Genomic DNA, 144,179 nt, shown 5'->3' with positions numbered 1-144,179 from the left:
ACGTGACTCACCAAAAGTGAATTTTTTTGTGCTGTTTCGTAAAGCAAGGTTTATGGAACCAACATTTCTGAGGAAGAAATCGTAACAGGACAATCATATCATGCAATGCTACGGAACGGGTTATTCCCACGACCTGACTCAGAAAATTTCATCTGTCAGCAAGATGGAGCACCATCGCACTGGTACAACAATGTGCGCAGTTCCCTCAATGTCAACGTGCCTCAACGTTGGATAGGGCGTACAGGATCGCGAGACCAGGGTTTACATTTTTGGCCTCCGAGGTTCCCTGACTTGACACCATGTGATTTCTTCCTGTGGGGATATGTTAAACATTATGTTTACGTTCCTCCCTTACCTAGTGGTTCAAAATGGTTCAAATGGCTCTGAGCACTATGGGACTTAACATCTCAGGTCATCAGTCCCCTAGAACTTAGAACTACTTAAATCTAACTAACCTAAAGACATCACATACATCCATGCCCGAGGCAGGATTCGAACCTGCGACCGTAGCGGTCGCGCGGTTCCAGACTGAAGCGCCTAGAATCGCTATGCCACCAACAGCCGGCCCTTACCTCGTGACATTGATGAACTAAAATCCAGAGTATCAGCTGCTGTAGCTTCAGTGACAGAAGACACCTTACATCAGTTTGGGATGAATTCGGCTATCGGTTAGATGTCGTTCGTGCAGCCAATGGAGGACGTATTGAACATTTATGATGGATTTTTATAAACTTCTGTCTTTTCTGAGCAATTTAGTACGCAATTTGTTGGTGTTAAGCCCTCCTTCCTAAAAAATAATTCTATTTAAAATCGAGTCATTCTTCTTGGGACACCCTGTGCAATCGATTCGTAGATTCGAAGACAATATCGTTTTAGATCATATTTTCATTTCATGGCCTTTACAGCGCACCCTCACCGAGGGCTTCTAGGGGTGTCTTTCCCAAACGTATGTTTTTGCAGATAGTAAATCACTTATGGAGCAAGTTTTATTTTAAATGCTTAGAGGCATTTTAGAGTTAAGCTTCCTTGTCACGTTTTTCCCAACTCTCCCACATAAATAGGTGTGCTAGGTAACTTTTAACACTTTCGTAATTGTTTGCCATAACAAAGTCATATGTATGCCAAATATAGAACACACACAAATTTTCGTTTTAACTGTCTAAATCCTTCAAATAATTTAGTTCGGGCGTTGATGATTGGCGTAACCAAGCACCATCAATATCTTTTATTGTCAGAGAAAATTATCGTATTTAAGGCGATAATATGGTCAAATAAGCACAGGACAGAGGGTAACTGAGAAACAATTCATCGAAATCTAACGGAGTCTGCCAAACGTCAGCTTGCGGAAACAACGCATGTTCAAACTGCCTGGCAGCACAAGTGCTCTACGGACTTTTTTTTCCTAATCTCATTTTGTTCGTGATTGTTCGTTCTATTTGTTCGTGGGGAATGCCTCCTGACGCTTGTTCAAGTTCATCGTCGTTCCATTAACTCAATATTTTTAATTACAGAGGGCGGCTAACCCTCTGACCGAACACACTGAGTTACCGTGCCGGCACCGACTGGGCTATCCAAGAACGACTCGCGACCCGTCCTCACAGCTCCAGTTCTGCCATTACCTCGTCTCCTACCTTCCAAACTTCACAGAAGCTCTCCTGCGAAACTTGCATAACTAGCACTCTTGGAAGTCAGGATATCGCGGAGACATGGCTTAGCCACAGCCTGGGGGATGTTCCCAGAATAAGATTGTCACTGTGCGATAGACCGAGACACGAACTCTGGACCCGAGTTCGAGTCTCGGTCCGACGCACAGTCTTAATCTGCCAGGAAGTTCCATATCAGTGCACATTCCGCTGCAGAGTGAAAAATCTCATTCTGGAAACAACGCATGTTGTTCCCGTGAGAAAGCGGAAGGCTGACAGTTTATCTACAGGCTTCCTCTTCAGCCGTAAATAGAAGATGCGTAAGCAGTGGCTACGCCTCGCCAGGCTGTATATTTCATATCGTCAGTGTGTGGAGGGAGCACTGAACGAAGACGATGGCGTGTGGTCGCTTTCCGACGGCAGGGTTGCTCTTGTGGCTTCTGGTAGCACAACTGCTGGCGTCTGCGGGCAGCGATACGTCCGATTCCATCTACCTGCAGGCCAGAGGCTTCCCGCCCGTGCAGTGCAGCCTGTGGACTGCCGCCGCCTCCGGAGGCGACGGGCCCGGGGTCGACTTCTGGATGCGCGGCGTCGTCTCTCGACAGCTCTACGGCTGCCGCCTGGACGCAGACGACGAGCTCCGCCAACAGACTTTGGCGGCCAGTCGTAACGGCCGCCTGACATTTCTGACCGAGTGGAGCGTATTGCTCAACAGGTACGTATGTATTAGAGATGGGCAAACTCGTTCATCCTTGGGAACTAGTCACTGCTGATCGTTCTTTTTTGGGAACCGTTCATTTTTACTCGTTCGCCGTTCATTTGTGCTTGGTATGTGGTTCTTACGAAAAACTGAAAATTAGTAGTGTAGGTGACTGAAGGATGGAGGGCACCAAGAGGGGGCACTTGCCTCCCCCCTGTAGAGTTTTTATTCATTACAGAATTCTTACACACTTTTAGAAGTAATTTCTGTGATTCTGCAGAACCTCTCGTTTAGCCAACCGTAGCCTTGTGTGACTGATCGCAGGGAAATAATATAGGCTGGCGCACGGAAAACCCGCCCCGAGTACAGACTGCTCGCCAATTACGGACGATGTGTTGCCCGTTACGAGCAGATACAACAAACAGACAAACATGTAATAATTAGGCAGTGTAGAAATAACAAGCTAATGCAAGCAACAATTGCGAAACAATCGATGACGATGTGTAGAGAGCTGGAGAAGAGAACATGAAAATCTCACGCAACGCGCATGGGCTATAGCTCATGTAGTCTTGTAAACCTGTTGGTGGCTGTTTCCCAACTTAATAGACCAAAAGTGTCTTGTAAAAAATTCTTCGTTTCCACTTCCACTACATAGCTATGCTATGTTGTAAACAATAATCGTTTACGCCCTATATATACTTCACGTTGTCTCTGAGTTCGTAGGCGAAGTAGAGACTTTATGGGAGCATAAAATAAAATGTGGTTTTCTCATACTTGCGTAACACGCTTAGTAAAATTTAGGTTTTTATGTTGCATTATTAAAGTTAATGCAGCAATAGTAATAATAATTAAGTTCGCAGTAGTGAAGTTTTTGGTTTGAAAGCTCCTTCTGAACAAATGTTTTTGAGATAATAAGTAAATACGATTTTATGGCAATCTATGTGTTTTGAAATGGAGAGACACCGCTTTTCCTACTGAGCCAAAATGACCCATAACCCACTTTTTTTTTTTTTTCAAAGAAACCAAACCAGCAGGTGATGCAAACTGGAAACAACCAAACTTAAAAATAATTAGAGCCTTCCTAAATGTAATGTTTTTTGTATGAAAGATACACGAAAATCGTTTTATATGAATTTTCTTACACTAAAAATTAAGCAAATTATTGAAAGTTAGCTGCTACATCAAGTCGATGAAACCAAAAATTATATGAATAACAAAAAAACTTGCGTTGTTCTAAGTATGTCTTCTGCTGTTCATCGATATAATGAAGTGAGCTGATATGCTCTTTTGTTACCTGAAAAGACGTACCTATTACATACAACGTAATTTTTATGCAATTTACGTAAATATAAAATACTTTTTGATTACCGGTCGTGGACGCTGAATAGCCAGAACCAAGTGCAAGAACAGTTTGGAACACATGTAAAATAGGCGAGCGCAGTGAACTAAACGAGCAACTGGATACTGAACTAACTAGGAGCAGTCGGCAGTGGAACTGAGACAGGTGGTCATGCGAAGAACGGCGAGTGCGGCCGAGGGAGACAGAGACTGAGACGAGCATGCGACCGAGGCTGGAACGAGAACTGCCGAATTGACCGCCGCCACCGAAGTGAACTAGTGAACTATGAACCGATCGTTCCTCGTTCCCGGGAACTATAAGTAGACCGCCGCGACCGAAGTGAACTATGGACCGATCGTTCCTTGGAATTCGTTCCTCGGTCCTTTCGTTCATCTTGGTGAACCGTTCCTTTGCAGCCGTTCGTTCGCGAACCACACATCTCTAGTTTGTATTCCACATACCATATTTTAGTTTTTCTCCTTTTTTGTTTTCGTTTGCTTTCTGAAACGGAATCGAAGTTCATGAGGAATGGAAAGAGATTTTATGATTTGCCAGTTTCATTACAGTTCTGCCAGAGACGCCAAAGAATTAGGAATAGATAGTGCCTTGAAAAAAAAGTTCTGATATGAGTACCAAGGAAAGCAAAACAAACATAATCGAATGTTGTTCTTCAGTCCGATGACTGGTTTGATGCAACTCTCCATGGTTTCCTGTCTGAGAGGTCACAGTTCGTAGTAATTGACGGAAAGTCATCAAGTAAAACAGAAGTGATGTCGGGCGTTCCCCAAGGTAGTGTTATATACTCTTCGCTGTTCCTTATCTACTCGTATATTAACGATTTTGGAGACAATCTGAGCAGCCGTCTTCCGTTGTTTGTCGTCTTCCGTAGTTTATCGACTAATAAAGTCATCAGAAGACCAAACCAAACTACAAAACGATTTAGAAGAAATATCGGAATGGTGCGAAAAGTGGCAGTTGACCCTAAATAACAAAAAGTGTGAGGTCATCCACATGAGTGCTAAAAGGAACTCGTTCGGTTACACGATAAATCAGTCTAATCTAAAAGCCGTAAATTCAACTAAATACCTAGGTATTACAATTACGAACAACTTAAATTGGAAGGTTGGTTCAAATGGCTCTGAGCACTATGGGACTTAACGTCTGTGGTCATCAGTCACCTAGAACTTAGAACTACTTAAACCTAACTAACCTAAGGACATCACATACATCCATGCCCGAGGCAGGATTCGAACCTGCGACCGAAATTGGAAGGAACACTTAGAAAATGTTGTGGGGAAGGCTGACCAAAGACTGCATTTTATTGGCAGGACACTTAGAAAATGTAACAGACATACTAAGGAAACTGACTACACTACACTTGTCCGTCCTCTTTTAGAATACTGCTGCGCGACTGCATTTTATTGGCAGGACACTTAGAAAATGTAACAGACATACTAAGGAAACTGACTACACTACACTTGTCCGTCCTCTTTTAGAATACTGCTGCGCGGTGTGGGACCCTTACCAGATAGGACTGACGGAGTACATCGAAAAAGTTCAAAGAAAGGCAGCACGTTTTGTATTATCGCGAAATATGGGAGAGAGTGTCACAGAAATGATACAGGATTTGGGCTGGACATCATTAAAAGAAAGGCGTTTTTCGTTGCGGCGGAATCTTCTCACGAAATTCCAATCACCAACTTGTTCCTCCGAATGCGAAAATATTTTGTTGACACCGACCTACATAGGGAGCAACGACCACCAAGACAAAACAAGGGAAATCAGAGCCCGTACGGAAAGATATAGGTGTTCATTCTTTCCTCGCGCTATTCGAGATTGGAATAATAGAGAATTGTGAAGGTGATTCGAAGAACCCTCTGCCAGGCACTTAAATGTGATTTGCAGAGTATCCATGTAGATGTAGATGTAGGTACTTCAGACTGTGCAAGACTGTTCATTTCCAAATAACTACTGCAATCTACATCCATTTGACCGCGGGTCCAATATTCGTTCCTTGGCCTTCCTCTACAATTTTCACCAGCCACAGTTTTCTCCAGTACCAAATGGATGAATGTCTCCCATTAACCAATTTCTACTTGTAGTCAAGTTGTCCCACTAATTTCTTTTCGCTGCAATTCTGCTCACTACCTCCTCATTAGTTACGTGATCTACCCCTCTAATCTTCAGCATTCTTCTCTGGCATTCATTTAAAAAACATCTATTCCCTTCTTGTCTAAACTGCTTATCGCCCTTGTTTCTCTTCCATAAAAGGCTATACACCAGAAAACACTTCCCAACAAATAAATTGATATTCGATGTTAACAAATTTCATTTCTTTGGAAGATTTTCACTTTACATTTTTTATACACTTCCTGCTTCGGCTACTATCCGTTACTTTATCGCCTACATAAAAAATGTTCAAATGTGTGTGAATTCCTAAGGGAGCAACTTGCTGAGGTCATCGGTCCCTAGAGTTACTCCGGCGGGAGGGGCCGTGCAGTCCGCGACATGGCGCCTCAAACCGCACGACCACTCCACGCGGCATCGCCTACATAGCAAGACTCATCTCTGCTTTCAGTGTCTCACTTCCTAATCTAATTCCCTCGGCGTCGTCTCATTTAATTCAATAACAATTCATTACGATTTTTTCGATTTTGTTGATGTTCACCTTGAATCTTCCTTTCAATACATTATCTATTCCGTTGCCGCGTGGGATTAGCCGAGCTGTTTACAGCATCATGATGGTCGCATCCGTGTTTGGCAACATCGCGGTGAACGCACATTGGAAGCGTGTATTCGTCATCGCCATACTGGCGTATCACCCGGCGTGATGGTATGGGGTGTCATTGGTTACACGTCTCGATCACCTCTTGTTCGCATTGACGCCACTTTGAACAGTGGACGTTTCATTTCAGATGTGTTACGACCCGTGGCTCTACCCTTCATTCGATCCCTGCGAAACCCTACATTTCAGCAGGATAATGCGACCGCATGTTGTAGGTCCTGTACGTGCCTTTCTGGATACAGAAAATGTTCGACTGCTGCCCTGGCCAGCATATTCTCCAGATCTCTCACCAATTGAAAACGTCTGGTCAATGGTGGCCGAGCAACTGGCTCGTCACAATACGCCAGTCACTGTGGTATCGTGTTGAAGCTGTATGGGCAGCTGTACCTGTACACGCCATCCAAGCTTTGTTTGACTCAATGCCCAGGCGTATGAAGGACGCTATTACGGCCAGAGGTGGTTGTTCTGGGTACTGGTTTCTCAGGATCTGTGCACCCAAATTGCGTGAAAATGCAATCACATGGACACGAGGGATTAGCCGAGCGGTCTGAGGCACTGCAGTCATGGACTGTGTGGCTGATCCCGGCGGAGGTTCGAGTCCTCCCTCGGGCATGGGTGTGTGTGTTTGTCCTTAGGATACTTTAGGTTAAGTAGTGTGTAAGCTTAGGGACTAATGACCTTAGCAGTTAAGTCCCATAAGATTTCACACACACATTTTCTATTCCGTTCAGCTGCTCTTCCTTCTCCAAATTTTCCTTTGGTTTCCTTTACTGTTTGCTCAACATACAAACTGAATAGCGTCGGGGATAGTCTACAACTTTGTCTCACTCTCTTTTCAAACACTAATTCGCTTCACGCCTTCCACTATTACCATTGCTGTCCAGCTTTTATTTTATTTTTTTGGTCATCAGTCTACTGACTGGTTTGATGCGGCCCGCCACGAATTCCTTTCCTGTGCTAACCTCTTCATCTCAGAGTAGCACTTGCAACCTACGTCCTCAATTATTTGCTTGACGTATTCCAATCTCTATCTTGCTCTACAGTTTTTGCCCTCTACAGCTCCCTCTAGTACCATGGAAGTCATTCCCTCATGTCTTAGCAGATGTCCTATCATCCTGTCCCTTCTCCTTATCAGTGTTTTCCACATATTCCTTTTCTCTCCGATTCTGCGTAGAACCTCCTCATTCCTTACCTTATCAGTCCACCTAATTTTCAACATTCGTCTACAGCACCACATCTCAAATGCTTCGATTCTCTTCTCTTCTGGTTTTCCCACAGTCCATGTTTCACTACCATACAACGCCAGACGTACATCCTCAGAAATTTCTTCCTCAAATTAAGGCCGGTATTTGATATTAGTAGACTTCTCTTGGCCAGAAATGCCTTTTTTACCATAGCGAGTCTGCTTTTGATGTCCTCCTTGCTCCGTCCGTCATTGGTTATTTTACTGCCTAGGTAGCAGAATTCCTTAACTTCATTGACTTCGTGACCATCAATCCTGATGTTAAGTTTCTCGCTGTTCTCATTTCTACTACTTCTCATTACCTTCGTCTTTCTCCGATTTACTCTCAAACCATACTGTGTACTCATTAGACTGTTCATTCCGTTCAGCAGATCATTTAATTCTTCTTCACTTTCACTCAGGATAGCAATGTCATCAGCGAATCGTATCATTGATATCCTTTCACCTTGTATTTTAATTCCACTCCTGAACCTTTCTTTTATTTCCATCATCGCTTCCTCGATGTACAGATTGAAGAGTAGGCGCGAAAGGCTACAGCCTTGTCTTACACCCTTCTTAATACGAGCACTTCGTTCTTGATCGTCCACTCTTATTATTCCCTCTTGGTTGTTGTACATATTGTATATGACCCGTCACTCCCTATAGCTTACCCCTACTTTTTTCAGAATCTCGAACAGCTTGCACCATTTTATATTGTCGAACGCTTTTTCCAGGTCGACAAATCGTATGAAAGTGTCTTGATTTTTCTTTAGCCTTGCTTCCATTATTAGCCGTAACGTCAGAATTGCCTCTCTCGTCCCTTTACTTTGTATTTCTGATTTTCCCGGAACATGTTTGTACTTCCTCCTTTCATCAATCAACTGAAGTATTTCTTCTGTTACCCATGGTTTCTTCGCAGCTACCTTCTTTGTACCTATGTTCTCCTTCCCAACTTCTGTGATGGCCCTTTTTAGAGATGTCCATTCCTCTTCAACTGTACTGCCTACTGCGCTATTCCTTATTGCTGTATCTATAGCGTTAGAGAACTTCAAACGTATCTCGTCATTCCTTAGTACTTCCGTATCCCACTTCTTTGCGTATTGATTCTTCCTGACTAATGTCTTGAACTTCAGCCTACTCTTCATCACTACTATATTGTGATCTGAGTTTATATCTGCTCCTGGGTACGCCTTACAATCCAGAATCTGATTTCGGAATCTCTGTCTGACCATGATGTAATCTAATTGAAATCTTCCCGTATCTGCCGGCCTTTTCCAAGTATACCTCCTCCTCTTGTGATTCTTGAACAGGATATTCGCTATTACTAGCTGAAACTTGTTACAGAACTCAATTAGTCTTTCTCCTCTTTCATTCCTTGTCCCAAGCCCATATTCTCCTGTAACCTTTTCTTCTACTCCTTCCCCTACAACTGCATTCCAGTCGCCCATGACTATTAGATTTTCGTCCCCCTTTACATACTGCATTACCCTTTCAATATCCTCATACACTTTCTCTATCTGTTCACCTTCAGCTTGCGATTTCGGCATGTATACCTGAACTATCGTTGTCGGTGTTGGTCTGCTGTCGATTCTGATTAGAACAACCCGGTCACTGAACTGTTCACAGTTACACACCCTCCGCCCTACCTTCCTATTCACAACGAATCCTACACCTGTTATACCATTTTCTGCTGCTGTTGATATTACCCGATACTCATCTGACCAAAAATCCTTGTCTTCCGTCCACTTCACTTCACTGACCCCTACTATATCTAGATTGAGCCTTTGCATTTCCCTTTTCAGATTTTCTAGTTTCCCTACCACGTTCAAGCTTCTGACATTCCACGCCCCGACTCGTAGAACGTTATCCTTTCGTTGATTATTCAATCTTTTTCTCGTGGTAACCTCCCCCTTGGCAGTCCCCTCCCGGAGATCCGAATGTGGGACTATTCTGGAATCTTTTGCCAATGGAGAGATCATCATGACACTTCTTCAATTACAGGCCACATGCCCTGTGGCTACACGTTACGTGTCTTTAATGCAGTGGTTTCCATTGCCCTCTGCATCCTCATGTCGTTGATCATTGCTGATTCTTCCGCCTTTAGGGGCAATTTCCCACCCCTAGGACAAGAGTGTGCCCTGAACCTCTATCCGCTCCTCCGCCCTCTTTGACAAGGCCGTTGGCAGAATGAGGCTGACTTCTTATGCCGGAAGTCTTCGGCCACCAATGCTGATTATTTATCAAAATTTAAGCAGTGGCGGGGATCGAACCCGGGACCAAAGACGTTTTGATTATGAATCAAAGACGCTACCCTTTTTTTGTTTTTGTTTTAGTTTTAGTTTTTTTTCTTTTGAAAAAAGGGAAAAAGAATTTTGGAAGGTTTGTTTTTCTGCTTTTTTTATTTTTATTTTATTTTATTTTTATACAAATGGCTAAAAGGAAGGCCGTTCCTCTTCGGCTACATAAACAGAATAATAGGAAGTCGTCCCGTTACGACAAAGGATGCTCCATACTATAGCCCGTTGCGAATTTTTCGATGACTGTCTTCTCGTTGCTGTGTTGTTTCCGTTGTTTGTTCAATCTCATAAAAAAAGGAAATGGGAAGAGGTGCTATGGTTATCTTCTCATGTCATCGATAATCCAGCTGCGAGGCGGATTATGGAATGCGCTCCAAAGAAAATTAGAAAAATATTGCCTATATTTAGGGTTCTTGACGATCGCACAATGTCGTTCGTTGAGGTAATACCAAAAATCGGATACTGTCTTTTCGCCATTACCGATGAGGTAGTGAACAGCGTGGCCGCTGATCCACGTCACAGAGTTCGTTTTTGCTCTTGGGAAATAAATCTGATCGGGGAAAAGAAGTGATCGGGTAGTTATCCTGTCGGGAGTCGTGCGTGTGAGAAAAGCCAATATCTGACGCACCAAATACCAAACGTCCTTTGCCGACCCGCATTCGAAACGATGTTCATCCGTGTCAATCACTTGGCATGTGGCACATAAGGGTGAATCAGCGAGGTGGATGTGATGTAGGCGGGACTGGCACAACTGTTTCCCATTAACAGTTACGTACCATGCAGATTGCACGTTAGTATCAAGGGTGGTGGCATTCACTGCCTGCCACACAGCGCGCCACTTTGTATTGGGGTGTTTGCTTTCAATCACATTCGGCGTCCTGTTCATTTGCATGGCAGCATATATCGCCCTCGTCATCATCAAGCGTGTGGGTAGTAGTGCGGCGCGGATGTAGCTTAATTCAAGGAAGAATTGGCTAATGTAGAAGCAAGGTGCTGGGATGTCCGATATCATCACAGGGGGTGCGAGTGAGATTGGTCGTAAGGCTTCCAGTAAGAGACTTGTGAGGCACGACGGACTTCGTCGCCACAGTTGAAGGTGACAGCTGACGAACAGGGCCTTCGCTCTGTTCTGAACATGACAATGGCCTAAACCCCCTCTGCTCCTCGGGAGGGTTAGGGACTCGTAACAAATCTTAAATAACATGCCCGTGTTAACAAAGGATCCCAAAACCGCCAACATGCGGTGAGCCAGGGTAGGTGGTATGGGGAGTATCTGCGCAAAATGGGGGATACGTGACGCCAAATAGACGTTAGCATATCGTGTCCGTTGCAGGAGGTCTAGATGTCGCAGACCGTGGTCACTTATTCCTGCTCTCATCTGATTCAATAAACGCCTGTCGTTAAGGGCTGTTGAACGCTTCATGTCAGATGTGAAATCAATGCCAAGACAGCGGATTGTGTCACTGATTATTAGCGGTGCGACGCTCTCGTCGGGTAGGTCTCTGCCTATAGACAGGGCGTGTGATTTGTGGAGATTGAGATGGCTCCCCGATGCCGCGCCGTAGGTCGCCACCCACGCCAGTGCTACACGAACATCGTCATTATTGCGAAGAAGGAGTACCAGATCATCCGCATAGGCAGTGCAGCAAGAAGTGTGTCCACAAAGGGACATTCCAGTCAAGCGTTGTCGGAGGCCGCAGAGGAGTGGTTCCAAGACGAGGGCGTACAATATCGCCGAAAGAGGGCAGCCTTGTCGCACCGATCGCTGGATCTGTATCGGCGGCGTAAGACGGCCATTATATAACACCTTGGACGTCACGCCGCGTAGGAGACGCATCAGTACATTAACTATGACGTCCGGATACCCCATGTGTCGCAGTACCTCCATCAAAAATGTGTGGTCGACTCTGTCAAAGGCCTGGCTAAAGTCGAGTGAGGCAAAAACTCCTGGCAGCTGGCGAGCTTTGGCTAGCGCGATCATATCTCTGTATCGGCACAATGCAGTGCGAATATTACGGTCACCACCTAACGATGCCTGGTCCTGCGACACAACACATCGTACTGATCGCTTTAGGCGTGCCGCCAGAAGCCGGGTGAAAATCTTCATGTCACTGTTGAGTAAGGTCAAGGGCCGATAGTCACTGATCCTGGATCCGCCTCGTGGTTTATGTATAGGCACAATCAGTCCTTCTAGGAAGGCCCCAGGTATCTGCGTCGTGGGAGACATAAGATCGCGGCAAATATCAGTCCATGCTGGTGCCAGCAATTGTTGATACGTCCGGTAAAATTCCAGAGGAAGGCCATCAGGTCCCGGGGACTTATGAGCAGCCCCAGCCTGTATTGCTTCAATGATTTCCTCTTCCGTTACATCTGCAGTCAAATCGGCCACCGCTGTCGGAGAGATCGAGCCATAAGTGAGTTGAGAGACTTCGGCGATCACCTCTGGGGGATGTCGATGTTCCGAGTACAGCCTAGTGTAGTGAACATGAAGGGTGTTTCCTATGTCGCGCTGGGTATCAAGGCGTCGTCCGTCTTCCGTCGTGATGGCTTGGATCAGTGTCCTGCGTCGGCGCCGTCGTTCTGCAATGACGTGGTACATAGACGGTTCCTCCTGGGCCACTCTGTCTTGAGTGCGCGCTCTGACGATCGCACCCTCAAGGTGGCAGCGTGTTAATCTGATGATCTGTGCCTTGGCACGGTTCACCGTCACCTGCCGTGCAGGTGAGTACGGCAGTGTTGTACATTCCCTTAAGATGCTTTAGTAAACGTCCATGGTATGTCTCTTCCATGCTGCAACATCTCGGCCGTAGCCTATCAAGGTCTTCCGGAGGGCTGGTTTGGCGCAGAGTAACCACCACGACAGTGTAGACCGGTAGGTACCACGCCGGCGGCTACAAGAGTCCCACGTGTTCTCTATAAGGCGGCGGCATTCCTGAGAAGCGAGGTGGGCGACGTTCAACTTCCAAGGACAACGTCTGTGCCATACCTTCTGGCGGCCGAGGGTAATAGCGCAGATGTAGGCCTCGTGGTCAGAAAAAGCTGTGGGCCAAACTTCGGCAGCTCTTGTCCCCACAGCTATGGAGCGCGACATGTAAATCCGGTCGATGCGGCTGGAGGAATGGCTGGTGTAGTGAGTAAATCCGGGCCGATCGCCACAAACGTGTTCCCACGAGTCCACCAATTGAAGATTATTTATAATTGTCGTAAGTTCTGCGCAGGGAGAATGATGCGGTAACTGATCCTTAGGTGCTTTGCTACAGTTGCCCTCCCATTATCAAGGCGTCCTGACGGCCCATAAAGAGGGGCGTGATTGTATGAGCGAAAAAGGTGGATCGTTCGCGACGCCGACCAGATCCTGACGGTGCATAGATGTTAATAAGTTTGACTCCTTGGATAGTAAGAGCCATGCCTCTGGCGTCAGGGAGATACTCGACGTCTTCTGCGGTTATACCTTCGCGGAGGAGGATCGCCACACCACTGCCATTGGCAGACGCATGTGAGACCCAAGTCTTGTAGCCATAGGGTCCCTTGAAGTCTGTGACGTACACCTCTTGAAGGAGCACAATGTCGATGTCTGCTGCGTTGAGCAGGTCCTGTAGCATCGCTAGTTTATGTCGGGCACGTATGTTGTTGATGTTAATCGTCGCTAGACGCTACGTTTGGTGAGCCAGGTCGGCAACTGGGTTGTGTAGGAGGCCAGGTGTGGGAGGCAGGGGCGGCCCCACAGAGGCTGACGATACAGCCGTAGTCACTGTGGTTGGTCGGTGTTGGCTACAACCGAGGGAGCATCTCTGCCTTCGGCATCCTCCTGGTGCTGTGGCTCAACCCCGACATCATCCACCCAAGAATCAGATGCAGCAATTGGTAACTGTTGATGAGTGCTATCAGTAGAGCGCTCGCGCGCATGTTCAGTAGCAGAAGTGATGTTGTCAGACTGAGGCTCAGAAATTGTATCCGCCGTAGCATCGTGAAGGGAAGGGTGAGTTGTGGTGGTAGAGTCCTGATTGTCGTCCGACGCCGGATGTTCGTCCGGGTCACGCAACCGAAGCAGGTAATCATCGGATGGCGGCGTATGACGCCGTTTCTTGCGTTTTCGAGGGGACCGTTGTTTCCGGACATTGTTGTTCTGTGTCAGAGTGCGGGCGACAATCATCTGATGCGGTCTCCATTGGTAGGAAGGCAGAGGTCGGGACAATTTCAGTTTCTACTTCCATCTTCTCTTTAGGCTCGTCTTGGTGGCACAATTGATCACCGTCTTGAGGCAAGTCTGCCGATGACGTCGTAGAGGGGGATATGCTGTCCGCCACACTGTCATCGACCACTGACTGCAGTAAGGTGTTACGATCCTGGGCAGGAACAGCTGTTGCGGTTGCAGCCGCTGCATACGTGATGGGGAGTGAAGTAGGCGTCGCCGGGGATGGAACTTCACCAACCGGTGTCTGAGTCAGTCGGCGTTGAATGCAGGCCGATCGGACATGTCCTTCCTGGCCACAGCCGGCGCAAGTACGCGGTTGTCCGTCGTACATGACAATGGCTCTGCAGCCGCCAATTACTAAATAGGATGGCACATGCTTCGTCAGTTCAATCTTAATTTGTCGCACTCCATTTAAGACGGGGTACGTTTCAAACGTTTGCCATTTTTCAGCCAAGTGGCTTAGCACGTTGCCGTATGGTTTGAAAGCTGTCATCACAACATCTGGCGGGACTTCGAATGGCAGCTCGAAGACCCTCGGAGTGCGAAGGCCTAATCCAGCGTGGTCGATCGTGACAGTTCCTATGTGATCATCAGAATGCTTGAATTTAAGTCCATGAGCGTGTCGGCACACATCAGTGCACGCCTTTTCATTGATCATTTTTATGTGGACGACACTTTGTGTTATAGAAAAGTGGATCCCAATGATGTCTTGAGGTGCAATATGAAGTTCTTCCCGGATGAAACGTTCAATGTCAAGTGCTCGAGGTCTTGCATAGTCCGCTTGAAATGTGATCTTAGTGGTGGACTTGCGATACGAGTGCGCCATGGCACTACCGAGACACGGATGAAACGTTCAATGTCAAGTGCTCGAGGTCTTGCATAGTCCGCTTGAAATGTGATCTTAATGGTGGACTTGCGATACGAGTGCGCCATGGCACTACCGAGACACGGACGCGTGACACTCGCCGCAGCGGAAGGTAAACAGTAAACACTCGCGCGCGCGGTGCGCTAACAGGGGGACACAGGCACGACGACCTTGCCCCACCGCTGCTAACAGCGGACTGCCCCTAGACCACGGTTTTTATACAAGTTGTAAAGAACTTTTTACTTTCTCGAATTAAGTCAGGGGATGTCTCCGTTTGCGTCGTAGAAGTTTGTAATTTGGATCAAATGTGCCTACGACGTTCTTCCGCAGTTTTGTACAAGCGTGGCGCCCTGCAACATCACCCTCGGGATCGACATAGCTTGAAACAGCAAGGCATCGACACATGGCCAAAAGCGGCCAGCTCTCAGAAGTTAATGTGACGTGTAGGGTGGGTTCACAGATGTCACATGCGCACCGTATTTCACCACCATTCTGCCTACCGCCACCGAGAACCCGTCAAAAGATGGAGAGATCGTCACAGCCTCCCTTACCCACATTTTGTCGCGATGCCCAGCTTTGAAATCACGCTTTTTCCAACGAAAAGGCCTCATGAAGACGCAAGGGGGAGGGGGGACATAGGGCGTCAATGAAACCACCCCTTTTCTTCGGCCGTTGAATCCCACACATTTCACTGTAGAAAACGACAGTTCGCAATCAGATCAGCAACACGACGACGGTCTTGCCAACCTTTGACACCGCTGACACACTCGATGTTGGCCGCCTGGGAAATGTAGCCTCTGGTCATCAGTTAATGGCGTCACAATATGTCAGTTCATAGTGTTAAGCTCTTAGATTAATTTAATGCAGTCGTTTCTAACAGACGGCTGAAACTGCGATTGTGAGAAAAGGTTTATAAGACTAATGAGTCAAGAAACGACCGCACAAGGAGTTTTGGAAAGCGCTGTGTTGAATATGGCACAGACACTGACAAAGAATGTGAAAGAAAAACGTCAATGAATGGAAGTGCGTGTTGGAGAAGGTGGTGCAAAATCACAATACTGGAAAGAGTGTAAAATGAAAATCGCAAGCAAACTATACATATACAGGGTGACACAGAATAATGGGAACGTTTCAAATGAGTTGTGGCAGCCATGGGCAGGTGGTAGCACTGCGGGTTACAGCATGCATTAGCCCTAAAAATGTGTTATAAAAACATTGATAGCTTGGTAGCGGCGCAGAGGGAGTTTCGACGTTTTTATAATTTAGGGCGTCATGATGTCGTTCTGTCGAAACATGCGATAAAATGTTGGATTGAAAAACTGGATCTGCCCTCAAGAAGAAACCAACAGGACGTTCTCCAGCGAAACATTGATGTTGTACGCGAGTCTGTCTTACGGAGCCCATGTCGTTCAATTCGTAAGCAAGAAACAGTGATTGGAATGTCCCAGGATGATGTTCGCAGAATTCTTCATCTTGATTTAAAATTCCACCCGCACAGATGGTGTAACAATTGAAGGACGACGATTACCTGTTACGATTAGGATTCTGTCAACAAATGATAGCCGGCCGCGGTGGTCTAGCGGTTCTAGGCGCTCAGTCCGGAACCGCGCGACTGCTACGGTCGCAGGTTCGAATCCTGCCTCGGGCATGGATGTGTGTGATGTCCTTAGGTTAGTTAGGTTTAAGTAGTTCTAAGTTCTAGGGGACTGATGACCACAGATGTTAAGTCCCATAGTGCGAAATTTTTTCGCGAATCAAAACTGTTCACTACGAAGGCGTTACGAACAGAACGAGTGCGTTTCAGTAGTTTAGGGAGTTCAGCGGAGGCAGAACAAATGTAAGTGACGAACAGAGGAGCGGAAGATTTTCCATTCTGACTGATGAGATGGTTCAAAATAACGAGGAAACTGTTCGTGAAGACCATCGATTGACAGTGGCACAATTCCAGTTCCCATGTGCCAAAGCTTCAAAACCAAAATTCTGGCTTTAAAAAAAAATCTTAAGCTTAGCGGTTTGGGACTGAAAACGCATTAGTTTGATCGAATTTCTACCACAAGGGGATACCATGAATGCACAACAATAGTGTGAGAGCCTAAAAAAAATTCGAAAGCAGCATTCAAAACGTAAGAATGGCAATAACAACGAGAGGATTGTGCTTATTGCCCCACAACGCCCCTCTTCACATCGCCTTAACCATCAAGATGCTCTTAGACTCGTTTGGTTGGAGTTGTTTTGAACCATCCACGGTATTCCCCTTACTTGGCGCCTTCAGAATGTTATCTTTTCACCTCCCTGGATGAGCACATGAGTGAAATCAAATTTTCAAGCAACGAGCAGGTCCAGAAAGAGGTTATGGTGGAAGATGCCGGCGGTAGAGTTCTTTGACGTGACTTAATTCCTTTGGCCCCTATGAGGGCATAGGGCATCCAGGAGAACTCGCCATCCGTCTCTGTCTTTGGCCGTTTGCCTCAATTCTGCCCAGGTCTTGCCAACTCTTTTTGCTTCCCCTTCCACTGTCCTCTTCCATGTTCCCCGCAGTCTTCCTCTCTTCCTTGTTTCCTGGGGATTCCATTCCAATGCTTTTTCCTCGATGGCTCCCTGGTCTTCTATAGGTATCGCGTTTGTTATTCGCCAGAGCTCCTCATTCCATATTTTTTCTGGGCACCAGATATTCATGATGCATCGAAGAAATCTATTTATGAAGCTTTGTAACTGGGATGTTATCTTTTTATCTAATTTCCAACTTTCACTGGCGTACGGAAGGAAAGCCTTCACATTAGTATTATTGAAGAGGTCATAAAGAAGTTTGAGCCAGAGCTCACCAAATACACTGATGGCGATTACGTTGAAAAATAGATTAAAACTGTGTGCCGGACCGAGACTCGAACTCGGGACCTTTGCCTTTCGCGGGAAAGTGCTCTACCAACTGAGCTACCCAAGCACGACTCACACGCCGTCCTCACAGCTTTACTTCTGCCAGTACCTCGTCTCCTACTTTCCAAACTTTACAGAAAGAAAGGATATTGCGGAGACATGGCTTAGCCACAGCCTGGGGGATGTTTCCAGAATGAGATTTTCACTCTGCAGCGGAGTGTGCGCTGACATGAAACTTCCTAGCATATTAAAACTGTGTGCCGGACCGAGACTCGAACTCGGGATCTTTGCCTGGTAGAGCACTTGCCCGCGGATATCGTTCTGGAAACATACCCCAGGCTGTGGCTAAGCCATGTCTCCGCAATATCCTTCCTTTCAGGAGTGCTAGTTCTGCAAGGTTCGGAGGAGAGCTTCTGTAAACTTTGGAAGGTAGGAGACGAGGTACTGGCAGAAGTAAGGCTGTGAGGACGGCGGGTGAGTCGTGCTTGGGTAGCTCAGTTGGTAGAGCACGTGCCCGCGAAAGGCAAAGATCCCGAGATCGAGTCTCGGTCCGGCACACAGTTTTAATGTGCCAGGAAGTTTCATATCAGCGCACACTCCGCTGGAAACATCCCCCAGGCTGTGGCTAAGCCATGTCTCCGCAGTATCCCTTCTTTCAGGAGTGCTAGTTCCGCAAGGTTCGCAGGAGAGCTTCTGTAAAGTTTGGAAAGCAGGAGACGAGGTACTGGCAGAAGTAAAGCTGTGAGGACGGGGCGTGACTCGTGCTTGGGTAGCTCAGTTGGTAGAGCACTTGCCCGCTAAAGGCAAAGGTCCCAAGTTTGAGTCTCGGTCCGGCACACAGTTTTAATCTGCCAGGAAGTTTCATATCAGAGCACACTCCGCTGCAGAGTGAAAATCTCATTCTAGTTAAAAAGTGTTTCAACAAAATTCTTAAATTTTTTAAGTATGTTTTTTCTAAAAAATTAGTAAATCTACACTTACATTTTGAACATGCCTCGTATGAGGTCACACTTTAGATGTAGCACAAATCTTTACTGTCCAGTTTGATCTAATTCGAATCTGGATAATTTTTGCTGTATAACAAATTTTACACCTAAGTTCTTCGATCCTCAGGGGAGGTGGAAGGCAGTACCCGGAGTTGACCACCTCTCCGACGCCGTCGTTCGCCTGCGTCACCGACGGAGTGGGAGCCCCCAGCACGCTGCCGGCCGCTCTGTTCCCTCTTCGGGCCCGGCGACGGACGGTGGGAAGGCTCGGCCAGTGGCACAAGTGCGTCCGCGTGTCCGCGGGCTACCACGCCAGCCCCTTCACCGCCGGCGCCCCTCTGGTCAGGGTCGCTTTCCGGGGAGGCGCGCCCACCATCGTCTGCGGGATGGGCGACCCTAGCCGCAGCGCCGTACCCACCGTGCAGCTGCGGGGTCTCCTGGGCGCTCCGTACTCCTGCTTCTTCGCCTCCTACCTGGACTTCCCGGCGCTCAAGGGTCCCCCAGTCGGCCTAGTCTTCCAGAGGCAGATCCTCAACAAGTGGACGACCAAGGAGTCAGACACGGATGCTGCCGCGTTCCTCCCTTCCCAGTGCTGGCAGGCCGATGACAGCACCGACAGGTCTTTCGACTTCGACGTGGACTTCGACGGTAAACACGCCCAACGGTGCCGTTTTCAAGGAGACTGTCCACTGTGCGGTCAAGATGTGTCACCGACGCAGCCCTCTACAGTTTCCTTTACCGCTACAGAAGAGTCAGCCAGTCCTGACGAGACAACTGTCACAGTAGCCGCGGTCGCTAGAAGAGCACATTCCCGTCCAAAAAAAGTAAAGGCACCAGATTCCAAGCCACTTCTGTTTGAACGCCGTCTCTGCACTTACCATTCCCTCGACGAAAACAATAGCACTGTTGTGCACCAGATATCATGTTTTGGATAGCTATTCTACAAGCAAACTGTGATATGTAAGTCTCCCCCCCCCCCCCCTCCACTCCCTACCCAGCCCCACGCCAACTTTGACGTTTCTTTTACCATTCATAACAGTGGCGAGCTAGTAACAAGGCGTGTGCACGATGCTTTCAGCGCAGAGAGAGTCGAGAATTCCCTTGCACCGTCGCCAACACACTCCGTCTTTCCTTCACGCCACACACTCCAAGCGTTGCCTGTCATGGTAACTGTCAACACTGGGGTAAACGCTACATTGAGCCAGCGTTTCTGCTATTGACTCTACTTAGGAACATTTATATGGTCCGAAAATTATCTCTGTTGTTTGTTCACGTTGAAACGTGCCCTTACAAAAATTATAAATGACTGTGTTTAAACTGACACAATATTTTTTGCGCAACGCAATCTGACTTTCATAAATCCCTACAAAAGAATGGCCCTGACTAACAATAACCTATACCTTTCATGAATCACTCACCTCACAAAAATCTTCGTTACTCAAACTACTGCAATACAGCGAGCGCCAATACTGCCAGCTAAATAAAAGATTGTAACTACTGAAGGCACTAACTACTGACAGGCATAGTTAGCAAATGAAAGATTTTGATAGAGAACAAACAATGTATTTACCTTAATAGTGTTCAAAAGTCATAATATGTAGCCCGCATCTCGCTTCCCACGCCCGGGTTCCCGGGTTCGATTCCCGGCGGGGTCCGGGATTTTCTCTGCCTCGTGATGGCTGGGTGTTGTGTGCTGTCCTTAGGTTAGTTAGGTTTAAGTAGTTCTAAGTTCTAGGGGACTGATGACCGTAGCAGTTAAGTCCCATAGTGCTCAGAGCCATTTGAACCATCATAATATGTATGTCAGTTCATGGCATCCAGTCTTACAAATTTACTCTCTCTGATGGACACACTTCCAGATCATCCGCTGCCATCTTTCTCCCCACATCCACCACTGCTGGCGGCTCACCTCCAACTGCGCAACGCTACGCGCTGTTCACATCCGACTGCCCAACACTACAATAGCAAAAACATAAAAACCTAATAAGCGTACTTACAACATTTACCCATGTTCCATGTTACTACAGTAGTTAAGTAACTTCACCATTCAAAAATTAACAAAAAAAGTCGAAGCTAAATATCTCAGAACAGACAGTCGTGACAGAATGACCTTACTGACTGGCGTGTCCCATGGAAGATTGCTCCTCAGTACGGTGCATCGCCGTACCATATGCCTTCTTACGTGCAAATAACTCTAATTTTGGATTCTCTTTATCTGCACTTAATAAACTCAGAATTACAGATCTCTGGGAGTTGGTTATCACTAAATGTCTGTGTCTTTACCTCTTCCCTACAGTAAACGTGCAAATTGATGTGCTTCTCCATTTCATAAATTATGCTTGTAATTTGTACGTGCTCGTTCCTAAACATCAAATCGTTTTCTTTTATAACACCTTTGTGTTTCATGCCTGTGAAATTTCGAGTGTAATTCACACTGGATACACACAGTACATGATCATACGTTGATCCTATCGGCAGATCTCGTAGTATGTAAGGGGAAAACTGATAAAATCCCTATTTCGGTTGAGACACCGATTGATCAATAAATACAGTGATCAAATACATGCATTATACTAGACTAGCGGAACGTAGTTCTTCAAATCCTATTTTACATCTTGGCAGATGACTTCAGTTTCGCCTGAAATTGTGTAAGTGTAGACGCTGATTCCGAAAGAAAATACGCTTCTTGAATGTGGTGTCTGTTGTCAAATTTACAATTCCCATCTACGTGCAACAGGGAATTCTGGATCTACAAGAATCTGTCATTTTTAATAACAATTTTTCAAGTAAAGCATATTCCAACTAAGCTGTTCTTGTAGGAAAAAAATTAATCATAGTCACATACAACAGAACATTATCGACTGGCAGCAATGCCGTTGACTCCCACTAAATAGCTTTTCTACCAAAATGTTGGGTTCACTTTCCGTCTGCCAAAGGACGGTAACTGGTAACTGGCGCACATCCGTACAACACAAACGCACTTCCTCAATCGTACTACACAATAAGATATTCAAATAATATGGCTAAGTTTAAAGTAACAGATGAATAAAGATTAGTGATGAAAGCTATTGAGCAACTAAAATGTTTTTGTGGCTTGCTTGTGTAATGACCCATGATAGCAGGCGGAAGTGTGAAGTAATTCTGTATAACATTCAGTATCTCGCACTTCAAAAGTACTTGACAAACGTTAACTGTATTCTGCTTATCTATATGAAATAATAAATGATAAGGCAATGCAATTTAGTTTGAACGGATTGTCGAATACTGTATTCAAGTTATCAATCAAATACTGCATTCTCTGTACGTTCTTGTTTTCATTACGTAACCTCCTACATCAAACGATTCATATTTTTAATGTGTAATTACAAATGAGTTATTTGTCGAAACTGATAATCTTTTTACTTTTCAACTAGTTTTAATTCTGATTCTACTTTATTATCTGTAAAATGCATTCTCATAAATAAACATTGATATACTAAGTTCTCAGTAGTTGCGCCATCTTTTCTTGTAACCGTTGAGTTTCGTCGAAGCCTAGAGAGATATCCGAGGAGACATGCCTTGGAATGACGTAGCCTCGTTCCTGTTGCAATACAAGCTGCTAGCGCCGCTACTACAAGACAAAATGGACGATCTCAGTAATGTTGTATCTTGATGCTTAACATTGGTAAACGGTGGAGTAAAATGCAGTGTGGTGGAACTTTGCTCTGGAAATCCACCGTTCGACAGTTTGCAACATGCTGTAAGTCTCAACATTCACGACGAACGCTAAGATACGAATTTGATGTCCAAATAGTGCAAAACACTTTCAATATTGTCAACAATACACGCCCGTTCTAAGATTATTTGATCAAAGCCTCCACATTCATTTTGTACCACTGATAACCTGAATGGCCCATACAGTCAGCAAGCTTCTGTATGTTAAAATTTCAGTCTATTGCTTAATATTTCAGTCTCGACACACTTCTGCTTCTAATAACATAGTTCGCAGTTCTTATCAGAAATTGTAACTTATTAAACTTCCATCTCCCAGACAATTCATGTTTACGAGCATAATCTTTTAATAATCTGCTCCACCCGGGCCGGCCGCTGGTGGCCGAGCGGTTCTAGGCGCTTCAGTCTAGAACCGCGTGACCGCTACGGTCGCAGGTTCGAATCCTGCCTCGGGCATGGATGTGTGTGATGTCCTTAGGTTAGTTAGGTTTAAGTAGTTCTAAGCTCTAGGGGACTGATGACCTCAGATGATAAGTCCCATAGTGCTCAGAGCCATTTGAACCGTTTGCTCCACCCGGAAGGGATAGAGCGGGCTGCTTCAGAGTTTATAGTGGATGACAATTATGGAACTATATGAAAAAAAAAACGTAAATTGCTTACAAACTACGGCGTCCACATGTAAACGTCACTACAGATATTTGTATTTACGTTATGACATGTTCGATATGCCTGCCATCATTGGCGATGATGTGACGCAGACGAATAGCGAAATTCTGCACGACCCGCTGAAGTGTCGGAACATCGTTGCTGTCGATGACCTCCTGAATGGCTGTTTTCAGCTCAGCAGTGGTTTTGGGATTATTGCTGTACACCTTGTCTGTAATATAGCCCCACAAAAAGGAGTCGCATGTGTTCAGATCCGGAAAATATGGCGGCCAATCGAGGTCCATGCCAGTGCCCTCTGAGTACCCCAGAGCCAGAATGTGTTCCCCAAGTGCAGCTCCAGCAGACCAAACACCCTCTTGCTTCGATGGGGTCGAGCTCCGTCTTGCTTGGATCACATCTTGTGGGAACTAGGGTCTCTGGATAATTGGGATGAAATCATCTTCCAAAAGATTCATGTACCATTCGGTAGTCAAGGAATATCGTATCGGTTATTCCGTGTCTGAACATTGCACACCACACAGTCACGCGTTGAGAGTGAAGAGACTTTTCAAAAAATGGTTCAAATGGCTCTGAGCACTACGGGACTTAACATCTGTGGTCATCAGTCCCCTAGAACTTAGAACTACTTAAACCTAACTAACCTAAGGACATCACACACACCCATGCCCGAGGCAGGATTCGAACCTGCGACCGTAGCAGTCGCGTGGCTCCGGACTGAGCGCCTAGAACCGCGAGACCACCGCGGCCGGCCGAAGAGACTTTTCGATCGCGAAATGCAGATTCTCAGTACCCCAAATGTGGCAATTTTGCTTACTGACGAACCCATCCAAATGAAAGTGGGCTTCGTCACTAAACCAAACCATACTAATTCCCTTCATGCCCCGCGGCCAAACGTGCAGTTTGAACGTCCTAACGCAAACCGTTCAGAAGTTATGACGATTTTATTTCATATAGTTCAATAACTGTCACCCTGAAATTTTCTTTTTTCATCCAACTGCCAATTGGAGGACATGGTATAGATTTATATCTTTATTTAGTTACGTTGCTTGCATGGGTTCTAATTTGAGATTTTCTTTTCTTCTCGATCCTTGCAGGACGATTGGAGTTCCCAGTTGGGAATAAAGAGGCGTTTAGGGATAACTCCTACATTGTCTTACTGCCAAGGAAAATATTCCACACCCTCCACATGGTCGTAGCTTTGTGAAATACAACCATAAGGTTATCAGTGGAACCACTTCCGAAACTGCTGACAGTACAATGCAAATTCTTTTAACACAACGCCTCTCAAACAAATAGAAACGTACACATATCGCGTGTGGAACATTCTCACTCGCTTCCTCCTTCCGACACGGCAATTCGTATTTTTGTGCTACAACAATATAATATCTCCAGTCTTAACAACATTTTACACCGGATGTCCCAGGCGGAAAGATCCGTATTCAGGGGTATCACAGGGACGATCATTCGCAACAAAAAAGTCTTGTAAACATGGCTGTAAAATGCATACCTTAGGAGCTATGAGTACTTCAGCTTCACTGCTGTGAAACGGGTCTCTTTTACTGCAAACTCACTGCGTTTCCTAATGAGGGAGGAGGTAGTATGTGTCATAACAATGAAAAATGATGTACTAAACGTGGGCACTAAAATGTATATCTTAAGAGGTTTGAGCACTTGTTCAGTTGATGAGATGTGTTTTATAGTAACGAATATGAGCAAGTGCTCATAGTTCTTCTCAGGTAAGCAATTGAGAGCCCATGTTTATTTGATTTTTTTGTTTTTTGTTTTGGTCTATATTACTTTTTTTTGTTTTGGTCTATACTACCACCTCTCGAAATATGGAAAGCAAAGCGTTAGCAATAGGACAGATTTGTTTCACAGTATCTAAGATGAATAAGTGTTCAAAACTCTTAAGGTATGCATTTCAGAGCTCATGTTTACTAGACATTTTTGCTTCGAATGATTGTTTCTGTCATATCCCTGAATATTGGACATTCCTTCTGGGACAACCTGTATAGATAGAGAACATCCCTAAGTGGTCAGTTGAATTAAGTTCCATACACAGCAATATTTTCCGAGCATATTATAATTACCACCAAAATAATATTTACAAATGTGAAAACAGAATACAATTTTATAACAAGGTGTACAACAAAAGTGAATTTACACAATAAAATTGGAGATAGAACTAATGATTGTACATTCACTTCACGTTAATTTCGAAGACATTTTTTATCCTATTTTTGCGGATTTCAATAATAAGCAGACCATATGAAATAACGGTGAAGTAACTGACGTACAGTTCCGGTTAATTAGGATTTTAAATCACACGTGCACCAAATACCCCCTGGCAGAAAACCCGAAGAGACTTTCAAGACTTATTACGCCGGGAAAGCCTACGCAGTCACAACAAATACTCCTGTTGTTTGGAAAAGGCATCTATTGCGAAGAATAATGAAAATCTGCATAAGTGCAGATACCAAAGGGTTATCGTACGACTACTTTCGCACAACAATTGAAAGAAATTTTGACAAAAAAGGTAAAAATAAGAAATAGAAGTATTTGGAATAAATGAACTGAGTCTGTTACAATTTAATGTTCCAAATTACTTAAGAACCGTCGCCAACTCACTGTGTGACCAAAGTTACTCTATGATTATTCATTGTTTATAAACTGCAATTAAGAACTAATCATTGATTTGTAATCAGGTAAGAACGGAATCAAAGGCACGGACTCGAATTCAGATGTGAAAACACAGTTACTACCATGAATTAAAATTTCAGTCAGAAAACCAGCAGAATCATTTGTACTGAGCACATGCATGTTAAAGTTAATTGTTTGCAAAATAGCTTCTGTAATTAATAGCTTTGCGTTACTCACTGTAATCCTAACTGTTATTGATTTCAGAAATGCAAATGTTCATAAATCGTTGTTTTCTATTATAATAAGTTATTTCTGGAGGGTTCATAACGTTTCACTTTACACTACACTGTTATGTGATTTGCAGACGTGTGCAGAGTTTGCAGGGCACACAAAAGGCACAAAATGTATTACTCTGAAGTAATATTTTGTCACTATTAATTTAAGTTATGCTTTTACTCTTTTACTGTTGGGCATTATTCTGTAACTAGTTGTACTACCAAACAACAAAGTTTACTACTGTTAAGTGACAGTAGTACACAGCTTTGTAAATTGCTTTTCTTTATCTTAGTTACCAAAATTAAATAACCTCATCACTTTTAACGGTTTCCTGTTCTTTCATTGGTGGTATTCTCGGAATCAATAATTTTGGTAGGATAGGAGCCTGTTATGTAAATGATTAGGTAAATGATTGACGTGAAGTTCACTTACACTAACATTTGATGCGTAAAACATTTTGCTATTCACTTCAGAAAAGCTACTACGCTGGCTAGCCTTGTAAAATCTGAAAGATGAAACTGGTCGGGTATTACTTTGATGAATTGTTGTTGGTGCGATGCAAGGCATTATTCGTCGACAACGTATGGCAACAGACACTTCTTTTTCGCCGCTCCACTAACAAGTTTGGACCCAAAGTACTCGTCTTGAATATTAATTTCCCTTCATGGCACGGCAATACTTACTTCAAACGTATTCTTTGGCAAACTTCCCTGACTAGGCTAGCGTTTTTACTACATCATAATTAGAATATTCTTCTTTAATTAGTTCGTTTGAATTAATTGTTTGGCATTTAATTATATGAAAACATTAACAAAGTAATGAAACGTACATATACAAGAAATTATATCACAGTTACATTATGATTACAGGATTAATGTATTAAGCACTGTGTCGTAGTGTTACAATGTTACGAGACAGATACTCCTATGAAATTAAAAGTTTTTGTCAAGAAAAGTGCAGGGAGCTTTGTTGGACGTTGTGTTGCAGGCATTTCATTTATCTTTCTGTCTAACGTAAATTAACGGATAGATATCTAGCTTATCTTTTGCAGCAGAATTACAGCAGTTTTCCTAATTTTTAAAATTCTCTAAACCAATTATGTAAAAAAGGGAATATTATATTAAAACCTAGAGGGTCGATGACGCAATCAGTTTGTTTTGAGAGCCTTCGTAATATTTTGATGCGTGTTAACTACTTGGTGATGCATTCCATGTTACATCAAAGCACATGCGTTTCCTGGACAGAAGAGAGAAGTTCTTAACTACCCGTCGACGACGAGGTCATTAGAGCCTGAGGACAAGCTCATGTTGGGAAAATATTGGAAGAGAAATCGGGCAGGCCCTTTTAAAGTTAACATGCTGGCATTTGTCTCAGGCAGTTTAGGGAAACCACGGAAAATTTTAATCATGAGGCCAGTGTTGTACCATTGCGTTCTTCGATCAGTGTGTTTTTCGGAATGTTGTGTATGCACAGACATACAGTCTAAGTCGCGAGGATGTAACAAGTGTCTACTAATAGGTTATCCCATTATATATATATATATATATATATATATATATATATATATATGTTTGTGTATATATTGCTATCGATCGCTGACAGCATGAAAGTCCCTGGCAATCTGATGGATCGCGAGCAATTCGTGCGCAATATGGCTGCCTAACGGCTTAGCAACGGTCTGTGGCAATACGGCTGCGACTAGTTTCTCTAGTTATCAAGTGTGGTTGTGCACTTTGGTATCCTTTGGCTTCCCGCAAGTAGAATCGTAACTTCACGTTAGAATTTATAGTTATTCAAGGACAGAGAACTACTCAAAGAAGTGGTGGCCGGAGTTGCCGTTTATGCAGAGTATTTCAAGAAAACTATGTCTTCAAAACTCCATATTTGTTCACAAAAACATACTAGAAACGGGCGATGAACTGCAAAATACTCACAAAATCTTAAAGTTTCGATCTTAAAGTCCAAGAATGCAGGACTGTGTGTCGGTGTCCCGTGCGCCGTATCCGGCGTCGACTTATCTTCAAAAGATGCACAACTGGATTTTTCCACAACTTCAGGAGGACTGCACTGACTTTATTTTCCAACAGGATCCAGCTCCACCACACTGGGACAAAAACGTGCGTCAGTTTCTCCGCCTCAGTGATGGGTAGGGCGCATGGGTCCCCGAGACATTCCTGGCATTCTTGGCCTCCGAGATAACACCACGCGATTCTTTCTTGTGGGGATATGTGAAGGAAAGTGTGTTCATCTCCCCTTTACCTTGTGACATAGAAGAAGTGAAGAATAGATTAACAGCCGCCATAACTTCTGTAAAAGCAGATACATTGCGATAAAGTTTATGTCGAATGTAGCTATCGCCTAGATGTTGTTCGTTCTGCTAGTCGTGGATACATGGAGCATTTGGTATAGTACACATACAACTTTATGGTTTTGTGGGTGTTTTGCAATTCATCCTTTGTTTTTATTAATAATTTGAAATGAGTTCATTCTTTTTGAAACAACCTGTATTAAGAAGTAATACAAAATACACCCTCCGATTTTGCAGGAATTAGGATTTAGAGGCTCGTGCTGTAAACGTAGTAGAAGTGATGGGAACTTCATACGAATAGTCGTGATACACTGGGCTCCATCTGATAATTTCGAGTTACTTATGAAACAGTAACACAAAATGTTACAGTTTTTAACTTCTAAACAGAATTGCGGACTATGTCGTAAGTAGACATTTTAATTTAAATGTTCAGTGCAAGACTATTGTATAGGTATACTCTCTTAAAATTTCTTACCATCTAACTCTCCCTCATACAGTTTACAACAAGAGTTACAGTAATCATTAGTGCTGCTATTGAAAACAGTTCAGTGTACGATAATGAACGAAGCAGATGAAGTGAATTAAAATTTGTGCTAGCTTGCTAGGCACAAATGCTAACCATTACACCACCGCAGTGCGATGGCCAACATTGCTGCACGAACTTCTTAGCTGAGTACTCTCTCCAACACAAACTTCAATTCATTTTTCCCTTAAATATTGTCACTTCTGCCAAGGCTCTCCCATACTGGCAAGCACCCCAGCATTGGACGTAATGGGACGTCCTTGTACCATTGGTGATCTTATAGATCTTATAATTAAATGTTTCCTGAGACATTTAAGTCTCTTTTGATTATCTACGATAATGAACAAAGCAGCAGCAGTGTTGACCACCGTACTACGGATAGCCGCCACGGTAGTTCAGCGTGTTCGGGCAGAGAGTTTAGCTACCCTCTGTAATAAAAAAACTGAGTGAACAGATCAACGAACAACCTGAATGGGTGTCGTCGGACGTCAGCCATGAACAAATTCAACGAGAAAGATAGAACAAAATGAGATTTAAAAAAAAAACAAGTGGTGTAATGGTTAGCATTTCTGCCTTGCAAGAAGACCCGGGTTCGAGTCCCAGCGGCAGCACAAATTTTAATTCGTCTGCTTCGATCATTATCGTAAATAATAAAAAGAGATTTAAATGTCTCAGGGAACCATGTAATTGTAAGATCTACAGTTCTATGTATTAAGTCCAGACTCGTCGTCAAGTAGGGAGTGCCTAGGAATCCTTCGTACTCGGTTCACTAGATGATCAAATCAAACAAGTCGTATTAATGAATTTTATTACAAAAAGTAAACGACAATACTTTGACAATTACACAGATGTGTCGCAAGCAAAGGGCGACATACAAAATAAGCAAGCTTCTTCAGTATTAAACAATTCCAAGTCTGTGCTACATAGAGAGTACAAGCGAGGTGACTAGAGCTACGCTGCTATCGAAGTCGCTCATCCTGAAGCTGCTACTGAACTGGGCTGCCACCAGTCGGTCGCAGCACTTATGTCCTCTTCACACAGGGGCCACTGCTGTCGCGTTGTCGTCCTGGAGAGGGGTCGGTCAGCGTGCGATTGGCTGACGTCTTCTAACAGCCATCTATTCTCTATCGTTCCCGCCGGCGCTTGACTTTACACCGTAACACTATGGACACATCGAGATTACAAAATAAATTGTGTAAATACTGTAAGACTAATGAATGAAAAAGGAACAGAGGACTAATAAACGAAAAACTAATTGTATTGGCACAGCCTACTTGGCATCAGTGAAGACTGTAATACGTTTTGTAAAGTAACCTACATTTCTCAAGGAAAGCACGTCAAAACAAGTTAAATAAATCATAATTTCCATTTTTTTGTAAATTTACCTTTTGCACGTATCCCCGGGGATACGGAGGTCAACTGCGAGTGGTGACGCATATAGCAGTTCATTGTTAATAGCAGAGCTTCTTGACCCAGCGGCACTCGTAATACTGGTTGATATTGCTTGGCAAATCGCTCGTGTGCGGCGGGATGAGGCAAGCGGCCAATTGCAGCAATATCACATGCGGCAGATCTCTGTGCTCCGTCGTTCCCGAGTGGGGCCGCGTAGGCAGCAGTTTGATGACGTCACGATCCAACCGTTGCATGGATACGTGTAAATAGTGCGGCTTCTTGACCTTGTCTCAGTTTGAAGCAAACGCGCGAGCTCTGCTACTGCACTGTTTCGCCCGCCAGGAACGTTATGGAGAGCGACTCAGAAATGAAGCCAACACTGTTTGGAGAGTACGAGAAACAGCTCGCCGCCACACAGTGCAAAAACCACCAAAACACACGGTGTCTTGCAAAATTTGGCTGCAATTGGGAACTACAATATATCTGCATTTACTGTTAATGGTAGTGGTGAGTGATCGTATGTAGGAGTCCTGGCCAAAACTGATGGATCGGAGTACGTTAACGACATTAAAAGACACATGAAAAATCTGTTTATAAAACCCAGTTCCACCTGGATCTGCTTAAAAAGGATTGTTACATTGTATCTAAATGTTCTGGACTGGATTCTGTGCACCTACTAACAGAACAACTACTGGCAGAGCTTAAAAGCAACAAAATAATAACATTTAATGGTAGTTCTATACGGAAATTCCACAAGGACGAGCAGCAGAAGCGTTGGTTGTGTACACCCAGGAACATGTGGAGTGTTATAACAACGGCTTTACGCTGGATATAAAAGGTAAAATTAAACTCTCTGAATGCTCTCGGCTAGAAGATTGGCAGGAAGGAACGGAACTAACTGTTAGAGACATAAAATAGATATCACACAGGAAAAAAATGAAAAACATATTGGTATTCAAGAAAATACTTTATTTGTACCTGTCGAGTTACTTATGGAGAAAGAAGATTCCAATGTAGATTTAAATAATAAGTTACAATTAGGTTGGGTGTTATTAAAAATACACCAAATAAACATAAATAAAGGGTTATTTTCTGAATGTGAATGTGTATGTAGGAATTAATAAAGATTTTGTACAAGGAAGAATATTCACTTGTCACATTCGCTATCCTACCAAGGATTCATAAAAATTTTCCTATTTCAGATGATCTACGTGTATGTCTTTCAGATGGGGGTAGTGTATAGATCTGTAGTCTTGAAAAGTAGCCGAAACTATGTAACAGAAAATATTACAAACCTCATTTCAACCTACATGAATATAATATCGCACAATTGCCTAATTAAGACGCGTAGGATTCCCCTGATTTACTTTGTACACTACTGGCCATTAAAATTGCTACACCACGAAGATGACGTGCTACAGACGCGAAATTTAACCAACAGGAAGAAGATGCTGTGGTATGCAAATGATTAGCTGTTCAGAGCATTCACACAAGGTTGGCGCCGGTGGCGACACCTACAACGTGCTGACATTAGGAAAGTGTCCAACCGATTTCTCATACACAAACAGCAGTTGACCAGCGTCGCCTGGTGAAACGTTGTTGTGATGCCTCGTGTAAGTAGGAGAAATGCGTACCATCACGTATCCGACTTTGATAAAGGTCGGACTGTAGCCTATCGCGATTGCGGTTTATCGTATCGCGACATTGGTGCTCGCGTTGGTCGAGAACCAATGACTGTTAGCAGAATATGGAATCGGTGTGTTCAGGAGGGCAATACGGAACGCCGTGCTGGATCCCAACGGCCTCGTATCACTAGCAGTGGAGATGACAGGCATCGTATCCGCATGGTTGTAACGGATCGTGCAGCCACGTCTCGATCCCTGAGTCAACAGATGGGGACGTTTGCAAGACAACAACCACCTGCACGGAGAGTTCGACGACGTTTGCAGCAGCATGGACTATCAGCTCGGTGACCATGGCTCGGTGACCCTTGACGCCGCATCACAGACAGGAGCGCCTGTGATGGTGTACTCAACAACGAACCGGGTGCACGAATGGCAAAATGTCATTTTCTCGGATGAATCCAGGTTCTGTTTACAGCATCATGATGATCGCATCCGTGTTTGGCGACATCGCGGTGAACGCACATTGAAAGCGTGATGGTATGGGGTGCCATTGATTACACGACTCGGTCACCTCTTGTTCGCATTGACGGCACTTTGAACAGTGGACGTTACATTTCAGATGTGTTACGACCCGTGGCTCTACCCTTCATTCGATCCCTGCGAAACCCTACATTTCAGCAGGATAATGCACGACCGCATGTTGCAGGTCCTGTACGGGCCTTTCTGGATACAGGAAATGTTCGACTGCTGCCCTGGCCAGCACATTCTCCAGATCTCTCACCAATTCAAAACGTCTGGTGGCCGAGCAACTGGCTCGTCACAATACGCCAGTCACTACTCTTGATGAACTGTGGTATAGGGTTGAAGCTGCATGGGGAGCTGTACCTGTACACGCCATCCAAGCTCTGTTTGACTCAATGCCCAGGCGTATCAAGGCCGTTATTACGGCCAGAGGTGGTTGTTCTGGGTACTGATTTCTGAGGATGTATGCATCAAAAGTGCGTGAAAATGTAATCACATGCCAGTTGTAGTATAATATATTAGTCCAATGAATACTCGTTTATCATCTGCATTTCTTCTTGGTGTAGCAATTTTAATGGCCAGTAGTGTATGTAGCACATAGAAGTGCCGTGATTCCCTGGAGGAGGGGAAGGAGATTAATGGGGTTGACCATGAACATAAGTCGCCCAAGTGTGTAACCTGAGAGTGGAAGTGACACTGAGATATGGTCGTTGTCTTAGCTTGAACTCACCCTGCTACCCTACTGATAATATCTAGTCACTTGATAATGTTAATTTCTTCTGCAGTTAGCACTATAAATCGTTCCGTCGAGTAACAGTCGTATATATTCTCAACAACCTCAGAAACGTTGCATTGATATGTTGTCACATATTAGTAAATCTGTAATTACGTTGGTGTAGGTTCTAGCACTCAAACAACATTAATTTCACTCAGGTTTTAGATCTTAACACTAGCTTGTGATATACAGGAAGCCAAGAATACGTAAGAAAAAGCAGCACTTTTGCACTGTTGCTGCTCATTGCAGTTGTAAACGGGGAGAATGGGATGAAATAACATGATCTAATGCGTAATAATTTCTAACATTTTATTTCAGACTTTAACATGTGTTTAGGGAAAACAGTTGCTCGAGAGAGATTAAAAGGGAAACACATGTCATAACAAAATGTAAACAATTAATGCCACATTCCCAGACTGGAGGGAAGGTTTGGATTTATCCCTCCAGCTACAAGAGTAAACGAAAATCAGGAAAGAGTCTGTTTTGTTATTGCTGCCAGAACCCTGATGAAGGTTAGTCAGCGACGAAACATACCCTTTGTTTGCGAACATGCTTTGCATACTCAACACGATTAATGATAAGCAGAAGCTTTGAGCATGGATGACGCTACTATGAACAGTAATAGGAAGAGTGTGCGTTCATATTCTGATCCAGCACAAAGTATTAGTTTGCCAGGACGTTACATCATTTAAATAGCACGACGACTTGTCAGTATATTTATCGCAACAAAAATATTACCGCAGTTATTACACTTCTTCACCAAGTTTGTCCACAGATTCTGTTCAGTTCCTGAAAGCAAAAAGAAATAAATATTAATATTCGAGAGGGAATGACGATAGGAGTTTGGTTCTTTAGTGCTGTCCCTCTGCACAGACTGTGATGTCGCAGCCCATGTTTAGGACTTCAAAGTTAAGTGCGATTTAACAAAATATACACTCTCACTGTAATTATAGGACGTTCAGTTTTTATGGAATTAGTTAATGCCTAAAGTGTTCAATTAATTAATTGAGCTGGATGCAACACTATTTACTGCATGCTAATTAAAAAATGCTACAGTGTGGATACAGTTCTGAAAGAGAGATGACAGTAATGTAATACATAAATATCCGCTATCACGTTGGTAAGCGCATCTACTGCAAATAATCGTAAACATCGTGAAAAAAGTCTTTACATTCCAGTGGTTGACTGAGATTAAAAATATTCAATGGGCTGCTCAGCTGCTTTGCCAAAATTACGATAGAGACACGTGTTGTGTGTGATTGCAAGTTCTTGTCTACGATAGGACGAGGCTTAAGAAATGCACAGAACAACCGTCTCCTAAGGCAGGCAATGCCATCTGCCAGAACCAGCTAATGTATGCCCATACTTGCTCATGGAGGAGCAACAGTAGTGGTGAGTGCTCCCTTCGGAGCGACCACCAAGCAGTAGGGGATGTGTAGTTCGACACTTGAAGCCTATGTATGAAATCGAGAGCTATTCGTTTATTAAGGTCCGATCGGTCGTGAAGCGGAAACCACAGTGTAAATCCGGTGAAGTTTTGCAGATATGTGTTGGGCAACATCTAAGAAGCCCATCGATCATGTCACGTCAGTCTTTTCAGTTGTGAGCGCACAGTGAGCACTTAAAAATGCGTTGAAAATAGTTTCTCCTGCCAAGTATGATTGCACATTGAGAGAATTCGCCTAATTTGATGCAGCCCATATAACGTAACTGCCATGCATTTCCTTCTTCTGCAGGGGCAATAAAGACACTTCTGCAAAGTTTTTGAAGGGAAGTGTTTGATCACCCACCATGCAGCCCGGAATTAGCTACCTCTGAGTTTTATCTCTGCTCGCATAAACCGCTGGCTATGAAGACGACATTTTGGCACTGACATCGAGCTGCAGACCAGCGTAGATAATTGGCAGAAGGCACCAATGGCTGCCTTCTATGATGAGCGTATTGGGAAGTTGGTACGACGTTACGACAATTGTCTAAATCGAAGTGGTTATTTCCACTGTGGTTTCAATTTCGCGGAGATCCCACCTTCATAAAGGGACAGTCCTCGTACAGATCTCACATAGCTTGTAAGCTACGACTAGCAAGTCTGGAAATGATTTTACTAACGAGATGTGTCAGCATGATTACTAATTCGACAAATATGGACATAAAAATTCAGTAGTTTATCACTAGGATACCGAAAAAGAAATACTCGCAAAAACAAGTGATCAACATGAAAAAAACAAGTATAACCACACTGTGTGTGACAGTGCTGTAAATTGCAACACAAATCTAAATACGACATGAAATACATAATCATACTTTTCGATTTGATGCAAGAATTTGAAAACTGATGTCGGATTTTAGGTAAAATAATCAAAATATTTGTATTTATACGGTACATTTTACAAACAATATAGATACGTTGTCAGAATATTTTCAGATAGAATGCATAGAGTTGCAATGTGACATCCTTATAATTTACCTTTGTTGGACTTTTACAAATTATACCTGTCCAGAGACAAATGTTTCTTATATGTATCATATTTGTTCGGAAACACGTACGTTTATGAACAATTATTTTTAAGAGTAAACCACACAAAGAGTAAAAATGGAGCCAAAATCTTAGATGTACACCTTGAAAACACCCTGAGAATTTGCAACCACTTCCATCAAACATGATATTGAAACATTAGTTTCCCAAATTCGAAGTCTAATGTCAAATTAATTTTGTGATTTGTAAATAGTTTTATATAGAATTATTAATGAAATACCATATATAAAATGTCAAATTAATTCAATCTTATCTTTTTTAGAATAAAGAATTATAAGTTAATGAATTTCAAATTACTTCAATGGGTTAACTCTATACTTCCGACCGTCGTCCTTTGCCCTCCTCCCTCTCCTTTTTCCCCCAGCGGTTACTGTTGCCGTAAGTACCGGGTGATCAAAAAGTCAGTATAAATTTGAAAACTTAATAAACCACGGAATAATGTAGATAGAGAGGTAAAAATTGACACACATGCTTGGAATGACATGGGGTTTTATTAGAACCAAAATGCAGGATGGCGCTCGACACCATATTGCTAGACGCGTGAAAGATCTCTTGCGCGCGTCGTTTGATGATGATCGTGTGCTCAGCCGCCACTTTCGTCATGCTTGGCCTCCCAGGTCCCCAGACCCCAGTCCGTGCGGTTATTGGCTTTAGGGTTAGCTGAAGTCGCAAGTGTGTCGTGATCGACCGACATCTCTAGGGATGCTGAAAGACAACATCCGACGCCAATGCCTCACCATAACTCCGGACATGCTTTACAGTGCTGTTCACAACATTATTCCTCGACTGAATGATGGTGGACACATTGAGCATTTCCTGTAAAGAACATCATCTTGACATGTGGAATAATCGGGTCTGCTGCCGGATGTTTGTGTCGCTCTGGCACAATATTTCGGCCACGTAACTCGTTGCCTTCTTCAGATGCTACCTGAGACTGCCGTGTTGGAGGATCTTGTCCAGAGGGAGCACCGGGGGAGAAACAACACATTACAGGCAGCGCCAGGCGGGCGCGGACGCCAAAGAGAGCACCCAGCGCCCTCTGGGCATAAATACTGGACAAGATCCTCCAACACGGCAGTCTCAGGTAGCACCTGAAGAAGGCAACGAGTTACGTGGCCGAAATATTGTGCCAGAGCGACACAAACATCCGGCAGCAGACCCGATTATTCCACATGTCAAGATCTCGCCGGGAAAGCCTGAAGAGTTACAACATCATCTTTGCTTTGTCTTACTTTGTTATCCTAATTATTGCTATTCATATCAGATGAAGCGCCATGTGTCGGACATTTTTTGAACTTTTGTATTTTTTTGATTCTAATAAACCCCCATGTCATTCCAAGCATGTGTGTTAATTTGTACCTCTCTATCTACATTATTCCGTGATTTATTCAGTTTTCAAATTTATACTGACTTTCTGATCACCCGGTATATTATGTACTGCCCAAAAATATTCGTCTTCTCCCAGCGTGTCCCAGGTAAGCTAAAAGGACGAATACCCCTGCTCTATCCGGACTGAGATCTGTGTTCATTTTCTCCATCCATTTTCTTCTTTCCCCATAGCATATTCTCATTGATTCGTCAGTTGCGCATTTTGTAGCCATTGGAGAATGCCATTAAAAACCCAAGGCTTGCAATAGTGATCCTGCATCCGCTAAAAAAAATTCCACAGAAACATAAGGATCAGAATTTCATATCTGGTTGTCAAGTGCGTCTGATAGCGACAAAATTTTTTCCTACTATAACTCAGTTCACACTCAATCACGTGCAAGTGTTCCACCCTGTCACTGTCGTTTTCCAGGGACGGATATTTGCTACGTCTAGCTGGACAGCTTTCATAGCGCTGTAGCGCTACGATAAAGACGCAAGTTGCTCTTTAGATACAATTTCTTTACTATTTAGCAAAATTTGTTCAGAGTCCAAGCTGAACTACAGGTTCACCTTTTTACCATCTGGAAAACTGAGTTCAGAGGTCGGATGAAAGCAAGGACAAACCATCTGTTGTGTACATAGTTCCGCGTAGTCAGCGCGTACACAACTTTCCCACTAGAGCGCGCCCCGCTACGCACAACAGCGCAGCGCAGCGCTCGTCCGTCTCCACACTACGAGATGGCGCTGTCTTAGAGACGGACCAAATTCTGCTTCCGCCGATCCGCGTATTAATATGTAACGCAGCCAATGAGATTGCTGCTAACGTAGAACCTTTTCTCCTCGCGGATCACACTCGCGCAGTGATACCTGACCGCGCGAGGTATTATAACGAGTGTACAGACCTCCGATCAGTCAGTCTGCATTAGTCTGTACCAGTCTGCATTTGTCTGCACCAGTCTGTAACAGTCTGCATTAGTCTACATTAGTCTGTAGTCAAGTTTCAGTCTGCGCCTAATAAGATTATCATATTCCTGTACATAGCCATGAAGAGAAATGTATAGACACTTTGTCAAATATCAGAGATATGTGAGAATAAGATTAACGTACCAAGACCAAAGGAACTTCAGATTGTCAATTGTAAATAGCATCCAGAACCAAGTTAAGTAATTTTATGTTGATATTATTTTAATAAATGTGTGTGAAAATTCTGTTTAAAGTTGGTCACCGTCAATCTGCTACTCTAAGTGTGTAAGTGGCATTTCTATCGTCTGACCTAACGTCAGAAGATAAACACGCTACGATAAGACCACGAGACATATTGCTGACACTCGCCTATTTCGTTAGAGCGAGAAGTCAAATAATCTGATGGTGTGTGTACCGAAGGTCTTACAGTACGCACACCACACCATCTCCAACAACAACAAGCCTAGTACAGCACTGCGGTGTATTGCAAACAACCTTTTGTTGAAAGCAGCTCTACCGTACTACTTAGCAGTTCTTTCTTACTTCTAGACATAAGTAGTAAATACAATACACTAAGGATACAGACCTGAGGAACAGCACCGAATGTTTTAGTGGGAAAGTACACAACCGCGGCGTGACCTCTTGTAGCCGGCCCTACACGGCCTGTTGAAGGGCCGGCCGGCACGCTGTCTACGTCCCTTGCTCTGGTCGGCTGTCTCACTGAGGGAGACTTCGCTGGCAGCCTCGTCCTGCGCCACTATGGGCGCGTTCAGCACTGTATCTGTATCATCCACGAGGATCACTTCCTCAGCTGGGACTTCTGCAGCAACCTGTTCTCTAACAGACAAGCAGAACAGAAAAAAAGATGTTAATAGCAATACCGCACAGGGTGTTCATAAATGAATATCGGGGTTTTAACGCTTTATAATATTTATTACATTAAACTTACAGTCATAAATGATATGTCAAATGAAAGAGCAACTCAAACAGTTGTTTCTTAAAATACATCATAGTCGCCGTTGACTATAATACACTCATTGTTACTATTGCAATTTCGGCCTTATGCAAAAGTTACATTCTGTCAGAATATAAAACTATCTGACATGAGTACATGTCGTCATCAAAATGCAGCCTTTTGATGATGACATGTACTCATGTCAGATAGTTTTATATTCTGACAGAACGTAACTTTTGCAGTGTTACTTGAAAATGGCCATATAAGGCTGAAATTGCAATAGTAATAATAAATATTTTATACAGTCAACGGTGACTATGATGTCTTTTAAGAAATATTATATGTCTGTGAATCCCAACCATGAGAAGTTAATCAAACAGTTGTGTTTCGCACCAGTGCGCATGTGGAGCGCGCAATGTTTCCGCGCTTACTTCAATTACTTCGCTGTATCCAAGCACTGGATAGGCCGCAAGGGGCCTAATGACAGGGCTTGCTTTGCATGAGCTCTACGTTCACCCGACCTAACGCTGTGCGGTATTTTCCTTTGAGGTTTCATCAAGGATCGTGTGTACGTGCCTCCGCTACCAGCAGACCTCCCTGAATTAAGGAACCGGATTGAAGCAGCTGTTGCTACAATAACTGAAGACACACTTATCAACGTTTGGAAAGAACTAGGCTATAGACTTGATGTGTGCCGTGTGACAAATGGTGCTTACACAGAACATTTATAAGGTTCTTGGTAAAACTGTTTGAGTTGCTCTTTCGTTTGACATATCATTTATAACTGTAAGTTTAATATAATAAATATTATAAAGCGTTAAAACCCTGATATTCATTTAAAAAACACAGTGTATAGTGTGTACCAATAACTAAGAACAAATTCGTTTCTGATACCGTCTTCCAAAACTGAAAACATGAATGGATGTTTCGCAATACTCCTCTAGTGCAACTTTCAGTTAACGTAGATCTGTTACTGAATATAGGTTCCGACTTTTATGCAGAGCACTGTTTTTTCTTGTTACTCAAACATGTTTAGGCACCCCTGTGCCATCATCCGTGGATTTCGTTTATTGAAGAACTTGATTTTACATTATGCGGTTTTGCAGAAGCATCTGTATGGCGTCCTGCACTGATATCGTGTCGTGTTTTGTTGTGACTGATCCTTCTTTTTTCGCGTACTGAGGGCACTGTACACACGTATTAAATGTACTTCTTGTACTTTCGGTTTTGAAAACGCCTTTACACTTTGCAAAATGCGGTGTACGTGATGTTATACTGGTTAGTATTAATGTTCGAAAATATTAGCCAAAAATGTCCATTTATACGTCGACAAACACTATGGCAGCGGCTTACTCGTTTATATAACAGTAGCCGCTTCCATCTTTATTCAAAGCGTAAGCAATAATTGTTTGCAATTTACTACAGTGGTATGTGGTTCAAATGGCTCTGAGCACTATGCGACAGCTGAGTTCATCAGTCCCCTTCCCGCATCTCGTGGTCGTGCGGTAGCGTTCTCGCTTCCCACGCCCGGGTTCCCGGGTTCGATTCCCGGCGGGGTCAGGGATTTTCTCTGCCTCGTGATGGCTGGGTGTTGTGTGATGTCCTTAGGTTCGTTAGGTTTAAGTAGTTCTAAGTTCTAGGGGACTGATGACCATAGATGTTAAGTCCCATAGTGCTCAGAACCATTTGAACCATCAGTCCCCTAGAACTTAAACCTAACTAACCTAAGGACACTACGGCAGAGGCAGGACTCGAACCAGCGACCGTAGCGGTCGCGCGGTTCCAGACTAAAACGCCTAGAACCGCTCGGCCACAGTGGCCGGCTACAGTGGTATAGAGGAAGTGGAAACGAACCAGTTAATAAAGGACACTTGTGTTCCATTAATTCGGGGAACTGCCACAAAAGGGCTAACAAAGACGACCTAAGCAACGGTGCATAAGCGGCATACGTGATTTTCAGTATTCTCTCGCTGTCTGCGCGGAAACCATTGGCCCTAGAGAAAAAACGAAATGGACTTTTTTTGTAGGAAATTTAATGCAGTTTAATTTCGTACTGGGACACGTTTTGCTAGATGCCGCGGTTTTCGATCTACTCAAGAAAAACGTGATAACGTGGCCTTCAAAGCACCCATGTTCTCACACACCCTTTTAGCGCCTCCCCCCCCTTCCCCCGGACCCCCCCCCCCCTCCCCCCCGCAGCGCCACCTCACCCGAGCAGGATTCCTAGTATGTTGTTCGTGGTACTCCATTCTACCACTGTACTAAAACATGCTACTACACAAATTATTTTCCGTATTCAAAGTGTTGGTCTTCACTGACTGGGCTATCAGGCCACCGGCTATTTCGTGTAGTAAAATTTACACATACGTCAGTTTTACAGTTTATAAGTGGACGAACAGACAATATGCAGAAAATATACAGCAAGAAAGGTCGAATATGAGAAATAATTCGTGTGGACGCAAATGTTTATGCAATGGTAGGAGTGAGCGTCATGAACAACTTACTAAAAATCCTGACAGGTGGGGGTGAGTGTGAATCTGGCGGTGTGGCTGAAAGCCACTTTGGCACGTGTTTCTTGAATAACTCAAAAACCGCGATTTCTGACGCAAATGTATCCCAGCATTTCCTACAAAAGAGGTGCTATTTTTTTTTCCCTCTGCGACCAATAGCTTGGGCGCTGAGAACGAGATAATACTGAAAACCTTGCGCACCGTGCATGCGCTGTAACTCAGGTGTTTTTTATAGATCAATATATGTTGGTTTCCCCACTCGATAGATCACAGATGTCATATATCAAATTGTTATACGTTGTACATATCCTGTATAACAGTGGCCGCTAAAACTGCAAAATCGCGAAGAAGACTTTCAATGAACGTCAAGATAAGCACTTCAGTGCAAACGCATGCCATACGAATGAGTAACGCCATCTACATTGCGTATATAAGAAATGATTACGTGGTGAGTCTTTCACTCAGAAATCGTATTTGAATATTGGCCTCTTGTAAGAAAATCGCGTTATGCCTGGTATAGGAAGGAGAAACGTGTTACCACAGTGTGCCGAAAATCGAGAGGGCAGAATCGTGACCTATGGAGACTCCGGTTTATCATTCTGCGACATAGCTGCTCGCTATGGTCGGGACTCCATGACGACCAAGTGAATGTGGAGTCGATCGTTCAGCAGGTCCATACAGCATCTCAGCGGCTCCACTCGAAAAATGCCCTAAAGGGCGGACACACACTGATCCAATCAAAAGTATCCATACATCTGTTCTCGGACATTTATATGAAGGGTGTCGACCCTTTATGGCGATTCAGTCTGTTGGTGAGACCTCCAACGAGGTGTCTGGACGTCTGTGGAGGAAAGGTAGACCATTCTTTCTCAAGTACCGAAACCAGAGGATGTTGGACGCTGTGCCTGGAGCGAAGACGACTCTTATCTGTCTGCCATTGGGCTCAGGTCGGGACACCGAGTAGGGCACTTCATTTCAGAAATGTTACTGCCCAAAAACCACTGCCGCACCGATGCTGCGCTAAGACATGGTGCATTGCCACACTGATTCAAACACTTCTCGTCTCCGAAATGTTGCTCTACTGTACGAAGAACACAGTGCGGTGAAATGTGTTCATATTCTTACGCAATTGGCGCTTAGTTAGTTAGTTAAGTGTTCCATTGATCAATCTCATGGTAACCGTTATGATGTGTAACGTGTCAAGTGCATAAGAAATGGACACATGAATGAAGGTTTTTTTTGATTTTTATTACCTACCCTATTCTCTTAAATTGCACAGAATGCGTGTATTATAACTATAGATTTATTTATTCCTGTTCAAGGATTCATTTGTGGTATAGAAGGAGTTGTCAAGGAGATATGATTTCAATTTAGTTTTAAAATTGTTACTGCTGTGTGTTTTATTTTATCTGGGTTATCGGAAAGTTTTACAGAAGTATATTTTACCCCTTTCTGTGCCAAAGATAGGTTAAGTAGAGGATAGTGTAAGTCTTTTTTTTCTTCTGGTACTATAAACGTAAATGTCACTGTTGTTTTTAAACTGGTCCATGTTGTTGAGAACAAATTTCATTATTGAGTGAATGTACTGTGAGGCTGTTGTAAGAATTCCTAACGTTTTGAAGAGATGCCTACAAGATGTGCCAATGTGAGCCCCACACATTGTTCTAACCATTTTCTTTTGAGCAGTGAACACTTTTGCCTAAGTGTTGAGTTACCCCAAAATATTATTCCGTATGACATCGGAGAGTGAAAGTATGCAAAATATGTAGCTTTCTGATTTTTATATCCTCAAAATTAGCAGTTATTCTGATTGCAAAAGTTGTTGAACCTAGTCGCTTTAGGAGATCCAAAATATGAACTTTCCAATTAAGATTCTGATCTAAATGTACACCCAAAGACTTAGTATGCTCTACCCTGGCTACTGATTTCTGTTAATGTGTTATATTCATTGAAGGAACTGTACTCCTTGCAGTAGCAAATTGAATGTACTGTGTTTTTTCAAAGTTGAGAGCAAGCCCTTTCGCAGAAAACCAATCAATAACTTTTGCAAACACATTATTTGTGTCTTTTTCTATTGGATTTTCTTTAGCAGGATTAATAATGATGCTTGTATCATCAACAAACAGTGTCAGTTTAGCTTCTTGTTCTAGATAAGAAGGGAGGTCATTCACATATATCAAGAACACAAGAGGACCCATGATCGAACCCTGTGGAATACCCAATACTGTTTCACCCCAGTTAGATGAAGTGGGAACTCATATGCTGTTCCATTTATACCATAGAATTGTAATTTCTGTAACATAATATGGTTCACACAATTGGATAAGCCACAGAAAGTTCCTATTGGTGACATTTTACTATTTAAAGACTCTATTACGTGGGCAGTGAAACTGTATATTGCTGTCTCAGTGGAACAGCATTTTTAAAATCCAAACTGTGATTTACAAAGTAACCCATTACTGCTAAGGTGGCAACCACATTTCAGTACATTACTTTCTCGACAATTTTTGAAAACGCTATGAGCAAGGATGCTGGCCGGTAATTATTGAGATCTGTGGTGTTCCCTTTTTTGCAGAGAGACTTGACAATGGCATATTTTAACCTGTCTGGGAAAATACCTTCAGTTAGTGATGCATTACAGATGTGACTCAGAACACCAACTGTAACTGCTACACATTGTCCTAATATCTTGTTAGAGATGTCTTGTACTCCAACAGAATACTTATTTTTCAACGATTTAATGATTTTCCTTAATTCACAAGAGGTTCTTAGCTGAACATTAGTCTGAATAGGATTTCTCAAAACTGACCCTTCCATGTACTGCTTGGCTTTTTCTTTTGAACTCTTCTCATCAATTTTTTCACCTAAACTTAAGAAATGGTTGTTAAATACATTAGCTACTTGTGCACTGTTGGTTAAGATGGTCTCATTCCTTTAATAGGAATACTACCTACCCCAGTGGCTACTTTTCCTGTCTCTCTTCTAATAACATTACTTAAGCGCAGTAAGGGGACCACGCCCTAACCACAAGAAACACCGCCATACCATAATACCAACTCATCTTTTCTTCACTGTTGGCAAGTAACGTTCTCCAGGCATTCTCCAAACCCTAACCCTTCCATCGGATTAACATAAGGTCCAGCATGATTCATCACTCTCTAAATCACACGTGTCCAGTCATCCTCTGGCCACCTCAACCCTCACTTAGTGTTGGTCACAAAACTGTGTGACTCACGAAGAGCTGCTAGACATTGTACCCCCTTTTTTAACTCCCTACACACGGTCATTGAGCTAGCTGAACTGCTGGTAGCAATTTGGAATTCACGAGTGATTCCTTCAACTAATTTAATTCGATTTTTTTTTAATCGCATTCTGTGATGCTCGACGGTCCCTTTTCGTCAGTACATGAGGTCTGTCTAGCCTTGGTTTACCAGTGGTTGTTCCTTCACCTTTCCACTTCACAATCATATCACCAACAGCGACTACAGATGGGTTCAAATGTCCCTAATGGAATTGTTATTCAGACGACATCCAATGGTTAGTCCACGCTCGAACCCACCGACCTCTCCTGAATAACTCATTCTACAGTTAATCTTTCTCTACAGAGAGCACGATATTCTCCCAATACTGTTGTACTGAATGATCTGCCTCACATGACATCTAGTGGTTAAATGCGCAATACATAGGGGTGTCCGGATACTTTTGATCAGAGCATGTATTAGTCGTTAGGTCATTCAGAATCGAACTATCATTGCACGTACCCTCAGTAGGAAATGGGCTTGTTTGCAGTTACACGCGTGTCAGCAAGGACAGGCCGACGACGGCCGGAGCATCGTGGATTGTTAGCACTGCGAACATTGTTGTTCTTTCCCTTACAGAGAGAGACTCGCAGACCGAGGTACACTCGACAACAAGACTGAACACAGGAGCGGCGCCACATCCTTTTTTCCCACTACTTTGCTGTTTCCAGGAATTGTCCATAGAATATTCTTCAGTACGGCGAATTCTCTAGTATGATCTCCAATACCACCCTTACAAAGATTTATTAACATAGCAGCTGAAAGAAGCCGAACTTGAGAAAAGATGACGTTTTGTTGACTGGTTTCAGAGACGACGACACGAAGACGACGGTTTTGCGAGGATGATGTTTGGTTTGTAGGGCGCTCAACTGCGCGGTCATCAGCGCCCATACAAAGTCCCAATCTTCACACAGTCCAATCTAGTCACTTCCACGAATTATGATGAAATGATTACGACAACACAATCCTCGGGTAGATAAAATCCCCAACCCGGCCGGGAATCGAACCCGGGACCCCGTGATCCAGAGGCAGCTACTCTATCCACTAGACCACGAGCTGCGGACAGGTTTTGCGAGGAACATCATCTTAAGTAACGAGGTGCACATCCACTAAAGGGGATTTTTGAATAAACAGAACTGATTCAAGCGAAGGAAATGTATCCACAGCGACTGACGGTTTGGTGTGGCTTTTGGATGAGTTGTATCACTGACCTTTATTTTTTGAAGATGAAACAGGAAAAGCTATGACAGTTAACAGAGACTCACACCAGGCGATAATAAGAGAGTTTTCGTGGCCTCGTTTCAGTGGGAGGGACGTTCAAGAGTTATGGTTTCACCAAGATTGTGCGAAACAATTGAGTTGCTCCACGAGCGGATTCCGGATCGCCTCACTTCGCGCAATGGTGGCCAACAATGGGCACCAAGATCATGTGACTTTACCCTGTGTGATTTTTGTCTTTCGTGTTCTCTTAAATCATTGGCACGTGTCAATAAACACCGAAACATCAGCGAGTGAAATGAGGAAACTCGACGTGTTGTGGGGCGTAATACAAGAGGAGCCTTGTCATACAGCTATTGCGAATTTCACAAACAAATTTCTGGCATGGCAGCGCAGTAGAGGAGATCATGTGCCAGACCTCATTTTCCATACTTGAAATGGGAAGGTGCGATGAACATAAGAACGAAGTATTTCACGACGGCCTTGTTATAAACAACATTCTAAGAGTTCTTGCAGTGTCAGTTCAAGGTAGAACCTACGATGGTCTTGTTTACGTATGCATTTTGTTAATGAGATTTGATTAAACAAAGTTCATAATTTGATATATCGAAACTGCACACTTTTTAAAGGACCCTATAAGTTGAACACCGATACGTTGAGATATTCTGTTCTAACTGAATGACTGCGTTGTACCAGCTGACCAATGTCTTTACTTCGCTCGCACTCGATTGAGCTCCGCGCTGAGATGAAATATGATAACCGGTTAAGAAATCCTTAGCAGCTTAAATCTCAACAATGGAAGTACAATAAGCAGAGTTATTATGAAGTCACAAACGTGAAGCCGACACCTGCCATGTTAGTTGCCCAAGCATTAGCTTGTGGGCCGGCCGAAGTGGCCGAGCGGTTCTAGGCGCTACAGTCTGGAATTGCGTGACCGCTACGGTTGCAGTTTCGAATCCTGCCTCGGGCATGGATGTGTGTGATGTCCTTAGGTTAGTTAGGTGTAACTAGTTCTAAGTTCTAGGGGACTGATGACTTCAGAAGTTAAGTCCCTTAGTGCTCAGAGCCATTAGCTTGTGGCGCAAGTGTTTTGATCAAAAATTCCAGCTTCTGATATTTACAAGTTTACTAAGCTGTCCAGTAATAAAGTGTAAAAGCATCACCTTTCATTTGTAGACGCGCGGAGTGGCCGCGCGGTCTCGGGCGCCATTTTACGGATTGCGCGGCCCTACGCGCCGGGGGTTCAAGTCCTTCCTTGGGCAGGGGTGTGTGTGTCGTTCTTGGCATAAGTTAGTTTAAGTTTAAGTAGTGTGTAAGTCTAGGAGCCGATGACCTCAGCAATTTGGTCCGTTAGGAATTCACACACTTTTTTTTCATTCGTAAGAGTACTCGAGCAAGTGATTTTTTTTCCGTACACGTTTGCTCGATACGTTGTTTACTTTTAGTGTAGAGATCATTTGAATATTAAAAAATAGTGTAAGTAATAATTTGCGTGCGCATGATGTTCTGTATGTCAGAGTAGGCACTATACATTACCATCTCAAAAAGACACAAAAGAGGCACACCACCATCGCCAAAGTGAAATCCCGAGTTCAAGTCTCAGTCCGGCACACAGTTTTAATCTGCCAGGAAGTTTCATATCAGCGCACACTCCGCTGCAGAGTGAATATTTCATTCTAGAAATATGTAGTTGTAAATGAGTATAAATTCTCGAAACGCGTTGTGCTAAGCGTGGGAAAATAAGTAACTGGTGCAGTTTTCATTATTTAAATCAAGAGAGACGTGTTTCACAGTCCTGAAGATAAACTAGCGCTCGTAGCACTTAAAATATGCATTTGACAGCGTGTTTACCGGACTTTTTTGTTCTTATTTTGGTTGGTATCAACACGTATGAAAGTTTTTCGGTGGAGTTCTGATTCACCGCGGACATTAGTAAACAGTTAAAACTGCCATCTGGTCCAGATTGAAGGTTGCCTGTGTAACGACTTCCAGAGCCGACAAAAATTTCATTTTCGATATTTCATATAATTACTGCCAGAGTTTAAAAACTTAAATTTCTGTCATAATCATACGTTAAAGGTTTAATACGATAAGTCAAGTATTAACGTTCACCGCACGCAAATTAACCAGACTGTATCATCCTCTGTTTTACGATCAGAGCACACAGCGCATTTCGGCTTCCAACAAACTATGCAACTAATTTCAAACGTTTTCGAAACTTTTTCTTTCTGGCGCCCACCATAGAAAGAAGGATGCTTTATTGAATGATTATATAATAGCGGAACAAACACTGGTATCAGTTACTTCTGTAAAATATCTGGGAGTATGCGTACGGAACTATTTGAAGTGGAATGATCATATAAAATTAATTGTTGGTAAGGCGGGTGTCAGGTTGAGATTCATTGGGAGAGTCCTTAGAAAATGTAGTCCATCAACAAAGGAGGTGGCTGACAAAACACTCGTTCGATCTATACTTGAGTATTGCTCATCAGTGTGGGATCCGCACCAGGTCGGGTTGACAGAGGAGATAGAGAAGATCCAAAGAACAGCGGCGCGTTTCGTCACAGGGTTATTTGATAAGCGTGATAGCGTTACGGAGATGTTTAGCAAACTCAAGTGGCAGACTCAGCAAGAGAGGCGCTCTGCATCGCGGTGTAGCTTGCTGTCCCGGTTTCGAGAGTGTGCGTTTCTTGGTGAGGTATCGAATATATTGCTTCCCCCTACTTATACCTCCCGAGGAGATCACGAATGTAAAATTAAAGAGATTCGAGCGCGCACGGAGGCTTTCCGGCAGTCGTTCTACCCGCGAACCATACGAGACTGGAACAGGAAAGGGAGGTAATGACAGTGGAACGTAAAGTGCCCTCCGCCACACAACGTTGGGTGGCTTGCGGAGTACAAATGTAGATGTAGAAATAACGTCAGGAAAAAAGTTTATCGCTACTTCATTTTCGCTGTTCACGTAGTATAGCTCCAGCATCAACTACGACATTCTAATTTATTACGTCTTTGCTAATATATTTGCAAACAAATTTTGCCGACAGTGTGTACACTCGTATGGACCACTACGTGTACCTGACAAATTATGTCGTTGTACGACACGCAGTTCGCGAGATACGACGTCGTAAACACTGGGATGCATGAAAAATTAACTCATTTGTAAAGTAATCGTAATCAGACGTTTAAAGCTGTTTTGTACAATGGGTGTTTCTTTAAATAATTGCGATTGATGGAAAGGATTACTGGTGGAGTAGAAAAGGTTCTGCAGAAGAGGGGTCTCTTGGTAAGAGAGGCTGTAGCCGCGACTAAAAATGGCAAGACGTGGAGATCGCACGATATCCTCCGTGAGCTAGATCAGGATGGATTCAGTGAGGCGCGTAGTCTCGCGTCTTTTGTGTCAAAATCGCTAAGCTGTGCGGCAAGTTCGACAGCTCGCGCACGGCGAGTTGAGTACGTTCTTTGCCAGTTAGACAGTCTTTGGTTTCCTCCCTTATTGAAGAGAGGAAGTGTGTTGTGCAGAAAGATAGGGGGCGGTTGGGACCGTGCAGTTTTGGTGAATGGTGTGTCCGGTGAAACGTAGGGCTTCCTGGAGAGTAATTGGGCAACACTGGAGACGCACCGTTGTTCTGATGTGAGCGTTTACGGTCGGCGTTTTTCCGAAAAGGGCGCGATTCGGCGAAAGCCACCGGTCTTGTCCCCTTCTGCACTTGGAGACCGGAACACCTTCACCACAGGATTTTGCCGGACACCGATTCAAGAAAGGAACGTCGGTTGGTCGGTTGGTTGGGGAAGGAGACCAGACAGCGTGGTCATCGGTCTCATCGGATTAGGGAAGGATTGGGAAGGAAGTCGGCCGTGCCCTTTCAGAGGAACCATCCCGGCATTTGCCTGGAGTGATTTAGGGAAATCACGGAAAACCTAAATCAGGATGGCCGGACGCGGGATTGAACCGTCGTCCTCCCGAATAAAGGAAGGAAAATTGGGTTTAACGTCCCGTCGACATCAAGGTCATTACAGACGGAGCACAAGCTCAGATTGTGTCAGGGATGGGGAAGGAAATCGCCCGTGTCCTTTCAAAGGAACCACGCCGGCATTTCCATGGTGCGAATTAGGAAAATCACGGAAAACCTAAGTTTGGATGACTAGAGGCGGGTTTGAACCGTCGTTCTCCAGAATGCGAGTTCAGTGTCCTGACCACCGCGCCATCTCGCTCTGTGGGCACCGAGTGAAACCCTTCTTCGGGTTCCTTGGTCGAGGAAAGAGCCCGGTTCCACTTCCTTATGTTTATGATGAGCGTCACTTGTATGTTTTCCAGAGACTTATTGCCTGCTGTTCGTTGTGCTTGAAGCAGCTTGGTGCTGGCTTTCCGCTTGGATTTTCAAACTTTTTGTGCTGCGCTTCCCCATTTTCAATTTAATTTGTTTCTGAAAGGGCTTGTGGCACGTGCTCAAATTGGAAAATTTGCTTAATTGGCTTCTGTCTGGAGTAAATGCTTTTAAGAAACTTTTCGGCACCCATCTTAAGTAAGGTGCAGACTATTGTTTTGGTGATTTAATTTTAAAGCCTAGAAGCCTGTGCCCAATTCTAGGTCATATTTTGTCACAATGTTGATGTTAAGAAAAGAGAACCGCTTTTTTGTGGCAGTGACTTGTTTCTTGCAGCCAGTAAGTTTTTTTTTCCCTTAGATACCACAACAACCATTAGGAGTAATAAATGGAATATTTTATATCATGCTTAAATGATGATAGCGTCTGTTAAATTACTTGCAAAACTCTGAAAGCAATTCCCTGAGGACAACTGAAGTTCTTGAGAACCTCTGATATGATCATTAAGCTAATAAAAGTCATTTGGTACACCTTGGGTTGTAGATGCTAGGTTGAAGGCTGCTTCTGCTTTTATTAAGATTATGGTGTGGCACTTAAGATAATAATAACTTTGGTCCTCGACAGGTAAGTGTGTACCATGCCCAAACCTGTTAACTTTATCTAGCACCGCGAGCCGAGTTAACAGTCAGTGGTGTTTTAATCTTAATATTAATTACTGGATTTCCTTTAGAGTCGCGACAAAGGCTTTGGTTTTACTTAACCTGTTCACTGCTGAAGAGATCTATGTTCTGTACGTTGTAGTGTAGTATCTATCTCCTCCCTCGGTTTGTTGTCACGGGGGCGGGTGGGTCCAGAAGTCTACGTCTGGAGTCTGTTGTGTGGTCTTCGGGTCTGTGTCCTGATCTCACGTGGGACCGGTGTATTACTCCAGGATATATTGTAACTCGACATGACCTTCATTGTAAATTATTAATGTTTAACGTTTTGATGAAGCTTAATTTTTAAAAAATTTAAAGAATATCTAAATTGAAACTTCCTGGCAGATTAAAACTGTGTGCCCGACCGAGACTCGAACTCGGGACCTTTGCCTTTCGCGGGCAAGTGCTCTACCATCTGAGCCACCGAAGCACGACTCACGCCCGGTCCTCACAGCTTTACTTCTGCCAGTATCTCGTCTCCTACCTTCCAAACTTTACAGAAGGTCTCCTGCGAACCTTGCAGAACTAGCACTCCTGAAAGAAAGGATATTGTGGAGACATGGCTTAGCCACAGCCTGGGGGATGTTTCCAGAATGAGATTTTCACTCTGCAGCGGAGTGTGCGCTGATATGAAACCTATCTAAATTGTTTCGCTCCTTGTATTTCACGATTAATGCCTTTCCTTACGGGTGAAACCTCAAGTATAATCTTTAATGTGTTTCGTAAGTTGAGCATTGTATCAACGTTGCTGTTGAGGAAAATACATTATTATTGGTAAATAAACTGTCATAAAGGGTACTTGGCATCAAATAATGTTCAGCAGTTTTCCCCAGCCCTTCCTCTAAGACAGTGGTCGTCAAAGCTTTTTGCTCAAGAGCCAGTATTAAGATAGGGATGACACCTCGGGCCGCATATATACCAAACTTATTATTACTTGGTAAGATATACAAATTGGTATGTTGCAAGCGTCCAGTGGACTAGTTGTGGTAAGGGCGCGATAAGTTGGCGGCAGCTGTCTCCCATGGAGTGATCGTTAAAAATCGGCACCATTCAGACCACTTCGTGTCAGCTGTTCTCTATTTCAGATTGTTGCATCCTCAGCGACCCCAAAGTCGTAGCACAGCTCTGCCTAATGAAGTCTTGTGTTGTCTGTCTGAACGGATGATTAATTGGTTAGTAAAAGTAACTGTACTTATGTTTTAAAGCATTATTCAATACGAGACGCTATGACATATGATTTGAATTTTCTTCTTCTCCTCATTGCCCTGTATGATAAGATCTTTAATGTAATGTTCCCCGCTGAAAGCAAGTATCACATTTGAAGATGACCGTCTCTGTTACGCGCATTCACAAATCCATGTTACTTCCGTCTCAAAATTCATACCGTGGCTCTGAGCACTGTCGGACTTAACTTCTGACGTCATCAGTCCCCTAGACGCTCGCACACTTGAGTTGTCGGTAGTGGAAGACCAAACAATAAAAGATTCTCGCTGTAACATAGCAGTGGCCGCGCTACTTGACCCCTATACCCCTGAGGTAAGCGGCCAACTTTACTTAGCTCATTGACGAATTCATCAACATCGATTAAAATTAAGCACATCTCAAAATCGTACTGGCTGTGTATTTTTTTGTTATGAAGGGAATCGGCTATTACTTGTCAGCTGCATATTGTTATAGAATACGGCTGAGAATCGCGGGCCACACGGATACTTGATTCGGGCCACATGCGGCCTGCGGGCCGCAGTTTGACGACCACTGGTCTAAGACACGTTGGTTCAAAAAAATGGCTCTGAGCACTGTCGGACTTGACTTCTGACGTCATCAGTCCCCTATAGCTTAGAACTACTTAAACCTAACTATCCTAAGGACATCACACACATCCATGGCCATGGCAGGAATCGAACCTGCGACCGTAGCGGTCGCGCGATTCCAGACTGTAGCGCCTAGAACCGCTCGGCCACTCCTAAGATACAAGCGCTTGTTGCCTGTATACGCATTTATATGTACGTGTGTGGTGTTGTCAAATGCCTAAGCACGTTCGCACATGTGTGTGCGCATGTGTGTGTGTGTGTGTGTGTGTGTGTGTGTGTGTGTGCGTGTGTGTGTTGTAATCGTTCTTTATTTACGTGACCATTACGGCACTCCAACCCCAGTTCTCGATACCAGTAATATCGTACTACTTTTCTGCGAAGTAACAGACATATTTTTATGACAATATTCACATTCGGTTTTATTAATGTACAGGTACTCCGATGTATCGATATATTACTGTGATATGGTTCTTCTTTGTATTCATTTCTGTGAGACTGTCATAATCTCTGAATTACTTGTAACCGTTTTGGCGCGAATGCGCACAGAGCAGTCTTTGTTTCACTTCGCAGAAGTTAAGTTGTTATTTCGCTTTGTAAAAGAAAAATCAAGTCTTGTGTTTCGTTAAAGTGGAAATTAAATATATGAAGATTGATACAAAACTGTTTTCTTGATGATGTGACAATTAAGAAGAAGTATATGTGAATTTACAAGAGGTTTAATAAAAATATGGATCGTGAACACCAAGTCAAAAATTATTTCTGCCCTACCATTGTTCTGATCTATGATTGTTTGATCATTAAGAATTTCCTGAAAAACGCATTTGTTAAGTCTTCAAATATTGCTAAAATACAGATCTGGACCTTCTAGCAGTCAAAGTGTAATCACCCTAGAATCAACAAGATGAGCCATGACAACTTCGACGAAATCTACTTGGGAATCCATTCAAGATAAGTGCCAAAATTAATAACTTTTTTACAGTTCATTATTTCCATTCTGACGATACCATCCACAGTCAATAACTTTGTTGTTGCCCGATAAAGCGAACATATGCTGCGTGAGCTACATTATTAATCTGATTTCTAACCTACTTTGCAAGTGGTGGTATTGTTAGAGTGTGTATGTAGGAGTTAGCTGCGTAAGAAGCTTGGCGATGACTGACCAACCTGCGCCGCCTGGCACCGTCCTGAAAGGTGTGGGCCATCGCCAACGCACACACCAACAATACCGCAACGGTACACTCTGTCTTCATGGCTCAAGGCGTTTCACTGTGCGAAGGAACACAGCCTCAAACTGCGACGGCAACGCCCATGCAAGCTGTGAGCGCCGAGGCGTTCATTATCATTCTTACAGGAAACTGTGGCTTCCTGCGTTTCTTTTGTAGCGTTACATCACCTATCACGAGAAATCTCTTGTGGTCCACACCTAAAAAAGAAGGAAAAATAGTCTGCCTCTGACTTCATTTTTATTGATGCCAATGCGTGACCGCATCGAACTACGCTGGTGGAGGTTATCTTGAAATGAGAGGATGTTCGGCGAATGGACTGACCTGCCTGTTCCCCCGAGTGAAATAGCATCCATCATGTATGGCATGTCTTGGAGAAAAGTACTGCAGCCTGTCCACATGCACCAACAACCATCCAGCAGTCAGTTGTTAATGGCGCTCGTGGAGGAGTAGAACATCCTATCACAGAAACTCTTTGGCAACCTAGTGGCCAGCACGGGAGCACGTTGCCGTCGGTGGTGATGAAACACCCTATTAAGAACCGTCTTCCACCCTTTTGTAAAGTGAAGAGGACCATCACAAAACGCGGTGACTTGAGTGCAATTATTGTCTTTGAATAAAAGTGTCATTTCAGTTCGCCTCATTGCGTATTTCTTTCAGCTATCTTCTGCATTATACTGTAGTTGTTCTTCCTGTCTGTGGCCTCCAAGTTTCATCGAACTACGTTACTTGAGTGTCTCACATCATGCGAAGGCCACTTCCGTCCTTAAGTTTTGCACAGGTGTCTGTTAAGAACGAGAAACAGCTACAGTGCGCTTGAAAAGTACGTTGACGTTAATTTACCGCTTAATAGTTTGAAATTAAGAAAGAGAATCAAATTTCAGCGCGAACAAATAGAAACATTGAGGTTTGTCGACGACATTAATTCCCTCTGAGAGCGCAAAGGACTTCGAAGATGAGTAGAACGGAACACAAATTCTCTCGAGAAGACATTATAAGATGATTGTTAACAAAAGTAAAATACTGGCTAACGGATTGTAGAATAATTAAGTCAAATAATGCCGAAGGAATCAGATTAGATTCCGAAATATGAACTGATGAAGTTATGCTATTCGGAAAGCAACCATGGCTGAAGTAGAGAGGATACGACATGCAGACTGGCAATAGCCAGAAAATTATTTCTGAAAAAGAGAAATTTGTTGATGTGCAATATAAATTAAAGTGCTAGGTAGTCTTTTGTCAAGGTATTAGTCTGCTGTGTACCCTAGTACAGGTGTGAGATGCAGGGGATAAGCAGTCCAAACAAGAAGAGAATAGAAGCTTTCGAAATGTGGTATTTTGCAGAAGAAATGGTTACGTCGGGTAATTAATGAAGTCGTGCTGAATCGAATCGAGGTGAAAAGAAATTTGTGGCACATTTTGATTAAAAGAAACAATAGTTGCTAGGATACACCCTGAGGCATCGACGATTTGTCGGTTTGGATGGAAATGTAAGTGGTAGAAATTGTAGAGGGAGACCATATCCTGATTACAGAAATTAGTTTAGGGTGGACGTCTAAACTAAAACTTAACTGCGTCCGAACAGGGCTCGGAAGACACAAACGGCACTGACCGACCGCCGTGTCATCCTCAGCCCAGAGGTGTCATTGGATGAGGATAAGGACGGGCGGGTGGTCAATACACCCCTCTCCCGGCCGTTGTCAGTTATCGTGAACGGAGCCGCTACTTCTCAGTCAGGTAGCTCCTCAGTTTGCCTCACAAGGGCGGGAAGTAGCTCGTCAACTTGCCTCACAAGGACGGAGACGTTAACTCACCATAGGTCAGCGCATCGTACTGCGGCACTCGTTCCCAACCCACACTGATCACGCGGTGCGCGCGTGCACCTGTGAATGTGTGTGTGTGTGTGTGTGTGTGTGTGTGTGTGTGTGTCAGAGGGAGCGGCGCTGCGCATGCAGAGGGCGGACAAAAATACAGAAGCACGAAAAACATAACACATTACCATGCTTAATGTGGCGTGGGTTCAAATGGTTCAAATGGCTCTGAACACCATGGGACTTAACTTCTGAGGTCATCAGTCCCCTAGAACTTAGAACCACTTAAACCTAACTAGCCTAAGAACATCACACACATCCATGCCCGAGGCAGGATTCGAACCTGCGGCCGTAGCGGTCGCGCGGTTCCAGACTGCAGCGCCTAGAGCCGCTCGGCCACCCCGGCCGACTGTGGCGTGGGAAAACTGTTGGCATTGAAAGCAGCTCCCAGTCGTCTCGTAATGGAGAAATACTGGTTCAGTGTTGTTTTGAAGGGAATCTTTTCTTTCTGTAAAGCAGTGGCAAGAATTGGTAACGATCATGGATGTGGATACCGATTTTTCAACCTTTTCTCCAGGGTAGACCACAAAGGCTCAATATTAGTTGTGACTGGCGGCCAGGGGAGTTGCAATGCTTGAGCGCTGTGCTCACAACACCTGTCCTGGACGACGAGAGCTCTGTGGACCAGGGCGCTGTCGTCTTGATACATACCTTCACCGCTGGGGAAAAAAATGTTATACCATGAGGTAGACTTCATCAACTAATTTGTCACATAATCTCTGGCATTAACGCTACCTGCAGAATAACCATGGGGACCATCGAATACCACGATATGGCTGCCCAAATTACAATCAAACCCCACAGTGTTTCATCCTTGAGACTTAAACTCGGCCGGAAGTTGGGAACAGTGTTACGAAGATTCACTCGACCAATGAGATTCTTACATCGCTCCATAGTCGAGATTTTATGGTTTCGACACCACGTTTTCCCGTTACGGTCATTTTCATCAGTGACAAGTGGTTTTGGAATTCCAGCTCGCCCTGCAATTCCCTTCTTCTGGAGCTCCTTTGGTGTTCTTTGGTTGCTGACAAGAGTTCGCGAGTGCGACATTTAGTTCTCCAGTGACTTTTATTTTTCGTCTCAAGCCTTTTCACTGACCGTCCATCAAGATCAGTCAATCACATTTTCGTCTACGTTTTCCCGCATTCCCTGTATGAAGTATACATCTTCCATGTGGTACTTCTTGAAAGACCGCATACTTAGGCTTCTTGGTTCCAGAACCATCTACCTTGTGTATTGGGTATTAAACCGGGGACCTAGAAACGACGGAGAGGCTTCGTCCCGCCGTAGTCCTCAGTGGGTCACAGTCCCACAACAGGCCACAGCAGTCCACCACCCCACCGCGGCCCCACACCGAACCCAAGGTTATCGTGCAGTTCGGCTCCCAGTGGACCCCCTGGGAACATCTCATACCAGACAAGTGTAACCCCAAAAGTTTGCATGGTAGAGTAATTATGGTGTACACGCACGTGGAGACAGTCTTTGTGCAGCAATCGCTGACACAATGTAACTGAGGCGGGATAAGAGGAACCAGCCTGCATTTGCCGAAGCAGACGGGTAACAGCCTTAAAAACCATCCACAGGCTGGCCAGCACATCGGACCTCGACACTAATCCGCCGGGCATATTCATGCCGGGGTGCGGCACGCCTTCCCTCTCGGGAAGCAGCGCGTTAGACCGCGCGGCTAGCCGGGCGGGCTACCATATACCTTACTGGAAACTCATCATCATCATCATCATCATCATTTAAGACTGATTATGCCTTTCAGCGTTCAGTCTGGAGCATAGCCCCCGTATAAAATTCCTCCATGATCCCCTGTTCAGTGCTAACACTGGAGCCTCTTCTGATGTTAAACCTATTACTTCAAAATCATTCTTAACCGAATCCAGGTACCTTCTCCTTGGTCTACCCCGACTCCTCCTACCCTCTACTGCTGCACCCATGAGTCTCTTGGGTAACCTTGCTTCTCCCATGCGTGTAACATGACCCCACCATCTAAGCCTGTTCGCCCTGACTGCTACATCTATAGAGTTCATTCCCAGTTTTTCTTTGATTTCCTCATTGTGGACACCCTCCTGCCATTGTTCCCATCTACTAGTACCTGCAATCATCCTAGCTACTTTCATATCCGTAACCTCAACCTTGTTGATAAGGTAACCTGAATCCACCCAGATTTCGCTCCCATACAACAAAGTTGGTCGAAAGATTGAACGGTGCATAGATAACTTAGTCTTGGTACTGACTTCCTTCTTGCAGAAGAGAGTAGATCGTAGCTGAGCGCTCACTGCATTACCTTTGCTACACCTCGCTTCCAGTTCTTTCACTATGTTGCCATCCTGTGAGAATATGCATCCTAAGTACTTGAAACTGTCCACCTGTTCTAACTTTGTTCCTCCTATTTGGCACTCAATCCGTTTATATTTCTTTCCCACTGCCATTACTTTCGTTTTGGAGATGCTAATCTTCATACCATAGTCCTTACATTTCTGATCTAGCTCTGAAATATTACTTTGCAAACTTTCAATCGAATCTGCCATCACAACTAAGTCATCATTATATGCAAGACTGCTTATTTTGTGTTCACATATCTTAATCTCACCCAGCCAGTCTATTGTTTTCAACATATGATCCATAAATAATGTGAACAACAGTGGAGACAGGTTGCAGCCTTGTCTTACCCCTGAAACTACTCTGAACCATGAACTCAATTTACCGTCAACTCTAACTGCTGCCTGACTATCCATGTAAAGACCTTTAATTGCTTGCAAAAGTTTGCCTCCTATTCCATAATCTCGTAGAACAGACAATAACTTCCTCCTTGGAACCCGGTCATATGCCTTTTCTAGATCTATAAAGCATAGATACAATTCCCTGTTCCACTCATAACACTTCTCCATTATTTGCCGTAAGCTAAAGATCTGGTCCTGACAACCTCTTAGAGGCCTAAACCCACACTGATTTTCATCCAATTGGTCCTCAACTAATACCCGCACTTTCCTTTCAACAATACCTGAGAAGATTTTACCCACAACGCTGATTAAAGAGATACCTCTGTAGTTGTTACAATCTTTTTTGTTTCCATGTTTAAAGATTGGTGTGATTACTGCTTTTATCCAGTCTGATGGAACCTGTCCCGACTCCCAGGCCATTTCAATTATCCTGTGTAGCCATTTAAGACCTGACATTCCACTGTATTTGATGAGTTCCGACTTAATTTCATCCACCCCAGCTGCTTTATTGCACTGCAATCTATTGACCATTTTCTCCACTTCCTCAAATGTGATCCTATTTCCATCATCATTCCTTTCCCATTCTACCTCGAAATCTGAAACATTGCTGATCGTATTTGCACCTACATTGAGCAACTCTTCAAAATATTCCCTCCATCTGCCCAAGGCATCCACAGGATTCACCAGCAGTTTTCCTGACCTGTCCAAATTACTTGTCATTTCCTTCTTTCCTCCCTTTCGAAGACTGCTAATTACACTCCAGAATGGTTTTCCAGCTGCTTGACCCATAGTCTCCAACCTGTTTCCAAAGTCTTCCCAAGATTTCTTCTTGGATGCTGCAATTATCTGTTTGGCTTTGTTTCTTTCTTCAACATAACTTTCTCTGTCTACCTGCGTTCTAGTATGTAGCAATTTTTGATACGCCTTCTTTTTCCTTTTACAGGCTGCCTTGACTGTGTCATTCCACCAAGCTGTTTGCTTCGTCCTACTTTTACACACTACTGTTCCAAGACATTCTTTAGCCACTTCTAGTACTGTGTCCCTGTACCTTGTCCATTCCTTCTCCAATGACTGTAATTGACTACATTCAACTAACTGGTACCTTTCTGAGATCGCTGTTATGTACTTGTGCCTGATTTCCTTATCCTGAAGTTTCTCCACTCTTATCCTCCTACATATGGACCTGACCTCCTGCACTTTCGGCCTCACAATCCCAATTTCACTGCAGATTAAATAATGATCACTGTCATCAAAGAATCCCCTGAATACACGTGTGTCCCTCACAGCCTTCCTGAATTCCTGATCTGTTATTATATAGTCAATGACAGATCTGGTTCCCCTGCCTTCCCAGGTATACCGGTGAATATTCTTATGTTTAAAAAAGGAGTTTGTGATTACTAAGCCCATACTGGCACAGAAATCCAAGAGTTGTTTCCCGTTCCTGTTGGCCTCCATATCCTCTCCAAATTTACCCATAACCTTTTCATACCCTTCTGTTCGATTTCCAATCCTGGCATTAAAATCAACCATGAGCAGAACACTGTCCTTGGCCTTTACCCTAACAACTACATCACTGAGTGCCTCATAAAAACTATCCATCTTATCCTGATCTGTCCCTTCACAATGCGAATATACTGACACAATCCTAATTTTCTTGCTAGAGACTGTCAAATCTATCCACATCAGTCGTTCGTTTACATACCTTACTGCAACTAAGCTGGGTTTCATTTCTTTCCTGATGTAAAGCCCTACACCCCATTGTGCTATTCCTGCTTTGACTCCTGACAGGTAGACCTTGTATTCTCCCACTTCCTCTTCTTTCTCACCCCTTACCCGAATGTCACTAAGAGCTAAAACGTCCAGCCCCATCTTACTTGCAGCCTCTGCCAGCTCTACTTTCTTCCCAGAGTAGTCCCCATTGATATTAATAGCTCCCCATCTCATTACCATTTGTTTGCCAAGTCGTATCTTAGGAGTCCCTGGTTTGTCAGTTAGAGGTGGGACTCCGTCACCTCCAAAGGTCCGAGGCATTTTGCTCTGATTGTTGCCAGCATCATATTTAAAGTACCAGGGAAGCAGGTTGCTAGCCTTACTTGCCCTGGGTCCCATTGAGTTTTACCCCTAACGGTTGAAGGACTAATCGGTGGATTTGGTAGTCTTTGCCGTATGAGCACAACGGTGACCACGACTCAGAATATGTCCGAGATGCCCAGCCTTATTCCAAAGTAACTGGTATCCCGACTGTCGGGACCACTTACTTGGCCACTCATACGTTGCCCGTGGTTCATGAACTAGGACATGACTACAGGAACCCACACCATGAACCACTACTGGAAACTATCTATAAAAAAATTTCCGTGTATGAGAAAATTGAATATATTGATTTCAAAAATGTTCTCCTCATGTAGCGTGTGCTTTAGGTATCGCACCCAACAGCTGAGCAAAAACTGACTGTTGGTTGGCTTTGGGTTGTGCATGTGAACAGTGTCGTGAAATAAAACTTTAAACTTCATGTAATGCGAAATTTGAAACAAGGAAAATGAATCTAATTAAATGTCAAAGGAGAATAATTATGTTCAAAAAAAATGTTCAAATGTGTGTGAAATCTTATGGGACTTGACTGCTAAGGTCATCAGTCCCTATGCTTACACACTACTTAACCTAAATTATCCTAAGGACATACACACACACCCATGCCCAAGGGAGGACTCGAACCTCCGCCGGGACCAGCCGCACAGTCCACGACTGCAGCGCCCAAGACCGCTCGGCTAATCCCGCGCGGCAATAATTATGTACTCAATGAAAACTATATAATTAAAACTCAGTACCGATGCATATTATGAATGTTGCGTGATGAGGTACAATGTTTGACTTGGAATAGTCACAAAATACGCGGAAAAAATAACATTTTGAAATTACCAACACTGTTCATTGAAAATTAATTTACTTTTGCAAGCATGACACATGACTATCCTGAACACACACTGTTTACGGAAGAATGGAAGGTGAGATCTGTGCAGAAATAAAAGTACCTTACCTCTTGCTCAGCATGCTGTTTTGTGTCTGGAGTACTGACGCTCTCGAGAGCAAACATCAGCAGATGCAGCAGCTAAAGATAAGTAAACTAGTCTAAATTTTTTGTTTTCAGAAGCGATCTGTTGCTGTGTGTGGCGTAAGGTCCAATGCACATACGACACACAGAGTATTTAAAACTTTACTATGAGTCATGGAGGTGAGTTGTACTCCAAAGAAAATAGTTTTTGAGAAATCAGACTCTTATTATTGACAAAGACTGCACAACATGAGAAGACTCTAACAATTACAAAATTCTCTCATTACAAAGAAACTACAGACATACCTATCAATTCCTCCAAAATCTTCTCCATCAACAAAAAGAACAATAAAGTATTCCATATAGTTTCTCCCAGATTCACAAGTAACAGATCTCATTCACTGAATAACTCGGCTCTTCGCTAGTACGCCTCAAATAACAATGTCCCATTGCTACACATTTGACTGAGTAGCAAGTCGGCCACAGATAAAACTAAGAGTCAAGGATCTTATTCACCACTCATGCAGTGAGATCATTCATCTGCACCCCAGTACAGTAAAAGTGAATTATTTAAAGCAGCAGAAAACATATGAGAACCTTACAATACGAGCACCTACAATGCACCCACTCTCGGATTCACTCAGTTCCGACATAATGTACTCACAACTACACAGGACACTGTTCTAGGCACAACTGAAACTTTCAACACTTGCACAACTATCTTACGTCGTCAAATACAACAGCGCAACCTGCAGGCTTCTCTAGCACCTGCATTTATGTTCAAACATGCGTTTCCATATTTTTCCCCAAGCTGCAGCTCAGCCAACGGTCACAACTATTAGAAACCGTTTACCTGCAGTATTCGCCGGACGGATTCATCCACTCGTACAACTGAGCGCCTTGGGACGCTCATAACATTCTTAGTAACAACGGAATTGACAAGTTCTGGCTACCGAGATACCTGTGAGTGGAAGATTCGCAATGTAACAAGTCTTTCTATGTGGTGCGTGACTCCAAAAACTGTGCTCGTTTTACGAATAATAGCAGCTAGATTGCTTTGTGTTTTTTTTCATTTACTACATTAGTAAGACGTTACAGCTACTGCCAGCATCAGATCCCAAACTCATGACACAAAATTCAGTATAAAGCTATGCCCTAGCGAGGCGTCAATTGTGTGGAAAGAGAAAGTCATTATCTAGTAGTAGATGTCGCTGCCAGAAGATATATAGTTTCTTGCAGAACAGAACATCATGTATCTCTTAGCTATTTAAACAGTGAAATACAAAAAGCAGATATTTTTAATTTTTGAGAGTACCAATGGAAAACAATCTGTACCGGACATCCACACTAAAAACCAAAAATTTACAAATGCCTTAGGGCAATGACATTTGCTGTACCTAATGTTATAAATAAATTACTTTTTAAGCATATTTCTGTTAATCAGTCTGTTACAAAATCACTATTTCAGCTAATCTGATTTACAGAGATAACTTTTTCATAACGCAGAATAATATCTGTTGTTGGTACTCGAAACGTCGACGAAACGATGTAATCATAGCTGTAAAAGTGCACTTATTAGTATTATTTGCTGTTAAAATAGTTCTTTTTTTCTAATAAAACTAGTAAGGCATGAGTATCATACTGGAGAAAATAATAATGTAAACAGATTTCAAGAGCAGATACATTGATGTACACGTATTCAACAACCTCACAATTTGTTATTAAATCTGTTATTAAACCAACACGAGGTACAGGGACTCGCCAGTAAAAGATGGGAGCGCATTATGTAACACCAGTGAAGCTTGTTATAAAATATAATAATTAGTAGAATGAAGAATCCATGATGTCAAATCATACACAACTTTTCTTGCTTGTGTCTTTGTCCCGCATCGGCGCAACGTTGGCATGGTTGTGAACGGATGTTAGTAATACTAGTATGATTAACATTAGTATGATACTATCACTTCTTACCTTTAAAAGCGCAAAGGGATGACGAAACTTACACCGTTCACCAGCTTCGACACTCAAAAACAAGACAAATTTAATTGTGATACAAACTCAGTAACTACATCGCTCACGTTCTGGCAAATGGCAGATTGATGTCTTCCATTTATTCCAAGCACTGCATGCATCCGCTGTACAACATAAACCCAATCTACCCACTCTCCCATACTAACCATCTGTCCCCTATAAAATACTTCTGTTACATTCCCGCAAATGGCGTACCTGATTTTTGTAGTTTAATATTGGTTGCAAATGCCAAGCTGTACAGTAATTTTCTTGATCACTAATGAATTTACTATACATAAATTAACTTCCTATGTTAAATAATATTTTAAATCTACTATCGGTCGAAGAACAAACGGAACAACGTATCTATTGCATTTATATATTGGTTCATAAATCGCTAAAAAAACTTGTATCGTTTTATGCGCATCAATTAGTAGAAGCCATGAGACAAAATACAGTCTCCAGTACAAGAATTATGAGGATTATTTCTGAGCATGAGAGCATTTTTTTGACGAAAAGGATAGTTCTATTAAAAACAGAATTGAATATTTTACTAATTAGTAATCTAATGAAGGGAATGTGATGTATTATGTTGTGTGTAAGTGAGTTATAAATCAGATTGTAAGCTGAAGTATGGAAAGTCCATAGCATGCACTTTTTCGCAGTTTTAAAAGCACGTAATATTGAAGCTAGAGAGTTCTACCTTTGGAATTTGATTCGGTTTATCATCAAGAAGATACAGTAGATGTTTTCACGATGCTACCTCCTTTACTTTTCGAATTATTAAGTTAAAATCGATTTTCATCCCAAAAACTATAAAAAGAGTTGGATTAAATTACCTTGGTATATAAGAAACAAAGATAAAGTGACAGTACTGTATTTGCCTTAAGTAATAATAAAACTGTACCATCTTTGGCTATATATTCTAATTTCACAAAGGTACAAAAATAACCAAAGAGACAGTTCGGACGCCACTATCTAACCTTGGTTCCGTTTGAAAAAAATCTATAGGCTAAAGTTTAAAAGTTATCGGGTTGAGAATTTTATACAACCTAAACAGATTATATAATTACTTAGAGAAATATTGGGATCGTTGTTGGTCTTCAAGTGACAACGATATAAATAATTTTGTGGTGAAAAGTGGCGCTGTGTGTACACTGCTGCCTTCGCTGGAAGCAGTTTTGGAGCGAGCGGTTTCTTCGCCGTCCGCACCGAGAATATATAAACACCAAAGTGTCTGCATCAGTCATAAGAAATGACTTACACTTCGCTGCAGAATGTGCCGTGATTCTGTGCGTGACAATTCACTTAAGCTTGGGATGGCGTTAATGACGACAGACGTTATTGGTTCTTTGATCGAATGATACACTGAGTATATATTGTAAAACTGTGTAAAAGTGAACCTAATTTGATTAATTATTTATTGGCACACCCATGTTTCGTTTGCGATGTTATGTTTCATGAGCCGCCCGCTATATTTTAGAAAACCACATAGCAAGTGTCTGAGATTTTTCTACACTTTTAAGGCGAGTAATTAACTTCACATAATTAGGAATAAAGAGCAGAGATCTTCACTGAACTGTGTCAAGTGCTGAGTACGTTAGAAAAAAACTTCAAGAATTTTCGAAACTATTTCTTGTGCTAGGAGATTTTGCCAAAATATACTGCTCAGTTAAAAGGCAGTAAACTCTTATTAATTAACGTCGTGGTTCCTAACTCCTCTGCACTATTCTTATATAGCTAGAATACTTTATTTCCGTTTCGGTGACCTGAATAAGGTACTTGTGAACTGAAGACTATGGACGCTGTGTTCTCCGTCGCTTTCCGGTTGTTTCCGCAAATAGCTTTCAGGTCCTTGTACAAGGCTGTGGTTTTCAAAAATAGCACAAGACTACCAAACATTTCAACTTAAGAAACCAAAATTTAACAAACGAAAATATTTTTACCCTCCGAGCACACCAGAAAAACGTTCCGCAGTGTAAAACGTTGCAAGATTTGCAAATTATCAAGAAAAAAGGTGTAAGCTGTAGCAAAAGGCAGGTAATATGCAGTATGTACAATAACGAAGGAGGAAGGATAAGAATGGAAGGCTAAGAATGAAGTTGTCGGATTAGAAAAGGAGCAATACATAAAATAAATGCACTCCTTTGGTCCTACCGTTCAGTCCATATATCGGAGGAGCATTGTTAGGAAACGACTGCTACGGTCGCAGGTTCGAATCCTGCCTCGGGCATGGATGTGTGTGACGTCCTTAGGTTAGTTAGGTTTAAGTAGTTCTAAGTTCTAGGGGACTGATGACCACAGCAGTTGAGTCCCATAGTGCTCAGAGCCATTTGAACCATTTGAACCATTGTTAGGAATAAAAGCAAGGTTCAGTTGTGAGGTTTAAATTCAGGTTGAAAGGATATCAACGATAACATTCGCTAATGAGATCGCTGTCTTCAGTGAAAACGGGGAAGAACAGCAGATCCTCTTAAATGGAATGAACGATCCAAAGAGGTAACACTACGCATTGAAAGTAAGCCAAAGAAAGACGAAAGTAATGAAGAGTGGCAGGAATGACATTAGTTATAAACTTAACATCAAAACAGAAGACCAAAGAGTAGACGAAGTGGAGGAATTCTGTTGCCTTGGAAGCAAAATAACACGCGACAGACAAAGGAATTACTACATAAAAAGTGGACTAGCACAGGTAAAGATGGTACTCCTTGTCAAAATCAGTCTGCTAGTATCAAAACGGCCTTGCTGTGCTGGTACTGCGAATGGCTGAAAGCAAGGGGAAACTACAGCCATAATTTATCCCGAGGGCATGCAGCTTTACTGTATGATTAAATGATGATGACGTCCTCTTGGGTAAAATATTCCGGAGGTAAAATAGTCCCCCATTCGGATCTCCGGGCGGGGACTACTCAAGAGGATGTCGTTATCAGGAGAAAGAAAACTGGCGTTCTACGGATCGGAGCGTGGAATGTCAGATCCCTTAATCGGGCAGGTAGGTTAGAAAATTTAAAAAGGGAAATGCATAGGTTAAAGTTAGATATAGTGGGAATTAGTGAAGTTCGGTGGCAGGAGGAACAAGACTTCTGGTCAGGTGACTACAGGGTTATAAACACAAAATCAAATAGGGGTAATGTAGGAGTAGCTTTAATAATGAATAGGAAAGTAGGAATGCGGGTAAGCTACTACAAACAGCATAGTGAACGCATTATTGTGGCCAAGATAGATACGAAGCCCACACCTACTACAGTAGTACAAGTTTATATGCCAACTAGCTCTGCAGATGACGAAGAAATTGAAGAAATGTATGATGAAATAAAAGAAATTATTCAGATAGTGAAGGGAGACGAAAATTTAATAGTCATGGGTGACTGGAATTCGAGTGTAGGAAAAGGGAGAGAAGGAAACACAGTAGGTGAATATGGATTGGGGCTAAGAAATGAAAGAGGAAGCCGCCTGGTAGAATTTTGCACCGAGCACAACATCATCATAGCTAACACTTGGTTTAAGAATCATGAAAGAAGGTTGTATACCTGGAAGAACCCTGGAGATACTAAAAGGTATCAGATAGATTATATAATGGTAAGACAGAGATTTAGGAACCAGGTTTTAAATTGTAAGACATTTCAGGGGCAGATGTGGACTCTGACCACAATCTATTGGTTATGACCTGTAGATTAAAACTGAAGAAACTGCAAAAAGGTGGGAATTTAAGGAGATGGGACCTGGATAAACTGAAAGAACCAGAGATTGTACAGAGTTTCAGGGAGAGCATAAGGGAACAATTGACAGGAATGGGGGAAAGAAATACAGTAGAAGAAGAATGGGTAGCTTTGAGGGATGAAGTACTGAAGGCAGCAGAGGATCAAGTGGGTCAAAAGACGAGGGCTGGTATAAATCCTTGGGTAACAGAAGAAATATTGAATTTAATTGATGAAAGGAGAAAATATTAAAAATGCAGTAAATGAAGCAGGCAAAAAGGAATACAAACGTCTCAAAAATGAGATCGACAGGAAGTGCAAAATGGCTAAGCAGGGATGGCTAGAGGACAAATGTAAGGATGTAGAGGCTTATCTCACTAGGGGTAAGATAGATACTGCCTACAGGAAAATTAAAGAGACCTTTGGAGATAAGAGAACGACTTGTATGAATATCAAGAGCCCAGATGGAAACCCAGTTCTAAGCAAAGAAGGGAAAGCAGTAAGGTGGAAGGAGTATATAGAGGGTCTACACAAGGGCGATGTACTTGAGGACAATATTATGGAAATGGAAGAGGATGTAAATGAAGATGAAATGGGAGATACGATACTGCGTGAAGAGTTTGACAGAGCACTGAAAGACCTGAGTCGAAACAAGGCCCCCGGAGTAGACAACATTCCATTGGAACTACTGACGGCCTTGGGAGAGCCCGTCCTGACAAAACTCTACCATCTGGTGAGCAAGATGTATGAGACAGGCGAAATACCCTCAGACTTCAAGAAGAATATAATAATCCCAATCCCAAAGAGAGCAGGTGTTGACAGATGTGAAAATTACCGAACTATCAGTTTAATAAGTCACAGCTGCAAAATACTAACACGAATTCTTTACAGACGAATGGAAAAACTAGTAGAAGCCAACCTCGGGGAAGATCAGTTTGGATTCCGTAGAAACACTGGAACACGTGAGGCAATACTTACCTTACGACTTATCTTAGAAGAAAGATTAAGGAAAGGCAAACCTACGTTTCTAGCATTTGTAGACTTAGAGAAAGCTTTTGACAATGTTGACTGGAATACTCTCTTTCAAATTCTAAAGGTGGCAGGGGTAAAATACAGGGAGCGAAGGCTATTTACAATTTGTACAGAAACCAGATGGCAGTTATAAGAGTCGAGGGACATGAAAGGGAAGCAGTGGTTTGGAAGGGAGTAAGACAGGGTTGTAGCCTCTCCCCGATGTTGTTCAATCTGTATATTGAGCAAGCAGTAAAGGAAACAAAAGAAAAATTCGGAGTAGGTATTAAAATCCATGGAGAAGAAATAAAAATTTTGAGGTTCGCCGATGACATTGTAATTCTGTCAGAGACAGCAAAGGATTTGGAAGAACAGCTGAATGGAATGGACAGTGTCTTGAAAGGAGGATATAAGATGAACATCAACAACAGCAAAACGAGGATAATGGAATGTAGTCGAATTAAGTCGGGTGATGCTGAGGGAATTAGATTAGGAAATGAGACACTAAAAGTAGTAAAGGAGTTTTGCTATTTGTGGAGCAAAATAACTGATGATGGTCGAAGTAGAGAGGATATAAAATGTAGACTGGCAATGGCAAGGAAAGCGTTTCTGAAGAAGAGAACTTTGTTAACATCGAGTATAGATTTAAGTGTCAGGAAGTCATCTCTGAAAGTATTTGTATGGAGTGTAGCCATGTATGGAAGTGAAACATGGACGATAAATAGTTTGGACAAGAAGTGAATAGAAGCTTTCGAAATGTGGTGCTACAGAAGAATGCTGAAGATTAGATGGGTAGATCATATAACTAATGAGGAAGTACTGAATAGGATTGGGGAGAAGAGGAGTTTGTGGCACAACTTGACCAGAAGACGGGATCGGTTGGTAGGACATGTTCTGAGGCATCAAGGGATCACCAGTTTAGTATTGGAGGGCAGCGTGGAGGGTAAAAATCGTAGAGGGAGACCAAGAGATGAATACACTAAGCAGATTCAGAGGGATGTAGGTTGCAGTAGGTACTGGGAGATGAAGAAGCTTGCACAGGATAGAGTAGCATGGAGAGCTGCATCAAACCAGTCTCATGAGAGACGGAGCGCAGGCTCGGGTTAGGGAAGGATTGTGAAGGAAATCGGCCGTGCCCTTTCAAAGGAACCATCCCGGCATTTGCCTGAAACGATTTAGGGAAATCACGGAAAACCTAAATCAGGATGGCCGGAGACGGGATTGAACCGTCGTCCTCCCGAATGCGAGTCCAGTGTGCTAACCACTGCGCCACCTCGCTCGGTCCAGTCTCAGGACTGAAGACCACAACAACAGTATCAACCATCGACCTTAATTTGAGGAATATAATTCTGAGCAAGTGCGTTTGGAGCACAGCATCATATGGACATTACTCATGAACTGTGTGATAAACGGAGAAGAAGAGAGTCGAAACATTTGTGATGCGGTGCTGTAGACGAAAACTGAAAAGTATATAAGCTGGTAATATAAGATATAAGGACGATATTCGCAGAATCACATGGGAGAGGAACATTTGGAAAATTTTGGAAGGATGAAGGGACAAGATGATTTGACATGTGATAAGACATCAAGGAATAACTTCCTTGGTAGTTCAGAGAGCTTTAGAAGATTCAAACCACAGGGGAAGCTAGACAAAGGAATAACTCGAACAAATAATACAGGACGTTGTTTGCAAGTGCTATTATGAGATGAAGAGGTTGACACAAAAGAGGAATTTATGGCGGGCCACATCAAAGAAATCAGGAGCCTAATTACTAAAAAAATGGCCGATCAGGAGTTAGTGTGAGTAAATAATGCGAAGCCCCCCTGGTTGGCCGTGCGGTCTAACGCATGGCTTTCCAGAGTGGGGAGGAGCGCCGGTGCCCGGCACGAATCCGCCCGGTGGATTTGTGTCGAGGTCCTATGAGCCGGCCAGCCTGTGGATGGTTTTTAGGCGGTTTTCCATCCGCCTCGGCGAATGCGGGCTGGCTCCCCTTAATCCGCCTCAGCTACACTGAGTGGTCGCCGGCACGGTAACTCAGCGCGTTCGGTCAGAGGGCTAGCTGTAATAAAAAAACTGAGTTAATGGATCAACGACGAACTGAAACGAGTGTCTTGCGACGTCCGCACCTAGCAGATACAACGAACGAAAACGAACGAAATGAGAAAAAAAAGTGGTCAGCGCGACAGACCGTCAATTCTAAGAGCCCGGGTTCGATTCCCGGCTGGGTTGGAGATTTTCTCCGCTCCGGGGCTGGGTGTTGTGTTGCCCTAATCATCATCATTTCATCCCCATCGCCGTGCAAGTCGCCGAAGTGTCGTCAAATCGAAAGACTCGCACCTGGCGAGCGGTCTACCCGACGGGAGGCCCTCGTCACACGACATTATTATTAGCTACACTATGTCGGTGATTGCTGCGCAAACAAGTTCTCCACCCACGCGTACACCACCATTACTCTACCACGCAAACATAGGGGTTACACTCGTCTGGTGTGAGACGTTCCCTGGGGGGTCCACCGGGGGCCGAACCGCACAATAACCCTGGATTCGGTGTGGGGCGGCGGAGGGGTGAAGTGGACTGCGGTAGTCGTCGTGGGGTTGTGGACCACTGCGGCTGCGGCGGGGACGGAGCCTCTCCGTCGTTTCTAGGCCCTCGGTTAACATAATATAACATAAATAATGAGAAACCACATCGCGAGAGCAAAGAGGCATTTTTATGTGATGAAATTATCGAAAGGACTTATCATTTTTATGAACAAACGAACAGTCTCAGTTGCAGTGTTAAAGTTTTTTATTACTTCTAAAAGGACACGATTCACCTTTATTTAGGAATCTGGGGATTGGCTGACATTTGGCAGCGATGAGTAGATGAGATATCGAGTATAAAAATATCCCAGCAGGTATATGTCCCATGTCAAAGCCCTAAAAACACTGCGCGGTGTCCTTATTACGGCATGTGATGCAGTCCAATGCAAACCAAATGGTGATCCCCTTTGTAATGGAAGTAGACTCCACAGGAAGAATGGGTGTTATTGCCTCAACATGACATTGATGACGTTATTCAAAGAATGCTCCGTCGTCGTCAGGCGTCTATTGCTACCAGAGGTGGTTACACCCCATAGTGAGCACATTAACCAATTGTCGGAAGGTGTGTGCAAATCTGTTAAGTTGGAAAAAACGAAGAAAACTTTCGTCTGCTGTTCTGCATGTTGCAGTTGTTTACATTCTATATTCCTTACATTGTTTCTACTTTGCTGTCACCTGTTTATACTATTTTGTGGTAAAATAAACGCAAACTTGCAAAATTTCCGTTTGTTGCTTCAATTTTGGACGCAATTGTATATATAGACTTAGTTTATCTGACGTTCTGTCTGTTGTTGTTCTTCTTTTTGTTCTCTTTGTACAACGACACATTTTCCCTAAGGGCGTAAAGTGTCGAAGGTGACATAATATTAAAAGGTTTTTGAATTAACTGTCTGAAGATTCTGGAACAACAGAGGTCACCATAAATAAGTTGTAGTTTTCATGATATCTCATCTGTATAATAATGATATATTGTCAGGGTTGTTGATAGTCGTATTATTGTGTATGTCCAGACATAATTATGCTTCGTGTTTGTAAGACAATATAATGAACGTAGTAGAAAATGCACAGTTAGGACGTAGTTCAAAAATGGTTCAAATGGCTCTGAGCACTATGGGACTTAACATCTATGGTCATCAGTCCCCTAGAACTTAGAACTACTTAAACCTAACTAACCTAAGGACATCACACAACACCCAGCCATCACGAGGCAGAGAAAATCCCTGACCCCGCCGGGAATCGAACCCGGGAACCCGGGCGTGGGGAGCGAGAACGCTACCGCACGACCACGAGATGCGGGCTAGGACGTAGTTATCAGTGTTGTCCTTAAATGTAATTCACAATCACTTTAAGATAAACGAGGTGTGAAATAGGTAAATGAAGCTACTGTGTGTACGACACCATACAGACTTTTATTTGTCGACCATTGTGTCTTACACATAAGTTGAGCACTGAGTACTGTAGCTGTGCAAGATAAGCCAATCTGCCCCGAGGCATAGGGGACATGACTCTCAGGTCAATGTCGCCATTTGCGGGCTTTCCCCAAGTGGAGACGACCCTGTTTTCTACTGCAGATGAAGACAACAATAATGCAACGCGTGAGATAGCTAATGAGACAGGACAGGATTTAACAATCGTCGGACGATATTAGCAGTCATGCTGGGTTACGGTGCGAGCGTACACTCGCGTACTGTATGAGGGTGGTGGCAGAGAAAGTGTCTGTGGCGCGGCTGCAGCGTGCAGCTCTGCTGAGTTGCTCGAGTTCAAAACAAATGGCTCTGAGCACTATGGGACTCAACGGCTGTGGTCATCAGTCCCCTAGAACTTAGAACTACTTAAACCTAACTAACCTAAGGACAGCACACACATCCACGCCCGAGGCAGGATTCGAACCTGCGACTGTAGCAGTCGCACGGATCCGGACTGCGCGCCTGGAACCGCGAGTTGCTCGAGTTTCATGTGCCGACGATCACTCGTGAGATTAATCGTAATTACGTGGAACGAGTCATTTTACATTTATATCACACGTTCATATATAAATATGGCTACATACTGGTCATTTTCTTTTTTAATTTTAATACCAGTACTGAGTTCATAATTCCTACCCATCATCTTTTACACATTTCAGAGTTAGGAATTATTTTATTTAATAGAATAAGCTGTTATGGAGAAGCATTTCTAGTTTGTCTGTCAGGTATTTTACAGGCTGATTCAAAAAGAATACCACAACTTTAAAAATGTGTATTTAATGAAAGAAACATAATATAACCTTCTGTTATACATCATTACAAAGAGTATTTAAAAAGGTTTTTTTTCACTCAAAAACAAGTTCAGAGATGTTCAATATGGCCCCCTCCAGACACTCGAGCAATATCAACCCGATACTCCAACTCGTTCCACACTCTCTGTAGCATATCAGGCGTAACAGTTTGGATAGCTGCTGTTATTTCTCGTTTCAAATCATCAATGGTGGCTGGGAGAGGTGGCCGAAACACCATAACCTTAACATACCCCCATAAGAAAAAATCGCAGGGGGTAAGATCAGGGCTTCTTGGAGGCCAGTGATGAAGTGCTCTGTCACGGGCTGCCTGGCGGCCGATCCATCGCCTCGGGTAGTTGACGTTCAGGTAGTTACGGACAGATAAGTGCCAATGTGGTGGCGCTCCATCCTGCTGAAATATGAATTGTTGTGCTTCTTGTTCGAGCTGAGGGAACAGCCAATTCTCTAACATCTCCAGATACTGTAGTCCAGTTACAGTAGCACCTTCGAAGAAAAAGGGACCAAAAACTTTATTGGCTGAAATGGCACAGAAAACGTTCGCCTTAGGCGAGTCACGTTCATACTGAGTTGTTTCCCGCGGATTCTCAGTGCCCCATATACAGACATTGTGACGGTTGACTTTCCCGTTAGTGTGGAAAGTTGCTTCATCACTAAACACAATCTTTGAAACGAAAGATTCATCTGTTTCCATTTGAGCAAGGATAAAATCACAGAAATCGATTCTTTTAATCTTATCAGCTGCACACAGTGCTTGAATCAATTTCAGACAATAAGGTTTCATAACTAACCTTTTTCGTAGGACTCTCCATACAGTTGATTGTGGAATTTGCAGCTCTCTGCTAGCTCTGCGAGTCGATTTTCCTGGGCTGCGAACAAATGCTTGCTGGATGCGTGCTACATTTTCATCACTCGTTCTCGGCCGTCCAGAACTTTTCCCTTTGCACAAACACCCATTCTCTGTAAACTGTTTATACCAACGTTTAATACACCACCTATCAGGAGGTTTAACACCATACTTCGTTCGAAATGCACGCTGAACAACTGTCGTCGATTCACTTCTGCCGTACTCAATAACACAAAAAGCTTTCTGTTGAGCAGTCGCCATCTTAGCATCAACTGACGCTGACGCCTAGTCAACAGCGCCTCAAGCGAACAAATGTACAACTAAATGAAACTTTATAGCTCCCTTAATTCGCCGACAGATAGTGCTTAGCTCTGCCTTTGGTCGTTGCAGAGTTTTAAATTCCTAAAGTTGTGGTATTCTTTTTGAATCACCCTGTATTTCATTGGGTAAGAGATCAAAAATTTTGATGGAAAACGTTGAATAAGGAACACCATTTTTTTTCCTGGTGTTGTCATTATGCACATAATTTTTCCTTCTGGAGTGGATTGTTTACAGCAAACTTCATGACAGAATAAATATGCTCTGAAGCAGTAGTCAAAATGCCTAACTCCTTATACAGAAGGCTACAAGATGATCGTGGCCCAGCATCATGTGTTATTCTTAGAGCACGTTTTTGAGCAATGGACACTTGCTTTCCTAATGATTACTCCAGAACATTATTCCATATGACATTCATCATGTCCTTGGGCCTTTGTCCCACTTAAACGAGGAGTCAGCCCTTTTACTAAGAATTTGGCAATGTTAGTGTCAGAGTGTGGCCAGTGGCCCTTCCTGTCCCCACCCCATACCCCCCCGTACGGAATTAGTGTACCCCAGCTGTCTGTGTCTAGTGTAAGCCATTAAATAGTGTTAACCTTTTCAAATGTCTGCGATTCGTGTATCTGAGGTGGGCCATGGGGACCAGCCCGGTATTCACCTAGTGGAATGTGGAAAACCGCCTGAAAACCACATCCAGGAGGGCCAGCGCACCGGGCCTCGTCGATCTGGGGCCGGTGTGCCTCCCCGAGTCCATGAAGCAGCGCATTAGCGCTATCAGCTAACCTGGCACTATTCCATATGACATTACTGAATAAAAATACACAAAATATGTCAAGTTCTTCATTTTTCTCTCCCCAAGCTTTACAATGACTCGCAGTGCAAATGTGGCTGAACTAGTCTTACGTGTTCCAAAACTTGTTTTATGCGGAGCCCTGAATACGTTGAGTCCTTTTGAAATTGAGAATGAGACTATTCGCTGAAAACCACTCAATAATAGTTTTAAAAACATTATTTACTGTTTCTTCTGTTGCTGTATGTATGTTTGGACTGATTACGATACTAACGACTCCCGAAAAAAGAACTAATTTTGCTTGTTCTATGTTAGAAGCAACGTCGTTTACAAATATGAGAAGCAATAGTGAACCCAAGATGAGTCTTGTGGAATCCCCATTATTGATTTTTTCCCCAGTCAGAAGAATTTCCCCTGGCTACACTGGACGTTTCAGTAAGTACAACTTCCTGCAGTCTTTTACTTAGATATGACGTCAACTATTGGTTTACTATAACATAAGTTCCAGAAAATGTCAGTTTATCCAGTAGAATATTATGATTTACACAGTCAGATGCCTTAGACAGGCCGAGAAAATACCAACTGGTGCTGTTACATTATTCATTGTTTATAAAATATGGTGAGTGAATGTGTCAATGACATTCTCAGTAAAGGAATTCTTCTGAAATCCAAACTGAGATTTACTGAGGATATTATTGTTACTGATGTGGGATAGTATTCTAGAATGTAGTGCATTTGCCACAACACCAGCTGGCTCTTTGCTAGTAGTATTTAAAGTCCTGCCTTTATACCTGCAATGTCAGGGAAAGAGGTGTCGTGTACTGGATACAGAAAAACATGCTGCATACATTAGATTACATACTGAGAACCCGTGAAGTAAATTCTATCTCCATCAGAGAGCGTATAATGGATTTGTAGAAGGAGAGATGAGCCTCGTCTGCCATTAAAGGCGAACATATTTCTTCCTGTATTCATAAACAAAGCGGACATATTGTTCCCAAATGCCAGGGAGAGATACCAAATGGTCCACATTCAATCAACCTCTGATCTTGTTCGCTGTCTGACAGTCTACGCTGCATACCGGAATTATTTACATATAACCGAGCTGTAACTGCGTAATCGTAGCTACACTTGACCTTGTCCTACTGGAACGTCCGAATACTGAGTCCGTGGTGGTAGAAGAAAGACAGAAGCTTCAGAGCACTCTTGTCTACGAGGCAATGCATACTGGGAAGACACTTGACTTCTTGAATGGAAGAATTTCGTTCTAATCTACATAAATAAAATGCACATTTCTGGGATAGCTTCTCATGGAATTACCTCCAGGTATTTTTACTCTTCGTATTAGCAAAGCAGGTTTTAAATTTTATCTGAAATCATTTCTGATAAACAGCTCCTTCTATTCCATGAACAAATTTCTATTTAAAAACTAGTGGCCTGAGAAAAAATAGTTTTTAAATTTGGTTGCATGAGTAGGACTAAAAATGAACGGGTTCACTAGTATTAGCATTAAAGATGTTTGTATATCCTGCCAACTGAGTCGTTCCACATCATTTCGACAAAATAATCGTTCAAATGATGTATGGCACATGTAACTAACTATTCCCACATTCCAAAAAAGCCTCTCCATGGGAACCATCGAATATGATATGTATCTCGGTAACTGTATTGGTGTTACGCTGACCTATCATCACATTGTGCTTTACCGACTGAAATAAAGGACAGGTTCTCTGTCCCTGCTGAATTAATGAATGCGCATCCGTTAGACGAGGGTCGATCCGCTAGGTGTACCTACAGTTACTGTACTTGCTGTCTTTACAGTGTGTTTATTCCGTGGGACATTACAATAGCGGAAGAAAAACTGAACTTACAGATAAAGACGCAAAGTTCTAATAACAATAACACTCCCTGAAATAGCTTAAAAGGGGCCTAGGATCCACAGGGTTCCCTAGATGAGTGTGGTGGAAAATTTAAAACAATACATTTATGGTGGAACGCACACCGGTCTTTCGTACTGCATGCATAAATGCAAGAAGCGTGGAGCGCTAAATATGGACTATTAAGCACAGGCTGTGCGGCTGCAAGAAGAACGGGGAAAATGGATATAAAACACCTGGCTGAGGTAACAGGAAGAAGATATTTTTGTGACTAGTAAATGCCATTTTATACGTGCAATGTACGTATGATAAAGCGGAAAGTGAGAAATTTTAATCACTTTTTGGATTTAGTAACTGACATTGGTTTTCGAGAAAAATAACATTTATCAAAATCGAGGAATAAGGGATAGCCTGAAATGAAGAAACACTAGGAAAGTGGTATCTAAGCCTGCTGATGGCGTTACATGTGATAATGTGAGTCATATATCCTAGTAGATTGAAGCAGAGAATGCGAAGAAATGCACAATGTGTTTAAAATGCAGAGTTGACCTGTGCATACTATAAAACGATTGTTTTCTGAAATATCATTAAAAATAACTCTTAGGTTTTTTGTATAACTCCAGTGTATCAGTTACAAGTCAGGCACCAGCACCACCGTGTTCTGCCTTCTGGTAAGTACAGGTGTCGTACTTGACCGTCTCTCTCAGTCTTATGCCTCCCTCTTTAGTTCCACGTGGCTATCGCTTCCTCCCTGAGACTGCTGGTTGATATCATCTTCGAACCTGGCACCTCAAGATGTGGCCTAGCCAATTTCATTCTTTCCCTTACGGTGTCCAATAAGTTTCTGTTCTTATAAACTCAGCACCTCCTCATTCCTCGCCCTTTCCCTCCCACTCACGTCCTCTAGTTTCCTCCGTAGTCATATTTCCAGCACTTGCAGCCTTCTTTCCTCATCTTTTCAGAGAAAATTCGGGTTTCCGCAGTTTACGAAAATTTTCCCCATATGTAGCATTTGGCCAATCTTCTCCTCAGCTTTTTACTCACCGGTTCACATAGTAATTCTCTCTTTTTTGTAGATTGAATGTATACGAAATTTGGATTTTAATTCCTGTTTGTTCCACAGAAATGGTATTATTTGGTGATGCATATAATTATTTTGCACCTTTTTGTTTTAGCTTGGAATAAATAACAGGCGCCTTGCAACGGACCGCGCGGCCGCCCCGTCGGAGTTTCGAGTCCTCCCTCGGGCACGGGTGTGTGTGTGTCGTTCTTAGCATAAGTTAGTTTAAGTTAAATTATGTAGTGTGTAAGCCTAGAGACTGATGACGTCAGCAGTTTGATCCCATAGGAACTTACCACTACCAAATAAATAACAGGTCTGAGGGAATGAATGTCAGGACGAATTATAAATCAAATGGCTCTAAGCGCTATGGGACTTAATATCTGAGGTCGTCAGTCCCCTAGACTTAGAACTACTTAAACCTAACTAACCTAAGGGCATCACACACATCTATGCCCGAGCCAGGATTCGAACCTGCGACCGTAGCAGCCACCCGGCGCCGGACTGAAGCGGCTAGAACCGCTCGACCGCTGCGGCCGGCGATGAATTAAAGTCGCCATCAAAACAGCCGCATGAATTTGGTTTTTTATTACTGACTTATAAGTTCTCCTCGCATGACAATAAATATAAAATGAAAAGATTTCAGGCAACTGCCTCAATGGAGACTGTATAGGCACCTGTGCCGTTGGGAATGGGGGGCTGGGGTAATTAACTGATGAGACCGAGCTGAATACCATTTATTAACAAAAATATCTCTCAGATGAAGCTAGTACTCTTGGCTGGCTACAGGGCTCCCGCCCTCGCGGTTGCAGGTCCATCACCTCTGTGGGACATCCTGAGCGCCACCGTTTCTCCAGTCACAGGCACCGATCTCAACCTTCGTCTAAAACAGGTAAGCGGCCCACTTACAATGTTCCCAGAGCCTTTAAGCACAACAGCGATACAGACAATGAAAATACTGCGGATATTTTAACTTGAATTCAAATAATCAAAGCAATTTCATTTCATTTAAGCTCTCAGTAACTCAGACAAAAAAAAATTGAGACGTTTATCCTGACAGACTGACTGAAATAGCTATCTGTAAAGTATATCCATTCATTAGTAAAAGTTTTACTCGATAAAACATTAAAGAAAGTGATCACAAGTAAAATCTGGGTTTAATTACTTTGGCCCCATGGACAAGAATCTTTTAATACATATGTCCGCTTTTGCATTACTAGTACAACAGGCAAAATAAAACGATACCTTTAGACGGATAATTCAAAAAAGTAAGTGTAATGCCCAATTCACTATTGGCGGCCAACGCTGTGTTCCCAAAAGATAAACATTTAACACTCGATGCTACGACGCCGTATTACGGTACACCACATCGGCGTCTCACTAACAGGATATGTCAGGCAGAGGTTTCCGGAAGCACCCCACGCTTCTCACACAGGGCGCTCCGCCGACAACGTGCAGGCCAGTTGCAGCCTAGCGCCACCAGAGTCCGCCATCGGGCGAGCGGGCGCGTGAATTCAGACAGCCGGAACGATGCACATTCGGCAAAAAACAACAAAACAAGTATAAAATAATGATACGCATTTCCAAATCAGACCATTTTGGTGGAATAAACACAATAAAAAAACTGGAATTAAAATTCATATTGTGACGAAACAAGCGCTGTATGGTGTGAGAGGTACAGAGGCGAGAGAGTGCGCCGGGACTTATCTCAGTTCACTGCTACTACGGCCACGTCATCATAACGCGCCTGTGCGTAGCATACAAAGTATTGCGCCATAATCTAAGGATAAATTTAAAAATTAAAGTTGCTTTTCCGAAATTTGTCAACATATGCTCCTACATGTTAATGTTTAAATTGTTAAATCTCAGACTGATCAGATAAATATGTTTCCCTACACACATCGTTTTAAATAAAAAATAAGCGGCGCTAAATAATGAAGCTAAAAAGACAAAAATTGTTCAGAATGTGCAAATGTACGTCAAAATCAAGTGTTACCAGCCTCAACTTGATTGGAGCAATGTTTTGGTCGAAATCCAAGTTTTTACGAAAAATTGAAGGCGCTAAATATTAGACTTAGAAAAAAGAAAATTGATATGAAGCGTCAGTTTAATATGAAAACATTAACTACAGAGCACCATTAAGCTACCTCTAATAGTTTTCGAGTAATTCACTGAGAACTAAATTTGGAACAAAAACGTCTTTATTTGTAGTAGATTAAGTATCAGTTATATGAGGTTGAGTCAAATGAAAACCTTAAATTTGTAATAACAAATCGAAATTTCGCGCCGTTATCCTATAAGTTGGTAAGCGTGCTACAAACAGCGTGTAGAATGGCCTGTAGGTGGCAGCATAGTGCAGATGCACACATACCGTCGCAATATCAGTATAAAGATGACCGCCCCACTTGCGACTTGCACCAGGGAACAACAGCGTTCTGTTATTCGGTTTTTGCGTAGTGAAGGTGTGAAACCTATTGAAATTCATCGACGAAACAAGGTTCAGTACGGTGATGCATGTTTGTCACAGCAGCAAGTCTACGAATGGAGTAGGGAGTTCGCAAATGGTGTGACTTCCGTGGAAGATGCTCCTCGTTCAGGTCAGGCACAACGAGTTGTGACTCCACAGAACATTGCAGCAGTTGAAGCCATAGTGAAGGAAAACCACCGAGTGACACTGAATGACGTTGCAGCATGTCATGCATTAGTCATGGGTGAGCACACCACATTGTGCCTGATGTTCTCCAGTTTCACAAAGTGTCTGCAAGATGGGTGCCACGGCAGCTGACTCCTGAAATGAGACAACGACGTGTTGATGCTTGTGAAGAACTTCTTCGGCGCTTTAAACGAGAAGGTGATGGCTTCCTTGCAAGAATCGTTACTGGGGACGAAACCTGGGTTCACTTCCACCAACCGGAGACGAATAGAGTGAGCAAGGAATGGCGCCTTTCCTCATCACCAAAACCAAAGAAGTTTCGAACAGAACCATCAGCAGGGAAGGTTATTTTGGAGCATTACATGCCTAGAGGGACCACTGTCACCAATGCATCATATACAGATCTCCAAAAAGGTCATCTGTTGCCTGCAATCAAATCAGAGCGACGTGGATTGCTGTCAGCAGGTGTCCTTTTTCAACATGACAATGCAAGACCCCACACTGACCGTACAACAATTGCAACAATCACAGATCTGCATTTTGAGTGTCTTCCTCACCCACCATACTCACCAGACCTTGTCCCAAGTGATTTCCATATGTTTGGACCACTGGACGCAATGGGAGGAAAGAAGTTCCGTTCTGATGAAGAGGTACGCCAGGCGGTGCATGAATGGTTGAGCGGACTACCAAAAGAATTTTTTTCTAAAGGAATTTATTTACTTTGTAAGCGCTGGAGGACTTGCATTGAGCGTGTGGGAGATAATGTTGTAAAGTGATACAGCTTTGTACCACTTCTGCACCATAAATATTTAAGGTTTTCATTTGACTCAACCTCGTATTAATGATAGTTCTGACAACAGAACTTGATTAATTAAGATATAATAAGTTTCAAGACTTTGATGCAAATACAAATCAATACAAGGTCTCTTAAAGATGTAGTTCAGAGGTCATATTCTGTTAGTTCTGTTCTAAAAATTCTAGCCGGAAAAGTTTAAATCCATGGGAGCTAAAACTTTTTTCTGTGATTAAAGCCAACTTAATTCCATTCATACAAAAATTACGAGGATTGTTAATTGATTCATGACCGAGTTACAAAATAATACGTATCCGAGAAAGCACCCATTTAGAGGTTGCTACCGAGGCATGGAGTGGATGACTGTAGGTGTTCCCTTCGGCCGTCCGCTGCGCCCATATATAAATACGGCGTGAAAGGTAGTGAATCTTTACTTCGCATCCACCTACCATGCGGTCCGCGTCAGTCAGACGCCGGCTTACGCCCTACCTCGAATGACGTCACAGTATGGTGCTGCTAGACGCACGTTTTTGGCACAAATAGGAAGTGCACTTGCGAGGACTGTACACAGACCTGGATCGCTTAGATTGTGCGGAGGTGTGCCGCCCGTAATGTTAACAGAACCGGGTGGTAAGTGTTGAGATTATTTTCCACTTTTGTGGCGAGCAGTTAACTATGATTATTAAAGGTCAGGGCGAAAGAGCATTTAATGGGTACTTTCCGTAAAAGTCGCCTCTGAACTGCTCATAGTGCAGCTTATGATAGAGACATCATTATTATTATTATCAGCAGAGGCGATTCTAGAAGTCGGTCAAGAGGGGGAGGGGGGCTAATGGGAGGGGGCGGGGAATTTGGGGGAATGGAATATCGCTTAACAAAAGGAGAGTTGGCGTCCTCCACCGACAAATTGGTAAAGTTTGGTGTTGCTTAAAGTAGTTTTTAATAACTGTTTTGGAGTTCAGGGTAAAAAATCTGTATTAATAAATAATAAAACGTCCATTTTAAGTTAAATGATGTTTATTGGTTTAGACAGTAAGCTATTTTCCGTCCTTAAAATGTGTCTGAAATACATTGCAACCTATATTGCTACATAATTATTTTTAAAAACTGATTGAATCTGTTGGAGTAATATATGCGCTGGTTTCTGAAGTCATTTTATACAGTGTAATATGATACTCCATTTCGGAGGGGGGGGGGGGGTGCTATAGGCCCTTAGCCCCCCTCCCCCTTGCCACCTCCCCTGATTATCAGGAAATTTACTATTTTTGCGTGTGTACTTTTCTTATTTATAATTATAGTTCCTGATCCCGCAGAGTAAAGAGAGAGTAGAAACATTTCTGTCAGTGAACAGAGGAAGAATGTGTAGTTGCAGATTGGAAACTATGGTCAGCATGTTCTCCATCGCTTTCTGGCTGACCACAAAAATAGTTTTCAGGCTCTCGTAAAAAGACGGCGCCGCTGCCCCGCAAAATATCAGATCATGTATCACTGCAGTGGCGGCCAGTTATCTTGTGCTATCACTGTAAATATCACATTAAAATTATTTACCTTCGAATTCAAGTTGGAAATGGCACTAAAATTACACCATTTCTCTTTGAATGTTAGCTGTAACTCACAATAAAATTACACCATTTTCTTCGAATGAATGATAGTTCGCAAATAAAACGGACCAAAACATTTGTTGTAGCGCTCTCTACGCGATAACTAGAAACGCTACGATTCATTCTACGTCATTACTCTGCTATTCACAATAAAGTGCCTGGCAGAAGGTTCAATGAACCACCTTCAAGCTGTCTCTACCCTTCCACTCTCTAACGGCACGCGGGAAAAACGAGCACTTAAATTTTTCTGTGCGAACCCTGATTTCTCTTATTTTATAGTGATTATTTCTCCCTATGTAGGTAGGAGCCAACAGAATGTTTTCGCAATCGGAGAAGAAAATTGGTGATTGAAATTTCATGAGAAGATCCCGTCGCTACGAAAAACGCCATTGTTTAAATGGTTCCCACTCCACGTATCATGTCTGTGACACTATCTCCCCTATTTCGCGGTAATACAAAACGAGATGCCCTTCTTTGTACTTTTTGGATGTCATCTGTCAGTCCCACCTGATGCGGATCCCACACCGCACAGCAATACTCCAGAATAGGGCGGACAAGCGTGGGGTAAGCAGTCTAAGCAGTCTCTTTAGTAGACCTGTTGCACCTTCTAAGTGTTCTGCCAATGAATAGTAGTCTTTGGTTTGCTCTACCCACAATATTATCTATGTGATCGTTCCAATTTAGGTTATTTGTAATTGTAATCCCATAGAAAAGACGTAGCCGTCTATTTCCTACGTTGCTCACAGTCCAAGGTCAGCATTTTTCTTTGAAATTGCTTGTAGCGTCCTGTGCAGATATAATGTATGAGTACTTTTTTAAAAGATTAATTGACTTGGCGGTACTGTGAATGAGTGGTGTAAAGCGCAGACTAGTAATTTTCAGATCTGTGTTTTATTTTATTTCTCTTAATCTTAGATTATTAATCATAAAATTTAAAAATAACAGTTCAGTTTATCTACGTAACATTTATATTTTCAATTTACTTGCGATTACTGCCCTTGTAGTAAAAAGGCTATAGGTTAGATAATAGTAAAACAAGCGAGTACACAAGGAAATCTAGTAGGGAAGTGTTTTCTGGAGACGACCTACTAATCGGCCTCTTCTCCAGCAGATCTTTGGAGGAGAAAGTGCGATTTAAAGAGTTAGGTGGATGTACTAAAAATGTAAATCTAACAACAGAGGGACATGGGACGAGGCTCTCCTTTGGCCTACCTAACACGGAAAATATCGAAATACTCGTAAAATATTTTTATCAGCTGCTTAACTGTCCAGAAGCAATCCATCTACATCATACTCCGCATGCCACGTAATGGTGTGTGACGGAGGGTACTTTTGTACCAGTAACTGAGTCTTCCAACCCTGTTCCACTTGCGAATGTCGCGTGGGAAGAATGATTGTCGGTAAGCCCCTGTATTGGCTGTAATTTCTCTAATTTTCTCTTCATGGCCATTACGCGAGAGGTATGTAGGAGGAAGTAGTATATTGTCCGACTCTTCCCAGAAAGTGCTCTCTCGAAATTTCGGTAGTAAATCTCTCCGTGATGTACAACGCCTGACTTGTAACATCAGCCAATGGAGTTTGTTGAGCATCTCCGTAACGCTCTGGTGCCAGCTAAACGATTCCGTGACGAAACGTCTCGCTCTTCGTTGCATCTACTCTATCTCTTCTATCAGACCTGGTAGGGATCCCAAATAGATGAACAATACTCCATAATGGGTCGAACAAGCTCCGTATAAGCCATTTCCTTCGTGGGTGAGTTACATTTCCTTAAGATTCTTCCTATGAATCTGAATATGGCATCTGTTTTTCCCAATAGTTGTTTTATGTGGTCATTCCGCTTGAGGCCGCTCCAGATTTACGGCATATGCTGTTTCCAGCGGCTTGTCATCAATAGCGTAGCTACACAGTAGTGGATTTCTTTTCCTATCGATAAGCTCTAATACTCATACATTCATGAAAATCTAGAAGAAGATTTACCCCAACTAGCGAAGAAACTGAAGAAGTTATTAAAACCTTATAAAGGTAGTTGGCGGAGACTCCCTTACAGCAGAACCTTTGAAATGGTCTCTACTAAAAATAAGAAAAATGAGCTAAAATTAATCTTTGGGAAATCTTGGAAAACAGAAAAACTCCCAGGAGAGTGAAAGGTGACCTTGACATATCTACAGGATAAAGGAGGCAATAAACAAGATGTTAACAATAAAAGAGGGATTTCTTTACAAGCACTTGTAACGTATCTTCCAAGACTATACTAAACAGAAACAGGGTTAGAGAATAATTTTGGTGAATATCTAGGTGGTTTTAGGAAAGCCAGATAATTTTCTGAACAAATATTTAATCTGAAGTCAATAATTTGGCAGAGATTTTTCAGTCGAAAATTGTGCGTAGAATATTGTGCAAGAGTAGAGTATGAGGAATTTTTAAAGCACCGTAGTCATAAACACATCTTCATGGAACAGTCAATATGTTCTTCAAGAACAAGAGTCCACAAATTAACAGTCGCCCATTTTTACCAAAAATCTTTTATTGTATTAAAACACAATGAATTACAATTTTATACAAAAGCTGATACAAACTCAATCACTATCCAACCATTTTTCAAATTTTTACGTTAATGGAATAATTATTTTTTAAAAAATAAAATAAACAAACAATAAAATAAGGGGCAATGTCGATCAATATTCGTACCCCCAGCATGAACCGATTTTAACTTACATGACCGCTGTAAGGGGTCCGCAGGCCCTTACTACTAAGTTTGCATCAGCACAGGTCGACAGGGCAACTATCGATAGTGTATTGGGTCGCGAGAGGAGAGTCAGTTCAGTCAGTGTGTGTTGGAGGTTCCCGCGAGGCGGGCAGAGAGCTGGGCTGAAGCCAGCAGTTGTTGATTCATGAATTACCGACAAAGGGAGTGGCCATCGCCGCGGTTTAACCCCTTTGTGTTACTATTATACGGGAAAGTGAAGAAGTTTAATTACAAGTGTAATCAGTGATACTTGTGTGCCGTTATTGAGATTCCGCGTCTACCGCGCCGGCATTATTTGGATTGCAGTGTTGGATTACAGTGATTGGATTTTGCGTGTGACGACGATGAATAACGAAGAAACCTGTGCTGAGATTAGCCGTTATTAACAGTGTATGGCGAAGGCAGTGGCTGTCTCCTTAACTTTGTGGTTTTTGGTATGAATATAGGTCTTGATTAGTGAAGCTGTGTTTGTTGTTCTTCTTGCCACCAGACAGTACATTATTACAGTATTTGCAAAGGACAATATTGAATGTAACATCTCCTGAGCAGTCCAATCCGATTGCCAGCCCCATTAGGTACACGGTCACATTAATTAATTACTTAATTTGGGCTGCTTTTCAGATCCGCGAACGAGCGGATACACCAAATAATAAGGGAGTGTTACACCGCCCAGAAGCGGTATTGGGAAAAAGATTTACGAAATCCGCTTTTGGAAGACCCATGTAAACGGGTTGTTAGAATAGAGGATAAAAACTTTACCAGATTTTAGTCAGTTTGAAGACAAGACGGCAACGTACAGACGAAACAATCAAGACGTTAATCAAGAAATAAATGCCAAACAAACGAAATGTATCGTACTAAAGTGACTGTAATTTTTATCGCGAAAATAAATTTTTGGGGAAAGACCCATGTTGGAGATAGTACCATCAGATCTCACTAGACCGCGGGACGAGCGAAAGCTATCTTCTTCTTCTTCATGTGCCGTCTCCTCTAAGAAGGTTGGCTGTCATCATGGCAATTTCTGATCTTTATTTGGCCGATCTAAGGAGTTCTGACGTTGAACAGTTGTACCAATTTTTTAGATTGTCAATCCAGGATGTCCGTCTTCTACCCCTCGTTCTCTTCCCACAAATTTTCCCTTCTAGTATTATTCGCAATATTTTGTAATTTACTCCCCTAATAACATGGCCTAAATATTGTAGCTTCCTTACTTTAATAGTTTTAATTAATTCTTTTTCCTTTCCCATTCTTCTTAGGACATCTTGATTAGTAATCCTCGACACCCAACTAATTCTAAGTATTCTTCTATATGCCCACAGTTCAAAAGCTTCTAAACTGTTCATGTCCTTCTTTTTCAATGTCCACGCTTCCATTCCGTATAATAATTTTGAGAATACATAGCATCTTAGCAACCTTATTTTTGTGTTTAAACAAATGTCTCTCGAACAGAATGCATTTTTCATCTCATTAAAGATACTTCTGGCCTGTCCTATTCTCGATTTAATTTCTTCTGAGCTTTCAATCTCCTCATTTACAATTGTTCCGAGATATTTAAATTTACGTACTTGATCGACTCTTTCCCTATTGCTTGTAAGATTTTCTTGTTGGTGTGTTTTAGATATCACCATGAACTTAGTCTTGCTTACGTTAAGAGTCAAGCCAAATTCTTCACTTTTTTCTGCGACTTTGTCAAGAAGTAATTGTAGATCTTTGAGGTTTCCAGCTAGTAGTACAGTGTCATCAGCAAACCTAACATTGTTAATGTTTAGCCCATTCACTTTAATGCCAGCTATTTCATCTGATAGAGCTGCCTGGATTATGTCTTCTGAATACATATTAAACAATAAGGGTGAGAGAACGCAACCTTGTCTCACACCCCTCTTTATTTCTATATCATTCGATAATTCATTTTCTACCTTCACGGTTGCGGTTTGATTGTAGTAGAGGTTGTATATAATGCGGATGTCTTTCTTATCAAGTGTTTTCTTTTCTAACAATTCTATGAGATGATCATGACGAACTTTGTCAAATGCTTTATTATAATCCAGAAAGCACACATATAGTGGCTGGTTAACCTCCATACATCGTTGCGCTAATATGTTAAAAGCAAACAATGCTTCTCTTGTACCGAGGGAACTTCTAAAACCGAATTGTGTTTCACTTATACCTTCTTCTACTTTTTTGTATATTCGTTGGTGTATAACTTTTAGAAATATCTTTAAGGTGTGACTCATTAAGCTTATTGTACGGTGATCATTACAAGTTTTGGCATTAGCCTTTTTGGGTAATGTAACAAAGGTAGATGTCAACCAATCCCTAGGAATAATTCCCGAATTATAAATATCATTAAACAATTGTACAAATATATCTATATGGTCTATTCCTATGAGTTTCAGGATGTCATTTGGTATCTTATCCGGTCCAGGGGCTTTTCCTGTCTTCGATTTGTTGATAACATGTAATATTTCTTCTTTCGATATGCTTGGTCCTCGTTCTCCAATCATGTTATCATAAAATTTTTGATCTTTTCTTGTGTCTTCAAATAGTTCTTTGACATATTCTGTCCACCTGTCCAGTTTACCTTTAACATCAGGAATTATTTTGTCATTTTTATCTAACAATAAACTTGTACTTTTCTTTTTATTAAGTCCAGCTAAATCTTTAACTTTTTTGTGTAAGTTGAAACTATCATGTCTTGTTTCATAACTCTCAATTTCAGAGCATTGTTCCTTGTACCATTCTTCTTTTGCTCGCCGTGTTTCTTTTCGTATTTCTGCATGTAATCTTTTATACTCACTTTCATCTCTATTTTTAAGTATTCTTCTTTGTTCCATCAATTGTAATATCTTCTCTGTCATAGCGAAAGCTATGACTGAAGTCTTTTATTTTATTTATTATTTGTCGTAGTTACGCATGAACCGCACCCTAGAAGATATTTCATTCCGTGTTTCACAGTTATTTTTGTTATTAAAATCAATTTATTGGGCTCTGAGCACTATGGGACTTAACTTCTGAGGTCATCAGTCCCCTAGAACTTAGAACTACTTAAACCTAACTAACCTAAGGACATCACACACATCCATGCCCGAGGCCGGATTCGAGCCTGCGACCGTAGCAGTCGCGCGGTTCCGGACTGCGCGCCTAGAACCGCTAGACCACCGCGGCCGGCAAAATCAATTTATTATTAAAATGTAAGGCATATCGTTGTGACAGTACCAACAAAAATCGCTAGATTGCAGGCCGATGAAAAGGTCGAACAGAACGCGAGATTCCCTGAACTGTTACGTAAACTGTTCGAACAGTTCGGGTCGTGTTCAAACACAGCCCTACATAAAATTGTAAAATTTAAATATACGAGGGCAGTTCAATAAGTAATGCAACACATTTTTTTTCTGAAACAGGGGTTGTTTTATTCAGCATTGAAATACACCAGGTTATTCCCCAATCTTTTAGCTACACAACACTATTTTTCAACGTAATCTCCATTCAATGCTACGGCCTTACGCCACCTTGAAATGAGGGCCTGTATGCCTGCACGGTACCATTCCACTGGTCGATGTCGGAGCCAACGTCGTACTGCATCAATAACTCCTTCATCATCCGCGTAGTGCCTCCCACGGATTGCGTCCTTCATTGGGCCAAACATATGGAAATCCGACGGTGCGAGATCGGGGCTGTAGGGTCCATGAGGAAGAACAGTCCACTGAAGTTTTGTGAGCTCCTCTCGGGTGCGAAGACTTGTGTGAGGTCTTGCGTTGTCATGAAGAAGGAGAAGTTCGTTCAGATTTTTGTGCCTACGAACACGCTGAAGTCGTTTCTTCAATTTCTGAAGAGTAGCACAATACACTTCAGAGTTGATCGTTTGACCATGGGGAAGGACATCGAACAGAATAACCCCTTTAGCGTCCCAGAAGACTGTAACCATGACTTTACCGGCTGAGGGTATGGCTTTAAACTTTTTCTTGGTAGGGGAGTGGGTGTGGCGCCGCTCCATTGATTGCCGTTTTGTTTCAGGTTCGAAGTGATGAACCCATGTTTCATCGCCTGTAACAATCTTTGACAAGAAATTGTCACCCTCAGCCACATGACGAGCAAGCAATTCCGCACAGATGGTTCTCCTTTGCTCTTTATGGTGTTCGATTAGACAACGAGGGACCCAGCGGGAACAAACCTTCGAATATCCCAACTGGTGAACAATTGTGACAGCACTACCAACAGAGATGTCAAGTTGAGCACTGAGTTGTTTGATGGTGATCCGTCGATCATCTCGAACGAGTGTGTTCGCACGCTCCGCCATTGCAGGAGTCACAGCTGTGCACGGCCGGCCCGCACGCGGGAGATCAGACAGTCTTGCTTGACCTTGCGGCGATGATGACACACGCTTTGCCCAACGACTCACCGTGCTTTTGTCCACTGCCAGATCACCGTAGACATTCTGCAAGCGCCTATGAATATCTGAGATGGCCTGGTTTTCCGCCAAAAGAAACTCGATCACTGCCCGTTGTTTGCAACGCACATCCGTTACAGACACCATTTTAACAGCTCCGTACAGCGCTGCCACCTGTCGGAAGTCAATGAAACTATACGAGACGAAGCGGGAATGTTTGAAAATATTCCACAAAAAATTTCCGGTTTTTTCAACCAAAATTGACCGAGAAAAAAAATGTGTTGCATTACTTATTGAACTGCCCTCGTATTTAAATAGCTAGATTTCTATACGTAAAATTAATTTATTCAATTTAATAACGATTACTACCATTCTAAGTCAAAAGGCTATAGGCCACCACATTGTAGCACACTGTACTGGAGATGCAACTGATGCGAGAGCTCACCTTTGACACCCGGAACCTGCACCGAGCGGTGTAGCCACCGGCGGCCCGTACCACAAAAGTCACCCTCTTGGCCTTGCTGGAGAGAGAGGACGGCTCGCCATTCCCTGCCCGCTCGCAGCGGACCGCGTGGTTTCCCTGGGGCTCCTGGAAGTAGCGGCGTTCTCATATGAATTATGTGAGTAGGTATCGGTACTTTTGTTTACCTCCTACGGTATCAGCATGGATACGCACTCTGCTTGACAACGACTACGGAGCAACTGACACTTGCTAAGAAACAACTGCCAATTGCTACGGAACAACCGACAATTTCTATGGAAATCCCGAACTATGCCATCGGAAGACAATACAGAGGTAAGAACGTGTGAAATGCAGCGAAGCCTCTGCACGAACGCTCTGTATGCACCTGGCCACCAGTTATCGTGGAGAGAGGGGATCACGCTATACACCACAGAATGGCAACGAAATTCATCGGTACGGCATAGGCGTTGGGAGATTACTCTGACTCGTCTTCATCTGTTTATGGGTGCTGTAGATCCCGACTTCCTGTTTGTAGACGAAAATGCCTGTCTACACAGGACTGCTGAGGTGCCGGACACACAGGAAAGTGCAGATATTGAACGTATCTAATTGCTTGGGTATTGTCCGGATCTAAACCCTATACAGCTTGCCTGGGATGTTCCTGGCAGATGTGTTTCTCAACGAACACCTCTACCCGAATCGTGCAAGAGCTGAAAACCGCCTTGAGAGAAGTGTGTGACAATACCCAAGAACTACTCAACAATTCGGCAGCAAAATTTGAATTAGTGCCGGAGGAGGGCATATTCCTTACTAAGAGTGCAATACTGGGAGTGTGAACTGTGTCACACATAAACGTTATTTATGTCAGTTATCCTGATTTCCTGTGTGGTGAAATCTGCACTATTTTTCGTTACAAATACAGCACTCTACCTCTATTATGTGTGTACTGTGATTCATGTTGTCATCATTGCCTTTGATTAGTTTTGTCCAACAATGACTCCGTCTCCTATCTACACTACTGGCCATTAAAACTGCTACACTAAGAAGAAATGCAAATGATAAACGGGTATTCATTGGACAAATATATTATACTAGAACTGACATGTAATTACATTTACACGCAATTTGGTTGCATAGATCCTGAGAAATCAGTACCCAAAACAACCACCTCTGGCCGTAATAACGGCCTTGATACACCTGGGCATTGAGTCAACAAGAGCTTGGATGGCGTGTACAGGTACAGCTGCCCATGCAGCTTCAACACGATATCACAGTTCATCAAGAGTGGTGACTGGCGTATTGTGACGAGCCAGTTGCTCGGCCACCATTCACCAGACGTTTTCAGTTGGTGAGAGATCTGGAGAATGTGCTGGCCAGGGCAGCAGTCGAACATTTTCTGTATCCAGAAAGGCCCGTACAGGACCTGAAACATGCGGTCGTGCACTATCCTGCTGAAATGTAGGGTTTCGCAGAGATCGAATGAAGGGTAGAGCCACGGGTCGTAACACATCTGAAATGTAACGTCCACTGTTCAAAGTGCCGTCAATGCGAACAAGAAGTGACCAAGACGTGTAACCAATGGCACCGCATACCATCTCGCCGGGTGATACGCCAGTATGGCGATGACGAATAACGCTTCCAATGTGCGTTCACCCCGATGTCGCCAAACACAGATGAGACCATCATGACGCTGTAAACAGAACCTGGATTCATCCGATAAAATGACGTTTTGCCATTCGGGCACCCAGGTTCGACGTTGAGTGCACCATCGCAGGCGCTCCTGTCTGTGGTGCAGCGTAAAGGGTAACAGCAGTCATGGTCTCCGAGTTAATAGTCCATGCTGCTTAAACGTCGTCTAACTGCTCGTGCAGATGGTTGTTGTCTTGCAAACGTCCCCATCTGTTGACTCAGGGATCGAGACGTGGCTGCACGATCTGTTACATCCATGCGGAAAAGATACCTGTCATCTCGACTGCTAGTGATACGAGGCCGTTGGGATCCAGCACGGCGTTCCTTATTACCCTCCTGAACCCACCGATTCCATATTCTGCTAACAGTCATTGGGTCTCGACCAACGCGAGCAGCAGTGTCGCGATGCGATAAACCGCAATCGCTATAGGCTACAATCCGACCTTTATCAAAGTCGGAAACGTGATGGTACGCATTTCTCCTCCTTACACGAGGCATCACAACAACGTTTCACCAGGCAACGCCGGTCAACTGCTGTTTGTGCATAAGAAATCGGTTGGAAACTTTCCTCATGTCAGCACCGGTGCCAACCTTTCTTCCTGTTGGTTAAATTTCGCGTCTGTAGCACGTCATCTTCGTAGTGTAGCAATTTTAATGGCTAGTAGTGTATCGTCAAGCAGTTTAATAGACTATTCAGTAATTTCATAGTATTTTAAGAAATATCACTACTGGTGTCCAAAGTATGAAATAGTGCCTGTGAAAATAGGCTTCCACCTTAGTTTAATGAGAATTAAATTGTGTGCGGTATCTGTGCAGCAAACAGGAAACACAAGTGCAGTAGTGAAAATTATATGCCATGTGGGTACCATGTGCAGCAGGCAATGAACATATCAGATTTCAGCAACATATGCCTGCAATATTAAGTTCACTGACGGAAAAAGTGTTACACCAACAAGAACGTGGCCGCATACCGCCAAATTGGTACTTTAGTATTTTCATGCCTGTGCGCGATGCTGATCAGAATTTCATCCATCTTCTTCTTAGATCTTTAGCGATAAGGTCGGTTAGCAGTAGCTCACCATACATTTCTCTCTTTGCACAGTTCGACCCTAATTGTTGAAGTGCCATGCAAGAAAGGTCAGCACCAACGTAGTGTGTTTGTATTGTACTTCAACAGATCGGGTCGAACTGTGTAACTAATAGTGCTACCTGATCTTCTACATATTTCTCATGGCAGTATTTGAAATTTACACAATGTCCCATGTATTTGTATCTTAAATGATATGTATTTCTGTTTTGTCCTTGAGTATTGTTATTTTAGAAACGATTTTTATTAGAAATGAGGTTCGGTAAAATTTATAACATAGCATCTATTACTTTCGTCTATTTATAATAGGTCATCAGATGGTGGCTTAAACCCGAAACGCGTGATAACAGTTAACAAACAAATTCAGAGAAAACTACCGACTATTTTTAAGCAATCACACAGCCTTTTTAGATGCTTTCCAATAATTATATTCATAACGGTTGCATCCCTCTACAAAAACTTTCAGTCTAACTCAGAAGTGTTTATGACGTCATACCGTCTTAAGCAATTGTACAATGATTTAATTCTGTAGGTATATTATTCAGCGGCATATGTGGGTACCACCTTCGAATTTGGTTGTGAATAGGATTAGTGGCAGAGAAGTAACAAATTTAAACGTAACGCATGATGCGGCAATTTTTCACGCATCTCAGTGTTTATGACGTCATATCTCCTGAACTATGGGCCGTATAATGATATAATTCTGCAGGTACAATCACTGCTGTATGTGAATACTGTCTGAAAAATGTGTCACGAATTCAGTTAGTAATAAAGAAGTAATAAATTAAAACGCCATGCCTGATGCGGCAATGTTATTGCATGAACAGGGAAAATGTAGCACGCGATAAACTGTTTTCCTTTCATCATTTTTTGGGGCTGTCAGCGAGAAAAAGCTTGAAAAGGATTGAGATTATGTGTAAAGCTTGTTGCTAGTCAGTAAGTGCTCTTATTTTCAAATACTGTATGAATAAATTCTGGGAAACTGCGCGTCGTGGGTTACACTACCTTTCTCATCCCCAGACTCCGTCTCTTTGATATGCAGGTAGTTCTTACCGCCACAGCGATTCTCTGCAGACAAGTGATATGTGTACCAAGTTTGGTTGAAAACGGTCCAGTGGTTTAGAAGATGTGGAACATACATACATACAAAGTATGCCGAAACATTATGTCCACCTGCTAAATAGTATGTTGTTCCACTTTTCCAACACAGTTCAGCAAAGATTCTACTTTGCATGGGTTCTACAAGTCCTTGACAGGATTCCAGAAGTATGTGGCATCAGACGTCTGCGAACAGGTCAAGCAATTCCCGCAAATCACACGATGGTGTTTTACGGGCACGCAGCTGGCACCCGACACGTGCTCCAGAGGAAACAGATCAGGCACATTTTTTGGCCGAGATGTCAATATGAGTTCACTGTAATGCCCTTCAAACCACTGTAGCGCGATTCTGACCTTGCAGAACGGACACTTCTCCTGCTGGACGATGTCATCGCCCTAGCGGGAGAGTTCAAACATGAAACGATGCAGGTGATCCGCAGTCATGTTCACGGATTACCACCACAGATCCCTTGGAAGCCCAATTCATTGTATCCCGTAGCATAATCCTTCCCTCCCCAGCCTGCATCTGTGGCACGGTTGCCGGCCGCGTGACCGAGCGGTTCTAGGCGCTTCAGTCCGGAACCGCGCGACTGCTACTGTCGCAGGCTCGAATCCTGCCTCGGGCGTGGATGTGTGTGATGTCCTTGGGTCGGTTAGGTTTAAGTAGTTCGAAGTCTAAGGGACTGATGACCTCAGATGTTAAGTCCCATCGTGCTTAGAGCCATTTGAACCACTTTGAACCAAAAATGTGTCCTTTGACAAAACCGTTTACATCTGTGGATTTTCGAATGGTCCGCAGCTAGTGGTCGTGCGGTAGCGTTCTCGCTTCCCGTGCCCGGGTTCCCGGGTTCGATTCCCGGCGGGGTCAGGGATTTTCTCTGCCTCGTGATGACTGGGTGTTGTGTGACGTCCTTAGGTTAGTTAGGTTTAAGTAGTTCTAAATTCTAGGGGACTGTGACCATAGAGGTTAAGTCCCATAGTGCTCAGAGCCACTTGAACCATTTGAACCATTTCCGAATTTGCACTCCGTATTTTCGCTATAATAACTGCCATTCGTCTCTCTTCCGCTTACATTCTTTCCTCACGGCCTAACGTGCTCTCAGCACCACCAGGAGGCATTCAACCTCGCGGTGGGCAGTGGTCATGATGTTTTGATTCATCAGTGTCTAATGTGTATGGATGTCTGACACACGTGCATTTTATTTTTGTTGAGGTTACTCACCCAAACTTCATTGGTCTCAAAGATGAAATTGCAAGTGCTTTAATGCGTTTTACGGCTGCAAAGTAGTCGGCAAGGTATGTTCCTTTACTGAACGATTTATTGATTTTGGGCACCATTTCAGACAAATGAAACAGGGATAACTGACGTGTCAAAACACATTTGGTTAAAGAAGTAAAAAAAAATGGATAAAATAGCGTGCTGCAAACGATGGAGATTTAAAAATCAAATTTAGTTAGCTAACAATGGAAAAGGCATACACGAGCTTCCAATATTAGCTTGGTTCAAATGGCTCTGAGCTCTATGGGACTTAACTTCTGTGGTCATCAGTCCCCTAGAACTTAGAACTACTTAAACCTAACTAACCTAAGGACATCACACACATCCATGCCCCAGGCAGGATTCGAACCTGCGACCGTAGCAGTCGCGCGGTTCCGGACTGCGCGCCTAGAACCACTAGACCACCACGGCCGGCCCAATATTAGCAAAAGGATTGTGTTTTAACATATGTTAACGCCTGTATCCGTGGTCTCAGGATATTATCTTTGGGTACTAATCAAAATCTAGCAGCCCCTGCTTAAATTTTGACTAAAGTTCATCAGCATGGCGCCCGAAGATTCCGGCATAAAGAGTCATCCTCGTTCAGCCAACAGCCTTCTCAAAGAGGGCGGAGGAGCTGACAAAGTCTCAGGGCACCCTTTTGCCCTCGCGTTGCAAAACTGCCTCTAAAAGACCGAAGAATCAGCAATGATCAGCGTCGTGAGGACGCAGATGGCAATGGAAACCACTAGATTAGAGACATATAATGTGTATCCACATGACATGTAGCTACCAATTCAAATACTGTCATGTTAATCTTCCCATTCGTGAAATATTCCGGATTAGACCCTCATTCGGATCTGACTGCCAAGGGCGAGGTGACCACGAGAAAAAAAGTGAGTCTGGGCGTGTAACGTCAGAAGTTTGAAAGTGTCTAAGAAAAAGCCTGAAAACGGGAATCCAAAGACTCAATCTAGATACAACTGGGAGGGGGGAGAGACTGAATTGATACGGAATTCTGATCACACGGATATAATCTCAACATCAGAAAAAATTATGTGTAATGGGAGTTGGATTCGTTTTGAATAGGAACGTAGGACCGATCGTGAGTTACGTGAAAAGTTCAATGATAGGATCTTTCTCACCGTAATCGACAGTAAACCAACGCCAACAATATTAGCTCAGGTTTACAACTATGAAGAGAGAGAGAGTTGTTTGAAGACATTAAACGTGTAATTCAGTATGTAAAGGGAGACGGAAAACTAATAACCTGTTGTAGGGTTAGGAATAGAAGACAGGGTTACATAGGAAAATATGAGTTTGATATTAGGAGTACGAGAGGGATTCTTTTGTGTGTGTGTGTGTGTCATCAGTCTTCTGACTGGTTTGATGCGGATCGCCACCAATTCCTCTCCTGTGCCAACCTCTTCATCTCAGATTAGCAATTGCAACCACGTCTTCAGTTAGTTCAAATGGTTCAAATGGCTCTGAGCACTATGGGACTTAACTTCTGAGGTCATCAGTCCCCTAGAGCCGCGCGGGATTAGCCGAGCGGTCTCAGGCGATGCAGTCAGGGACTGTGCAGCTGGTCTCGGCGGAGGTTCGAGTCCTCCCTCGGGCATGGGTGTGTGTGTTTGTCCTTAGGATAATTTAGGTTAAGTAGTGTGTAAGCTTAGGGGATGATGACCTTAGCAGTTAAGTTCCATAAGATTTCACACAATTTTGAACATTTTTTTTGAGTCCTCTGGAACTTAGAACTACTTAAACCTAACTAACCTAAGGACATCACACACATCTATGCCAGAGGCAGGATTCGAACCTGCGACCGTAGCGGTCGCGCGGTTCCAGGCTGTAGCGCCTAGAACCGCTCGGCGACCCCGGCCGGCTTCAGCTAGTTGCTGGATGTATTCCAATCTCTGTCTTTCCCTACAGTTTTTACCCTCTACGGCCGCCCTCTAGTACAATGGAAGTTATTCCCTGGTGTCTTCACAGTTTTCTTATCAACCTGTCCTTTCTTATTGTCAGTGTTTTCCACGTATTCCTTTCCTCACCGATTCTACGCAGAACGTCCTCATTCCTCGCCTTATCAGTGCACCTAATTATCAACATTCGTCATAAGGACCACGTCTGCTGTTCTGGTTTTCTCACAGTCAATATTTCAGTACCACATGACGTTGTGCTCCAACTCTACTCTAAATAAGGTCTATGTTTAATGCTAGTAGAATTCTCTTGGCCAGGAATGTCCTTTTTGCCAGTGCTAGGCTGCTTTTGATGTCCTCCATGCTCCGTCCGTCATCGATTATTTTGCTACCTCGTAGCAGAATTCCTTAACTTAACCTTCTTCGTGACTATCAATACCTCAGCAGTTTGGTGCCTTAGAAATTTACCACAAATTTCAAAATTTCCAATCCATATTCTGTACACATTAAACCATTCTAGTCAGCAGATCCTGTCACTTTCACTGAGGATAGCAATGTCATCAACGAATCTTATCATTGATATTCTTTCGCCTTGAATTTTAATTCCCCCACTGAACATTTCTTTTATTTCTACCGTTGCTTCTTCGACGTATAAACAACAGAAGGGGCAAAAGACTACATCCCTTCTTGCACCCTTTTTAATTGGAGCACTTCTTTCTTGGTCTTCCACTCATGTTGTTCCCTCTTGGCTCTTTTACATGCTGTATATTACCCGTTGCTGTATATTACCAGTCTCGCTCTACAGCTTACGCCCGCATCTCGTGGTCGTGCGGTAGCGTTCTCGCTTCCCACGCCCGGGTTCCCGGGTTCGATTCCCGGCGGGGTCAGGGATTTTCTCTGCCTCGTGATGGCTGGGTGTTGTGTGATGTCCTTAGGTTAGTTAGGTTTAAGTACTAAGTTCTAGGGGACTGATGACCATAGATGTTAAGTCCCATAGTGCTCAGAGCCATTTGATCTACAGCTTACGCCTGTTTCCTTCAGAATTTCGAACGCCTTGTACCATCTGACATTGTTGAATGCTTCCTCCAGGTCGAGAAATCCTTTGAACATGTCTTGCTTCCATTATCAACCGCAGCCTCAGAATTACCTCTCCGGAGCCTTTATCTTTCCGAAAGCCAAACTGATCGCCATTTAACGCATTCTCAATTTTCTTTCCCGTTCTTCCGTATATTATTCTTGTCAGCAACTTGGATGCATGAGCTGTTATGCTGATTGTGCAATAATTCTTGCACTTGTCAGCTCCTGGAGTGTTGGTAATTGTCCAGGTGGTACTTTTCAGAGACAGATGGTATATAGCCAGAATCGTACATTCTACACACCAACGTGATGAATAGTCGTTTTGTTGCCACTTCCCACAATGATTTTAGAAATTCTGATGGAATATTATCTATACCTTTTACCTTATTTGACCTTAAGTCTTCCAAAGCTCATTTAAATTCTAGTTCTAATAAAAGATCCCCTATCTCTTCTATGTCGGCTCCTGTTTCTTCCTCTATCACATTAGGCGAGTCTTTCGCCTCGTAGAGGCCTTCAATGTACTCTTTCCACCTATCCGCTCTCTCTGCATTTAACACCGAAATTCCCATTGCGCTCTGAATGTTACCGCTCCTGCATTTAATTTCACTTTTCTACATGCTGAGTCAGTCTTCGAACAATCCTTTTCGATTTCTTCACATTTTTTGTGCAGCCATTTCGCCTAACCTTCTCTGCCCTTCCCATTTATTTCATTCTTAAGCTGCTTATATTTCTGTAACCTGAATTTCCTTGAACATTTTTGTTCCTTCTTTCACCAGTCAGCTAAAGTATGCCTTCTGTTGCTTGAGCACGCCTTAAAATGCAGTACCTGATTTCGGAATTTCTGCCTGATCATGATGTAACCTAACTGAAATCTTCCCGTACATCCTGACTTTTTCCAAGTATATCTTGTCCTCTTGTGATTCTTGAACAGAGTATTCGCTGTTACTAGCTGGAATTTATTGCAGAATTTATACTAGGTCAAGCTTGTTTATGAATGACGTGAAAAGTGAGGATTGTATTAAGGAAACAGAGGATCTGAGAATTAGCGATATGTTTTAAGACTTCTGGCTAGGAGGCGAGGCTGACAGAGATGGGAAAGTTTCGTGAGTTAGAGGCCGGTTGTAAGAGTGAAAGCAGATTATCAGGTATATTTACAAAGGCAATAAACACGACGCGCATAAGAACAGCGATGTATTGCTGCACTTGCAAGAAAAGTGAATTGGCATGCCAAAACTTAAGACGTATAAATTTAAAAAGCTTTAAGTTGGGAGGAGACAATTGTACAAGAAGTGTCAGCGAAAAGTTTATGGGTGTAGGACAAAGAAATATAAGTTTGATGATTTTGAAGCAGAGGCTAGGCCTCGAGCTTATCGGAAAGGAAACATTTTTTGTGGGTCGTTAAACATGTTTCGTATTTAATGATACCACGTTGGCGAGTAGCTGAGTAGTGCCGCCGGGCGGAGTGGCCGAGCGGTTCTGGGCGCTACAGTCTGGAACCGCGCGACCGCTACGGTCGCAGGTTCGAATCCTGCCTCGGGCATGGATGTGTGTGCTGTCCTTAGGTTAGCTAGGTTTAAGCAGTTCTAAGTTCTAGGGGACTGATGACCTCAGAAGTTGAGTCCCATAGTGCTCAGAGCCATTTGAACCATTTGAGTAGTGCCCATATCTTTTTGTTAGTGCCCTGCTCTAGTTTGAAGTATATTACACTCCTGGAAATTGAAATAAGAACACCGTGAATTCATTGTCCCAGGAAGGGGAAACTTTATTGGCACATTCCTGGGGTCAGGTACATCACATGATCACACTGACAGAACCACAGGCACATAGACACAGGCAACAGAGCATGCACAATGTCGGCACTAGTACAGTGTATATCCACCTTTCGCAGCAATGCAGGCTGCTATTCTCCCATGGAGACGATCGTAGAGATGCTGGATGTAGTCCTGTGGAACGGCTTGCCATGCCATTTCCACCTGGCGCCTTAGTTGGACCAGCGTTCGTGCTGGACGTGCAGACCGCGTGAGACGACGCTTCATCCAGTCCCAAACATGCTCAATGGGGGACAGATCCGGAGATCTTGCTGGCCAGGGTAGTTGACTTACACCTTCTAGAGCACGTTGGGTGGCACGGGATACATGCGGACGTGCATTGTCGTGTTGGAACAGCAAGTTCCCTTGCCGGTCTGGGAATGGTAGAACGATGGGTTCGATGACGGTTTGGATGTACCGTGCACTATTCAGTGTCCCCTCGACGATCACCAGTGGTGTACGGCTAGTGTAGGAGATCGCTCCCCACACCATGATGCCGGGTGTTGGCCCTGTGTGCCTCGGTCGTATGCAGTCCTGATTGTGGCGCTCACCTGCACGGCGCCAAACACGCATACGACCATCATTGGCACCAAGGCAGAAGCGACTCTCATCGCTGAAGACGACACGTCTCCATTCGTCCCTCCATTCACGCCTGTCGCGACACCACTGGAGGCGGGCTGCACGATGTTGGGGCGTGAGCGGAAGACGGCCTAACGGTGTGCGGGACCGTAGCCCAGCTTCATGGAGACGGTTGCGAATGGTCCTCGCCGATACCCCAGGAGCAACAGTGTCCCTAGTTTGCTGGGAAGTGGCGGTGCGGTCCCCTACGGCACTGCGTAGGATCCTACGGTCTTGGCGTGCATCCGTGCGTCGCTGCGGTCCGGTCCCAGGTCGACGGGCACGTGCACCTTCCGCCGACCACTGGCGACAACATCGATGTACTGTGGAGACCTCACGCCCCACGTGTTGAGCAATTCGGCGGTACGTCCACCCGGCCTCCCGCATGCCCACTATACGCCCTCGCTCAAAGTCCATCAACTGCACATACGGTTCACGTCCACGCTGTCGCGGCATGCTACCAGTGTTAAAGACTGCGATGGAGCTCCGTATGCCACGGCAAACTGGCTGACACTGACGGCGGCGGTGCACAAATGCTGCGCAGCTAGCGCCATTCGACGGCCAACACCGCGGTTCCTGGTGTGTCCGCTGTGCCGTGCGTGTGATCATTGCTTGTACAGCCCTCTCGCAGTGTCCGGAGCAAGTATGGTGGGTCTGACACACCGGTGTCAATGTGTTCTTTTTTCCATTTCCAGGAGTCTAGTTTAATGTATTATTCAGGTACCTTTGGTAATAAAGGCGTGGTTGGGCTTTGGAGGAGGCATGAGGGATAAGTGGTTCCAGAACTTAGTTTTTCTTTTTATCTCTGGTATTTCAATAATGTGATTGATGGACAGGTGTTATTAGATAGGGTTATCGATGTCATTGTGTAAAGAGAGATCCTTACGCGCGTTGTTGGAGTGTCTGCTACTTTTGAGCAGTGGGTTTTGGGATAAAGCCGTTCATAGCAGAATAGCATGAGTTGTAGAAAATGCATTCTAAGTAATACCTTTTTTTAAAAAAAAAGATGTAATTAGCCTCACGGTGATTTAAATGGAAGATACATGTTGTCGGGCTGAGCCATAGTGAAGTTAGAGTTTTCTGTATAATGACATATAAAAAAGGTTTTATCGAGCAATTTAGCTAAACCTAAGAATGATGAGGAGGCAAATTAGACCTATTTTTCTCTCTCTCACCTCGTTTTCAAGCATTCAGATGCAACTAATGAATGGTGTCAGAACCAGAAAGAATCGCAATGTAACAATAACTAAAGTTAACAAGGTACCGGTTATTCGACGATAAGTTACGGTGAGGAGAAGGCTCTGTGTTATGTCAACCACGTTTGAGAGACTCGCCGTCACTGGCGTGCGAAGGTCTATGCAGTATGATTGTAATCATGTGTGTAAGTTGTTAATTACATGAATGTGAACATGTTCTAGATCCACCATACTTGTATCATGTCCATTGTGAGAACGCAGGAAATAGCAGAAATCAGGCAGTGGACAGCGCAGACTCTCAGGGATGATACGACGCTGCATAGCAGCTGGCCACTGCACGACATCACCGACGGGCGATTCTAATAATAATTAATCACTTGTCAGAAGTCGAAGTTGGGCTACGCATTTGTCATTTTCGATGGTTCCCTATTGTATTTTGCATGGAGGCTAGGCAGTTGTTTGCTAGAGTTGCACGAGAGATGTACTTAGCGTAATTTCGTAGCATAATTGCGTGAATCGATTATCATAGCAGAGAGTTCAGCAGAGATTTGGCGTTGACTTTCGTTGGGACAGACAAGTTATGGTGCAGATTTACTGTGTGGTCAGTCGAGATGCAGATGGCTATCACATATCTTACTGACATCGAATGATATCCCGTGAAGACCTACGATAAATTTTTGTGTCATTAGGTTCGAAAAATAGAGTTCCGCTCCTTCGAAATATATTTGTTGTGACGAGGGTGATTTGTAAGATTTTAAGTTGGTAAGAGGGGACAATAATTTTTATAGGGACGAAGGGCCACGTGTATAGAATGGGATGTCTAGTTGTTAGTGTTTGTTATTGAAGCGTATTGGAATCGTCCGATTTTCTATGATGAACTGTTAGTTCGCTGTTTTGCGCTCCCAGAGGTAATTGGATGGTTGAAAGTCCATGTTACTGAATACTATGGTAGAGTGATGCATGGATGTGGCACTAACAGAAATATTCACAGATTTTGCTTGGCTTGCATTCAGACTGTTGCCCAAAAGTAATAGAAATCGCACTTTAGCCAGATTTGGTTGTTTGAAAGTTGATAGAACTCAAGCCACCATCAATATAAAGCGCGTAGCAATACTGAGAGTTGGAAGCTAATACAAGTCGAGTTGCTGTTTAAATGTTTCGCCTAAGACGTGTATCGCCGACGCCTGAAGAGGTTTAGTTTCGTAATTTTTGAATTAATGTCAATGAAAGGTTATCGACCGAAGCGGCGGTGACATTTAGGATTTTTGGTTTGTTTTGTGGTTCTGCTCTTACCGTATAGTGCGAAAGGGTGTTTAGCTTCGATCACAGCACTCGCACTTTAAAATCTACGAAAATCTGTAGTAGTTAGAGTTAACAAAACAAAAGAGCTGTTACACTGGCTGAAAGATAATTAAATCTGCCTTATAAACATGCGGTATTATGTGATAGTGATATGTATTATTCAGTTAGGCATGAAATAATAGAACTGTTTATTTTGACAGAATTTGAAGAGAGAGTTTATCTTTGGAAGACAAAGATGATTTCGTTTGATAATTAACTGACGGTAGGCAATCTGGTTAAACAATATTACTGTGTTTCTCTTTGTAAAGAGCATTTTGAGATATATATTTTTTTTCTAGAGAATTAAGTTTACCTTAAGAGAACGGCACGAAAGAAGTAATTATACATTCAATACAGCATACGCTTATGATCGGTGACATAGCTACAGAGATTCTGTTAACAGTCAACAAGCTTAGGAAGTTAAACAGTTGAACGATTTGTCTGTATCATTTACGGAATTCTTTTGCAAGTTGGATGTTTAACGTTGATTTTTTATTGCTAACCTGAACGCTTATCCCTCTTCTGCCTATTGCTAAAGGGCTTACAGTACAGGCCAATATAAAAGGTTGTATGAAGTGAGGATAGCCTACATATACTTGCGCTGACGTTGACTGAAATACTTACGCACGCCACACGTAGCCGCTTTGCTTGTTTGTGCACATACTGTGTCTGAAGCGATCATGCATAAACTACTTAACTGACGCCTCGCGCTTCAGTCTGGAACCGCGTGACCGCTACGGTCGCAGGTTCGAATCCTGCCTCGGGCATGGATGTGTGTGATGTCCTTAGGTTGGTTAGGTTTAATTAGTTCTAAGTTCTAGGCGACTGATGACCTCAGAAGTTGAGTCGCATAGTGCTCAGAGCCATTTGAACCATTTTTTTGACGCCTCGCGTCCAACTTATCCTACTTTCACAATTACTTGATTTTCCCTGCCACCCCTAGAATGTTTCGTGAAGTCAGCTGTTGCTTCCTGGGAAGAGATAAACAGAATTCGCCGTACTGTATAAATTCCTATGTGCTATGCGGCACCTGTACTGGAGCAACAGCGCAACAGTTTGTCTTACAAGAATGGAGTGGCGTTGGCAGTAAAAACCACTTTTTTACAGAACGCCACAGTAGAAACTCAATCTTTCTCCTCTCCCATTCTTAGCGTAAAGCCCATAGTCTCCCGTAACACTTTCTTCTACACCTTCTCCTACAGCCACATTCCAGTTCCCCATTACTATTAGATTTTCATCTCCCTTTACGTACTGAATCACCAGTTCAGTATCCTCATATACTTTCTCTATCTCTTCGGCTTCTGTTTGCGACTTCGGCATGTATACCTGAACTATCGTTGTCGGTGTTGGTTCGCTGTCGACTCTGATGAGAACAACCCTATAACAATAACTCACTCTCTGCCCTACCTTCCTATTCATAACGAGTCCTACTGCCGTTATATCAATTTCTACTACTGTTGATATTCGTGTGACGAGAAATCCTCGTCGTCTTTCCATTTCACTTCACTGACCCCTGAGCCGTGTGCGGCTCGTGTTGATACCGCTCATAGTATGGCATCTTGTAATAGCGATAGTGGCGTCTCGTTTTCTTAGTGTGTTTACTGGCGCCACTACGTTTGCTCGCCTCCATGAGTAGCAGCACCAGCGCTTATCGATAGCGCGTACTGTGGTACCATCTTTGAAGCGACCTCGTGTGTCGAGTTAGTGGAGTTGCACTCCCTGTCGCGTCTGCCCCCCACCCCTCTTATGGGTCCTCATCCTCCATCAGCTCCTTTCCCGGTTCCCCCCTTCGCTTTTACTCTCCTTTCCCCCCTTTTTTGTTTTCCCATCATCTGTCCAGTTTCCCCCCACCTGCTCTCGGCTGTGGTATGTCACATTTGCCAACTTTTTAGTGCAGTGTTCCAGTGACTATTCAGTGTTGTTCGTCTTTCTCGTGTTGCGAACAGAAACCATGCTGTCGCTAGGTGTGAATTTTATGTCTCTTGCGAACAGAATCCAGACTGTCGCCGTGTTTTTTAATTGGCTGTCTATTGTTTTACCTGTCTGCTTCGTATGTATTTTATTAGCATCATCATCCCTCTGTTCTTTGTTTTAAGTTCCACGATTTCTTTTCGCCATGTTACTCTTTAAGTCCCCGATTTTATCGCCTGTTTTTATTATTTATTCTCTTCATCTTCCTCACAAAGTCTGTAGGCTGAAGAGCGGTATACTAAGCTGCTGCCAGCCCGCCCCCTTCGGGGGGAATTGAAATTCAATAAAGAAAAAAAAAAAAGTGGAGTTGGGACGGAGCAGCCGTGAGGTCCGGACAGCCAATACTCGCCCGACCGCTGGCGACACACACGCACTGTCCGACGGAAGGATGTGGTCGCGAGACTGCAAGACCACGTCAAGGACCGGATGCAGCGAGTTTTAGTTGAATGGAGCGTGATATTAGAGTAGTAGAACTTTCACTTGTGTGTGTGTGTGTCCACTCGTCGAAGTGACCTCATGGCAATAAGCTGTCAGTCGACGATTTATACTGGGATCCTTCCCGTGCCTGACTTGAGTGGGGACGACCGTTGTTTGGTAGTTCGGTCGGTCGTCGCAGCGGACGACGTGCATTCGGTCTTCCGCCCGCTTCTGGCTTCTCTGTGTTTGTGCCGACTTATAATTCGTCCGTGTTGTTTCACAGTGACTGTGAGTTGTTGATGGAATTGTTTTCCCCGATCCATGTGTATCTTGTAGTTTTGAATGAGCAGTTATTTTAATGCTGTCTGTGTACTGGATTTGGAGAGAATTGCGAACGGACAGCAGTTCGGCTTCCGACGGATCAGCGAGAAGGTCCACAGTGCGATGGCAGACTGGGACCTTTGGCGGTGTGCAGGCACTGTCGGAGTGAGGGGCTGTAGTCGACGACCGAACCCAGGACTTTTGAAGTTGAGTGAACCGTGTCCAGTACTGAAACCTGTTTGAGATCTCGCTGTTTGCGTGTTGCTGCTCCCAGGCTCGGTGAGACCGACCGCAACAAGTGGAGTCTCTCTGGTCGGCGGAAGCTATTAGCCACCTTCTACTCCTTGATGTTAGTTTGGATTTGGTATTATTCTTATTAGTAAAGTGCAACCAGCGGCATTTTCTGCCTTGTAGCCGCTAACGCCCCAGTTACCTGCCCTGGAGGTTAGCGTACTTTCCCGGCAGTGTACCTTTCCTCGTCGTGTTGATGCTGTCCGACACGGCGTGTAGTTCGACAGCCTCTTGAATTGTACTGTACATATGTTTTTGGGAAGTCTACATTGGTTCTAGTGTTTGCTTCGGCCTTGGGTGTTTTCTGAAGACGTAGCGCTGTCTGTCTCTTCGCCCTTGCCTAAAAATATTCCATCGTTGTACCCGTGATCGGACGTTAGACGAATTGGTTAGTCAGTCGGTCGGCGCTTAAGCTACCCCTAGTGCGAGTTGCCATCCTGTTACGTGAGTACAACTCTTGGCTGCTTACACAGCTGTAGTCCTCAGGTCGATCCAAGGAGCACTGTCTGTGGATCACTCCGTCTTATTTTGACAAGTTGTCATAATTGTTTCTAATTTACCCTAACGTTTTAACATGTTATTGCCTTCCCCACTTGTAATTCCAGCCTTCAGCCTTTAATAGTTTGTAACACTGCTTGTGGCCTTCAGCCGACAAATTATTTTCAATTTTCTCTTAATAAAACATGCAGCTGTCACTACAGCCTGTTACAGTTCGTTAAGATTGTTTTAAAAAGGTTTTAGCATTTTAACATGCAACTGCCTTCCTTACTTGTAATGCAGGCCTTCAGCCGTTGTATATTTTTGAAATTGCTTCTGGCCTTCAGCGGACGAATAATTTTGAACCTTCTTAATCGGGCCTTCAGCCGTTGATTGTGCGTAACATTGCTTGTGGTCTTCAGACGGCAATAACTTGCAATTCCTCTAATAAGGCTTTCAGCCGCCAGTGTAGTAGAATCTTTTTGAAAATGATTGTTGAGAGTTCTGTTTTTTAAAAATAAAATGTATGCGTTTTCTGTGCAACCACCGGTAACTGATTAGGCTCCGTCCGCAACTCCTGCTTTCCCGAAGTCGAACTGTATCTAGATTGAGCCTTTCCATTTCCGTTTTCAGATTTTTTTCTTCCATAACACGTACAAACTTCTGACATTCCACGCCCTGACTCCTAGGACGTTACCCTTTCGTTGGTTATTCAGTCTTTTCCTCACGGCAGTCCCCTCAAAGAGATCCTAGTGGGGCACTACTCCGGAATCTTTCGCAATTGGAGAGATCATCATGACACTTTTTCCATTAAAGGCCACATGTGTGGATACATATTAGTGTCTTTAAGGGCAGTGGCTTCCATTGCCTTCTACATCCTCATGCCTTTGATTATTGCTGGTTCTTCCGCGTTTATGGGCAGTTTCCACCCCAAGGGGAACAGAGTGCACTACGTCCGCTCCTCCACCGTCTTTGACAAGGCAGTTGGCAGAATGAGGTGACTTCTTATGCCAGGAAGTCTTTGGCCGTCAATGCTGAAGATTTTTAATCAAAATTTATGCGATGGCAGTTTTCGAACCCTGGACAGATGACATTTTGATTACGAATCGAAATGGCTAACCCTAGATCACGGGTCCAAATAGAGAATATTCAATTCAAAAATCATAACTGGGGGAAAATGTTCGGAAACACACGAAGATTTCAGGTTAATTAGTTAGATGGAGATTCTAAAATCAAGTACTAGACTGTAGGGCGTACCCAGGAGCAGATATACTCTCGGATCATAATTTAGTAATGGTTGAAGATGATGAGAATTGTTCTGAAGAATCAATGCGGAAAAAAGTGGGATGTTGAAGTACTGAAGAATTATAAGACGCATTTGAAATTCTCTAAGGCTGGAGGTAATACGATAGTGAATACCAAAGAAGGCAGTTCACTTTGATATGAACGGACAGCATTAAACCGAACAATCATTAAAACTGGACGGGCAAAGACATGTCAAGGGATAGTAATGGACATCCCTAAAAAAAGCATTCACAGAAGGTGGTCTTGAAAAGAGGTGACATACAAAGCAATCGAAACGTTGCGATGCGCCCAGTATCGATATTTTTGTTTCGATATTACGAAGGTGTTGGTGCATTCTTAGTATAGGTATAAGCGCCGAATATTGTGTAGAATCTGGTATTGGAAGGCCCTACCTGAGAGGCGCGCAGCCGCCGCTGCAGGTCGTCCAGTTGTCGCTGCAGCTGCGTCTCGACGAGCCCGGGGAAGTCCCGGTAGGTCCGGAAGACGCAGACGAAGGGCGGGTCGGCGAGGCCCGGCAGAGTGAAGGCGACGGTGCCGGCCGAGAAGTCGTCGGGCGGAGCCATGGCGCAGGCGACGGTCGGCAGGTCCGGGAAGTCGACGGCGAGCGGCGCGAGCGCGTCGAGGCCGCGCCAGCCGCGCGGGTAGTGGCGCTTCCAGGCGCAGGGCGCCGCCTCCGCCTCGGCGGCGGGCGGCCGGCGCACCTCCAGGTCGAACAGCCAGCGCGGCAGCGCGCTGCGCCGCGTCGTGCAGTCGAACGGCGGCAGGTCGCCCGAGAACCACTTCTCGTCCTCGTACTTCATCATCACGATGCCCACGCCGATGTGCAGCATCTCGCGCTGCCGCAGCTCCGCCCGCTGCGCCTCGCTCGCCTCGAACCGGCACTCGTACCTATTGCGAGCACACATCCGCTGCGTCACTGCGACGCCCGAAACGTCCTGGTAGATTACAACTGAATCATATATTTTTAAAGGGGCTTCTCTCGACCAACACAGATCTGTGGAGAATTTAGGAAAACTGTTTACCATGTATAATTACTTTATACGGGCATCTTTATTGGCATTTTTATGTTAAATGATGCAAATGTGAGGATGGTTGGTTGGTTGGTTGATATGGAGGGAGGGGACCAAACAGCGAGGTCATCAGTCCCATCGGATTAGGAAAGGATAGGGAAAGAAGTCGGCCGTGCCCTTTCAAACGTAACGTCCGGCATTTTCCTGAAGATATTTAGGGAAACCACGTAAAACCTAAGCGAGGATGGTCGGACGCGTGTTTGAACCATCGTCCTCCCGAATGCGAGTCCAACTTGAGGATGAGTTAAAAGATTAAATTTATAATGTTATACACTGCTCAAAAGAATCAGTGGGACGTCTGCCATGATCCATTGAGAAGTAACTGAGGGCTGGGGATGCTACGAAATTATACCTTAATCTTTCAGAAGTATACAACGAAACGTCATTACATCCTACATCGTTTGCATAAAAAGAACTGAAATTTCGAAAACAAAGAGGAAACCATCATTCGCCCCACCATCCTGGGCGTTTTTCATTGGACTTTGACAGCTTCAATAACGTGTATGCCCTCCGTGAGCGTTTATCACAGCCTGACAGCTACGTGGCATGCTCCACCCTGAGGTACCCGTTCCCAATCTTCAATGAGAGTCCATGAGAGTTCTTGGAACAGGTCGATGACGAACACCATCCCTTCCGACGCCCTCCACATGCGCCCTAGCATTAGAAGGAATTCAGGGCCTTATGCAGCGGTCACCGCATGATCCAACAGGACCTGTTCGCTGTACATCCTGGTGGTTAAGTGACCGTAGAGGTCAAGATCCGTATGGCTATCAACAGTGAAGCCTCACCACATCACAGAACCTTCGAAATCTGTCGATTTCCTGGACAACATTTGGCAGTTTCCGCTCACCACTGGTCCCCATCACTTCGCATCAAGGTATCTGGACTCGTCTGTGAATAACACGTTTCGCCATTTACGAAGTTGTCCCTTACATGGGAGTGGCAGAACTGTAGGCGAGCTACAAGATGTCGTGACAAGCGAGTACTCAAACAGGACGTCTGGGTTATCAGGTTCTTTCTCGTAATATGTTCATTAGAGTGGCCTTTCTGGGATCGTTTTACAGTGCTCTGGCGGTATCCGTACAATGGCGCAATGCAGAGACGGCCAGATATCGACCTTCACGTGGGGTTGCAGTGCGTCGGCGACCTTGTCCAACTCGACATGTGTACTGACCTGCCTACCTGTAAAGTGTCCACAACCTATAGATGACACAAGAGGGGCATTGGTATCTGCAGCGAAACGTACGAAAGTCCATCCTTTTCTTTATGAACCGAACCGTCCTTGCTACTTGCACTGCATTAAAGATTCCTTCTGAGCGGTCATCTGACGTTATTTGCATAACACAGACAATAGATGCCTAATTATTTTAAATGTTCCCTACATGGAAAGCGATGATCTCAAGCCGTGCGAAGATCACGTGTATCGCCTGTATCAGAACAGATATAACATACCGGACATTGATACACGTGACCCCCCCTTATTCCTTTGAACAGTGTACTTTGGTAATATAATTAATAATTAAAAGCTGGAAACTGATGCCTTTAAAAGTACATCTAAAAGGTACTGACGCATATTTTTATTGACATAACATTATCTTGATTGCATAAAATGTAACACGTACAGTTCTACATTTCACAATACCAATTCATAGTTCTACATCACTAATAAGTGTTCGAAAGTGCATTCATTAATTGTCTTGGCTGTCTTTCTTTACAGATCACTTCAAACCGTCTTCATAGTACGGTAGACGTTCATTAAGCTGATAACGTTGAAGTTTGTTCGAATCAATTATTGTATTGGATCACTTGGAACCTTTCCTGATGGATAAGATAGCTTTTCAGGTGTACTCAGAGGACCACGACGAAGACCGAGAAGTTGAGTGTGACTAATCGGAGCGCTGATCGTTGTAGAAGCTGTGAAACAACCGTTCCTTGTCTTGTCGGAAACATAACTGAAAAAGTGTTCATAGAGAATGTCACCATCCTTTATCTTCCAATATTTACAGCTTTTTCAGGCTTGTCTTTCTAAAGTATGATTGCCACCTTGACTTGGAGTCTAACATTTCGGTAGCAGCAAGTTCTCTCACAAGAAATGTACCTGGTTTCGAACGTGAATCACAATTGTGACGTCATACACAGAAATAATCTGTCATGTATACTTCTTTTCCTTTTTATTATACGGAAATCCCTGGCGCAACGTAAAAAACAATGTTCACTCACTGGAAAATAAGGCTAAATTTCGATGAATTTCCCACAGCTGGTTAGATACAACAGCAATTTGCTGACAATGTGATTCTTCCATTAAAACACGGGAGAACTGCCGGATGTCAGTAACGTCCTGCCACGATATTTCGGCGTAGAGTCTTCTGTCCATCTTCAGGTGAGTACCACTATAGTAGTACTGGCGAGTACGCTTTTTTGTTTTTTTTTCTTTATTGTAATTTTAGCACCTCATACAGGCAGGCTGTCAGCAGCATAGTACGCCGCTCTTCAGCCTTAAGTGGTACAATCATATGACAAAGAGTCGACACAGACAATACAATGAAAATGGCGGGCGAAAAAGGTAGAGACAAAAAACAATAAACATGAAGCCGTTCACGCTGGACGATAAAAACATTAACACTTGTTGACACGGCGCACAGAACACGGAGGACGGCGACGGCACAGGTGAACAGTGGAGTTGTAACTGCGAAAGAACGCTAAACACAAAACGAAGCACACACACGGGGACCTGCCAAGAGAGGAGGAGGAGGTACGGGATTGGGAGAGCGAGAGGGGAGAGCAGAGATGCCACGGGCAGGGGAGATATGGGGGAGGGTGGAAGGGGGAGGGGAAGCCCGGGGGAAGAGGGGTGGAGGGAGGGGATGGGGGAAAAGGAAAGAGAAGGGAAGGGAACACAAGGGAGGGAGGGTGCCTAAAGGAAAGGACACCGGAAGTGGGGGGTGGGGCAGGATCAAAGTTGATAGGAGGAGTAGATGGAGGGGAAGAGGACATCATCAGGGAGGGGGAGCTGGCGGAAGCCACCTTGGGAGAGGGTAAGGAGGGTGGAGAGATGGAGACCGGGTGGGACGTGGGAATACAGGCGCGGCAGCGGGCGGGGGTGGGAGAGGATCGGGGAGACGAGCGGGTGAGGAGGATCGAGTTTACGGGAGGTGTACAGGATCCGTATCCTTTCAAGGAAAAGGAGGAGGTGGGGGAAGGGGATGAGATCGTACAGGATCGGCGTAGGGGAGGGGAGACGGATGCGATAGGCGAGGCAGAGAGCATGGCGTTCAAGGATTTGGAGGGATTTGTAAAATGTAGGGGGGGGGGGGCGGAGATCCAAGCCAGATGGGCATAACAAAGGATAGGGCGGATGAGGGATTTATAGGTGTGGAGAATGGTGGAGGGGTCCAGACCCCACGTACGGCCGGAGAGGAGCTTGAGGAGACTCGAGTACGCGCTGAGCTCTGCTATTTAAAGCCATACTGATTGTGAGGTGACATTGCGCATGCGCTGCACAGCGTGCGCGTTCATAACAACTCCGTGCGCTGCGCCTCCCACCCTTCACGGTGAAAGCTTGGCGTATCGATATCAGGTCGATTTTCATCTTTATACAGATAACTACGTCGACTACGAAGTTTCTATATAACAGGATTCCAAGCAGAGTTTAGCTGATAACCGCTATCATGATTGATGAGAGTCTCGTTGTCAGACAATCTTATTTCCACAGATTCATTGATAATCGAGCTCCAAAATTTTGATGCATGGACCAAAATTTTTGTGTCGTTGTAATTCATGGAGTGGTCTGTGGAAATACAATGTTCGGCGATTGCGGACTTGGTGGGTTGGAGAAGGCGACTATGCCGTTGGAGTTCCACAATGCGTTCCTGCACAGTTCGTGTTGTTTGCCCTATATATGATTTGCCGCATTCACACGGAATCTTATAAACACCTGATTTACGCACGCCCAGGTCGTCTTTAACGGATCCCACCAGTGATAAAATTTTGGAAGGATGCCGAAAGATGACTCTCACTTGATACTTTCTCAATATTCTGCCTATCTGTGATGAAATATTCCCAATAAATGGTAGATAAGCAGTCGACATGAAGGCCTCTTCCTCTTCCTTGTTCCGTCGTTTGTAGGTCTGCATCACTCTGTTCACTTGCCTAGTTGACAAGCCATTCTTCAGAAATACTTTTTTCAGGTATTCCAGTTCCGCTTGAAGACTGTCGGCGTCAGAGATGGTATGGGCACGGTGGACCAAGGTTTTGAGAACGCCCATTGTTTGTGCTGGATGGTGGCAACTAGTAGCTTGTAGATACAGGTGTGTATGAGTGGGCTTTCTGTACACCGAGTGACCAAGTGTGCCATAACTCTTACGTCGCACCAAGACGTCCAAAAATGGCAAGCAACCGTCTTTCTCCATCTCCATGGTAAACTTTATGTTTTCATGTATGGAGTTCATGTGACGTAAAAATTCTTGGAGACTGTCCAAACCATGAGGCCACACGTTTTGGCGATACGTTGACGACACTAAAAGTGTACTCGCCAGTACTACTACAGTGGTACTCACCTGAAGATGACCAGAAGACTCTACGCCGAAATATCGTAGCAGGACGTTACTGACATCCGGCAGTTATCCCGTGTTTTATGGAACAATCAGTACGCCAGGAAAGCTTTAAACATCACACCAATGTGATTCTTACTCAGAGCTGAACTGTTGTCTGAGAATAAGATGAAGTTCGGTTTATTATTGTAGTACATTTTTTATATAATCGTTTGTACATTTCATTTGGACTCTTCTTGACTTCATCCTTAAGACAGACATACGCCGAGCTGATATTAGTCTTTGTATTGTGTATTCGAAATACATTGGCAATGGGGGAGGGGGGAGTAGAAAGTATTAAATTATACGCAACATCCTCAGTGCCGCAATCTAAGCTTTAGTTTCAAAGAGGCACGAGTCGCGAGTTGTTTTTAAAGGGGCGTATCATTGACTTATAAAAATAACATTGTTTTTCAGAATCCTATAAAGTGTACACTAACTGACGGACTGATATCCCTTACATATGTAGTATCCGAAGCAATAGCAAACAGAAAATCATCAAATTACACACTGATGCCCTTTTAAGAATATACGATTCATCACTGTGTGCCAGACCAGGACTCCAACTCGGAACCTCGTCTTTTGTGGGCCGATGTTCTTACCAAAAGAGCTGCAATGTATAATAGTCGTTACGTAAACAATCCTCTTATCGGCTGGATAACTATTTCTCCACATTATCTTTTCTTCCACGGAAGCTAGGCCAGCCAAGTAAGCGGAAAAGCTTCTGTGACGTTTAGAGAGTACGAGGGACGTAGTAGCAAAAGCAAAGCTTTCAAGGTGGGTAACGAGTCGTGCATGGATAACTCAGTAGATAAGAGCATTACTTGCAAAAGGCTAAGGTTTTAATCTGCTAGAAAGCTTTAAATCACTGCTAAGTGGAAGATTCATTCTGGAATTCGTACTTGACTGCTGGGGCAATTCCATGGATATAAGTGTCCTGGTATGTCACAAGGTCAAATCAACATGGTGTCCGGTGGGTTGTCGTCCGTAATAACAGGTGGGGCACTGAAACACGCGATTTGGCAGTCTTGGAAATAGCGCTTTACGTTAGGAATCAGAAAACGGAAGTGGTGCCATCTGGACAACAAATCTTTGCCATTGGCCCCGCTGTCGATGTTCAGTTAATATGGCGTCGTGGACCGGAGAACAACGCTCTGTTGCCGTGAAGCCGTTTTACGAAAACGCTAGCTATGTGGACACGCAGTGTGTATTTCGCGTTCATTACAATCTCCATGCCCCAGTCTCGTCGGCACGTGCTATCAGAGTGTGGGTACATAACTGGATGAGGGAACAGGTGATACTGTGCGAAAGAGGGGTCGAACTGCAAAACAACGTGCGCGTAGCAAAGAACGTTTCAAGATCGAAAGAAACCTTTTGCCGAAGTCTCACGCGTTCTGCACGCAGGCAAACTCTGCAACTTAACATGTTCGACGAATATTGTACAACGACTCGCAATAACACACGTAAAAAAGTCAATGGATACCATATTCCAAAGAGACTATGCTTTTCCCAGGAGTTGTTGGAACTCGTGAACGACAACCAGGCGTTTTCGACAATCTGATCGTGAGCGATGAGGTCAATTTTTGTTCGTTGGTTGGTTGGTTGGTTGGTTCGGGGGAGGGGTCCAAACAGCGAGGTCATCGGTCCCATCGGATTATGGAAGGATGGGGAAGGAAGTCGGCCGTGCCCTTTCAAAGGAACAATCCCGGCGTTTGCCTGAAAAGATTTAGGGAAATCATGGAAAACATAAATCAGGATGGCCGGATCAATTTTCGTGTGTCAGGCTTTGTTAACAAGTAAATCTTTAGATACTGGTCACATGAAAACCATGGAATACTTCGCCGAACGCCACTTCACAGTCAGAAAGTGGTAACGAGGTGCGGTGTATGATTCTTTGGAATCATAGGGCCTTCTTTTTTGAAGACGACCGTGGCAATGGTGTTTCTGTGAAAACAGAACGTTACGTTCAGATGCTGAACCATTTACTATTTCGGCAACTTGCTGATCTTCCTGCAACTGTAAACACATTCTTTCAACAAGAGAGGGCCACATACATCGCGGCATTCAATTAACGGGGACTGATGACCATAGACGTTAAGTCCCATAGTGCTCAGAGAGCCATTCAATTAACGCGCTGCACATCTTCCCTGGTTGTCTCATCTCCATTAACGGAGAAATCACGCCCTGAACTTTCAGCGTGTGATTTCTTCCTTTGGGGTAATTTGAAATCTCAGATCTTCGGGTGTGACTGACCATAAACCATCACGTAAAGATGCGATGTCTAACGTCCGTAAAAGATTTGAAATCCATGTGAAGGAAAATGGGGGTCACCCAGGTGATTTTTTCAAGTGTTGGGCAATTTAAGTTGCAAGCATTGTAAATTCATGTTCAATTTCTTTCATGCCTCTTTCAATAAATTTGTGTCGCTGGTGTAGGTTTCAAAAACGCCCGTTTCACTTCGCACCTATTAAATTTACTCTTCTCCTTCAAGCTGTTGCTCTAGGTTTCCGGATAGTAGTTGTACCAAATGGTGCACTTCCTCTTGGTGAATTCTCTTTTCATGGTACCTTTTCTTCTGTGATCTGGGCCTGTGCTTCAGCTTATTGCTGGAGTCACTTTTTTTCCTTTTGTTGCATTCTTTGCCTGTTTTGGAGCACTGAAGAAAAATCATTATATGGCACATTTTCAGCACGAGTTTTGATCACCTACTGTATAGGAACACGTGAGACTAGCGAGTTGTACCTTGAAGGATATTATGAGGGATGATCTGGATAATCAATTGAACAGCATACTTTTTGGAGTTCCGTGCCTCAATCTGTGAAAACGGAACCCTTATACTATCGCTTCGTTGCCTGTCTGTCTACCTGTCTGTCAGACTGTTAACACCCTTTTCCTCGGAAATGAGTTGCCGTATCAAGTTCAAATTTATAGCTCCTACTAAAGTCTATAATTCATTGACGGTGTAAGAAGTCCAAGTTTTTAACTCGTTGCAATCAAAAGATATGGCCGTTCATGCCACATATTTGGATACTCGAAAACTGACTCATTAAAACCTATAGGGTACTTCAGCTTGACCTAGAATTGTGAAATGTGGCAAGAAGCCATGTTTCACAGTACAAATAAATGAAAAAATATGAAAATGCTAATTTGTAACTACATAACACAAAAAATTATTTTTTGTCATTTTTATCCGTCTGTCTGTTTGTTTGTCCGTCTGTTAAGACCCTCTTTCTGTAAAACAATTCGGCGTATCAAGTTCAAATTTATGTCACATACTAAGATCCATGGTCCATTGGTGGTGTAAAAATTTTAAGCTTCTAAGTCAGCTCAGTCCAAAGATACGGCCTTTTATGTCACATATGTTGATACTCGAAAAGTCACTTATCAAACCTTACAAGGTATTTCCCGTTGACCTAGGATCATGAAATTTTGCAAAAAGAAAAAAAAAACAAGGTTTCACAGTACAAGTAAAGGGAAATATCCGAAATTGTTAATTTTTAATTATATTACACGAAAAAAATATTTCTTTTGTCACTTGTTATCGTAATTCAATTAAAACATTGTCGAAAGCCTTGGAATCCCTGGTACCAATATCTTGCCAGTATCAATGTCGATAACTGGCAAATATTGTCAGTGTCCTCGATTCCCGGAATGGATAAACGGTGTACATACATATTTAAGTTTGTACCCTCAATGCGCCCTTGACCATCTTCTTAATTTTTAAATTCGAAGATGACAAAGATATTCAAGCTTCGTCGGACATTATGCAGACAGATTTCAAGTACTGTGACATCGACGGGCCCAATGACCAAGTTATGGCAGGGTTGACGATTCTTGTCTCATGCCGCCATGGCTATGATGCTCATGTTGCCCGTACAACACCCCTTGCGGGAGAGGTCGCATGGATTCGCTCGAAAAATTCATCAGTTATCAAGCGGTACTTCTTGGCGGTATCGATATAGGACTTGCTTTCGATCAGCTGGCTGGTGCAATTCTATCATCCTGACTGGTCAATTCAAAAAGAATGCGCCATAATGTGAAGTAATTCGTGGTGTACTTTTTTACGTTAACTTTGTACTAAATGATATTTAAAGTCGTATAGCATCCTTAAGATAGTACTTTGGAAGTTAAGTATATCTTATTTTGAAAATCTGAATGTACTGGAGCATAAGCAGTCTGTATGCTTACAGCCACAGCTACTTCTTAAAGCTGTAATTTATATTTCTTTAGTAAACCATAATATTCATACGGTTTTACAAACGTGTCACATATGTGTGTATCAAGTCACTGGGAATAACTTATTTTATATAGTGTTACAGCTTTGACAATATTTCCAGTTTGCTGATCTATCCATTTTACTTCAAAGTTGTAATACCTATAGAAATATGATTCACGGTTTATCGGATGCTCATTGTTAATGTGTGATTTGTCGAAGTCAACGTTTATAACAAATGTAAGTGTCGTTTGTCTGTGCATGCCGCTGTAACTCGTCAAGCAACTCCCCCATAGGGATGGTATGGTAGCCCAATATCCCCCATCCATCAAGATGGTTTTGGTCTGTAGCTGCAGGGGTTGGGTTCGAGGATATGAGTGTCTAGAAAGAGCATCGCAGCAATGGACTTCTTACGAGGAGTCAGCGAAGCATCTGGGAATCAAGTGTCGACGTGACAGAGACGGGATAGAATGTCCCTTCTAGAATGTTCCAGAATGTTATATAATCTTCCACAGGGCTTGATAATGTTCTAGAATATTCCAGAATGTTCTAGAATTCCCTTAAATGTTAGAGAACGTTCTAGAAGATTCCAGGATCTTCAAGAATTTCCTCGAATGATCGTTTTGTTGCAGTGAGGATATGTTCCAGCTCATAAGGGTATGCCCGATGGTGAGATGCATGCATCAGTACACTTTCGGAAACCCACTGGAGCAGATGAAGAAAAAGTGAAAGTGATACAAAGTGCAAGAAATTTAAGACCAAGCGAAACCGACCTTTTTCAGCTACTTTAAAATAAATCTCCGATGTCTATATCTGATGACATAAGGAATTTAAAAAAGAAAAAAATAACTCAGTTGGTAAGAGCACTGTCCCTGAAAGATAAGCTTCCTGGTTTGTATCTTGGTCTGGCAGTCAGGCACACAGTTTTAATCTTCCAGAAAGTTTCAGAACGGCACACATTCAGCTACAGAGTGAGAGATTCGTACCGTAATACCTGTTTTAAACAAGCGAACTCCTTGTCTAAATCGACTGTGGTGGGGCGTCGCATGCCACCGTGTAAATCTGCCGCCAACCCCGTCGCGAGTGGACTGGTGGCTTCATAAGCATTTGATTGTGGCGAGTGTAGAGTTCTAAAATCCAGAATTCTTTGAGGAGTGAGCGTACACAGAAATGATAGAGTACTACCAGAAAATGGTAGCGTCGACTGTTAAAATCACAACTTAAACAATTGACGCCGCACTTATGTGTGTAATAGCAATGTATTTTTGGATTTTCGTTGTCGGTAATGTTTTGTTTATTTTGTTTTCGTGACACATTGCTAAGTTTGCATTAGAAGATAATACTTTTCCTGTCTGTATTCGCCCACAATGGAGATGATACATCTGAAAGCCAAAAACTGTTTAGTTTTCACTAGACCCAGACCAAGAAATAGCATACACTGTTTACAAGTAAGAACAATAGATAACAAAACGTTTTTCAATTACAGTTGTTCCAACAGTGAAAAAGTCAGCTTTATTGATAGAGAAGAATACAGCTACTTTGACATTATTTGGCATTTAGAAAGAAAATAAGGTAGAATGGCTATGGTCAAAAGGCGCTATGTACTTCCACATCCAAATCATTTTTGAAGTTTTACAATGTTTAGATAACATTTTCCCTAGTCTGTCAGTTCTCAGCGCTGTAAAATATTTACTATTCGACTTTCGTAAAGAGCGCCTGTTGCGAATTTTGAATTGGATTTTTAATAAACCCTGCTATCATTGATAGCTCCATACTGCTACTGCGGATGCATCATAATAGCAAAAATTGGGCCGGAGAAGACACACGATAGTAGAAGCAGAAACGTTCCGATAAACATGAACCCACAAACGAATGGTTCCGAAATGGTTCAAATGGTTCTGAGCACTATTGGACTTAACATCTGTGGTCATCAGTCCCTAGAACTTAGAACTACTTAAACCTAACCTAAGGACATCACACACATCCATGCCCGAGGCAGGATTCGAACCCGCGACCGTAGCAGTCGCGCGGTTCCGGACTGCGCGCCTAGAACCGCTAGACCACCGCGGCCGGCGAATGGTTCCGAGACATTAGGTTGGTGCATAAGTTACTTACTAGCTTGTTTGTTTTGCATGTTAGTATTCGTGTTGCTACAGGTTTTTCTGTCGATTGACATTTTTTTATTTGTAGTTCACGGTTGCTATTTGAGTTTATATATTGTCGTTTAGTCATTTGGAGATGGTGATTGGAGCTATGGACGGTAGAAAATGGAGTGCCACGTTAAAAAAATCGGGACGTTTCCGACATTCTCTTCTGTTTGAGTTCAATAGAGGGGTGACATCAGCGGAGACAGCCCGAGACAAAATGGTTCAAATGGCTCTGAGCACTATGGGACTCAACTGCTGAGGTCATTAGTCCCCTAGAACTTAGAACTAGTTGAACCTAACTAACCTAAGGACATCACAAACATCCATGCCCGAGGCAGGATTCGAACCTGCGACCGTAGCGGTCTTGCGGTTCCAGACTGCAGCGCCTTTAACCGCACGGCCACTTCGGCCGGCCAGCCCGAGACATTTGCGCCGTATATGAGGATAATGGCCTTGAACAGAGCACGGCAAGAAAGTGGTTTTCCCGTTTTAAAGACGATCATTTTGACATTAGTGACTCTCCTCGTTCAGGAAAACCTTCGGGGTTAGTTGAAGAGCGTTTAACCGCATTAATCCACAATGATCCACGTTAGTGCACTCGAGAACTGGCAAATGTGATGAATTATCGATAGTAGAAGCAAAAGCGTTCCGATAAACATGGACCCCCAAACGAATGGTTCCGAGACTTTAGGCTGGTGCATAAGTTACTATCGTTTTTGTTTTGCATGTTAGTATGCCTGTTGCTATAGGTTTTTCTGTCGATTGCTATTGTGCAACATTTGCATGCAGTGGGGAAGATTAAATAATCTGGTGCTTGGATACCCCATGCTCTAGTCCAAAATCACAAAAACCTGCAAGTGGCCGTAAGTGCATCTGTGCTTGCTCGTCATTAACTGGCTCGTGAGCCGCACCGACCTTTCCTATCCCGTATCGCTACTGGTGATGAGAAATGGTCTGTCTTTACGCTAACCTGAGGTAAAGAAAGGAATCATTGAGCCCAAACAAAGCAGAAATTCCCCGCACAAAGACCTGCGCACATCCACAAAAGATAATGTTATGCATCTGGGGGAATAGCAACGGGGCGGTGTAGTACGAACTGCTTCCCCGAGGTGTAACCGTCACTGCTGACGATTATTGTCAACAACTGAGACGTCTTGTAGACGCAGTTCAAGAAGTAAGATTGCGTGAAATGAAGCTACTCCACGATCACGTCTCCTGCATTCTTCTAGACTGACAAAAAATGATATACAGGCGTTTGGTTGGGAAGACATTCTGCACCCATGTTTTCACCTTTCTATCGAACAACCTACAAGGAACTTCCTTTCCGGATGAAAATGCGCTCCGAACATGGATCAACGAGTTCTTCGTCTCAAAACCACGTGATCTATACAGTCGCCGAATCCCAGTGTTGGCAGACTGTTGTGAACCGTAAAGGATAATACAGGGTGATTCAAAAAGAATACCACAACTTTAGGAATTTAAAACTCTGCAACGACAAAAGGCAGAGCTAAGCACTATCTGTCGGCGAATTAAGGGAGCTATAAAGTTTCATTTAGTTGTACATTTGTTTGCTTGAGGCGCTGTTGACTAGGCGTCAGCGTCAGTTGATGCTAAGATGGCGACCGCTCAACAGAAAGCTTTTTGTGTTATTGAGTACGGCAGAAGTGAATCGACGACAGTTGTTCAGCGTGCATTTCGAACGAAGTATGGTGTTAAACCTCCTGATAGGTGCTGTATTAACGTTCGTATAAACAGTTTACAGAGAATGGGTGTTTGTGCAAAGGGAAAAGTTCTGGATGGCCGAGAACGAGTGATGAAAATGTAGCACGCATCCAGCAAGCATTTGTTCGCAGCCCAGGAAAATCGACTCGCAGAGCTAGCAGAAAGCTGCAAATTCCACAATCAACTGTATGGAGAGTCCTACGAAAAAGGTTAGTTATGAAATCTGAACGTCAACTACCCGAGGCGATGGATCGGCCGCCAGCAGCCCGTGACAGAGCACTTCATCACTGGCCTCCAAGAAGCCCTGATCTTACCCCCTGCGATTTTTTCTTATGGGGGTATGTTAAGGGTATGGTGTTTCGGCCACCTCTCCCAGCCACCATTGATGATTTGAAACGAGAAATAACAGCAGCTATCCAAACTGTTACGCCTGATATGCTACAGAGAGTGTGGAACGAGTTGGAGTATCGGGTTGATATTGCTCGAGTGTCTGGAGGGGGCCATATTGAACATCTCTGAACTTGTTTTTGAGTGAAAAAAAACCTTTTTAAATACTCTTTGTAATGATGTATAACAGAAGGTTATATTATGTTTCTTTCATGAAATACACATTTTTAAACTTGTGGTATTCTTTTTGAATCACCCTGTACAGTACTGATGACTAAAATCTCTTTATGTATATCTGTTACGTTAATTAAACTTACAGAAAAACTTAGGCACCAACCCCATAATTGGGAATGTGTGGCTACGACCAGCAACTGATTTCACTTTGAAATATTGCCCTAGTTAGCATAGATACATTTGAAATGCAATGTTTGCGAGTAATACCAGTAGACGAAATCAATCATGCCACGAAGGACAACCGCAAGCAGAAGGATTGTTAACCAGGTAAGTTGCTCGACGTGTGTACCGAGGTCGTAAAGATGTGGTGCGGGCATGGAATCGTGTCCTATGGGCAGGTAGTGTTGAGCACAGGCCGTCCACTTTCTACAAGTGCACTGGATGATCGATATCTACGATTTTTAGCAAAGAACCCATGGGCTTGGTCCTCCAGATCTGAATTCGACCTTCGAAGAGGCTACAGGACTTCATGTACCGCGTGTGTTAGGAGACGATTTCGTGATGCAAATCTCCATTACCGACGGCCATGGCAAACACTACATCGTACACCACAACATCGTGAACTCCGTTACAGAGATCATGCAGAATGGGCGCCCCAGTATTGGCGTAGGGTGTTATTTATGAACGAAACTCGGATGTATTTGCGCCCTGATAATCACAGTGAATGCATCTGCAGATAACCCGATAGTGTCGCACGCCTTCAACGCTATATCCCACATGAGTAACACAGTGGTGGTGGAATGAAGTTTTTGGGTGGCATGGGGCCACCGTAGACTTCTCGCGATTGTTGAGGGCATTCTCATTGCTCTGTGGTACAGGGCCGAGGTTCTGCAGCCGATAATGGGACCGTATCGCCAACATTTTGGTGGCAATCTCATCCTGATGGATAATAACTCGCGTGCTCATCATCCTGTTCTCGTGAACACGTCCCTTCAGTGTGCTTGGACCACCAGAATGGAGTAACCCGTTTATTCCCTGGATATTACTCCAATCGAACATGTGTGGGATCGATTGAATCGAGCTGTTTTTGGACGTCGACGACGGCCACGTAATCTGGGCGCGACTTACACAATCGCCATTGAAGAGTGGGGCAGTTTGGACCAGGGCTGACTTGACGTTCTCATCGATGTTACACCATGACGCATTCATGCCTGCATCAGAGGAAGGGGACGTTCCACCACTTTCTGATGTTACTCAGAAGAGCTAGAGAAACTCCCCATGGTAAACAGACGGTTTTGTCGTTACACAAATGAATGGTATTTTTTATTTTTTTTTTATTTTTTTTTTTTTTTTTTTTTTTTTTTTTTTTTTTTTTTTTTTTTTTTTGTGATCGGGACACATTGCAAGTGCGCATAAACGCGTACCTGAGAGCCAAGTTTTGTTCTCTGAAGTTATACAAAACTTTCGTTGATGTTTGTAAATGGTTCGATGAAGCGAAGAAAATTACCGACCTGCCTCTTCATTAAGAGACCGAGCGAGTGGCCAGTGGCTAGCACACTGGACTCGCATTCGGGAGGACGACGGTTCAATCCCGCGTCCGGCCATCCTGATTTAGGTTTTCCGTGATTCCCTTAATCGCTCCAGGTAAATGCCGGGATAAATCCTTTGAAAGGGCACGGCCGGCTTCCTCCCCCGTCCTTCCCTAATCCGATGAGACCGATGATCTTGCTGTCTGGTCTCTTCCCCCAAACAACCCAACCAACCCATCTTCACGAAGATCGCTGTGGATGGTGACATGCAGTGGAAGGGTCAGTTACTTAAGAAATTAATGGAGAAATGAGGTCACGACAGTTAGAAAATGATGATTAATCAGTTTGTGATTACTATTATTAATATTATTATTATTAGCGAATTCTCCCAGTAAATGGAAGTCGTTAAAGAAACAACTCAATGAACTTTTCTTTGGGTTCTTCTTGTTCCTCCAGTAGGCTCTTATACTCTCTGAGAAGAGTTGTTTACATTCTTCTGAATACTTTAGTCTGTATTGTTTTTTAATGTCATTTTGTCGATGTTGGACTTTTTGTTTTGGTTGCTCTGATGTAACTTCTCATTTGCCTACTTTTGGCTAAATGTGTCTCTTTGTAAAATGTCGGTTGGTTTAACGTCTGCGGTTTTTGAGGACAGTTTTTTTCGAATTTCGTTCAGCCAAGGTATTGAGTTCTTAAGTGGTCTTACATAGCGTATTTATCCTTTCTCTAAGTCGCTTTTCTGGTAGTCTGTTGAGATGAATAAAGAATTTCATTCACGTTTTCTTAACGTCACTTCCGATATTTGAAAACTTTTCTGTTGTTTTGATAGATTCTAGCCTGTAACTGTCTCAGGTACGTCTAGCTCCTAAAATATTCATGTTCGTTTTTTTCTGTTTGGTATTAGTGTTTCACTTGGTTTCACGATTGTGATGCAGTGCCGAATATTTGTCTGTCTTGGCATCGATTTTTTTGCTGCAGAGGTTTCGGACTAACCATAATGCTTTTCTGACTTTTTGGAGCCGATTTTGTTGTGAGAGTTTTTCAAGGCGTGTCGATTGGATGAAACCAAAAATGGTTCAAATGGCTCTGGGCACTATGGGACTTAACTTCTGAGCTCATCAGACCCCTAGAACTTAGAACTACTTAAACCTAACTAACCTAAGGACATCACACACATCCATACACGAGGCAGGATTCGAACCTGCGACCGTAGCGGTCGCGCGGTTCCAGACTGTAGCGCGTAGAACCACTCGGCCACCCTGGCCGGCTGGATGAAATCGCCGAGGTATGTAAAGCACGGGACGCTGTTGATTTTACCGTATTTCCATTGCAGGCTCGCGATTTCTGCCTTTGAATACAATAATACAGTTTTTTCGAATAAGAATAGTAACCCTACTTTTCCAGCAAATGCTTTAAGTATCTCGTGGTATTTGACGGCAGTCTCTTTGCCCTCGGTAAGAATCGTCAAGTCGTCCGCAAACGCGGGGTATGGTATGTAGAGGTTGTTTTTGGGCTCCCAAACCCAACATTTCTTGAGTTCTTTCTCCCAGTATTCCTTAACCTTGTCTAGGATGACACTGAACAGAATAGAAGAAGTCTCCTTGTCTCGCACCTGTTTGAATGTGGTTTTTCTTATAAATTTTACTTTAGATCCTGTCCAACTAGTGTTTGCTTTATGAGTTCACGTGTTTTGGGATCTAGTCCCCTCTCTTTAAAAATTTTGAATATTGAGATCTGCTATGGAGTCGTGCGCCTTTTTTAAATCTACGAATTTGAATATGAGATGTTTTTGTCTGAGGGCTCGCGTTCTGAGTATGGTTTTGAGGTTAAAATTTGTTCTGGAGATGACCTCTACGGTCTAAATCCTGCTTGATATTCTGCTAATTTGGGTTATATATGCTTTTGTGCTCTAATGAAGAGACAAGCTGATATGATTTTGTAGGTGGCCGGTAAGAGGGAGGGTCCCTCTGTAGTTAATTCTTGTCTCTCCCGGCGAGGGATTGTCATGTTGATTAATCGGGTTTCTGCCGATTATTCGCGTCTTTCCTGCAGGATATTTCAACTGCGTGACTCGCAGTCTTCTTCGGGTGCTGTCTGATACTGATTCCAGTGTGGAATGAGTCCGGTATTTACGCCCACGTTGTGCCAGGCGTTCCCTCTGCGGTCCGCGCCGCGTCTGGTGCTCTGTCCGTGGTGTGCGCCGACCAATATCAGCGGCTGTAGCGTTTTCTTCTAGCCGCGGCTGTTCCGAATGCTGTGGCTGTGCGAGTACTTTCTCGTCATTATCCGTTGTCAATCAATAGTTGCTATTGGTCGGCGCACACCACTGACAGAGCGCCCAGACGCGACGCGGACCGCAAAGGGAACGCCTGACACAACGTGGGGATAAATACCGGACTCATTCCACACTGGAATCAGTATCGGACAGCACCTGAAGAAGACTGCGAGTCACGCAGGAAAGACGCGTCTTACAACCACGCGGTTTTTTTTTTTTTTTTCGTTTTGCCAAATGTTTCGGATTGTTTGTATAATTTATTAATCATTAAATTCACGCAGATCTGTGATATGTTAAAAGAGGGGTTGACGCCAAGTAGTTGAAGGGAGAACGGGGGAGGGGGGAGGGTTGGGGGGTAGGAGAGACAGACAATAGCAAACGGTCTCCACCTTACCTTCCCACTCCCCTCCATCAGAACCGCAACCTGGACCAGCGCCTGGGCCTACGTACCTGGTGCCAGTATCGAAGGCTCTGAAAACGACGTCCGGCAGAGAGGCAGTGTCGTTGTCGTCGTCGGCAGCGGCTGCGTGGTGGACGAACCTGTCGGCGGGGGAGTCCCGCATCTGGCAGGCGAGCCAGACGGGCGTCTCGCGGAAGCGCAGGTGGACGGCGTTGCCGACCGGCGGCGGTCTGTGGAGGGCGAGGGCCGCCGCCTCCGACGACTCAGCGCGCTGCAGGCTGAGCCCCAGGGCTGCGGAGGCTGCCGCCACGGTAACGAGCGCTAAGCCCAGCTGCGGTGCCATGGCGGACTGGCGAGCGCCATCTGGCGGCACGCCGTGCGGCACTTATCACCTCCCGCGGGTCGCCCTATCTCACAGCTGGCGGCCAGCTGGCTGGGAGGGCAAGGTGAAGCCGAGGTCGACGCGAGCCGACGCGTCTGCTCTCGCAAGATTACTAAATTGAATGAGAATTTGTCTTTAAACAGAAATTAAAGTCAATTACTGGAAAAAATTGAAAGAAAAACAGCTATTGATGGATGAATCTTTGTTAGTGGCCAAATTGACTTCCAGAAAAATGCTATAAAATTTAGAAAAGATTACATCTTTTAAAACCACCATCACTTTTGCGGGGTCGATATCTCTTATTTATGGGGGAAACGGAATCATAGCTTGGAGACTGTGGCCAGTTCATTTAAGGTACCGTGCTTACATTCAAGTTTGCAAACGCTTCGTGACGATCGGGATTTATTCTCAGGGACGCTGTAGCAAGTTGCGAATGAATAAATGGCAGAATACTACTTCATCAGGTTACCCTCCATTCAGAGACTGTTGCACGCAGCGACCGTTATTTTTATTTGTAAATAATAGATTCCAGCTATCAGTCGTCCTTTGCAATTTTTATTGCCAGATCTACATTTCGGCTAGCAACTAGCCATTGTAAGGTGCCTCTTACGTGAGGAAGACATTTTTACCAGTTTTAATAAATTATTGTCTCATTGATGTATTCACGATAGTTAGGAAGTGCTGTAGTCCGTAGCCGGCCATATTTCCCACGCTGGCTGGCTAGGTGACGAAGCGACCATATGTCGCGCGTAGTGGTGTGGGGCTCGGCGCTGGACCATAGCAACAAGCGTTAGCCTGGGAAATAAACATGACGGGAAGTACCGCCATCTTAGCGCCAAAGTACCCGATTTTGTTTATTTACATTTAATAGCCGGCCAGAGTGGCCGAGTGGTTCTAGGCGCTTCAGTCTGGAACCGCGCGACCGCTACGGTCGCAGGGTCGAATCCTGCCTCGGGCATGGATGTGTGTGATGTCCTTAGGTTAGTTAGGTTTAAGTAGTTCTAAGTTCTAGGGGACTGATGACCTCAAATGTTAAATCCCATAGTCCTCAGAGCCATTATATTTAATAATTAAAGTCATTTATGACAACATGAATATTGGAGGAGCCTCTGGATGTTTAAAACTATTTATCATAATTTTGCCTCGTTAAAATTCGCACCCGTTCATTAACAAATGCATATCTTAGCAAGTACGAACTTGATCGGAAATCCACGAACTGTGACGAAACTAGTAAGAGATACGGACTGCGCACCAAAGTCGGCAGTCGGCGTTAAGAGCTCTTCCTGTCTTGTTCGATGGTAGCCATGCTCTCGGTTACGAGTAGTTTGTGACATGAGTGTTCCATTATTGATCTAATAGGAATAAAAGTGATATTACGGCATTCTGAATGATAATTTCGAGTAAACAGATACCCCAAAGTTGATCGACAGCAATTTCAGATAATTAGCTTCCACCGACAGAGACATCCAATGCGCCAATGAAGAATCTGCACGGGACGACATTTACGAGAGCTGCACCGCGCACAGGTGGGCGGAAATCCGACGACACGACCCACCAAGGCGGATCAAGGAACGTCTGAATTACGCTCGCAAATTCCGGGTGGAAATGCTGACCAGTCATACTGTACGTCACATATACCGCCCTCTACGGACTCGCGGCTAAGCTGAGTAACAACAGTATCAGTTTAGAAGCGAGGGGATCTTGCACCATTCTCAATGCACTATCCTTTTTCGGTCAATGCATGTAATGCCTGTTGTTCTGGCTTTGTACACAGTTCATGGAATACTGTGTACAAATTCAGACCAACAGGCATTACATGCAGTGACCAAAAAGGGATAGTGCATTGAGAATGGCTAGTTGCTAGCCTTAATCTAGATCTGGCAATAAAAATTCCAAAGGACAACTGATAGCTGGAATCTATTATTTACAAACAAAAAGAATACTACTTATTTTCGGCCATTGTGTCTCCACGGCACGATCCGTTAAGCTCCTGTTGATCTTTGGCTGCAACAATAAAGCATTAAAACATTTTGTTTATCGTAAATTGATTAGGTGAACTGCTACATTTACATTAGTTTAATTGTAAGTGGTTCTAAAGCTGATACATGACCAAAGGAAGATCAATTAATGATCCGCAAGGAACGCAACAGCAGTGTCTCCTATCAGGTTAGACAGTTTAGAGAGATCGAAGATCTTCACGTACTGCTGCTATAGCTTTTAAATGTTATTTATCGAATAATAATCGCATTTCTTTACGTTTCGCAAAACTAATTTACATAGTTATTTACACTGAAGCGCCAAAGAAACTGATACAGGCATGCATATTTAAAAACAGAGATATGTAAACAGGCAGAATACGGCGCTGCGGTCGGCAACGCCTACGTATATAACATAACAAGTGTCTGGCGCAGTTGTTAGATCGATTAATGCTGCTACAATGGCAGGTTAACAAGATTTAAGTGAGTCAGCCTGGTGTTATACTCGAGGTGGGAGCAATGAGACACAGAGATAGCGATGAAGGGGGATCTTCCTGTACGACCATTTCACAAGTGTAAGGTGAATATCAGGAGTCCGGTAAAACATCAAATCTCCGACATCGCTGCGGTCGCAAAATGATCCTGCAAGAACGGGATCAACGGCGACTGAAGAGAATCGTTCAGCGTGACAGAAGTGCAGCCCTTCCGCAAATTGCTGTAGATTTCAGTTCTGGGCAATCCACAAGTGTCACTGTGCGAACCATTCAGTGAAACATCATCGAAATGGGTTTTCGGAGCCGAAGGCCGATTCGTGTATCCTTGATGACTGCACGACACAAAGCCTCTCCTGGGCCCGTCAACACCGACATTGGACTATTGATGACTGGAAACATGTTGCCTGGTCGGACGAGTGTCGTTTCAAATTGTATCGAGCGGATGGACCTGTACGGGTATGGAGATAACCACATGAATCCATGGACCCCGCATGTCAGCAGCGGACTGTTGAAGCTGGTGGAGGCTCTGTAATGGTGTGGGGCGTGTGCAGTTGGAGTGATATGGGAGCCCTGATACCTCTAGATACGACTCTCACAGGTGACAAGTACGTAAGCATACTGTCTGATCAGCTGCATCCATTTATGTCCCCACATTCCGAAAGACTTGCACAATTCCAGCAGGACAATTCCACACCCTAAACGTTCGTAAGTGTTTCAGGGTGGCTCCAGGAGCACGTTACTGAAACTGACATGAGCATTACTGGGCGTATCTGGGATGCCTTGCAACGTGCTGTTCGGAAGAGATCTCCACCCTCTCGTACTCTTACGGATTTATGGACAGCCCTGTAGGATTCATGTTTCAAATGGCTCTGAGCACTATGGGACTTATCAGCTGAGGTCATCAGTCCCCTAGAACTTAGAACTACTTAAACCTAACTAACCTAAGGACAGCACACACATCCATGCCCGAGGCAGGATTCGAACCTGCGACCGTCGCGGTCGCGCGGTTCCGGACTGTAGCGCCTAGAACCGCTCGGCCACTCCGGCTGGCCAGGATTCATGGTGTCAGTTCCCTCCAGCACTACTTCAGACATTAGTCGAGTCCATGCCACGTCGTGTTGCAGCACTTCTGCGTGCTGGTGGGGGCCTCACGTGATATTAGGCAGGTGTACCAGTTTCTTTGGCTCTTCGTGTAGGTTTGAATTTATCAGTAAATAAACAGGTAAGCTTACATTTTTGTGCTTTCAGTCTTTCTTGCAACGTTTAACTTACATAAAATTAAAATGGGTGGGTCCACGCTTCAGGATACTCTCCGCTGTCCTCCGGTTGTGAGATAACTGGTCACGTGCCTCTGTGTGAGTCAGTTTCTCTTCTCAAAGGCGAACAGTTCATTGGGTCAATGCCACGTGCATTGTGGCTGGGCCAGTTTTTTCCTACCTTCCTAGTACCCTGTGAGATATTATACAGGGTGATTTCGTGATAATGTTGCAAAATTCTAGGGATGATGGGGAATTGGAAATGTGTCAATTCGTTGTAAGAGACGTTAGTCCGCAAACAACAGAGTCGAAAATCTCTCTGACACCTCTGACAGTGGAATATATGTACCGTATAAAGCCAGAACTAGAGAAATTATTAATAATGAACTGTCAATATGAATTATTAGCGATGCGTATTACGTGTATGCCACATTAACCGCAATGACGTGAATACTAAACAGTAGCCGCGATAGAAAACAGAAGTAAACGTCATTCCAACTTATCTGCTTCCATTGAGACTCTAGAAAAGAGGTCCAGGTTTCTTACGGAATGAATCGCAGTCTTTTATTTGCTCCACCCACAATATTATCTATCTGATCGTTCCAATTTAGGTTATTTGTAATTGTAATCCCTAAGTATTTAGTTGAATTTACAGCCTTCAGATTTGTGTGACTTATCGCGTAATCGAAATTTAGCGGATTTCTTTTACTACTCATGAGAATAACTGCACACTTTTCTTTATTCAAAGTCAACTGCCAGTTTTCACACCATACAGGTATCTTACCTAAATCATTTTGCAATTCGTTTTGGTCATCTGGTGACTTTACAAGACGGTAAATGACAGCAACATCTGCAAACAATCTAAGACGGCTACTAAGATTGTCTCCTATATCGTTAATATAGATCAGGAACAATAGAGGGCCTATAACACTTCCTTGGGGAACGCCGGATATTACTTCTGTTTTACTCGATGACTTTCCGTCTATTAATACGAACTGGGACCTTTCTGAGAGGATATCACGAATCCAGTCGCACAACTGAGGCGACATTCCATACTGGAATTTGGTTAGAAGCCGCTTGTGAGGAACGGTGTCAAAAGCCTTCTGGAAATCTAAAAATATGGAATCAATTTGACATTCCCTGTCGATAGCACTCATTACTTCATGAGTATAAAGAGCTAGTTGTGTATGACGAGAACGACATGTTCTGAATCCGTGCTATGTGTCAATGAATCGTTTTCTTCGAGATAATTCGTGATGTTCGAACACAGTATATGTTCCAAAGCCCCACTGCAAATCGACGTTAGTGATAGATTTATCATAGATCTGTGATTTGGTTGTGTGTTTTAAATTATTTGGTTTTTGACTGCTTGTGTTTACATATTTTTTTGCGTTTAATGTGGCATAATTTGTGACGTTCAGAATCCTTTTCTTGCCTCGTAAGTTGTACACTAAATCGCCAAGTTGCTTTGTTAAGTTATTTGGAACCCGCAACCTTGTACATCTTACGGAAGCAAATCTCATGCATGTATTTTGGTGGGTTATACTTGCAGGCCAAGCTTGTGTTTAACATAGGTGAGGTCCACCAGCCAACCGTTCGTGTCTCTTTCCAACTATGTTTTCCGTCCCGCGCGACGGTTAAGTATTTACCGTTTTCGCCTCGTGGCGTGATTTGAAGCTAAATCTCTGTTGGCCGCTGACATTCTTTACATTCAGCTGTAAGTGGGAGTGGTTGCCTTGGTCATTTACCTTATTATCTTTTAGAGACTTCCTATATCTGTATATCAGTTTTGTTCTACGCTGCCAGCGCGTAATCTGATGACTAAAGATTTACTCATCTTACTTAAAAGTTACTTCTCTGTTCATCAGGCTATCATTGTATGTTGTGCGTTGGGACGTGTACCCACTGGTTGCTTAGAAAAGGAGAAATGTGGGGAGCAGAGCAATAGGCTTGCCCTAACTCATTTCGGGGCCGTTCATCCGGACCACATTGCCTGAAGCCTGGTGGTTTCATATCAAGCAGCTTCTTTTTCCTTTTAATGAACTCCTTTTTGGGTAAACCTGAATTATTTGTTGCATTTTGGTCAAACTTGTTCTAAAGACGTTTATTGCCTGCCTCTTGTGAATACTGTTTTCCTGTCATGTTATACTTGTTATTAAACACTGTTATTTGGAGCATACTTGAGTTTCGTAATTAATCGTTTATTCTTTTAACAAAGGAAAAGAAAGTTTATGGCCGACATGTTTTGAAGACTGTCTTCCTAACATGTTATACTTCTTGTAAAAGACTGTTATTTCGAACATTCTTGAGTTCTGTACTTAATTGTTGTGGCGTTTTATTTGTGTCGGCTCGATGATGATCGTTGTCTCAGTCTGGTTGACATGGAACAGCGTCCGTCGATTGCGATGACTCCGATCTGTAACTGTTAAAAACAAACTCCTCTCTTGGCTGATTAGTTTCAGACACTATCTCCCTTAGACTGATATCAGCGTATCGGTGTAGCAGCACGCCGGAATGTGTAAGCAGCCCTTGTTTAAAACTGAAGCACTGGTGTTCGAAGTCTGTCGGTCTTCTTTACTTCGAACCCACAGCGACTGCACCACTCGGTACCGCAACAGCTCCCTTGATCTGAAACAATTAACTAAATATGCCTCGCGTGTTCGCGACAGGCTGATAAGCTTACGCGAATTTGATAGCTGTAGTTCTTATGCTCGGATTGCGAATGCAGTGTTCAAACGCAGATAATAGGATATCTTGAATTATAAAGTCCATCACTCAAGCCGATGCCACATCATAGTTTTGCGAGGATGTTGATTTATTAATTAATATAGCGTCGTCAAGGCGTCGCTACGGTGTTAATTCAACAACTAATACGACGTAATTCCAGAGATAAAATACTCTTCTGACGACGTACAAAAAGCGTCGTATTTCTGTGTAAACTTGCTGTTCACTGTTAATAAAATCACTAAATCACCTTTAAGTTCTGCGTTCTTTCAAGAAATAGCTAATTTCACAATTACACAGTAAGTGTCCATTAAATGACGTAGCCGACACGAAGCATTAAGGTTATATTGGAGTTTATTCAACTTCGTAATTATTTAAACCTGCACTGAAAATATGCCGATCTGTCTTGAATCTATTTGCATCAGCGATTCTGACATTGACTACAGCTTCCGACAACACGGCGTAACTGTAAGTTCTTCGTGATCGCGTGTAGCTGTTTCCTACTGAAGGTTAACAATAGAGTTTATGATGGCGGTTGGTATATTGCTGTGTCCTTTGGTGTCCGTGACAATCACAGATCACGAAGCCTAAGTTCCAGCATTAATCAGGTATCACGTGATTTACTTTTCTTTCACATATAATAACTGCTCCGTTGTCTGGCTAAACCGTAACTGTTATTTTACTTCAGTTACAAAATCTGACTATTACGTCAAGTCGATACTGGAAAACTTTTAATATTTCAGATCGGCTTGAAACAATCTAGTATCGTTCAATAGGCTTACTACTATCGCGACGTCTACAAGCGAGACTGAATTAACATCTCCATTGCAGTATTACATTGTAGTCGCAGCGAACTTACAGCTCGATGCGGCTACAACTCTCTTCTTGGATAAATATTATCTCTGATCTATTTATGGTCAGGGCTTTAACCTCCGTAAAGAATATGTTCCGAATTATTTATTTTAAGTTCAGGCTATCATCTGATAGTCTTTCATTCAGTCCCTTCCTTATAACAAACGTTATCAGTTACATAGTATTCCTGTTAGTCAAACTTTCAATAGTGTTAATTTTGTTGTCAGTAGCTACCGTCAATGTCAGGGTAACTAATGTTGCTATTTCTTTTGCTACCAAAGGGCTTTCATTAGGCGTTCCATATTTTGGGTGTTACATCGTTTATCCTTTTAACAAAGGAGAAGAACCTTTGAAGAGATTGTTTCATCGATTACCGGTAATTGTTCTAAAATTGTCTTATCTGATTGGATGGTTTTGTCTTAATATTTTAAGGTCCTGTTGATCTAATTGGTAAAGTTACTTTCCCTGAGGAGTGTTAATAAAAATTTTGATACGAATGATGTTCAGTCCTTACTTTGCCCGGTCCTTCCACTCCCAGGCAACCTTTAAACGTGGTAGTTTCTATAAGTTGAAGGACTGATTAATATTGAACATAATCCGTATGTATATAATCTTCATACTTCTATTGCGTGTGGCTAGGTACAATCTGGTTTTTTTTTTTTTTTTTTTTTGGTTTGATTCGTCTGTTAGGGGGCCTCGAGTCATGGCGGGAATGGGCTGCCTTCGCAAGAACCAGCTGAGACATGAGTATAAAATCGGGGATTGGCAGAGGATGGGGACGTCACAGAGCTTTCGGCGCGTCTTCGCGCAGTTACGGGACCTCCTGTGCAGGCGACGGCAGAGCGTGTTGGTCAGGTGAGCTTGGCCATCGAGCACTGTGTCGCTTCCCTCTCAGACATAGACCTTAAAGTTTATTGAGTTTAATGCCCCACCGCACACCAAGCTGTACTGTATGCAGGCGCAAATAATTTGGCTACATAATAGGGGTAAATTTGCGAATTAGAGTGCCTTAGCGTGGGATAGTGATCAGGCGCTTATTAAATTACAAAATCTCGCTGTTACCGAAAACGGAATCGTTTCTCTGGGGCTCAGAAGTGATGATATAGAGAACCAGCAATCCAGTTTTGCTAAATTACCGGGATAGAGACCTTGCTGTCGATACTCAGCAGGAGTTGGTTAAATTTTTGTGGTTTACTGATACTTTAGAAGAACAAGTTGTTCCTCTCCTTTGACTACCTCTTCATCTCAAAGTAGCACTTGCAACGTACGCCAACAATTATTTGCTGGGTGTATTCCAATCTCTGTCTTCCTCTACAGTTTTTACTCTCTACAGATCCCTCTAGTACCATGGAAATGGTTCAAATGTCTCTGAGCACTATAGGACTTAACATCTCCGGTCATCAGTCCCCTAGAACTTAGAACTACTTAAACCTAACTAACCTAAGGACATCACACACATCCATGCCCGAGGCAGGATTCGAACCTGCGACCGTAGCAGTCGTGCTGTTCCGGACTGAGCGCCGAGAACCACGAGACCACCGCGGCCGGCAGTACCATGGAAATCATTCCATGATGTCTTAACAGATCTCCTGTCATCCTGTTCCTTCTTCTTGCCAGTATTTTTCACATATTCCATTATTTCCATATATGTCTCTGATTCTGCACGGAACCTCCTCTTTCCTTATCTCATCAGTCCACCAAATTTTCAACATTCGTCTGTAGCACTACATCTCAAATGCTTCGATTCTCTACTGTTCCACTTTTACCACAGTTCATGTTTCAGTACCATACGATATTGTGCTCCAAACGTAAATTATCAGAAATTACTTCCTCAAAATAAGGCCTATGTTTGATACTAGTAGGTTTCTCTTGGTCAAGAATGGCCTTTTTTCCAGTGCTAGTCTGCTTTTGATGTCCTCCTTGCTCTATCCGTCATTGGTTATTTTGCTGCCTAGGTAGTAGAATTCCTTAACGTTATCTACGTCAAATCTGATATAAAGTTTCTCGTTGTTATCTTTTCTGCTAGTACTTCTCATTACTTTCGTCTTTCTTCGATTTATTCTCAATCCATGTTCTGGACTCACTAGATTGTTCATTCCATTCAGCACATCATGTATTTCTTCTACACTTTCACTGAGGATAGCAATGTCATCAGCGAATCTTATCACTGATATCCTTTCACCTTGAAGTTTATTTCCACTCCTGACCCTTTCTTTTATTTCCATCATGGCTTCTTCGATGAACAGATTAAACCGTAGACGCGAAAGACTACATCCCTGTCTTACACTCTTTTTAATCAGAACACTTCGTTCTTGGTCTTCCATTCTTATCATTCCCTCTTGGCTCTTGTTCATGTTGTATATTATCCATTTCTCCACATGGGTTATCCCCTATTTTCCTCATTTCGAAGAACTTGCACCATTTGTCATTGTCGAACGCCTTTTCCATGTCGACAGATCCTATGAACGGGTTATTGGTTTTCTTTAGTCTTGCTTCCGTTATCAACCTCAGCCTCAGAATTGGCTCTCTGGTGCCTTCATCTTTCCTAAAGCCAAACTGATCGTCATCTAACGCTTCCTCAGTTTTATTTTCCATTCCTGTGCATCCGCATTCGTCATCTTTTGCAGTCTTCGGAACTATATGGATGATATATTCCGAAAGTCAGATGGTGTATCACCAGACTTATACTTTTTACACAACAACGTAAACAGCCGTTTTGCTGCCAGTTCCCCCTTGATTTTAGAAATTCGAATGGGATGTTATCTACCCCTTCGGCCTTATTTGATCTTAAGGCTTCCAAAGCTCTTTAAATCCTGATTCTCTCCTCTGCATTTGATAGTGGAATTCCCGTTCCACTCTTATTGTTACCACCCTTGCTTTTAATGTCAGCAAAGGTTGTTTTGACTTTCCTGCATAGTGAGTCAGTCCTTCTGGCAATCATTTCTTTTTCGATTTCTACAGATTTTTCATACAATCACTTCGTCTTAGCTTCTCTGGACTTCCTATTTATTTCATTCCTAAGCTATTTGTATTTCTATATTACTGAATTTCCCTGAATATTTTTGTACTACGTCGATCAACTAAAGTATTTCTTGTGTTGGCGATGGTTTCTTCGCAAATACCTTTTTTATACCTACGTTTTTCTTTCAAACTTCAGTGATTGCCCTTTTTAGAGATGTCCATTCCTCTTCAACTACACTGCCTACTGAGTCATTCCTTAATTGAGTAGCCTTAGAGAACTTCAAGCATGTCTCTTCATTCCTTACTACTTCTGTATCCCACTTCTTAGCATATTGACTCTTCCTGACTAGTCTCACGAAGTTTAGCCTACTCTTCATTGCCACCAAATTGTGATCTGAGTCTATATCTGCTTACAGTCCAGTATCTGAGTTCGGTATCTCTGTCTGACCATGATGTAATCTAACTGAAATCTTCTCATACCTCCTGGCGTTTTGCAAGTATACCTCCTCCTCTTGTGATTCTTGAACAGAGGTTTCCCCATTACTAGCTGAAATTTATTGGAGAACTTAAGTGGTCTTCCTCCTCTCTCATTTCTGGTACCAAGTCCCTATTCTCCCGTAAATTTTCTGCTAGTCCTTCTCCTGCAACCGCATTCCAGACGCCCATGACTATTAGATTTTCATCTCCCTTTATGTGCTACTTTATTCGTTCAATATCCTCAAACACTTTCTCTATCTCTTCATTTTCAGCTAGCGACGTAGGCATGTATATCTGAATTATCATTATCTGCCTTGGTTTGCTGTCCATTCTAATAAGAATAATCCGATCACTGAATTGTTCACAGTAACACATTCTCTGCTCTACCTTCCTATTCATAACGAATCCTGTTTCCATTATATCATTTTCTTCTTCTGTTCATACTCATCTGACCAGAAATCCATGCCTATTTTCATTTCACTTCACTAACACCCACTATATCTAGATTGAGCCTTCGAATTTCCCTTTTCAGATTTTCTAGCTTCCCTGCCAAGTTCAAGTTTCTGACATTCATCGCCCCGACTCGTAGAACGTTATCCTCTGGTTGGTCATTCAAGCTTTTCCTTATGGTCACCTCCCTCTTATCAGCCCCCTCCCAGAGATCCGGATGCGAGGAAATTCCGGAATCTTTCGCAAATGGAGAGATCATCATGACACTCTTTCAGTTATAGGCCACATGTCCTGTGGATACACATTATGTGTCTTTAATGCAGTGGTTTCCATTTCCTCCTGCACCCTGATGCCGTTGATCATTGCTGATTCTTCGGCCTTTAGGGACAGTTTCCCAAACAAAGTCCAAGAGAGTGTCCTGAACCTGTGTCCTTTCCTCTACTCTCTTTTATAAGGACGTTGGCATAATGAGAGAGACTTTTTATACCGGAAGTCTTCGGCTGCCAATACTGATTATTATTCAAAATTTAAGCGGTAGTGTGGTTCCAAAGCAGGATTGAAGACGTTTTGATTACTAATCTAAGACACCACCGCTAGACTACAGGTGCAAACAAACAACTTAACGTTTTTAAAATGTCGTGGGAAACAGGTGTTGAGCAGTGGCTGGCTCCAGTCATGCTTGTCTTGGGTTAAACCTTCGTTGCAGTCCTGTGGTTTTATTTCTCCTGCGGTTATCGCGATAATGTTGCTGTCCTCTCTGTGAGTGGCAGCAGCAGCGTGTATCGATACTAGTACTGCTGTACTATCTTTGGTGTGGTGAATATAGTTTCCATCTGGGCGGTGTGTGACCAGTCGGTTGTTTGGCGTGGAGCAGCGAGGAAGTCTCAATCGCGCGCACTCTGGCCGGGGCCGCTGGTGGTGTGCACGCGAGGTTGGAGGTGAGGTGCTGCTTGCGAGTGCTATGAAGTTTGTCGCCCACCGATTTTGGACATGAAAGTTGAGTCCACACTTAACCTACTATCGAGCCTCAACTGATTACATTTCTTCGTTTGATCCTGGTTGTCGCTTTTGGGACATGCCCGCAAGGAACAACGTGTGTGTATTCAAGTCGGCTAAGATTCCAGCCGTCTTCCTGTGGAGTTTAACTTACTTACTTTATTCCCTGTTATTGAGTTGACCAGCGGTATCTTCTGCCCTATAGCCGTTGACGTTCCAGTTACCTGCCCTGGTCGTTGACGTAATTTTCGGGAGTGTATTTTCCTCATTGTGTTGTTGCTGTCCATCGCGGCGTGTAGTTCGACAGCTGAGGTGGTGTTGGTCGTTGTGGGCGCCAATATTCTGTGTGTCGTTGTATTGAAATCTTGTGGTCGTTATGCTGGTTGTCTGGAGCGGAACTGATTTGTTGATTGGTCAGCTGTCTGTCGGTTGGGTTGCCTTCAGATTAAGAAGTCGTTGGACCAGCTCCCTATTTCACCTGAACAGGCATTACTGTTACAATCCCAGGCCGACCATTGGAAAAGTTCTGAGTGCCGTTCCCTGTGTGTTACATTGTAATTTCCTTGTTTGGGTATTAGTTATTTGGTTGATGTGTGGCCCTCAGCCGAGTATCAACATTTCTTAAAGTAATGTTCTTGTCTTGCCCTTAAGGCATGAGATTGTTATTCTTCGTAGGTACCTTCAGCCGAATTTTATATGAAATGTTTTAAGATATGGCTTTCTCCCTTTTAATATTGTAACTCTTTTTCTAGGGCTTAAGACGTTAAATTATCTGCTGATATGCGACCTTCAGCCGAGTTTTAATACCTCTTAAATTAATGTTCTTCTCTTGCCCTTAAGACATGGGATTGTTATGCTTTTGTATGGGGCCTTCAGCCGAATTTTGCATTAAATATTTTAAGATAAGGCCTTCTGCCTTTTGATTGAAAGTCTTATTGCTTAATATGCGGCCTCCAGCCAAGTTCCATTTAAATGAAATTGCTAAGGCGTTCAGCCTGTTTACATTGAAGATTTAGAAAATATTCTTGGGTGAAACCTCCAGAAAAACCTTGTATTTAAATTTCTTGCTTAGGCCGTGTGTCTTGAATTTTGAGTGTGGCCTTCAGCCGATCTAAAGTTAATCAAAGGAGACCGATTACAGTTTTGGGTGTTTTGCATGCTTGTAATACTGTGTGTTGATAAATAAAGTTTGTATGCTGAGACAACTGACAGCAACGTATTTTGGCCCCTCTCCACAACCTAATCCGCTCTGTCCTGCTAGCCCGCCGGCCGCGGTGGTCTAGCGGTTCTGGCGCTGCAGTCCGGAACCGCGGGACTGCTACGGTCGCAGGTTCGAATCCTGCCTCGGGCATGGGTGTGTGTGATGTCCTTGGGTTGGTTAGGTTTAAGTAGTTCTAAGTTCTAGGGGACTTATGCCCTAAGATGTTGAGTCCCATAGTGCTCAGAGCCATTTGAACCATTTGAACCTGCTAGCCCAGGCGGTTCAGATGTTGCACAAGGAGCTTTATGATTTTAAATATTTTAGCGATGACAAGCCTTTTATAAGCTGCTATTTTTATCCACTTGACATCTAGCGTCTGAGGTCAGCTTAAAATGAACATTTTTGCAACAAAAGATTTTAAGACCTGAAAATGACAGCAGTCTGTTGAAACCGGTTGTCTTAAATTTAAAAAATATTTTATGCGATCTTACCTGTTGAATGGCTTTTAACAATTAAACTTATCGCCCTTCAATTCTCGCAAAATTAGAAAACTTAATAAAATTTCTATTAGTTTCCTATTTATGTATTGTTACGTACAGGCCTGGACAAGAGTATGGAAACGCCGAGAGGAATGTATGCTTTATCAAAAATATCATATGCTAGCTAGCTGCAGATGGTACTGATGTATTCAACCACGAACGGCACCTCTGCAATGATGTCAGCAAATTGCAAGTTCCAGTCTTGGTCACAACAGCATTCCGTGTAATTGTGAGCGAATTTTGCTGTAGCTAAGTGAATTTGAACGTGTGTACGTTGATAATGCCCGTAAATAATGGTGAGTACTTGCATAACTAAGGAAGCAGAAGTGTTTGGTGTTTCAAGAGAGTTGAGTAATCGTGACAGATGGTCATTGTACAGGATTCTGACGAAAAATAAGAGGACGACAGTTGCAAAAGTCACAAGTCACTGCAGAACTGATTGTTGCACTCGCGAACCCTATCATCCTTCTCGCTTGTTTTCAGACTTAGTTCAACCTTTCCGTGAGTGGCGCCGTCACAGCATGTCTTCAAGATAGCTGCTACACTTGACGTTCGTCAGAAGCAACGTGCTGTCATAGAATTCCTGTGCTGTGAAAACGAGACAGTGGAAAACATCCACAAGAGGTTGAAAAAGGTGTATGGAGATGCTGCTGTCGATCGCAGTACAGTTAGTCGGTGGGCAAGCAGGCAATATTGAGGATTGTCCTCGCAGCGGCAGGCCTCGTACTGCACACACTCCAGACAATGTGGAGAGAGCTAACTAATTGGTGACTGCTGACAGACGCATCACAGTGAACGAATTGTCACGCTATGTTGGGATATGGGAAGGAAGTGTTTGCAGAATACTGAAAGTGTTGGCGTTAAAAAAAGGTTTGTGCCAGGTGGGTTCCCGGGATGTTGACAGTGGCTCACAAAGAAACAAGAAAAACGATATGCAGCGAACTTTTGGAACAGTATGAGAATGGTGGGGATGAATTTCTTGGAAGAATTGTGACAGGTGATGAAACATGGCTCCATCATTTTTCACCAGAGACGAATAGGCAATCAATGGAGTGCCATCATGCAAGTTCACCGAAGAAAAAAAATTCAAAACACCACCTTCTGCTGGAAAAGTAATTGATGCATATGTGACGACACTGAAGAAACTTCAAGCTCGACTGGGTCGTGTTCGACCACATCGGCAAAAGCAGGTTGTTTTGCTGTTGCACGACAATGCACGGCCACATGTCAGTCAAAAAACCATGGAAGCGATCACAAAACTCGGATGGCCAACACTGAAACACCTGCCTTACAGTCCTGACCTGGCTCCATGTGACTATCGTCTCTTTTGGAAACTGAAAGACTCTCTTCGTGGAACAGGGTTTGAAGATGATGACTCCCTTGTGCACGCTGCCAAACAGTGGCTCCAACAGGTTGGTCCAGAATTTTACCGTGCGGGTATGCAGGCGCCGGTTCCAAGATGGCGCAAGGCAGTTGAGAGGGATGGAAATTATGTGGAGAAATGAGATTATTGTTCCTAAAGGGTGTATCTACACACTGTAAAACTTTCAAACATGTAGAATAAAAGATGGATTTTAAAAAAGTTGTGTGCATTTCTTTTGGAGTGACCCTCGTATGAGCACGAGGGCGAATTGTTGCATAGCCCTGGCCACCACAGTCACCAGATCTCAATATTATTGAGCCTTTTGGTGTACTTGGGAGAGAACGTTTCGTGATCGCTACCTATCTCAATCATCATTACCTGTATTTTCCGTTATTTGCCGAGTAAAAAGGTACAGGAAAACCACACAGGACCTCTATTTATCCATTTTCAGACGGCTGGAAGTTGTTTTGAATTCCAGCGGTTTTCCAACACCATATAAGGCATGATAACGTGTTGCGTTTTTTGGTGTTTCCATAATTTTTGTCCACGCCCTGTAATTTCAAGAAAACATTACTAGTATACTCTGCCTTCAACAATAGGTCTTGTTTGGTGCGCAACAAAGTGTAGCGAGTGTTGGTTTGGAATGTTGGTGAGAGAGAGTTGTTGTTTGGTACTTACAATTAATGGCATATGTTTAAAGATACTAATGCCTGTCACAGTGCGTGCTTTGAAGAAATAAGAGGGAACCGTTGAGAAAAACGTAGTCTTTGTTTAATATCTGACGACTTCTTCCGAACCTGCGGCACCACAGACCTACCTTGAACTTGGCAAACTAGAGTCCTACCATACATTTATGGTTCGTCGATTAGCTACCTATGGGGCCCGAAAGTTAGGAAAATGATTAGTAGTTTACGCAGAGAGAGGAAAATGAGAGGAGGAGGAGCCGACAATCTCGTATTTCAGTCTCTTTTTCTACAAGATATCCATTGTGACAGTTATTAATTTCTTTAAAGACCATGATCCACTAGCATACTAACTGCCCTGCACGTAATACAAATCTCACTAGAACATTCTGCGCCAGTGGTTCTAAACCTTGGGCGATTACCTCTTAAGGAGTA

General features: G+C 43.4%; 2 protein-coding genes and 1 long non-coding RNA gene across 3 annotated transcripts; 1 reads left to right on the top strand and 2 right to left on the bottom strand.

The window, feature by feature from the left end:
- Window positions 1-2,023: 2,023 nt before the first annotated feature.
- LOC126203158 (uncharacterized) lies at window positions 2,024-22,237 on the top strand. Its single transcript, XM_049937400.1, has 2 exons — window positions 2,024-2,358; window positions 19,034-22,237. The coding sequence occupies exons 1-2, from the start codon at window positions 2,039-2,041 to the stop codon at window positions 19,839-19,841; spliced, it is 1,128 nt and encodes a 375-aa protein (XP_049793357.1). The 5' UTR covers window positions 2,024-2,038; the 3' UTR covers window positions 19,842-22,237.
- A 7,583-nt stretch (window positions 22,238-29,820) lies between these two features.
- On the bottom strand, window positions 29,821-54,349 carry LOC126203149 (uncharacterized). Its single transcript, XR_007540229.1, has 4 exons — window positions 54,189-54,349; window positions 38,795-39,045; window positions 30,416-34,133; window positions 29,821-30,192 (listed from the first exon to the last, which is right to left on the bottom strand). It is a non-coding gene; the product is annotated as an uncharacterized LOC126203149 (long non-coding RNA).
- Window positions 54,350-88,661: 34,312 nt separating this feature from the next.
- Window positions 88,662-127,751, bottom strand: LOC126204204 (uncharacterized). Its single transcript, XM_049938603.1, has 4 exons — window positions 127,441-127,751; window positions 109,277-109,772; window positions 90,994-91,137; window positions 88,662-88,742 (listed from the first exon to the last, which is right to left on the bottom strand). Exons 1-4 carry the CDS (start codon window positions 127,731-127,733, stop codon window positions 88,662-88,664), a joined length of 1,014 nt encoding a protein of 337 aa, XP_049794560.1. The 5' UTR covers window positions 127,734-127,751.
- Between the last annotated feature and the right edge of the window lie 16,428 nt (window positions 127,752-144,179).

This window comes from Schistocerca nitens, chromosome 9, assembly GCF_023898315.1.
Source record: "Schistocerca nitens isolate TAMUIC-IGC-003100 chromosome 9, iqSchNite1.1, whole genome shotgun sequence".
Classification (NCBI taxonomy): Eukaryota; Metazoa; Arthropoda; class Insecta; order Orthoptera; family Acrididae; genus Schistocerca; species Schistocerca nitens.
This window is presented reverse-complemented; position numbering and strand designations above follow the sequence as displayed.

Excerpts from the sequence above, each read along its gene's own strand:
- LOC126203158 (XM_049937400.1), top strand. The coding sequence starts at position 2,039 with ATGGCGTGTGGTCGCTTTCCGACGGCAGGGTTGCTCTTGTGGCTTCTG. Across the intron at positions 2,359-19,033 it reads TGGAGCGTATTGCTCAACAG|GGGAGGTGGAAGGCAGTACC; the intron begins GTACGTATGTAT and ends TTCGATCCTCAG.
- LOC126204204 (XM_049938603.1), bottom strand. The coding sequence starts at position 127,733 with ATGGCACCGCAGCTGGGCTTAGCGCTCGTTACCGTGGCGGCAGCCTCC. Across the intron at positions 91,138-109,276 it reads GGCGGCTGCGCGCCTCTCAG|GAGCCCCAGGGAAACCACGC; the intron begins GTAGGGCCTTCC and ends CGCTACTTCCAG. Across the intron at positions 88,743-90,993 it reads GCAGGTTCCGGGTGTCAAAG|GTAAACTGGACAGGTGGACA; the intron begins GTGAGCTCTCGC and ends CTGATGTTAAAG.